The sequence below is a fragment of the Sorex araneus genome, chromosome 4 (assembly GCF_027595985.1).
Source record: "Sorex araneus isolate mSorAra2 chromosome 4, mSorAra2.pri, whole genome shotgun sequence".
NCBI classification, from domain to species: domain Eukaryota; kingdom Metazoa; phylum Chordata; class Mammalia; order Eulipotyphla; family Soricidae; genus Sorex; species Sorex araneus.
Window position 1 is genome coordinate 172,419,430 of NC_073305.1, and position 111,927 is coordinate 172,531,356.

Sequence of the window (111,927 nt, forward strand, 5' to 3'; positions counted from 1 at the left end):
AGATTTTCCTTCTCTCATTCTTACTAAATTGCACATTTAATATGCATTAACATAGCATTACTCATGCCAGTGTTCTCAATTTATACTTGTAAAAGGACTGATATTAAAAAAGTCAATTTAAGGATTTACAATTTGTTGAATTTCAGCTTAACTTTCTTCATCTATGTATGCAGATGAAGTGCATACTATGTATGCAGATGAAATCTTCCACAATTAAGTAAAAATTACACCCACATGTGGGATATAAAGAACAACAAATGATCAAAGCCAATGAAACTGGAGATTTTGTCTATTAAACTGAGCTTTCAGGGTGTGTGTGTGTGTCTGTGTGTGTGTGTGTGTGTGTGAGATTGGGTTGCAGGGGCATTGGGGACACTGGTGGAAAGAAGAGGGTGATGAAATTATGTATTCATGAAAAGTACAATTAATGGCATTATAAATCCTGCTATCGCAAAACATACGGTAAAAAATTAAAAAAAAGCTGCTATATGCATCCTCAACCATTAAAAATGTTTAAACAAAGTGTTAATTTGCAAAACTAAATAAAACTACACTGAAGTCCACTGGTCATCATCATTATCATCCCACTGATAGTCTTGTTTTGTTTTTGGAGTTACACCCGGCAATGCATAGGGGTTACTCCTGACTCTGCACTCAGGAATTACCCCTGATGGTGCTCAGGGGACCATATAGGATGCTGGGAATCGAACCTGGGCTGGCTGCGTACAAGGCAAACGCCCTACCCACTGTGCTATTGCTCCAGCCCCATCCTCGTCGATTTTCTTGAGCGGTCTCAGTAACGTCTCCATTCATCCTAGCCGAGATTTTAGCAGCCTCTCTTTCTTTACTCGTCTTTCCCAACGATGCCACATCGGAGGCTCTTTCAGGGTCAGGGGAATGAGACCCATCATTGTTACTGGTTTTGGCATATGAATATGCCAGAAGGAGTTTGCCAGGCTCTCCCATGTGGGCAGGAAACTCTCGGTAGCTTGACAAGTTCTCTGAGAGAATGAACTAGGCTATAAGATGTTGCTTCTGGGAGCTTAGTTTTATAGTCTCTGGATACTGGCCATTGATGGGATTACACAGCACCGTGGGCAGTTTCTGGGTATGACTGCCTAGCTACTGGAAAATGGGGGATCTGGGCGGATGAGGTCCAGTCCCTCTCCGTGCAGGCTTGGAGATCTCAGCCCTGGGTCCCACACACCTGGGTTCCTCTGCCAGTTCTTTCATGTGAGGCTCATCCGAATGTAAGGAGAGGGGCCTTGAGCATGGCTGCAGCTGGGTTTTGGAGGTCTTTGGCTGTGGGGGCTCTGCTTGGGGCAGGGAGGGAAACTCAACCCACCCCCTCTATAAGGGGCCCTGGTGAAGACAGCCAGGCTCGGGGGCAAGAGACACCTGCAGCTAACAGCAGTGTCTGCTCTGCATTCAGGTCTGCTACCCACACGAACCTCATGTAGCCAGAGAATAAACTGGGGTCACTGTAGTGCTGTTTCTGTGGACATAACTACCACAGGCCAGCCTTCAAATTCCCACGGAGAAAACTAAAGAATGCTATGGCAGTGGATGTCAAAGCTTTGGGTCTCAGGAATCTATTAACATGCACTGGAATTATTGACAACCTGAAAGAACTTTTGTTTATAAATATTATATTAGTTCGGGCTGTTATAGCACAGCGGTTGGGCGTCCGCCTTTCACGCGTCCGACCGGTGTTCGATTCCTCTGGTCCTCTTGGAGAGCCCGGCAAGCTACCAAGAGTATGGAGCCCACATGGCAGAGCCTGGCAAGCTACCCGTGCGTATTGGATATGCCAAAAACAGTAACAATAAGTCTCTCAATGAGAGACGTTACTGGTGCCCGCTCGAACAAATTGATGAGCAACGGGATGACAGTGATAGTGAGGGCTGTTATAGAGTGAACTGTCTCCAGAGAACGGCAAACTGCATATAGTCAGGAGGGGGCTCCCCAATCAAACTCCTTTGAGAAGGCCATTCCTCGGTTAAGAGCCTTTAGCTCTAGTTCTGAACAATGAGGATGTTCTAAGTACCCCTTTACATAACAGTCAATAAGCTGTGAATAAGCTACAGTCAAACACCTAAGCATCATTTCAAAACCAAGGATATAAAAAGAAATGAAAGAAAGAAAGAAGTATTAAAAAGTGGCTTACTTAGCGAGGAACTTTACCTTAATCTTGAAAGACCAAGCCATTTAAGTAAACTTGTTTATCTTTCGCTATATGCGTAAAAGACCACCCTTTAAATACAATTCACTGTGTATATTAGATGTTTGTGTGACTGAGCCACTGTTAACAATTTAACAGGAATGACAGTCACACGTACATGTAAAGCATATCATATGCTGGGACAGAGAATGTTGAGTGTAGAATAGAAAAGGTCAGTTGTGGACTAGAAGCAGTAACTTCATTATCAATTACAAAATTAAAAGAGCAAAATGCTTTAAGGAGATTTAAAATAAACACAACACTCTACAACAATGCTTTAACAGTTTAATAGCTAATCATTTATAAACATTCTGAATACAACAAAGCAAGATCAGGCACTAATATACTAAAATACATTCCTTTTTAAAACAGGTCTGCATTTACCAAGGAAGACGTTGGTCTACGAGAGTCAAAGGAAAATATACATGACAAGATCAACAGGCAATAATGCTCTCAATGAAAATATTTACGAGGCATCTGAAAGAAAACACCAAAGTGTTGATGTGGCACTTGATTATAAGCAAGCCGGGAGATGGAAGTGGTGTGATGTTGCCTTTTGAGTTCTGAGTACAGATTAAGAGATGACGTGAATTTAAAATAACTGGTCTTGAAAGAAAATAAATGTGGGTGATCTCAGTAGTTATACCCCAAGTAAATGATTAATAAAGTGAAGAGAAACTACATTTTTAATAAAATCTGGGCACGAATATTTGCTCCTTAAGGCACTGAAGGGGTCAGTGATCAGAACTGTGCTGGCATACAAGACACAGATCAACAGAGATCCCACAGGAAAATCCGTCCTTGGGCAAAACTGCTGCTCAACTGGATTCTGTAAGGGGGAGATTGTAAATTCAGGTTTACTGAAAGACAAAGAAAACTAAGAGGTTTGGAGAGGAAGAACTTTAAGAAAGGGGTTGGTCACTCACTGATAGGAAGAAAAACACGCTACTAAACAATTTTACAACAATCACCACCTATATAAAGAATCATCACACAGATTACAGAGGTTACATTTTATTTTCTCCTTGCAAGGAAAAAGAAAAAAAGCCCAAGCTACAGAACAAAAGAAATGTTCAACAAACAAAATCAGTCTAAGAGTCACTGGTAATAAATACTGGAATAGGACTCAGGGATAGTGTGGGATCTTCAAAGAGAAGAAAGGCATGTCCCTTGACGGCTGACCAAAGGCAAGGGAAACCCAGTGAGAGCAACTCTGGTCCCTGCCAAGTCTTACATTGTTGTTACAGATTATATGCCAATCCTGTCCCCTCCCCACCAAAGTGGGATGCAACCATTATGTCAAACTCTAAGAAAAGAACTATGCCAGTATTACTAAAAAATAATTACTAACCTGTCTGCAATTATGCAAGGAAAGGTATAATAAATCAATTTTTAGATGAAAAATAAAACAGGGTGTGATGATTATGTAATGAAATACATTTTTTGTATATAGTATGATCTGTTCTATAACTCAGAGGCAGTGCTCAGTACGTACTAGTTTTCCTTTAAGGTTTGCAAGAGGTACTTATTCAGGCCTTACATACATGTGATAGCATCCTATGTGGGTTTCAAAATGTAACAGTTACACAGATGTTCTTGTAAATTTTACAAAATATAATTAATCCCATTTTGAAAAAAATATTACTGAACATTAAAATTCCTTTATTAGAACAAACCATATTAAAATGCATTGGTTATATTGTCCTATTTTAATGACATTTCATTTTGATAATTAATATGCCAGTTAAAAATTATGATAGCATTGTTACTGTATTTTGCTCATGCGAAGAAAAACTGGAGGGCAGTTTTTACTGTTTCACCAAGCCTGAGGGCTTTATCAGAGGTGTTTTTTTGCATTTCTCAAAGGTGACTTTAGATAAAAAAGAAAGCAAGCAAGTACACTAAATCCTGGGAGAATTAGTAAATGAAAGCAGGAGATTAAAAACATAACTTCTTCCTCTGTCTACTTGGAAGCATAGCTTGACAGCCTGGACGGAGAACAATCTTGCATTGCTAAATTCAATCTCTAAGCACTGTGATAACTATTGGGTTGATTATAAAAGTATTTACAAGGTGAATTATCATGTAAGGAACTTTTGTCATTTTTAAAGTGGCACAAAGGTCTGGGACTAAAATAAATGCACAGATCATTCTGCTGAGATCATAAACAGGAGGGGAGAAGCTGCAAATGTCTACCAATATGGAATACTCCAGTCTGAATTAGTAGCTTTTCACTACTGGCTGCTTAACCCAGTGCTTCACAACCATGGGTCTACGGACTGGTGCCCACACGTTTAGAAAGGTTGAAAACCCTTGATTTGAACATTTGACAGCATTTGTTGAAAGATCAACTACCCCACCAAAGCCCCCAACAAAAAAGTACACTATAAATTATACAGCTCAGAAGTCCAACCAATCTCCCAATTTCAATTTCCACTAAAACATATAATTGATGGTATAAATAAATGAGAGCACTTTTTCTCCAATGTATATTTATGCTTTATTCTTTTTACAAAATTGGAAACATCACATTTTATTCCTGAAATTAGCTTAAAAAGAAAATTAAATTATAACCACTGCTGGCCTTCTGAACCTCGGCATTAACACTTGATTTTGTGAATGAACACAAGATTTAGATCTAGAGGACGTGGGCGCCACTGTTGACTTGTTATGTGTCTCAAGATTTCTGAACTTCGAAAACAGGAATGAAACTCAGTGCATGAGCTTTACAGGAATCACGGGCCAACTATACACACGAATGCACAGGAAAGCTCTTCATAATGTGCAAAGAGCTACAAAAATAATAATTGTCTTTAATTTTATACAAAAGAATCAAAACACATCATCTTTCAACTGAAGAATAAGCACCAAAAATGTGTGTGTTTTCTTCAATTGAACGATATCACCCTACAAACCTAGAATAAGAAAATGCACCTTAACTAAGCACCAAAGCCTCACGGACAAATGTGATCCTGGGGATATTTCTATTACAGTTTTCTGGGCAGCTAAGTAGGAGCTAATGAGTCCTGAGGGTCATTTAAATCTGAAGACTCAAAGGAAACAAAACAAGAACACAAGGATATAATAAGCTACTCCTGAACTAGCAATTTACGTTTATTAATTCTTCATAGAAGAAGAAATGGTATCACTTGCAACTATTTGCTTATGTTAAAATGACCTTCTCTGGTTCCAAAGATCAACAAACTAGTCCTTGAGGGAAGCACAAAAGGATAAAACAACAAACTCTTATAAAATATTTAGATAATAGTCATGAAATGTTTAATTATACCAAAACACGGAAAAGAAAAAAGAATAGAAGATATAAGTAAAAGAAAGGTTTAAAAAAAAAACCTGCCATATCGTTATGATAAAAGCTTAAATTATAAAAATCACAGTATTTACAGATACATCAACCATAAAACAATAAATGTTAAAATTAGAGATTATAGGTAAGTTAAAGGTAAAAATTGATACACTTGAAATGCTACTGAGTTAACTGCTGACACTGACATTACTTAACATATGAAATATGAAATGTTTAGCATTTTGATTTTTAGAAGCGAGACATAGAAAATAATCACCTATATATTCTTATTAGGAATCATGTTACCATAAAATTAGTTAAGTATGCAGTTATAGTTTAAACTTACTCAAATAATTAGGAGTTAATAAAATTCGCCATTTATTTAATACTGAAACAAGATATTGACAAAACAGATAAAGAGACTTGAAGTTATTTCCAAAAATGAGACCTATGTTGGTTGAATATACCAGGACATATAAAACTAGAAACTAGTTTCTCTCTTAGTCCAATTCTTCCACAAGTGATCTTACTTCAAGCACACATTACCTCTCATTTCCCTCAGCAGATATTTTCTTTGGAACAAAAATAAGTGTTTTATTAGGAGCGAAAAATTGAAAATCTTAGGAGAGCTTTTGGAAAGAGCACACTAAAAAAGGATTCAGTAACTATTAGGATACTTTAAAACTCAAAAATATGGAGAACACTATTTACTGACATCTATGACATTTTTAAAACTTAAGTTTTGATCTACAAGCTATGAAACTTTTAAAAATACATTTAAGCATGTGGACTGAGTCAAGAGTACTTCAGTCAAGATCCAGATCCAGATCTTCCGGCTCTTTGGTGAACAGGTCTGCCAGGTCAGCCACGGTCAACACGGAGGCCTCTGTATTCTTCACTGCTGATTTTTTATGACTGCAGAATTTTCCAAGAGAGCACAGTCAGAAATAAATTAGTGTTTTACATGCTTCTCATTTTCAGTAAAATAGACTTACGAGCACTGTGTCTTTTCTTTCTGTTTCTGGGTCACATCCGGTGACGCTCAGGGGACCATATGGCTGGGGACTGAACCCAGGCAGACCACGTGTAAGGCAAGCACCCCACACGCTGTACTATTACTGTGGTCCCTATTTCTTATAATGTAATAAACTACTTGCCCCTAAGTTTCTGTAATTGAGTTATTAAAAAAAAAATCCTCTAGTTGGGAAACGGGACTATATTTTGTCAAAATTGCTTTCAGGCACTGTCATAAAATGTTTTTTCTTAAGTACAATTAATCAAAGAAACTAAATTACCTACCAACTGCTACAAAGGCTCTTACTTCAAAAATTACCTTCTTATATGAAGTTAACTTCTTGTTAAGAGAACTAATAACATTCTTAATTGCAATTTAATTAAAAAAATTAAAGTTCAATTGATTTCTATTACACATAGAAACAACATCAAAAAATGCTTTCATGTCTGAGGCAAAAAAAACCCTTGTGGTGGTAGCCTTTTTACCACAAACCACAAAATGGAAGGAAATTTCTGGTTCAAACTGTTTGCTACATGCACAATGATATTACATACACAATCTAAGAATCTCTCTCTCTTTTTTGTTTTTGGGCCACACCTGGTAGTACACAGGGCTTACTCTGTACTTAAGAATTAGTACTGGTGGTGACTGGGGGACCACATGGGATGCCAGAGATGGAACCCGGGTCAGCCACGTGCAAGGCAGGCATGCAACCTGCTGGACTACTGCTCTGGTATTAAGAATCTCTTTGTGGGGCCGGAGCGATAGCACAGTGGGTAGGGCGTTTGCCTTGCATGTGGCCGACCCGGGTTCGATCCCCGGCATCCCATATGGTCCCCCAAGCACCGCAAGGAGTAATTCCTTAGTGCATAGCCAGGAGTAACTCCTGAGCATCTCTGGGTGTGACCCTCCCCCCAAAAAAATCTCTTTGTGTGCACTGTCTAATCATACCCATCTTACAAAGATTGGTAAAAACTGGTTTATATTTCTAAAGTGATTCAGAACAAATTATGGCATGAATTAGGAAATTTTATGGTTTTAAAGCTAAGTTTTAAACATAAAGGCTGCTCATAATATTGTTTACCCAAAGTTTATTGTTGCTTTAATAAAACATTATCTTAAAAAAAAATATCAAGGTGCTTTTGGTTGCTGCCAATAGATTGTTTTTGGAATCAAAACCAAAATTATCATTTGTATTTTGAATTTCTCGCTACATGTATGCATGTGAGTACTGAATCACAAATGACACTATACTTAAGTAGAAATATAAGTACTCTTTTTATGGGTATAATATTGAAGCTTTAGGTCATGCAAAAATGTACGTTTCATTTAAAAAATTATTATTATTTTTTTAAATACTCAGGAATTACTCCTGAGGGTGCTTGGAGGACCATATGGAACGCCCGAGTTTCAACCTGGTTGACTGCATGCAAGACCTTATCTGCTGTACTATTGTCTGACCCCTAGTAAAAAATTTTAAAGTAAAAATTGTAACATCTTAAACATCCATTGTGTGTAAGTATTGAGCATTTTATCTTATGGTGACCTAAATAAATTTCAAACTCAACATACCTATAGGAAAATAAGAAAATGACTGCCACTGACTTGTAACTGTTACCTACCTTTTCTCAGCAGTTTTCAGCATTGCCTGCATTCTTTCTTCTATAGTTGCTTTAATTAAGAATCTGTGTACAATAGTTGGTCTAGAAGGCATGGAACAATAGCAAGTTTAAAAATTCTTCAATCAAATCAGATTTCACCTGTTACATGTTACATTCATCAGTTAACTGGTACCCATTGTGAAATGAATCAAACGAAGTGATGGAATGGGGTAAGGGTGAGACAGCAGTGAATGAAACAAATTGCTTAGTCTCAATTAACTAATTTTCTAATAAGGGGAAACAAAATCAATCAATCAAAGAGACAGTTTCATGTCCGACTAATGCCATGAGGAAGCAGAGGTGAGTTAAAACCTGACTGATGGGCACACAGCCCATCAAGAGAATCAAGAGAAACAGGAAGAGTACTGGGACCAGAACACAGAGTGGCTTGCAGAACAATACAGAATTCTCAAGAGTTTGTTGTGGATATAATGCAAAGCTACCAGCAGCTTTTATTCCTGATCTGCTTTACAGCAGATCTACTTCAGAGATTCCACTGGTTACTATACAGAACACAAACTGTTAGGTAGCCAAAGAGAAGGCAGAGAAGCCAATCAAGAAGGTCAGCTATGGCTCAAGAAAAAGTGGATGGTGATTAGGGTTAGATAAGTGGGCACAGGTAGTAATGTTAAGGATCAAAAGATCCTTTTATTTTTTCTATTATGTTTGGGTAGTGTTGTATGGTCTTTTTAGACCATAGTCTTACATTTGAAATGCTTTAGAAAAATACTGGAGACACAAAAATGAATGCTTAGAAACATAAGACAACTACCCCACACCCCAAATTCCCAACTGTATTTAAAATCCTAGCTTTTTAAAACTGTGGGCTTTGAACTAGAATGGAATGTGGGGGTTGTGAAAAGTTTTGTGATAGCTAAAGGTTTCTGAATATACAACAACTAAAAATTAATTCAAATCAACCCGGTAATGAGTCTGGTGTGTTCTGGCATTGCGTGCTTGTGCTGCATTTCTTGATTGAGAAGAAGCCCCAGGAAGAGAAAAGACTGAAGAAATCATGCTCAGAATGACTTGATAGTACTTTACAAGCTTATATAATTATTTATTTGTCATATTTTGATAGTGTTTTTGTGATGAACATTGTTCCCTGATGAAAATGGAAGCATCATTTGTTCTTAGATGTATCACATTGTTTATGTACTTCTTTTTCTAGTACAGCTGAAAATAATTACTTCTTCAAGGCTCTTCCTAACAAAGTCTTTACTCTTAGTCAATAGGGCACAAGGACTGAGCCCATCTTTTGGAACCATGCTACTGCTATTCTATTTTGTACCATCTACTTCAACAAGTTCCCGAAGTACTTAGTGAACAGATTACATCTTATTCAATTTGGACAACAGACACTAGCAGAATGCTTGACAAACAGTAGATACTCAATTTTTGCTGAGTGCGTAGTACGGATATATGTATATCACAAAACACTCAAGGTATCCAACATCTAGTAGGCAATATATCTGACTTATACAGGATAACTGTCCTTTCTGATATTTGAACAAAATTAGTACACACCACATAATATTCACTACCAAATTTGTGTATTTAAACGAATCTAAATCTTAAAGCTCTGTGAGTGGACCTAAAGGGTTGATTATCTTATCTAAGGGTAATAAATTTTAGAAGGAGCTATTTATTTACAGGAGGCAGACTTTGAACCACAGCCTACTTGACATAATAAAAATCAATTAAGTCACTAAGGATACCTTCAGCTTCGAAGTGTCTTAAGCATTTTAAATTAGGAAGTAATTAAACACAGGACATGATGAACACATACAGTACATGGAAATGCTGATTTGTACAAATGAAGCAAATATAGCTGATGCTGATTTTCGCCCTTACTTTGTCTGTCCAATTCGGTGCACCCTCCCTATGGCCTGCAGCTCATGGGCGGGGTTCAATATAGGCTCCACCAAGAGAACGTGAGTTGCCTCAATAATGGTTAATCCATTAGATCCTGTGTGCAGGGGCAGCAGCAAAATATTGATTTCAGGATCATGTTTAAATGCTGAGAGATTCTCCTGGAAAAAAAAATGCATTTGAATTTAGTTGAAGCAGTTAATAAAAGCAGTATTTTGTAAGCTCACTTAAAGATGCCTAATGCTATAGTTTATTGCAAAAGGTGGTAACTAAGAAAATTTCATATAAAATCATCAATTTTAGAAGTAAACCTGTTGCACTTGATTTATAAAATGTGTATGTTACCTTCTTTTTTACAGTACAGACTTAGAGAAGACTTACAAGACATACATGACAACATATAAATCAAAACTAATTGAACTTATAGGAAAAATGAAAGAGCTAGAGTACAAGACACGAATCTCTTTAGTTTACACACGTGTGTGCTGTATGTTGTGTGTATGTATTGTCTTTTATGTTAATCTGTCATTGTTCTGAATGTGATGTAGGAACAATTTGATCATATGCAGTTTTCCTTGATGCGGTATAATTAGAATTTAATCCAGAAGTATAAAGCATCTTTTCCTAATTAATATTATAAGAATAAAAACATCTCGCTATAGAACGTGTAAATATATAGAAAATATGTATTTTTTACTTTAAGTAAATTTTATAATCAAAAACTCCAACCCTGTTTATGTGACTTATAAGTTATAAAATAAGAATAAGAACACTAGTTATAGCAGTGCCAATATACAACTGAATTGACTATCAAAACACACCAAATATTATCTTTGAGACATACCTGGAATGTCTTAACACGACTGATAAGTGCAAATTCCATGTCGTTGTCAGTGAGAGCTTTTGAAATAATATCTAATACATCTTGCCACTAAAACACATAAAACAAAAAATTATTCAGTTTTTATGTAAGATGGATTTGTAAAGGGATTAAACCAAAATAACTTTTGTAACTAAGACTTAGATAAATAAAAAAAAAAAAAAGAAGTCTTCAGTGCTATTAATGTCTATCCTGAAATGGAAGCCTATATATTTAATTAATTAATTAACTAATTTACTTGGTTTTGGGCCACACACAGTTGTGCGAAGGGCTCTCCTCTGGCTCTGTGCTCACATATCACTCCGGGCAGGGCTTGGGGGAACTATATATGGTGCCAAGACTTGAACATGGGTTGGCTGCAAGCAAGGCAAGCACCTTGCCTGCCAGTCCTGCGGTTTCTTTTCTTTTTTTTTTTAAATTAAATGCTGAATGAATATACGCTGGAAAACATTAATTCTTCTGAGATCTCAAGATAAATACAAATAACAGAAATAGAGTTCTTACTGGTATACTGTGATGGTATATATAAAAAAGAAGCCTTATTTATGACAGGGAAGACATAATTATAACAGAAAGACAATATTATAACAATACTGCAATAATGTTCAAGTACAAATTTAATGCAATATGTTTTAGTTGTCAGAGTTGAAAACTTAGTTCTGTAAATTATTAAGTGATTTGTATTTATTTACATAGGTTTAATTGTATAGGAATCAATCACTACTTGTTGGTTTATCTTCTGCTAATTACATTTGCCATTTTTTAAAGTTTTGTTGGAGCAAGCAGTATGAAATGATTTTGTTCTATACCTGCCAACAGGTCAGGCTAAGGGACGGCAGGGACCCCAGAGACAGTGGAGGTGTGACTGGTATTGCAACACTGTATGCCTGAAATGATGTTATTATGAACAATTTTGTAAATCATGGTGTCTAATTAAAAATTAAGACTTTAGGCAGAAGTGTAAAAAAACAGAAACAAAACTAATTTTTATCCACAATTGTAAAAACAATTTTATTTGTGAAATAAGATATCAAGGTTAGAAATTCCCATTAAAAGAAAAAAAATTTTTTTTGGGGGGGCACATCCAGCGCTGCTCAGAGGTTACTCCAAGCTCTGTGCTGCTGTCGGTGCTCAGGAACCATGTGGGATGCTCGGCGTGGTCGAGCCCAGGTTGGCCACAAAACAAATACTCTGGATCTCATTTTTAAAATATCAATGTAAGAAAATCCATACATAAAATTAGTTTAGAAATGCGAGATGTATCTAAAGGTGTTGTTTTGTGGAGCAGCATGAAATTTTTCTAAAAATAATTCCACTGGGTCAGGAGAGATAGGACATCAGGCACGGAATTGCCTTGCATGCAGCTGACCCCGCTTGAACTGTGGTACCACATTTTGTCTCCAGAGCACCACTAGGAGCCATCCCTGAGCACAGAGTTAGGGGTAAGCCCTGAGTGTGGCCCCAAACCAAAAATAATTTGTGCTCACTTCAGCAGCACATATACTAAAAGTGGAACGAAACACAAAAATAATTTCATTATACAGATATGGAAGAGTATCTAACATGAAATGCTACATTTTAACTACACTGTGATATACATTAAAATTAGTTTTCAGCCATAAATTGATTATAGAGACAATGAGTCGAGCTTAGGAATAGTGAGAATGAAAATGTAGACTATACCGTTGAGAAAACAAGTGCTTTAGCCCCTGGGTCTCTGCGCTGGATTCTCATCAGAGTTCTGACCACGGCCTCCACTTTTGTAGAATGACTACCCTTTTAATACAAAGCAGAAAGCATATTACTACTAAATGAAATCTGGTTAATAGTAAAGTGAATACAAAATACTTAATATCAAACTATATGTGCATGAAAAACTATACAAAGGAGGTCCCCTCGTCAAGTTCTCTTAATAAAATCCAGTCCAAAGTTTACATTCATTCTTCTTTATACAGGTTTTTGATAATATTTCATAGAAAGTTAAAGTCCTTTTATAGTCTATAATATCTTAAGAGCAAAATTATAACAAGAGAAAATGGGAAAATAATATATAGTTACTCAGAAAAACCCATGTTCCCTGCAAGACTTGACTTTCAAAAATATTTTCCACTGAAATACTAGGATTACTCTCAAACTGATTTACTAAACCATTTCTTACTACAAGTTAAAAAGACAACAAGAGCCTTTTATGCTACACTCTAATCTAGAACGCTAACCACAAAAAGCAAAAGATCAGAGCATTTCTTTTCATCAGTTGGCCAATTGATGCTAGTCCTGAAAGATCCCTTCCAAACGCCACAGTTCAGAACAACTTGGTTCCGGTCTGGTTACTTTGGACAAGTCTAGAGACCTAAAGGTCAGCTTGGCTGCATGTCTCACGGGGAAAACTATGACCCAAACACCTCTTTTCTTCTAGATGGACAGAAAGAGGGAACTGAGTAAGAGCAGTTGGTTCGACCCTACATAAGAAGGAAAGTCAACGAACACAAATTCTAAAACTAGATCAATTAAGATCTTTCTCTTCCCTTGCATTCAATTGCTGGCCCCGTGTGCTGAGAATTGCTAGTGGTGCTCCCAGAACACTGCTTGGGAACACACCGCCGCCACCTCAATGCTCCGGATGACAAATACATTTCAATGATCCTAAATTATTGAAAAAAAAAATCTATATATATATATATATATATATATATATATATTTATATTTGGGTCACACCCGGCAATGCACAGCAGGGGTTACTTACTCCTGGCTCTGCACTCAGGAATTACTCCTGGTGGTGCTCAGGGGACCATATGGGATGCTTGGATTCGAACCTGGGCAAACGCACTACCCGCTGTGCTATCGCTCCACCGCCCCCCCCCACCCCAAATCAATATATTTCAGAAGTAAAGAGACCAACTTTACGGAGAATCTAGGAAAAAAAAATAGATTAATTTCTAGAGGCTTACACTTTCCCAAGACTGAGTCAGGAGGAAGCAGAAAACCTGAGTATTACTATCAAGGAAGCTGAAATAGTAATTAAAAAAATCTCCACAAGAACAAAAGACTGAGGTCAACGGGTTAACTAGTGAGTTCTCTGAAACCTCTGAATAGGACCTACTCATGGTCTACTTAAGCTCTTCCAGAAAGTAGAAAAAATAACCAAGAAACTTCCTAAACAATTTTTATGAGACCAAAAAAGTTGTTTTTAAAAAGTTTTGTTTTTTGGGCCACACACTAGTGGTGTTCAGGATTTACTCCTCCTGGCTCTGAACTCAGGGATCACCCCTGGAGGACTCAGTGGACCATACAGGGTGCAAGGAATGGAACCTGGGTCAATTGCATGCAAGGCAAGAACCCTAACTGCTTCACTATCGCTTGGCCCTAAGAGGAAACCTATTTTGATAGCAAAAGCTGACAAAGACATCATTAAAGAAAAAATTTCACATTAATATCCCCAATGAACCTGATACAGAGATCAACAAAATCCTAGCAAAATGAATACAACATTACAATGCATCATAGATTATTAAACAAATGGGGCTTATCCAAGGGATGCAAGGATGGCTCAATATACATCAATCTCAGTTAACCACATTAATAAAAGGAAATATAAAACCCACATGATCATCTTTAGAAAGGTAGACAAAATATTCACCAAGATTCAATACTTGGTGATGAGGTATTCTCAACAAAATGGAAATCAAAGGGATTTTTTCCTATGTAGTTATTCACAGAATTAAGATACTACTAGACTTTTCTGTAATTGACATTTGAAATATTTCATAAGGAAAGTATGAGCAATTTTATTGGGAAAAAGATGGTTTTCTCCTTAACTACTCCGATATGGGATTATGCAGTATAATTTCATATATTATATCACATCTCAATATAATATATTTATCACTCAGCAGTTGTTTTCTGAAAACAAGGACCGAATCATTTTACTTTTGTATCACCTCAGACCTAACACAACCCATTGTAAATAGTATTTTGAAATATGTTTTAGGATTTACATTTAGGCCTTTCAATTCCTAGCATTCTTAGTAAAACAATAAGAAAGGTTGAAATATACTAAAATAAACTCCCTACAAATCCCCCCCCATTTTTTCATAATCAGAATGATCTATGGAAAAAGCTAACCAAGCCTTACTTATAATTATTTCTCACTTTTGGCTTTTTCCTCTAGGGAGAGTGACTAACACAGGAAACACAAGGGGTTTTGATTTAACACAAAGCAGGCTCTGCGCAAATTTTATTAACTATTATATAATAAAATCATTGGCTCCAGTGTTAAAATAAGTCAGCAACCAGAGGGCTGTACGACCTCATTCCCATTTTTCATCTAGCCATTAAATGCGAGGTTAATAAAGTTGGCAAAATCATTAAAACAGATTCTTATTATATTAAGCTCTTCCTTGTGAATGCTTACTTCCAAATGCAAAGGTAAAGTCCCTAATAACAGAGATAAGATCATATTGTGTTTAAAAGAGCAAAGCCAATGAAAGTGAAGAGATATGGCAAATTTTCCTCGGCATTCCCCCCTCTCATTAGGCCCCTTCAACATTTTAAGCGATTATTAAAGTCATTTACTTAATTATCCAATAAGAATGTACTGAAATAGAACATGATGCCTCTGAATCTCCTAGAACAGTCAGCGCTAGGAAGCGCTAGGGCTGGAAGCACTAGGTTTTCTTGGAATGGGGGGAGGCAGGTCCCCCTTTCTGCCCAAAGGCGAACAAACACACACACACACACACACACACACACACACACACACACACACACACAACCCCACAACTTTACTATACGCCCCAGTGACAACTATTATTAGTTGTATCAAGAGAGAAAGATATACTCAATTGTTACAAAGTCCACAATAATACCTGTTAGACTAGACAAAAAGATGAAAACCATAAAGGGTTAACACTAAAATCTGGCAAACAAATGACTAATTTAATGCATTATTTTATCATCTTAATGTGCACTATGCATACTATATGACTTTCAATGTTTCAGTCTCAGATAAAGAATTGAGGTAACACACCCTTGGGCCAAGCCTCACTCATGAGTGAAGTTCTATGAAACCCAGCTAACGAGGAACTTTGTGACCTTGGATTCTGGGCTCCACAGGACTAGTAGCAGAGATCCTCTGCCTGCTTCCCCAGTCTCTGGCGACCCAGGGGTCACTTCCTTAAGTCACTGCTGGTGCCAGATAATCTCGTCATCAGCCACCACCAGATCCCATGGCTGCTTCTCCCCGAAGGAGGTATAAAATGAGGCCCCCATAACCATGACACTGGACTCCACGCCAGGCTGTTTCACACGGGGCACCCAGAGGGGGTGCTGAGAGACCTCCCCATCCCAAGGGACCCAGCTCTGGCAGCCAAAAAGCTCCACAACCCAACTGCCGCCATGCTCAAGACCGTTCCCCACACACTGGGGCTGAGCCTCACATATGAGTAAACACATTCCTGGACCGCGCAGTCATCATAAGACTCTCCCTACCCATTCTCCATAATTACCACATCACATCTGATGGGGTTCAGGTAATAGGCAACAAATTAGAGGGAAATATATATACGCATATATACACATCTTCAGATAAATATATATCTGAAGATGTGTGAGCTTTGGTATAAATATATATATACACACATATATATACATACATACATATATATACACACCAAAGCTCACATATATATACATGTATACACACCAAAAATAGCTCATATATATATATATATATATACACACACACACACACACCAAAGCTCACATCACCCGAACTTTAACAAGATGTTAGTGATATCCTATAGAATGTCTTAGAGGCTCCTGCCAAAATAGAACAATCTTCACAGTTTCCTACATGAACACTTCTTTGTTAGCATGTTTAGCAGTTCTTCATAACAGACAATATGAAATATATTATTCTGGTTGTTGTTTTGGGACAGGAATTGGGGCTTGAGATGGAAACATCTTGAATTTGGTGGTGGGGAGGCATAATGGTGGTGGGATGGGTGTTTGAATATTAAATGCAATCATATTGTGAACTAACTTATGAAATAAAAAAATTAAAAGAATTGGGGTGAAACATGCTAGTTTCTAAGAGAATTATTCCATGTGCTCATTACTTGTAAAAAGCAACATTAACTCGTTTAAAACCGAAAGAAGAGGATAGATATTGTGTGTGTGTGTGTGTGTGTGTGTGTGTGTGTGTGTGTGTGGTTAGAAGAGACTTTTAAAAAGGCTACGAAAGATAGAAAAAAAGTATGTATTATTTATCCTTATGCTGGTGATTAATGGAGTCTGAATATTCTCAAGACAGATACATTGGAAGCCTCAGTTTAACTTACCGCACAGCTGAATTAATTAACAGCTGAATCATACAAAGGTGCATACATACAGTTCATGGGATGAGAAATAACACAAAACTGCTGTCCTCATCTGAAGTTCTGTCTTTTCTGATAGATTTTTCAACTTTCCAGAAATTTATTCAACTGTGCTTCTGTGATCAACGTGTGGTTTTTACTAAGATTCCTCAAAACCAATCACCGAAGGCCTAGTGTGGGAGTAGAGACACATGGCCAGCCCCGTCCTCTCCTGACTGTACCTTCCTGATTATTCTCTTTGAGGCCAACCAGGAAACAAGAAAGGCAGGTATACCAAGTGCTGCCGCTAAGATCACCTCAGTACCTCTCTGGTTTCCCCTGGAGTAAGCAGCCAGCGGATCATAGACAACAATGGAGACAACAGGAAGTTCTTAAAAAAAAAAAACAAAACCCCAAAACAAAACCAACAAATTTATAAGTCTTATAAATGATCTTTATGAAGACCTTTTGCTCTCTTGCATGTAACTTAATCAACAAAAATCATATCAGGTCTGGAACAGGGCATAGATAACATAGATATTCCTGTTATTATATGAATTGTTTTGCAATCTTTCACAAGTATAATAAAAGGTCTCAAGACTAAAAACTTAAAGAGAAAGTTTTATCCAACTGATGAACATCATTTTGAAGATGACGAATTTACACAAGTTTATAGCTCTTCTCTCCAATTTAGAGAAGTATGTTCTCTAATAGTAATTATATGAGGCCAGCTGGTGTTAGTGATACTCTATAGATTGTTTTAGCTCTCCTTAGAGTGTACAAACTACAAATAATGAGTATTTCCAATTGTTCATTTCAGAGAAATTAATTTCTTGTCTTGCTATCCTGCTACTTGCAGTACTTCCTTTGTGGATTATCCTTTTTGAAAAAGAAATATGCCTCTGCTGTCCAAAGTTTCAGCTAAGTAAGATCAGTTAACATTATTTTATTTTTGTCTGCACCTGTTCAACATGTTAAAACCCATGCTGGTGGTGAGAGACAAAATTTAGTATAGTTATTCAGTTTAATCGGTCTTCAGAAGCTGAAACACTTTTCAAGCACCTGTCCAGGACAATGGCTGGGTTCTTTTAAGTATTCACATTACTTGAATAATGATCAGTGAAAACTATACCTAGGCAATGGGATGTCTAACATATAGTAGGCCACAAAAGAATCACCCTCTCCTTTCAAACACAATGATCTCAAACATGTTAAGCTCGCAACTCAAAAAAAAAAAAATCAATAAACAACAATTTATTTGGAACCAAAGGATGTAGGGAGATTACGTGTAAATACTAGTTAACTATTCTCTTTATCTAACCATTCTCCCACCCACCAATAAATACATTTAACCATCGATCCACCTATCTGCTACTGAGTACTTCTTCTTCTTTTTTTTTTTTTTTTTTTGCTTTTTGGGTCACACCCGGCAATGCACAGGGGTCACTCCTGGCTTTGTACTCAGGAATTACCCCTGGTCATGCTCAGGGGACCATATGGGATGCTGGGATTTGAACCCGGGTCGGCCGCGTGCAAGGCAAACGCCCCACCCGCTGTGCTATCTCTCCCGCCCCTACTGAGTACTTCTTATATGCTAAGCACTTCGTAGTTGTCTGGGATGCAGAATTAAATCCCCATCTGATAAACAATGTTCTTTCCACAATTTAATGGAACTTCATTCCCCAGTGTGTAAGTGTGCAATGCAGCAGTATCATAAAATAATTCTTAGTTTGATTTAGAAGTGTCTGTTGCATTGTTGATTACAAGCTGCTGCTAACTTCAACATGAAATCACAAACGGTTCCGAATCACAAGGGAAGCTACTGCAATTTGGTCAGTAAATAGGAATTGGTAGTCTTTTTTTTTTAAAAAAAAAAAAAAAAACAAAAATGCAGTTTGTTTTCTCAATTTACTGGTTAATGTTTATAAGCATTATTTGTTGTTATTTTCTTTACAATGAAGCTATGAAGCCTCTCTATTGTCAATGATTTGTTGGCTAAAAATGCAGATACTCAGATCCAATGAGTAAACATTTCTAGGAATGGGGCATGAAAAAAATACATTTAAAGGCAGGTCAGTTGGGACTGAGGATGTGACTCTGGGGTATAAAACAAGCTTTCCATGTCTCAGGCCTTGGTTCCTGGCATTCCCTTCTATTCCCACAAAACAGGCAGGCCCTAGAGGGTTAGTGTGTGGGGAGCTTGTCCTGTACAGTCGCGACTAACCTGGGTTCGACCTCTGGCACCCTATCATATAATTCGAGCACTGCCAGGAGCAACTGCTGTGTGCAGAGTCAGGAGCATCGCTGGGTGTAACCCCCCCGACCCCGCAAAAAAAAAAAAAAAAAAAAAGAAAAGGCAGGCCGTATTAGAAACACCAAAGTTTTAGAAACTATGTGTACAAGGGGTGAGAAGACGTCGTTGCTGTGGTTATATCCATGCGGTCAGTCTGTTTTCTCATGGCTAGAAACCCAGGACACAGGAACCTGTCCAGTAGAGGTTCAGGGTTTTCAACTGGCGAAGATGCTTTGTACAAAAGCTAGCCAAACTCAGGACACAGGGGACACGCCACGTGGGCGTATGTTCTGCCAGGAGGCCTACTTCACCATCCCAAATGCCTGGCAGTTGTCAGAACTTGCAAGGGGAATTTTGTGTACTCTGTGAAATGCCCAGCAGGATCCAAGGGTCGTTTAGGAATACAGTCCACACTGCTCTTAACTATCCAATAAAGGGAACGTAGCACTGTGGCACCACTGTAGTCCTGTTGTTCATCAATTTACTTGGGCAGGCACCAGTAAAGTCTACATTGTGAGACTTGTTACTGTTTTCAGCATATCAAATACACCACGGGTAGCTTGCCAGGCTCTGCGTGCGGGCGAGATACTCTTGGTAGCTTGCTGGGCTCTCCGAGAGGGACAGAGGAATCGAACCCAGGTCGGCTGCATGCAAGCAAACGCCCTGCCCGCTGTGCTATCCCTCCAGTCCAATAAAGCGAAAATGTGACTTTAGTAATCATTTCTACTGCCATTCAAATAGGATTCCTTCCAGTGTGACAGTCTATTTCCCAAATATAGCAGTAGAAAAATGATTATAGCATTTAATACTATTTTTGTATTTCCAAATTTCTCTTATCTAAGATAAACAATATGGTGAAAAGAGATACATGCATGTACTAGTCTGTGATGTCCTACAGCCTTAACAAAAATGCTTTGAGTGAAATACACATTTCAGGTAGCATAAAAATTGATGAAATAAAATACTACTTGTCAGACTGCAGCTCAGCTCAATGGGCCAGAGTGCAGCTGTACATATAGGGATGTTGTGTTCTATCCTTGGCACTGTATGTTCCCCGAGAACTATTGGCAGCAACCCCCAAGAATCACTGAGTGTCACTCCAAACAACTTTCCAGGACGATGTAATACGGATTAGAGATTTCATAACCAACGATTAAAAACAAAACAAAATTTCCTGGTTCAGAAAGTTTGAACTGGTATTTACAAAATTTCAACAATGCCTTAGTTAACTTTAGCACTATCTTAATCAGAGCACTCATACCAACCTCTGTCTAACCTCTCCCTTGCCTGGGCTTGCTCTTCAAGCCCGTGTTCTTCCTTGAACACGTTTCTTGCCTGTTGGTCTCTATGTCTCTTTGCTTTGCTTTTTTCCAATCTGGAAAAAGTAATTCTCTCTTGAACTTGTACTTCCTCTCCTCACATTTTTCTCAGTAAGTTTCATCTAAATTTTTCTTCTTTTTTGCTTTACAAAAATAAATAAAAATTGTTGCCTGTTCTGAGGAGAGACTCTCCCTTGAAGGAATCTGCACCCGCTCCTGAAATATGTGTTATACTGCTTTAATCTAAAAATAAGGGGGAAATAAAAAGCTTTAAAAATAGTGAATATAACCTTCTTACTCCAAGATAAATATGACCACTGAGTTGAACAGTCTCAGGGAGAGGAGTGTCTTTAATGTCTGAGGAAATAAGCAGATAATATGCTCCAGAAAAGATGGCAGACAGGAGGGCAGAAATGTGACAAAGTCAGAAAGGGGACAGGACGCAGCAGATGGCAGAAGTGACAGACATAAATATGACAGAAAAGGCAGCAAGATGCAAAAGTAAATGGGGCAAGAAGGAATGTGAGAATATAAAAAGGGGGAAAACTTGCTCTTGCTTGCAATAGTAACAGGTGGAATATACAGTCCTAAGTTTTAAAGGAAATACAAGCACACAAGCATCTTTGACAAAAGAGAAATGAACTTTTGTAATCTTACTGTTTTCTCAAATGCTTCCATTTATTTGTGTTTTTCAATACCCAGGAAAAGCAGGAAAAATTCAGAGATGAATAGACATTGATGTTCCTTGTCCCAATGAGAGCAAAGGACAGTAACTGTCCTAGCTCTCCCCCGGGTCTCGGAAAGCCGCCATAAAACCAACAGGTGTTTGCATCTGATGGGCTCGATGACTCAGTTTCATAGAGGCTGTGCTGTTTACTGGTAGCTACAGTGATAACTTCCTAAACTCGCTGCAGGAAGGCTGACACAGCAATTCTTTCTTCTGCTTACTCTCTGTTCTGGGACCATGGTTTCAACTCAGGGTCAGTAGCTGTTCTTCGCCCCAAATGCCATGTGTGGCCGTTGGAAGGCCTGAAGCTAGGAGGCATTGAAGAGGTGGAAGAAAGGAAGAGACTAATCAGCAAGGAAAGGGACCTGGGAGCCTGGGAAGGGAAGTTCCTTCTTCCTGCTGAGGGGGAGAAAGGATAACCATCAAATGCCTCGGGCTGGACAGCAGCTAGCCAGTCATCGTCCTCATGCAGCAGCTCTTTGGAATTTGTTCTAGGGATTCTGAGAGTGTGGAGTCACACGATCCCAGTCAAGATCTTCCCATCACAAAACTCCAAACATCTGTTAGCCTCAATGCTGCTCTGCAGCCCCCCGCCACCCCCCTTCTCTTCCACTCCTGGAGGGATGCTTCCACCTCTAGCTGCCGCTGCATTTCGGGGAGAGCCGCTTTCTGTACATCAACAGTCAAATTTCTTTCAAGAACTTACATTATAGATCATCCCTTCTCCTCTCCTCATCAGTTCCTCTTTGCTAGTGCAGACATGCTCAAAAACCCTTTTCATCTCTAACAATGAAAAACACCCAAGAAAAAGTTTTATATTTCGTATCTACATCTTGAAACTACCTACTTTTCTACTTCAGTTCATTTATGAACTGATTGTTTTCTGTCCTTCCTCTTCACTTCCTGTTCCTTCTGTATCTGCTCTAACTCTATTCCCCTGGGAAGAGCTCCTTCGGAAGTCATTAATGACCTTCATTAGCCAAATTAGTCCACGTAGCAGTTGAGCCACCTCTCTAACAGTACTGGTAATTGCATCCACAGGGAAGTAGGTTTTCCTGTGTTCTCTACTGACAGTTACCCTCCTGAGCTGCCTTTGTCTCTAGCTGCTCCTTGTCAGTCTACTTTGCTAGTTTCTTCCCCTTTTTTACAGCCGTGAAAACACTACAGAGTTCTATAAAACTTGATTTGAAGCTAGTTTCTATTTCTTTCTTTAGGTAATTCATTTTTCTCAAGGCATAAAGATCATTTAAAGCAGTTAACTGCTTTTTTAAAAATCTCTGGCTCTACATACAAATACTTTCTAGATGGATCGACATAAGTTTCTTAAGCAATTTAAACGCACTACCCTTCTAACCAAATACCCTCATTAGTAGCCATCCCATTATCCACCAGATTTTTAACAATAGTGACAAGAGGTCAACTATGTTCACTGATAAGCTTTCTTCATCAATCTCTCCAACACCCTATCTTCCTTATCAACTTTACTCAAAGTGCCCCTTGATTACATCCACTTCTGTATTCCTATCCCTGTAACCTAAGGAAAGTCATCACTGCTGCTAGAGTTTCCAAATTTGGTCTCTACAGGAGTGATTTTCCTATTCTTCCCCATTCCTGCTAATCCAGCTTTCTCACTGCCCCAAGAAAAATGATAAGAAACCCAAATCTGATCATGGAACTTCCCTGCTGTAACAAGTAATGACTTTTTGCTTAGATAGAAAAAGCGTCAAATCCCGAGAAGGCACTTCACAGCTGGCCCAAGTACAGAAGGGTGTTTGCTTTGTATGCAGTCAACCAGGTTCAATCCCACTAGGAATGATCCCTGAACTCAGCGCCAGTGGTAAACCCAGGATCAGCATCACAGGGTGTGGCTTCCCCACAGCCCTCCCACAGAAACACACAAAGGAAAGTGTTTCAATATATGGCCTTTTGCCTTCAAGATTCTTTCCATTCCATTCCCCTCTATGCTTCCCACACCGCAGCCAGTCAGACCATCCCCCGATGTGTTTTCGTGTTCTCCAGCACCCGCCAGCTAACGCCTCACAAGGTCTCCCTCTTCAACCCAGATTGGCCAATCCGCTCATCTTTTACTGTTATTTCTTTACAGAGTGAGGTTTGCTTTCTTAATATTAGAAAGGTACTTATGCCAATTATTTGTAGTTGTGATTATTAATAATATTTAATGATCACACTTCCCACAGTTCAAACCCCTTTCCCCCACTGCCAACATCTAACACCATGAGGGCAGTAATCATGTTTGCTTTCTTTAATAATGCACACTGCATGTCTGAGGTATAGCATACTATGGGCATGTATTTAGTAAACATGGCTGGAATCAATGAATCAAAGTTCACCCAACTCTGGAACTCTTTTCATCTCTGAATAAATAGGGAGTAACACAACCGGTACTTTCATAGTTTACTCAATAAACGGTGCAAATAAATAGCAATTAGACTCCATAACTCAAGCACAGTGTTTTTCAGGAGGAGGGCCATCCTAACAATTGCATTATTCTTGTCCATTTTAGCTTACAGTTAAGTGATTCACACACAGAGAATTCCTTAAAAATAAATGAGAAGATGGAATGTAACTCGGAAAGTCCATGTTTGGCAAGACCCCGAATTTGATCCCTGCCACTGCATGGACTTCCCTCTTTCCCCAGTCATGAACTGCAGCGTGAGTATCACTGGGTGAAGAAGAAATTAAGGAAAAAATATTCTAATGTATCTTAACAGCGAGGCCTTTCAATCAATCCTGCTGGCCTATATTCTCTTACTATTTTCACATACCGATCTGCCATTGTCTAAAATGGTCAAGGAAAAAACAAAAGCTTACCTATAGAGCACAAAGAAAGCAAAGATTTTTTTTTAATTAAATAAATGCCCCCCAGAAAGAATATACAATTACAGGTCATATTTGGATTTCAAATCATAGTTACTTTCTTAAGATTCTCAATAAAATGTGGGGAAAGTAATGAAAGTAAAGCCGAATTTTGGCTATATCTTAATATGGCAATCTATTAATTTATTCGTTCATTCATTTATCCATTCATGGGTTCTAAGAACTGAACCCAGGACCTTCTTTTTTTTTGTTTTTTGATGATAAATATATTTTCATTTATTTTTTTATAATAAAGTACTCAAATGTTTATAAAATTATACTTTGTCCATCACAATAGATTTAACAGTATTAGTGAGATAAATAATATATTTGGGGAAAATTACTATCAATTTTCTTACCTAAATTTTGACATTTCAGAAGTGAACATTTAACCAAAGCATCTTAAATTGCGAACACTATATTTTTTGACAATATTGTATAATTGAGGTCTTATTTAATATCAGATTATTATGTAAATTCATGGCTTTATTCCCTCACCCTTTAGATCTCTTAAAATTTTTTTTTTATTTTAAATTTTTATTTTTTTTATTAATGAGTCACTGTGAGGGTGCAGTTACAGAGTTTCGTGCCTGTGTTATAGTCATACAATACCAGAAGGACCTTCTTTTTTTTTTTTTTTCTTCTTTCTTTCTTTTTGGGTCACACCCAGCGATGCACAGGGGTTGCACTCAGGAATTACTCCTGGCGGTGTAATCCCATAGGGGACCATATGGGATGCTGGGAATAGAACCAGGGTTGGCCGAGTGCAAGGCAAACGCTCTATCCGCTGTGCTATTGCTCCAGCCCCCAGAACCTTCTTTATGTAAGGAAAGTAATACTCTAGCTGGTTACATCCTGGTCTCCAATCCACATTACTGTCTTCTCTAAATCAGTAACCAATCTATTTGTTTCTTTTCAATTTGGCTGAATGAAAGAACATGGAAAATTTTTCTGTATGCAAATCTCTAATCTGAGTTTTGGAATGAGGTATTAATAGCAGAAAGTCCAGAATATTACTTTTTGAAACAAGGTATTATTAGCAGAAAGTCCAGAGTATTACTTTTTGGAATGAGGTATCAAAGAAAGTCTGAAGTATAACTCTTTGCCACAGTGGGCATGAGAGTATTCCAAGCACAACAGTGTTTTAGCATCACTCTCACAAGAACGGGGACGGTAAGCAGAGGCTTTCATGAAGCTCATCTACAGAGAGAAAAGAGGGTTTCTATGTATTAACCACGCCGACCTTGTTCTGACTTCAATGTGCTCAATGCCAGATACTGATTTCTATTACAGTGCTTCAACTTCTTGCTGTATGTTCTTAACAATTTTACCTTCACAGGAATGTCCTCATCCTGGCTGGATTTCTCAGAAGTGAATACGTAAGAGATTTCTTTGTGGGATGTGGTCTGGCGGCAAATGGCGCATTTAATGGAGCTCTTATGAGACCCCACGCTGTATTGTTCGATAATAATTGCAACGCATTCATTACAAAAACAGTGTCCACAGGTCAGCACTGCCCACTAAAAACAAACAAAAATAAATGAAACTAAAAAAACAACATTCTTAGTGAGATATTAATAAAGATGTCTTCCCATGTGCATTAAAAGAAATTTTTCTAAATACTTCATTACATTAACATTCTGTAAGTTAAAAAAGGCAAATTTACTTTTAAGTGAACTGTTTTTCAGTTATATCAAAGTAAGCTTTCATGATCTTTAGTTCTGTTTACCCTAAGGGTGAATGAAACATTCATCTTTATTTTTAAAGAAGTTGCTGCTCTCATTACAAGAATTTAGGAGAAGTGCAATATATGTATTCTATTTATTTAAACTTTGTAGTAACAGAATACAGGTACTTAGCGCAACACTGACAAAGATAAAAAAATTTTAAATACATTGGGAACGCCCCCCTCTCTTCCCCAAATAACGGAAAAGATAACTTGAAAACTCTCCTGTCCTTTCCTCAAGAAACGCAAAATACTCTGAATCTCTGAAGGATACAGGGAGACTTTCATCCTCTTTGCTACGGAGGATGTAGAAGTTTTAGATTTATTCTAAGTCCTAATTCTAAAAGGTCATTACCTGCTATGATTCTATGTAATAATTCTAAAATTTGCATATTATGCAAATAATTTAACTTGGTTAAAGTTTCTAAACCCTAAGCTTAGGTCATTTTCCTGACTCTATGGAAAGAAGGTGTGAGGCTGGGCTCCCGAGTTACTTTGCCTAATGGGTGAGAAGTCCTTTGCTAAAGACCTCACACCGAAGGAAGAAAAAAATGAAATATACAAGCGTGGTTTATAAACAAGTATTGGGAAGATTTTTTTCCTTTCGATTCGTTGATGCTTTTTTTCCTGCGATAGTCAATGAATTCTGAATAGTAGCTTTTGCTCTCCAGGATTTGTGCCAGAATCCTAAAAAGATGTAAAAAGCTGTTCCATGTGTGTTTTCCTGGCCATACAGCAGCAGGAATCCTGCGCCCTGTGTGTCTGGAGAGCCACTGTGGGGGAGGGGCATTCCTCCAGCTGAAGAAACGAGGATGGATTAGGGAAGCTCAGGATAAACAAGCTGAGCAGAAAGACAAGTTCATCTACATCTTCACAGAGAAGAAACCAGAGACACCTGGCACTGGAGTATGAGAACAAGAAGGTGATCCAGACAGAAAAAAGGGCACTGACAAATGTCAACACTTCTAGAGATATTACCAAGCGTGAGCACTGTCAATAGTTTGCGAATTATGGGAAGAGAAAGAGTTGTCATGAGAAACTGTTTGCAGACACCTTTCGAAACTACAGTCTTTTATCCATGCGTGTCATGATGTTTATTATAAATTCACCTGTTCTCCCAGCTGCTTCGCACAGATTGGACAGGGTTCTGGATTAATGCCTCCTGATGTTTGGTCTTGAGACTACCCAAAACAGAATTTAAAAAATATATTAGTTACATCTTAAAAACCTAATACGTAATATACAATTCATTTATAGAAGTAAATGTTAGTGACCGTAATATAAAAAAAAACCTAACAATTGAGATTATTTAACAATGTACTGGGTCAGAGAGATAGTAGAGCAGGTAGGGCGTAGGGCATTTGCTTCGCACTTGGCCAAGCCAGGCTCGATCCCTAACATCCCATTTGGTCCCCGAAGCACCACCAGGAATGAGTCCTGAGCACAGAGAAAGGAGTAAGTACCGTCGGGTATGGCCCCCCCAAACAATTTATGTAATATCTAATAATATAATCTTGAGATTTACAACTAAAATTTATTCAAAAAATGAACAATGAAAATAATTAATCAGCTTCTAAAATTAAAAGAGTCTCTTGCCCCTGCGCCTGGCTATCTTCCCTGAGGCCCCTTGGAGGGGGTGGGCTTCAGTTTCCCTCCCCGCCCTGAGCAGATCTCCTGCGGACAAAGACCTCCAGAGCCTAGCCACAGCCATGCCCATGGCCCCGCTCCACACGTTTGGATGAGCCTCACGCATGAATGAACCGGGCAGAGGAACCCAGGTGTGTGGGACCTGGGGCTGAGACCTCCAAGCCTGCTCGGATCGGGACTGGGCCTCTTCCACCCAGATTCCCTATTCTCCAGTAGCTGGGCGGTCACACCCAGGGACTGCCCCCGGCACCGTGTAATCCCACCAAAGGCCAACATCCAGAGAATATAAAACCAAGCTCCCGGAAGCGCATGGCCTCGAATAGCCTAGTTCTCCCTCTCAGAGAACCTGGCAAGTTACTCAGAGTTTCCTGCCCACGTGGGAGAGTCTCGCAAGCTCCCCATGGTGTATTCATATGCCCAAACCAGTAACAATGATGGGTCTCATTCCCCTGACCCTGAAAGAGCCTCCAATGTGGCAACTTCGTAAAGGATGAGTAAGAGGCATCTAAAATCTCAGGCAGGGCTAGGACAAATGGAGATGTTACTGAGACCGCTTGAGAAATTCAACAATCAACGGGACAATGATGATGATGATGTAATTATGATACAACTTGGTTAAAATTTTATTTTCAAGCTAGATTTAGTTATAAAAAATGTATGATGCATGTTCACTTGCCATAGATCACAAACATGGTATGGGGTAATATTTATACAACTTTTCAATACTGTTTTTTCCCCATTGCCCTCTTATCTGGGCTGGAGCGATAGCACAGCGGTAGGGCATTCGCTTTTCAAGTGGCCAACCCATGTTTGATTCCTCCGCCCCTCTCAGAGAGCCCGGCAAGCTACTGAGAGTATAGCGCCCACACGCAGAGCCTGGCAAGCTACCCGTGGTGTATTGGATATGCCAAAAACAGTAACAATAAGTCTCACACTGAGAGCTGTTACTGGTGCCCGCTCAAACAAACTGATGAGCAATGGGATGACAATGACAGTGATCCTTTTATCTAACCTTATAAAAAACAAATTGAAAACAGTAATGTTATTGGGACCTATATATGGCTGAAAATTCAATTTTTCAGTGTTAGGACTTCTCAAAATCCCCTTTACTAGAATTATTTTAAAAAGCTTTCAAGGGCGATCAGCCTGGGGGCGGGGCTTGGAAAGCACAGCGGGTGAAGCTCAATCCCCAGCACTCCTCATGCAGTCCCAGAGCCCACTAGAGGTGACCTCAGTGCAGAGCCAGGAATAAGCCCCGAGCACAGCAAACAAAAACAAATCCAAAAGGTTGCCTGATGCAGAGACCTTAAAATTAAGTAAAACAAATAGGAAAATAAGTTAACATCAAAAAGTTATCAAACAGAAGTGAAAACAAAAGTAAAACATAAAGGATAAAAATGAACAAAGTGTAAAAGTATATGGTTTCACTAACCAAAATTAAGTATTAAGAATAGTCTTTGATGATCTCTTGGTTTTTATTAGTAAAAAGTAGACTAAGTTGGACATGGTAAGCAATTTCAATGGGTTCAAAACAATCCTACTAGCAAAATTCTTGTTTTTGTCAACAAAAAATTTAAAATATAAAGGTAGTTTGTTTGTTTTTGAGCCACACTCAGTGAGTCTCAGGGCCTACTCCTGGCTCTGCACTCAGGAATACAGCGTGCAGAGTCTGTAGGCCCTGTGGCGGCGCTCAGGGGCCCTATGGGTGCTGGGGAGTGAACCTGGACGGGCAAGGCAAGCACCCTGCCTGCTCCACTATCTCTCCAGCCCCTCAATGGCCTTTCAAAAAAACCGAAATTCTCTGTTCCCCCATTATTAATTCTAGATAGCATATTATAATACTAAGTGATAGTATCTCTTTCTTTCTCATGATTTTACAGGTCACTTGGGTAATCTGGAGCTTGGCTGGTAGGGCTGAGGCTGGGTGGTTCAGTATGATCTCATGCTCATATCGAATAACTAGGCTTAGACAACCAGCTTCTGTTCCTCAAGGAAGATCATCTAGGCTTCTTCAGGTAGTGTCAGAACTACAGATAGCAACAAGATTGGGAAAACTACAATAGGCAGATTTTCCAGCCTGCTTGTCACAAGGGGAAAAGCAAGTTTTATGACCAAGCTCAGAGCCAATGTGAAAGAGGATTATACAATACCTTCTCCAAATTAGTTAGGTAAAGAAGCTGTCCAAGTTTTTTCTGAAGCTGGGATGACGCAACAGCTTTATCATTCAGAAGTTTCATACGGTTCTGTTCCACCTTAAAAAAGTAAAAACAACTTATTTACTCTCTTTCAGAAAGATAACAAAATTACACTGAATATACACAATTCTTTAATGTGTTCTATTCTAAGAGAACTGACTTACATATAAAAAAAATCAAATATGTAAAGTGAATATAAAATAAGATTTCAAAAAGAAAGACATATTTTTCTTCACTTTATAGAAAAAAATACTAGTGCAGGATTTTTTTTTTTTTTTCTGGCCACACCTGGTATGACCAGATGCTCAGGGGTTTCTCCTGGCTCTACACTCAGGAATTACTCCTGGTAGTGCTTGGACCATATGGGATGCTGGAAAACAAAGCTGGTGTGGCTGCATGCAAGGCAAATTCCTCAGCCACTGTACTATAGCTCCAGTCTTTGCAGAAATTTTTTAAACAGGAAGTTTATATACTATCAGATAGAAATCAGCTTAAATTTATTTTGGAGTAATTTTTAAGTAATACATTAATGGCATAAAGAAAAACAAAATAATATGCTACTTGGGTTAGACTGATTTTATAAAATCCAAGGAAGAATTTTTTTTGTTTGCCCCCCTCCCTCCCGAACATTAGAGGAGTAGCACTGTAGCACTAGGAAAAATCTGGTGAGACGCTGGCCAACGTGGCGTGGAGTACACCATACTATGAGGCGCAGGAAGGGGGATGAGGGGGAAAAATTAAAAAAAAAAAAAATGGAAAAGGAAAAAGAGAAAAAAAAAAGAGAGAGAGAGTTATGTCAACTATAATGAGTTTTGTGTTGAATTATGGTATGTAATCAAGGTAAAGAAAAAATGAAGTGAAATTCATTAGTTATACAGTAGGGGGTAGGGGGTGGGGGCGGGGGGTAAACTGGGGTTTCTGGTGGTGGAATTTGGGCACTGGTGAAGGGATGGGTGTTTGAATATTGTATAACTGACATATAAACCTGAGAACTTTGTAACTTTCCACATGGTGATTTAATAAAAATTAAAAAAAAAAAAAAAGAAAAATCTGGTGAGAGCTCATTTTATTTATATACTTACTAGGCCCCCAAGCATGTTTAGAGCCACTACCCAAGATTCTCAGCCAACTGGAAGGCAAGCTGATTTGAGGGCCTACCGGCCAGTGCTGAGGATTACCTGGGCCACTCTGGTGGAGTTCAGAGGCATAAAGGGTCAGACTTGCTGTACCCGGAGGTCTCCAGGGCTATACTCAAGGGATGGACGCTTGTGGGACCATGTGGTTCCCAGAACAGAGCCAGGGTCAGCCTATTACAAGGCATGTGTCTTAACCCCTGTACATTTCCCTGGGTCAAGAATTAAAATTTTGAAAGACAATAATGAGTATTTCCAATTCTAAATTAGAAACTTTGGATGAGCTTTATAGCAAGAAAAGAATGTGTACGATTAAGTACATAAAATTTATTATGAAGGAAATATTTTTAATGTACAAGAGGATATTAGAATTATTCTTTAATAATGAGATATAAGGAGGGTTTTGTAAGAAGAGAAACAGTCACTATCTGTTCATCAGCAAAAGAAAATTTTTAATATTAACGAAGATTTTTCTTTCTTAAAAAAGAGTCTTCTGGAAAAGCTGAGGTAACCGAATAAACGTTTGAAAGTTCACCAAGACTTTGGCATGGAGAAAGTGCTCAAAAATATTTGACTTTATATGCAATCTGGAAAGAAAAAACAAAACAGGCACCAAAATAGCGAATGTTAAACAGGCATGATTAAGATAATGAAATTGAGATTAAATATTTAAGATTTATTCTAACTATTCTTAGATCCCTGATTCAAACTCTTCTATGGAACTTTGGATCTTTTCCTTTTTGGGTCATACCTGGCGATGCTCAGGGGTTACTCCTGGCTCTGCATTCAGGAATTACTCTGGCGGTGCCTGGGGAACCATATGGGACACTGGGGATCAAATGTGGGTCAGCCATGTGTGCAAGGCAAACGCCTGGAACTTTGGACTTAAGTGACATCTATTCGCTGTGCTCTTTTAATTTCCTGATAAATTACCTCATGTGGTTCGATGATGTAAAGCACAGGAGGATTAGGCTTTGGCTCCTTAGGAAGACGGACTCTGAGTCGTTCGGTAGCCATTGCAAGCTCATCGATAGCAGACACACGATTCCTTAGAGCCATCCAATATTCATGAAGCAACTGGAAGAACACGGAAGACCAACAGTGATAAAACTCGTAATTAAAATTGGTTACAGTAATTTCTGACCAAGATGTACGTTAGTCAAGAGTTTTTATAATTAAAACTGGTTAAAATCACATTCAACCAAGATGTGTTTCTATCAAAAATTTTAATGGAATCTTTAACATTTTTTTCCATTACTTTGTCTAAAACAGGGCTTCTTAAACTTTTTCCACTTGTGATCCCTTCTTGTCTGAGAAATGCAACATTGGTAGTGCTGCCAGAAACTGGTAATGCTGCTTGGAATTATTATGCATTTAATTTAAATCAGTATTCAAATTTAATTCAAATGTATTATACAGCTTGAATTCATCTTTGGTCAAGTATGCATTGAGAAGCTTTCTATAGTTGCCCAAATTTTTATGACTCTCACATTTAGTTATATGATCCATTACTTAAGAATCATGGAGTTTAAGGTACAAGCAACTCTTGACTCATTCTGCAGATGAGGAAGGGGACTATATAATCCCCAGACACTGTAGAGTACGAACAGAATACAGAAATTTCTTGGCAGAAACAAAGAGCTTCATATATGTCAGGTTGGTGGAATCTCTTAAATTAAAAAATTTAATTTTTTAAGGTATTTCAAATCACGAAATATTTAATATACTTAGCATGTGTATAAGAAAATATAGAAATATACAAATGAGTACCCATCATTCAATTTAAAAAAGAGAATACCAATTCCTTGGAAAGCCTCTGAGTTTCTTCTTCACTGTCTCACTCACTCATTCTTCCTTCAATCCCCAGCAATGGGGACACTATTCTGAGTTGGACTTCTTATTCCACACTTTTCACTGGAGTTATATTAATCTGTATCCTTAATAATTTGGTTATATGTTTCTGAAATTTATAGAAGCATTTAACATTTGTTATCACATTTTGGATATGGTTTCTTCACTAACATTAAACACTGAAGCAGATCCAGAATGGTGTATGTAGTACTAGCTCATTCAATTGCATGGCTGCAAAGGTCCGCATTCTAATAAAGAAAAAAACATTTCAAAGATTGAGAAGAACTGCATAGTCAGGATTGCTTTGACATAAGCATGTGGCCATGCTGAGTCTAAAGAAAGAATTTCGGGGCAGTGGAAACTGTATATAGTACTACCTTCTACAGCTTGCTGAAACCCTGTTTTCACATTTAGGATAATGAAAACAGCAAATTTTTATACACCAACAATTTTACCTTTATAAAACTGTCAGTCCACAATTTATCAGATATATGAACTATTATTATAGACAGTAGATCTTTTTATGGAAAGTTTTTATTCTAGGGTCTATACACTTGGCCTTTCATGTGTGGGAGCCTGGGTTCACTCCCTAGCCAAAGCAATTATTTTTTTATCCTGGTAAAAAGGCAAGAATTTTAGGTTAAAAAAAAAAAAGTATCAAAATAATTACAACACAAACATTCCTTTTATCCTCTCATCATCCCACCTGTTAAAAATTAAGAAAGAACAAATCCAATAATTCAAAATAAAAATTCTAAAATCTCCCTTTAAAGTCAGTCATAATGTGATGAAATCACTGAAGTATAAAAGATCACTTTCTGTATTATTTTAGCCTCTTCTTTCCCACTGCTGTTTCTCTAGTCACCAAGGGCTGGATAACTTGGTTGCAGTATGCAGGAAACTGCACACCAATCGTGGCACCAGGGACCCCAGATGCAGAGCTGTTGGGATCACACTCATGATGCCAGGGAATGAACTTGTGACCTCACAAGCCTCATTCCTGTAAGACAGGCACTCTATTGTTGAGCCAACCCTTGGCCCCACTTCTGCAGTATTAATCTAATGCAATTCCAACATCACTGAAAAAGATTTACTATGTTCTTGAGTCTTCAAGGTGGGTGATGTTTGGTTGTTAGACACAGAGAAAAAGCAAAGTAAAGAAAAGACCACCTCTACTACCCCCCACTCCCACACACATGGGTAGGGCACACACCTCATGTGCCTCACATGCAGCTGACCCTGGTTCGATCCCCAGCACCACACATAGTGGCCCAGCCTCACGAGTGATTCCTGAGCACAGAGCCAGGAGTAAGCTCTGACTAAGCACTGCTGGCTAGGGCCAAAAAACCAAAAAAGAAAAGAAAAAAATTTTAATTCATAAAAAAACCTCACTTTTTTAGTAATAAGTAAAAACTCCTTTATTTTTAAACAAAATCATTATGGTTTAGAAAGAGAAATTATACCAGGTTAAATCTCTATAGCAGATTTTTAAACTCTGAAGAGAGATCAGGGGTACTGCTCAGTGGACACCTGCTTTACATTTGTGAGAGCCTCGGTTTGCTCCTCAGAAACACGTATGAATCTATTTTCCTGGGGGGTAGAATATATGCCTTGGACTCTGGCATCATGTCTTCCTTTGGGTCTGGCCCCTGTGGCTCTAGAACTGCTGGGCCTCATGCACTGAAATGTCAGGTCAATAGGGTCTATTACTGCTTGAAGCAGCCACCGGGTGTGGTTCCTATTTAAAAGGCAAACAAAACCAAAGAGGAAAAAGTAAAGCAACAATTAAAAGCAAAGTAAAGGAGCATTGCTCAGGGGATGCCTGGTGCTGGGGATTGAATGCAGATAAACCATATGCAAATCACTCATTCTACCAACTTAAGCCATCTCCCTGGTCCCATGTAGAGGAACTTTAGAATAATACCTTATATTCTTTTTTCCATGCTTCAAAGAGATCCATTGAAATATTTCCTTGATCAATGAATTCAATATCAAATCTATGTGATCTTGCAAATGATAATACAGCTTTCACAGCTCGCTCTGTCTCACTTATTGCCCACAGGCCCCGACTGGTTGTAGGTATCCTGTCATCCACTAGTCCTTCTTCATCTTCTATCATCTCCTCAAATATTGCAGTCTGCCCTTTGACTCTGCAGACAAAGGAAAAGAAAAATCTTCACTTAAGTGGGTAACTAGCACTGTATAATCATGTAACTAACAAAGGTGTAACAAAATTTCACCAGTTAACTTGTTTTTTTTTGTTTTTCTTTTTGAGTCACCCTTGGCGATGCACAAGGGTTATCTTCTGGCTCTGCACTCAGGAATAACTCATGGCGGTGCTCAGAGGACCATGTGGGATGCTGGGAATCGAACCCGGATTAGCCACGTGGGAAGGCAAACGCCCTACCCTCTGTAACTATCGCTCCAGCCTCTCACCAGTAACTTTCAATGCTGTGTGAACAAGATCATGTTTGCAAGTACTTGGAAAAACACTACTTTATTTTGGGGGGTCAGCCACTGGGCGACACCCAGCAGTACTGAGGAATTATCCCTGGCTCTGTGCTCAGTGCACTCCTGAAACCAAGTTCAGGAACTAAATGCAGTGCTAGGAATTGAACCAAGGCCAGTCACCTCCAAGATGTGTACCTTAATTCCAGTACTATCTTTCCAGTCCCAGTCACATATACATCAACTACTCCAAAAAGACTTAAGCATCATAAATTAGACCAGTGTTTCTTGAAAGCAACTTGAAGGCATAATTAAAAAAAAAAAAATCCAATTTCCATGTTAAAATCTTGCTCTGAGAACGAAAAAAACATCAATCATAAACCACTACCACTAAGCAAAAACAAAGTAACATAACCATGAGATGACCTAAACTTCACACCAATAAATGTTTTAGGATGTGATTAGAATTTTAATAATGAAAGTAATCATTCTGGATACCTGTTGTTAACATTATAATGCTAAGCAATATGAATTATATTATTTATAAGTGTTACTATTTTCATTTCATGAAAGAGGTGTTACTGAAGCTTAAGAAATTTGCCTACAATACTAGGTGAGAAATCAGTAACCTCAAGAGTCACTCACGAATCTAAAATGTTTCTTAATACCAGTTATCCCCAAACCTGAGCATATAGGAGTTAGCTTCTGTATAAGGGAATCTGAACAGTAAATGATAAAAATGACAAAGCATAATTAATTTACTTGAAAAAAAGGGAAAGTATATTGCGAGGAAAACATATTCTATTATATATACCAAGTTTGAAAATGTTATCCCAAAGAGAAAAAAAATCAATCAGGAACTTACGTGTGAGAAAACAGCTTGGATTCATATTCTGTGAACAACTCATCAGCCTTACAAAAGACACAGCTGGAAAAGAAGAGACTGCATCAGAGAGATGCCCACAAACATAACCATCAAGTTAATAGGCTCAATGTTTGCTATTTCAATTTTTCCTTGTAAGAAACATGTCATTTTAGAAAGAAAAATGGATTTCTAAGAGTGAAAAGTTATATGAATACTTTTCTGTTAACTTCAATAAATGTTTTTCGATTAAAAATTTTACTTTTCAGTTTTTGGGTCATATTGTGATATTCAGGGGTTAGGTGCATTCAAGGCAAATACCATTTGCTATACTACTGCACCAGCCCCTCAATTAAACATTTTTAACAATTTTTTTCCTTTTTGGGTCATATCTGGTGATGCACAGGGGTTACTCCTGGCTCTGCACTCAGGAGTTACTCCTGATAGTGCTCGTGGGACCATATGGGATGCTGGGGATGGAACTCAGGTCAGCCGCATGCAAGGCAATGCCTTACTTGCTACTCTAGCGCTCCAGCCCTCAATTAAATATTTTATCATAAGTTGTTTCTTTTCTTCAAAGAAATTTAGCTTAATGTAATGATGCCATTTCATTCTATGATTTCTCCTATTACCTACCAGTTGAGAGGAAGTCTGACTGGTCGAAGGTGGCAGATGGTTGCAGAGTCAATAACATTACGAGATGGAGGTCCCTCCAGGTTTTTCACAGCTTCCCTAACTAGCTTCTGGCATTTATTTAGCTCTTCCATTTGTGTTGTAAGCAGGAACTGAAGACCTCTGCAGTCATGGAACCTGATTCCCATTATCAGAACACAAAGAAAAGGACAGTGAGTCAATGCCCTCGATTCAGAAAATGGTGGTTGTCATTGTCTTTAGATGTTAACTTGTTCATCACTTTATCTAGCAACATTTCACGAAATTTACAACATATTTAACTGATATTATTAGTAAAAGGAATAAAAATACTTGGTTATCTACTACGAAGATACTGAAATCTAACAGTTCGAAGACTTCCAGAACAAAATAAGAGTACTCAAAAATCCATCCCGCTATCAGAAGACTTTCAACTATCACAACTGCAATATTCCTTCTTTTCAATACTGATTAACCATGCATAGTTATGCATCTCTCCTGGATATCTCTTTGCTATATGTGAAGAGGTGACTGATGAATAAAAAAAAAAAGACAAAATTGATAAAAAGAAAATAGCTATATTATATTCCTTGAAGAATTTAGCATCTATCTCTAGCCACGTATTTATACAACAAATAATATATTGCCCATAAAATAATTGAAGCTTAATGAATCAAAGTAATTCAGCTAAAACTATAAGGCTATTATGTGTTGCAGAATTAAAAGCTAAACCAAACAGTGTTCTTAAGCATTTTGATAATCTCAATGAAATGAGTTAAGAAAAAAAAAAATTGTATGGTACATGTGCATGCCGACCAGGCTTCAATTCCTCCGCCCCTCTCAGAGAGTCCGGCAAAAGCTACCGGGAGAGCCCAGCAAGCTACCGAGAGTATCTTGCCCGCACAGCAGAGCCTGGCAAGCTAGCTATGTGTATTCAATTTGCCAAAAAAACAGTAACAGTAAGTCTCAGAATGGAGACATTACTGGTGCCCGCTCTAGCTAATCGATGAGCAATGGGATGGCAGTGACAGTGACATGTGCATGAATATATGGGGGGAAATAAAGGAAAGCTTAGAATAAGAAAATAGAAAATGAAAAATACAAATAGAATTTCTATTTTAACTCACAATTATATCCTTTTCTGTCCTAATATAACTTTCTTTTCAAATTCTTCAAAAAACTTGTCCTTCCTGAAGGCTACCCCAGTACATCACAGCATTGAGCTGTGTTTCTGACAGTATCATTCATTTCAGTATTTTGTTGTATTCAATTCTTAAACAATCATATTTCTCAAATTATTTAAGGTCTTCTCATTTAGCTAACTTTGAGAAGAATTATAAAAGCTGTAATTCTTTTTAAAAGCCATTTATAATCGACACAAATTACCTGCTCCATAACTTCTAATTTGTGTAGTTACACTGTTCATAGAAAGAAAACCTAGTTTTTATTTCTAAGAATTTAAATTTCTCTTTAAACCTTAAGCTTTTTGGGGGTTATACCCAGCTGTGCTCAGAGCTTTTTCCTGGCTCTGTGCTCAGTGGTCACTCACGGTGGGCATGGCGCGAGAGGAGGTGGGAGTGGGGCAGTCACATGGGTGCTGAAATCGAGCTTGGAAGGCCGTATGCATGCAAGCACCGCAGCTGCGGGTACCAGCCTGAATTGAAAGGGACTAAGTGGCTTTGGAAAAATAACACATACAGTATTTAACAAATCTCAAGCAACACTCTCTCTTGCAGCTCCTTTAAAAATGGGAGAGGAGAAAACAGAGTAACTGTAGTTACCTTTTAACACCAAACTAAATGTTAAGTACTAACCTAAATACACAGGTTATTTACTCACAGTTCTCACAAAAGCTTTCTTAGAGATGAAAAAACTAAGCCACGCGGTGCCACACACCCTTCCCTAGACCATAGGCATACAAACAGGGACAAACTCATGCAGTATGACTTGTGGACCTACCTGCACTCTTAATAACCAAGCCACAGATCTTTTACTCACTCAAGAAAACATGACTTAATTTGGCTTTTAAAACATCTCACTAAAGCATAGAGCATTAAAATGATAGCTCTGATTAGGCAGACATATATGTATACATATGTATATTTATATGTATACACACACACACATATACACACATGGGCATGGGCTGGAGTGATAGCACACAGGTAGGGCGTTTGCACTGCACACAGCCGACCTGGGTTCAATTCCTCCGCCCCTCTCGGAGAGCCTGACAAGCTACCGAGAGTATCTCGCCCGCACGGCAGAGCCTGGCAAGCTCCCTGTGGTGTAGTCGATATGCCAAAAACAGTAACAAGTCTCACAATGGAGACGTTACTGGTGCCTGCTTGAACAAATCGATGAGCAACAGGATGACAGTGATCAGTGATATATACACACATATATATAATATAAAATAACATTATTTAGCTATAGGTTTGTTAAATCTTTTTAAATGTTGGGTTAGTTTCTACTTACTGCTAGCTTTTTAAAAAAAGATATGTTCGCACAACAAACGGCACACGTTGTTTCCTAAAGGTCCTTCTCCAGCTCGAGGATCTCAAAACATTTCATTGGATATATGTTCTAAAATAATAATATATACCTTTTTCTCGGTATGACTTATTTTCCCCATATTTTATTGCGGTTTTATGCTTTCCAGTACTATTATTGTTTTATACTTAATACTGCTATGACAATATACTACTTTTAAGGCATTTCTGTGTAGTTAAAAAAAAAATTAGGAATATTCCTATTTTCTTTTGATTCCTCAATGCTGGCAGAACAAATTAGGACCCAGCTTTAAAATGATACGAAACAAGGAGCCAGAGAGAGATTACAGGGGGTCAGGCACTTGTCAGGCACAACCTGAGTTCGATCTCTGCCATCCCATCTGGTCCCCCACGCCTGCCAGGAGTGATCCCTAAGTGCAGAGCCAGGAGCAAGCCCTGGGTAACTCAGGCTGTGGCTCCCAAGCCAACAAAAACAAAAACAAATAAAAATTAGATAAAGTGAGCCATTACTTAAGTGTGAACTGTGAAAAAATACTTCTTGGGCTTACCAGGGTCAAGTACACTCAGGAGCACAAAGTACTGCACATTCACGAGAAAAAGTCTTTTACGTTCTGTATGGTGAAAAAAATTATTTTTGGAGTATATACCACTCAATAAATGACACAAGGGAAAGGGTGCATAACCTTTTGATTTTAGCAAACTTCTGGAAAAACTTCTGGAAGAGTAAATAAAATCACTTAAAAATGTTTCTAACATACTGTTATGCAAAATTTGCCACTTGAAACTACTTTTAGTATCCTGAGGGTGATCTTATTTTCTCCCAAGGTTGATGTGATTTGAAGAGCAATATAAGATATTTCCTGTCCCTTTATCTAGAATCAGCAGTTCTACCATAAATTTCCCACATTATATCCATTTTTGGGGAGCTAAGCCACTGAGGAGACTTCTGATAAAAGTTTTTCATCAGAAAGATCACTTCACTATTTTATGGATATTAAGAGCTATGTGTATCAATAATCTAACTTTAGAAGGTTATAAAGGTTATAAAGAAAGGTGAGTGCTGATGAGAAGACACACAAAGGAGAGAAAGAGGGGTACCGTGTCAATAGAAAATCTGGCTCTTTCCAGTACTATGATGTTTCGAGTATATGGAGTAAAAACACAGGCAAGATGAATGTCTGCCTTCAAGAATAAAAGGCAGCTACCAGATTTTACTTAGACAACTTAAAACTAGTTGAGTGTGGTGTCTTAAGCATATTGAAAAGAAAATATGTGTGTGTTTGTGAGAGAAAGAGGTGGCACTAGAAAGATAAAATATCCAAAAGAAAAAAAAAAGGCTAAATATATTTTAAAAACTCTTGGTTAGATGTGTATTTACTCTCTATAAATAGTAAACATATATTGACAATATGTAAAATAACCTATTTATAGCCATAGTTTGTTGAGTCTTAACAATAACAACTGCCTTAGGTATCTAAATTAAATACCTATTTTTATTAGTATCTTACTTTTCTGACATGGAAAGCTTGCCAGGTTGCTGCTTGTAGTTGCTGGTTATTTCATTTCTTACTCGCTGAAGCAGTTCTTCTTCAAGAGAAAACTCAATTGCTCTGTGGAGCACACTTAGCCACCAAGGTGAATTAGAATGAAACTGAAAAAAAAAAAAAAGAACAGGAGATAATCACTATTTTCTTGTATTCATTATGTTTCTTCATCGGGAAGGATATTGTGAAAGATTCAAAGGAAGCATTAAATGCCTCTCAAAGGAATTCAAATAGTGCTTCTTGTATAAAGAGAACATTTGTTTTCTGACTACTCTGGATGGAATGAGAATCACTGTGAACATTGGTATAATAAAAACTGTACTAAAAAACTAGCAACATGAAAATTCTATATTCTATATGTTAAAAAGATAAATCTTTGTTCTTAACATAATGAAAATGTTATTTTAATCTTCTCTTAACTGATTAGAACCTATATGAATAACCCATGGAACAAAATTACTCATAGGCCTGAATCAGGAGAAATAAAATGTGCGACTGGTAAACACCAAGTACATCTTCTTTTTTTTTTTTTTTTTTTTTGCTTTTTGGGTCACACCCAGCGATGCTCAGGGGTTACTCCTGGCTTTGCACTCAGGAATTACTCCTGGCAGTGCTTGGGGGACCATATGGGATGCCGGGGATTGAACCCGGGTCGGCCGCGTGCAAGGCAAACGCCCTACCCGCTGTGCTATCGCTCCGGCCCCAAGTACATCTTCTTTTTGAGACTGAATGGCATCATAAGAGGATGTGAAAATGTCTCTGATTCTAATGTTTTGACATCTTTTAAAAAATTTGTTTTGTTTTTGGACCACACCCAGCTTCTGGCTTGGCGCTCAGGAATCCCTGCTGGTGGCTCTCAGGGGACCCTACAGGACGCTGTGATTGCGTGACTGAACCCGGGCCACAGTGTGCAGGGCAAGCACTCTATCTGCAGACTACCTCTCCGGCCCCTCTAATGTTTTGCCATCTTAAAATAGAACTATACAGCAAATAGGGTGCTTGCTGTGCACGTGGTTGACCCAAGTTTGGTCCCTGGCACCCCAGATAGTCCCCCAGAAATCCATCAGGAGTGATCTCGAGTGCAGAGCCAGGCGTTGTCCTTCCCCAACAACAAACAACAACAACAACAACAACACAAAACCCAAGTATTTTAGAAGATTAGTACCTAAAACAAAAATGAAGCTACAGAAGTCTTAAAAGACTGAAACAGTTACCAATAATTTTGTTATATTCCCAAGGTAAGAGAAGTCCCATGATAGCTTAACAAAAATGACTTATCTATGCATCTGTTCATTTTAGTCAATAATGCTAAAAGCATATTCACTTCTAATGTGGGCCAGGTCTTGTATGTACTAAGTGACAAAATTTTTTTTGAGTCACCGTGAAATACATAGTTATAAAGCTGATCATGGTTGGTTTCAGTCACACACTGTTCTCATACCCATGCCTCCAGCAGTGTCCATTTTCCACCACCAACGTCCCCAGTTTCCCTCCGGCCACCCTCCCCTCAGCCTGTCTCTATGGCGGGTACTTTCCTTCTGTCTCTGTGCCTCTCGCTCCCCTTGGGACATTAAGAGACAAACCTTTCTTTGGAGCTCACGTATGGTCTGCTGCACCGGCTGCAGAGCCTGCTGTGCTTCAGCAACTTCAGTGTTACACTTGCTCATGTAATGCTCTCGTAGGTGCTTGGCCTGTGTTAAAACAGGAAACAAAGAGAAACTTTCATTCCAGTTTCATTTCCAGGTCTTGAAAATAATGTGGTATGATTCAACAAGAGTATGGTCATTTTATCTACTTAGAACAACCCAATTAAAGCAGAGAACTCCACATATTACTTAGAGCAACATTTCTCACCCAGGGGCCATATGCCCCCCAGTAGACTCCTCAGATATTCCAACGCAGCCACAGCTGAAAATTGCAATATGGATGGTGGTGGGGGGCACAATAAAAATAAATGGTGTTGACTGATAAGATGGGTGGACATAGGAAGAAATCAAGGTTGGAAGGAGGCGATGGCTAGAAAAAGGTCAAAAAGCACTGCTATACAAAGTACCTCCATGCTAGACATTCGAAAAGTATTTCCAAGAGGATAAAATTTACCTGTAACTTGTAACATTTAAGAAATCCCATGGGTTTGCTCTCCAAATTTTATGTATTTTTTAAATTAAAAAAACAAAACAAGTGGGTAAAAGTACTAGTCATATTTAAAATTATGAGGCAATACCTGAGAATATTCAGTAATGGTAGATGTTATGCACTGTGTTCCCCTAAAATTCATATGGTGAAGGCTTAGTCTTTTTTTTTTTTTAAGGCTTAGTGTTAATGTGATTGATTACAACAGCTTGGATCTTTGAAAAGAGTTAATTAAGCAAACACATAGTGTAGTACTAATCTAATGATGGTGTCCTTATAAGTAAACCCAGAACGCTATTCGAGGCCACGAAGAACAGCAGCTACCTATTAATAAACTAGAGTCCTTAGGAATAACCAACCCCGCAGACATCATGATTTTAGGCTCCCAACCTTCAGAACTTTGAGAATTAAAATCCCCTTGCTTAAGACACTTAATGTGTGGAATTTTGTTATTCTGCCTCTCCCTCTGCTTTAAAAACAGTTTGGAATTTAAGAATTTTAGAAGGGGTGACTTACAAAGCTATTCTTAGGTATTTCAGGCATGCCATGTTGCAGCACAGAGCCCCCACCCCCAGCATCCCCGGGCTTCCTCCCACCCCGGAACCTGCCTCCTTTGACAGGCACACGCTTAGCTTTGGTTCTTGTCCTCTGGGCCTCCGCTCACAGTGCTATAGGCTCTGTGGTGTTGCTATTCACACACTCCCCCGGAGTTTTCAGACAAGAAGAATCACATTACTTGTGAGTAACAGAAATACTGTCCCTGAGCTCACCAGGAGTGACTCCTGAGCACAGTCAAAAGTAAGCCCTGAGCACAGTCAGGTGAGGCTCAAAAACATTAAAAAAAAAAAAAACAAGGAAGAAAGAAAAAGTGAAATGAAGATCCATCTCACTGAAATATTAAGTTTCTAGAGTGTTTCTGAATAAAGTACCAGCTATATTGGAAAAACTGACTAATGATCCAAATGCTTCCTTCTAAGTAGAGGGAAAAATAACAATCTCATATGGTTCAACTGAACATACATCTCTTTAGATTAGCCATATGATTTCCCTGGCCTTTCATTATTTCAGGTGCAGAGAGGGACTGAAGATGATCTCTGAATCCTCCTATTCATGACGTACTTTTCCTTTTCCTGTTACTATCTTCCAGTTAATTTCTATTAACATTTCTTGGTTACTTATTTAATAATTAGAGCTATCTATTAATTTTGAGGCTTGAGGCTCTTTGTGTTCCTGGAGCAAGCAGACGCCATTGGGTCACACTAGCACGTGACAGGGACGAATGGAGATGTTACTGGTGCCCACTTGAGCAAACAGATGAACAACGGGATGACAAGTGATACAAGTAAAGTGATCTATCAATTTTGCTGTCTCACAAATGCAACTCTGTCACTGGATGAATTTAAAAAAGTCTTTAGCAGTAAGGATTAGATGTCTTCACTGGGAATGAAATTGAAAAAAAATCTAATGCTTTGTAGTTTCTAACACTTTTCAATGACCAGCAATAAATTAGTCACAGAGAACTTCTTTGAGAAGACTAATACCACAAAAACTGGAGAATTATTTACTGACTTAGGTAACACAGAAAGGCAAAGTACAAAACTTTTTACTTTTATAACACAAAATGATAACTTTTTCATAGCTGCTATGGAGTCAAGAACATTCTTTATTACCTCTTCTTCAAGTTTGCCATCTCTTAACGTAGGAGGTATTCCTGGGTGCTTGGCTGCCAACAATTCCATCAAGTTATGGGTAGCATGAAGTCTCTACAAATACGAAAAGGGCAATAATTATGACAGTCAAGACACAAAACGGTGAGCCTCTAACCTACAGCTACTAAAAACACATATCAAGTTCTTTTAAAACAATTTTATTGCCAACTTTTCTGGAGAAAAGCAAACACAGTTTTATAACATTTTAATTCAAAATGACATCAATTTTCTTCAACTAAAATCAGTCTTACGAAGAACATGTTTATACTTCGCACTTATACAGTATGCATGAACAGTTTTATGATGTCAAAGCATCTACAGTATGTCATCTAATGAAATATTCTGTAATATTTGTGTAAAATATAAGCATTTGTCTATATAAGAAACCTGAAATACATCATGCCAAGTTAAGTCTAGCAAAGTAAGAAGTTGACTATTATAGACTGGATTCCTCTTCTCCTGAGAACTGAACATGGATGAGTCTAGTAACAATATTCTGATTTTAAAAAAGAACAAGAGGCTGGGGAGATAGCTCAAGTGTAAGAGAGCCTGCGTAGCATACACAAGGCCAAGTTCTTTGTCGATGGAGCTCTGCTGGGAATGGTCCTGGGTCCCTGAGCACTAGCAGATGTAGATCCTATGTAAAAATATGATAAATAAAATATATTAAAAAAAAAACCTGCATCTATTTAACTTAAAGCCTGGAAAGTGGAGGTGAGGAAGGTAGTGCACAGAGAAGGTGAAGCCTCACTGTAAACTGGAATCTGTGACTGGTTAAAAAAACGCTCCCTCTGGAACTCTTGAGAACTATAGAAGAAATCATATGAAAGTAATTTTGTTTGTTTGGGGGCCATATCTGGCTATGCTTAGGACTTACTCCTGGCTCTATGGCTCAAAGATCATGTCTGGTGGTGCTCAGGGAACTATATGTAGTGCAGGAGATTGAAAGTAGGTCAGATACACGTAAGGCAAGTGTCTGACCTACTGGCTAAAAAAAAAAAAAAAAATTGTTTCTTGGTGGGGATTTCTCCTCCCACCCACAACACCCCAAATAAAAAAGTAATGTTTAAAGGGACTGATAGCTACTCCCGGTGGTGATACTTGGCCCAGCTGTGCAGGCCTAACAGTTTGCTTGGGCATTAAGGTCTGTGCTACTTGGATCTGGGGTGCTGGTGGTTCCCATGGCTGTACCTGGCTGTGCTCATGTGCTATCAGGGCTGGACCAATGGTGCATACGTTGACATGCAAAATGACACAACTGAACCCATTCTTTGGAATATATACAATTTTTTTGGTTTACTGTTAGATTGACTATTTCTGATGCTGGCCTGAGCAGAGAAGAGTAAGGATTTAAGGATCCTCAAACTTTAGTGTATATACAAAATCAATTTGGATACTTACTAAAAGTCCAAATTTCAAACTTTATCTCCAGTGTTAACTCTTTACCCTAAGCGTTCCTAAAATTATTTTCTTTAAAAAGCAGGTAGAGGATGAGAGAGACAGTATAGAACTTACAGTACTTGCTTGACAGGTGACCCAGCTCTGCTCTCTGACAACAGAGCCAGGACTAAATACCGAGCACTACCAGACCCCCCAGCCCCCCCACACAAACAAAACAACAAAATGGAGGTTAAAAAAAAAGAAAAGCGCAAAGAGAATAAGTATTCTAAACTCCTGAATTCTTACTTGCAGTGAATCGGTTTTGAGTCTTTCTTTGTGTTCCTCAGATGAACGCAACACTTCACGATACAGTTCTGCTGCCAAGGCAAACTCATCTAAGAATTAAAATATATTGAAATTATAAAAAGGTTACATAATTCCCAGTATCATCTACTAATCTTTTATTTTATGTTTTTATTTTTATTTTTTGCTTTTTGGGTCACACCCAGTGATGCACAGGGGTTACTCCTGGCTCTTCAATCAGGAATTACTACTGGCAGTGCTCAGGGGACCATATGAGATGCTGGGATTCGAATCCGGGTCAGCCGCATACAAGGCAAATGCCCTACCCGCTGTGCTATCGCTCTAGCCCCTATCTTTTATTTTTTATATTTATATATTTTTAATGGATCCCCGTGAGATAGTTATAGACTTCCAACTTTCGTGGTTACGTTTCAGTCATACAATGATTGAGTACCCATCCCTTCACCAGTGCCCATTCTCCACCACCAACGATCCCAGTGTGCCTCCCCCACCCCTACCCCATCTACTTATCTTTTATCTAAAAATGTCTACTACAAAAATGGAACATAATTCAATGACTTCTGTCTTCTGTTTTGGCTTAGCAACCCCCTCTGGGGGTGTTCAGAGCTTCCTCCCCGCTCTGCACTAAGGTGATTAGTCCCAGTGGGCTCAGGGCCCACGGGTGGGGGGTATCAAGCCAGGTGAGAACTCTATCCACGAGACTCTCTCTCCGGCCTAATGAAGTTTCATTAAAATAGTTTCCTTTCTAACTATTTTTAGAAAGGAAATCTGATTTTGCTCTGACTGTCTCTGTTAAAATACAATTGCTCTTTTTCAAATTAATTCCACAAAATAGAATACCAATGAATAATTTGTAATACTTTAAAATTACAATTAAAAACGATTTTGGATTTTCAGTTCAGACAACTGGTTTTCCTCTTACTAAAGTTACTTAATTCTCAGAAAAACATTATATTTTGTTTTGGTTTTGTTTTTTTTATGCCACACCTGGTGATGCTTCGGGATTACTCCTGGCTCTGCATTCAGGAATCACTCCTAGTGGTGCTCAGGGGGCCATATGGGATGCTGGGGCTCAAACCTGCATTGGCTGTGTGCAAAGCAAATGCCTTACCCACTGTACTATCTCTTCAGCCCGTTTCAACAAGTGTTTAAAACAGAGGAAGTTTATTTTCTAGTGTAGAAGATTACTGAAAGCTTTTTAAGACAAAGACTGTAACAACAGCTGAATTTATTCATTACAAAACCTATTTTTTAGGCTTATGAACAGTGCTTCTAGGGTAGACATAAAATACACATATTGAACGAGTTTTAAAATCTAATTTAAATTTAATGGATTTGGAAATACCCGTTCCTTGCCACTTGATGGCACTAAAAAGTAAATGACACTGGATTTGATATTGTCAAGCTAATTTTCTTAAAAATATGAGCAGAGAACGTGCTTTGCATGCAGAGGCCCAGAGTTAGATCCCCACTACTATATGGTACCCCAGCAAGGCAAAATGTTCACCCCCCCATAAAAATTTCATAAAATGATAATTCCCCCCCCCCAAAAAAAAAAGCAGAAAGAGAAACATCTAACACTGAAATCACTTGTCATCCAGTTGATAAACGATTTGCTCGTGAGGGCCCAGTAACGTCTCCGTTCATCCTAGCCCTGAGACTTTAGCAGCCTCTTTTTTTACTCGTCCTTTCCAATGGTGCCGCATTAAAGGTTCTTTAGTGTCAGGGGAATGAGACCCATCATTGTTACTGTATTTGGCATATGAATATGCCACAGGGGGGGTTGCCAGGCTCTCCCGTGCGGGCAGTAAACTCTAGGTAGCTTGCCAAGTTCTCCAAAGGGAGAACTAGGCTATCAGATGTTTTCTGGGAGCCTGGTTTTATAGTCTCTGGATGTTGGCTGTTGATGGGATTACTCAGCGCCGAGGGCAGTCTCTGGGAGGAAGAGGCCCAGTGCCGATCAGAGCAGCCTTGGAGATCTCGGCCCTGGGTTCCTCTGCCAGTTCCTTCATTTGAAGGAATGATTTGGTTGATGGTCAAATAAAAGTTAAAGTGGAATTGGCACGGGCACGGATCACACTGTTTTGTTCAAGCTGGTCAAGCTGGGTCTGTAAGGTCCAGAGCAGTGCCCAGTACCTAGGATGTAACTGTCTGATGAAGGGCTGGGGAAATGGCTCAGTAGTTGGGCACTTGTCCTGCACATGTGAGGTCCTGAGTTCAATCTCCAGCACCACAGACAGAAAAAAGAGAGAGATTGGGTCTGAGCGGTAAAAACCATTTTGCCTTGCATGTGGTCAACCGGATCTGACACCTAGCAGCACATATGGTACCCTGAGCATCACCCGAAGTGATCCCTGAGCGCAGAGCCAGGAGTAGGCCCTGAGAACCACTGCGTGATGTCTCAAACACTATAAGCATAAAACTATTGCATATCCAACATACATTATATCCAAGCATTTGCATATAATAAAGCAAATTCATCTAGTTTTGAAATTAATTTTACTTTTTAGAAATAAGACTGCCACTCATCTTTGACAGTTTAAACTATATAGTTATATGTAAAAGTTATTTCAGCACTAGTTTCTATCCACAGACAACTATGGGGGGGAGGAATTTAGTGGAAATTCATTCTACATTCTGCTACTACAGGAGCCAAGTATATACTGATTCTGCCAGGGTATTACTATGACTGAACAGGATCACATGAATAACACCCTGGCCCTTCCTATCTCAGAGTAACTATACTTGCAAAGAAATAAAAAAGACTACCAAAAGGACCAAGTAAGAAAAATCATGCACTGTCAAAGATTCAGAATGCAAAATCTAAAATTCATTTTAATTTTTTTGACAATCTATAATACATCTACAATGTATTACATCATTTTAGAAATTTTGATGGTTAAGTCTAAGCCTACTGCAGACAGTATAATACTAATATAGTATAAAAATGTCTATTTGACAGAGACACAGTACAATAAGAAAAGCTAAGGCAAATTGCCAGTTAATAATTATAATCTTGGAAAAAAGAAAGATGTCTTCTGAAATATAGTTTTCTTAAAGGGAAATGTTAATTCTTCAATCACTGCATAATTAAGAGAAAAAAACAACAAATAAATGTCCAGTGTGAAGATCTAAGGTAAATTCTGTCAGTTAATAATTGCAATCTTGAAAAAGAGCAAGCATGTCTTCTGAAATCGAGTTTTCTTAAATGGGAAAGTTAGCTCTTTAATCACTGCATAATCATGAGAATGATATATGAGTACAATGACTAACACAAAATGACTACAGAAAAGTATGTTTTTGTCAGATATCCTAACAACCTAAAATATTTTTAAAATTATACACATTAATCACATATTTAAGATCTCACGCACATATTTCTTATCTATGACAGTCAATTCTTCTAGAGATTTTATTCATGATTACACTAACTTTGGGCTTAGAGTTACAACAAATTCCTAATTTTACTTTGATACATATGACTGCAACAAGTTTTTATAAGAAATAAAACTGAGTTTTGCCAAATTTTCCTACCTTAACAATCTTGTATTCCCTGGGTAATCTCTAGCTGGTCATACTGTATTATTATTATTCTTTTTATATACTGCTGGTTTCATTTGGTCCCGCTTTCCCCAATGGTTTTTCAGGCACTATGACTACAACACTATATTAAGGCATATGATGTCCCAACACCACATTCACCACTAGCGTTTATTTCTCCACCAATGTCTCCAAGTCTTCTCTTAGCCCACCCTCCCCCTCACTCCCCCCCCCCACACCTCCTGGGCAGAATAGGTTCTGTAGGCCGATCCCCAGAGTCTGTCACCATTGGCCAGTTGTTATTCCCTTACTGTTACTTTATATTCCACATGAGATCATTCTATATTTTCCCCTCTGATTTCAGTCAGCATGATACTCTCTAGTTCCATCCACACAACAGAGAATTACAAATTTACTCTTTCTTACAGCAGAATAGTACTCCATTATATAATTTTACCTGAGTGCTTTTTTTTTTTTTAAATCTATTATTCATTCATTTGTTCTTGGGCACAGGGTGGTTTACAAATGTTGTCTACTGTAGAAAGCACTACAGTGAACATAGGAGTCCAAGGACTCTTTCTAAACATAGCTGCAGGGCTAAGCTAAGCAGTGCAATTGCTGGGTCATACAGAATCTCATCTAAATTTTTTGAGTAGGCTTCATACTGATTTTGTGCTTCTTTACTCTATAGGTTTATTGCTTCTAGTTTCTGATAAGCATCTTCAGGGTCTATAACATCATCTACGAAAGTGACAGTCTGACTTTTTTTCCCATCTGGATCCCCTTAAAAATCTTTCTTGCCTCACTGCTATGGCGATAACTCCAATACAGTGTTAACTAGTAGTATGAGCAGACATCCTTGTCTTGTGCCTGATCTTAAGGAATGATTTTCAGTTTTTAACCACTGAATATGTCAGCAATGGGTTTGTGGTAAATGGCCTTAGTTACTGTAGCACGTCATACCGACATTCATCGAATTGCTCAAGCAGGCACCAGTAACGTCTCCACTGTGAAACCTGTTACTGTTTTTGGCATATCAAATATGCCACAGGTAGCTTGCCAGGCTCTCCAAGAGGGACAGAGGAATCAAACCCGGGTTGGCTGCATGCAAGGCAAACGCCCTACCCGTTGTGCTATCGCTCCAGTCCCGGCCTTATCTACATTGGGGGAAATTCCTTCTATCTCCATTTTGTGGCATTTTCTTCATAAATGGATACTGAATCTTGTCAAATGCTTTCACTGTAATTACTGATATTTACTTACATATTTTTATCTTTCTTTATATTGACAGGGTTTATATCACATTGATTAGCTTACACGTATTAAACAATCCTTATATTCCTGGAATAAATTAGACTCGATCACATTATAGAATCCTCTTAATGTACAGTTGGAATTGGTTCACTAAGATTTTGTTAACCTACATCTATGTTCATCATATTGGACTAAAAAAAATTTTTTTTTTTTCGCTGAAGACTCCTTTTTTGGCATTGGTCTCTAAGAAACCATTTGGGAGGATTCTTATTCTGATTTTCTGAGAAAGTCTGAGAAAAACAGTTACGTTTTGAAGGGTCTGAAGAATTTACTAGTAAACCCATCTGGGCCCAAGCTTTTATTTTTTGGGAGACTTGACACTTTCTTCTTTGTTAGTAATGATTATATTAGATGTTCTGTTTCTTCCTGATTCAGTTTTGTGACATTAGAGGATTTCAAAAATTTATCCATTTCTTCAAGGTTCTCCAATTACATGGCATAAAGTTTTTCCTAGTAATCTCAGATCTTTTGAATTTCTGTATCTGTTGTAAATTCTCACCTTTCACTTCTGAGTTGGCTTATTAAGAACTTAAGAACTCCCCCCCCCACCATCCCAGCCAATGCTTTGTTGATCTTGTTTATTTTTTCAAAACACCAGACCTTGATTTTGTTAATTTGGCCTATTTTGGGCACCCCTGGTAGACTTTTATTAGAATCATGCGATGTGTAGTTGGGTGATTTATTCGGGCCTTTACCTCTTTCCCGATGAACACTTGCACTGCCATGAAACACTCTTCTTGTTGCAGTTTTTACTATGTCCTATGTGTTCTGACTGTGCTTCTATTCTCATTTTTTTTCTTTGACCCACTGTTTTTTCAGCAATATTTAACGTTTAGTTTCTTAATACCTGAGTTATCTTCTACTAATTTCCATATTCAAAGCATTGTGATCTGAGAAGATTGTTGACATTCTATTTTATTTGTATCTGAGCATAGTTCTAGCTTGGAGAAGATCCCTTGTGCACTGGAGAATGTGTACTTGACTTTTTTGCAGTGAAGAGCTCAAAACAAGTCCATTAGACCCATCTCTTCCACTTCTTTTAAGGTCAACATTTTCTTAATGATGTTTTGTCTTCATCTATCCAGTGGTGAGAGGAGGGAGAGTCAAGACTCTTACTACAATTGTGCTGCTGTATCTTTCTTATGTCTACTAGCAGTTGCTCTACACATTTTGAGAGTCCTACATTCATTATGTGGATATGTCTGAGTATAAAATCTTAATGATGTAGAGATCCTTTGAGCATTAAATGATCATCCCTGGTCCTTTTAACATCTTGAAATCTGAAATCTATGTTGTTTTGATAGAAGTTTAATTGGCCTGGCCATTTTTGCCAACTGTTTGAAAGATTGTTTCCTAGACTTTCACTTTCAGTGTTTATCATAACTGCTTAGGTATGTCTCCTATAGACAGCTGAAAGTAGGTTCAATTTTTTGATCCGTATACACTGCACTTTTTGAATGGTGAGTTCAGGCCACTGATGCTAAATGAGATTACTGAGATTAAGGAATTTAATGCCATTATTTTGGAGAAAGTATGAGTGTTTGTGAAGTTTGCCTTGCCTTTTAAAGGAGATTATTTATTATTTCTTGAAAAGCTGGCTTACTAGACATGAACTTTTTTTTTGTTTCTTTTTGGGTCACACCCAGCAATGCACAGGTATCACTCCTGGTTCTGCACTCAGGAATTACTCCTGGTGGTGCTCAGGGGACCATATGGGATGCTGGGTATCGAACCCTGGAAGGCTGCGTGCAAAGCAAATACCCTACCCGCTGTGCTATCACTCCAGCTCCAGCCGTGAACTTCTTAAGCTATGCTTGTCTACAGAGCTTTGTGTCATTTTGTCAAATCTGAATACAATGGACTTGAATAGATGCTTATTTCACTCAGTTTGTTTGCTATATCCCACCTTTTTCTTTTGGCCTGTAAGGTTTATTTTCTTTCTTTCCTTCTTCTTGTGTATGTGTGTGAGGTACAAGGTTTCATTTGATAGATCTGACACGAATCTTATAGGGGATTCTCTTTATGTAAGTTCCTTCTTTGAAACTGCTGCTCTCAGGATTCTTATATTTGACTTTTATCATTCAAAAAACATTATGTCTTTGAGTGTCTCTCTTTGATGCGAGTTCAATCCTCCAAAGAAATTGTTATAATTTCTTCAGTCAGTAACATTCCTCCGCCCCTCTCGAAGAGCCCGGCAAGCTACCTAGAGTATCGAGCCCGCGCGGCAGAGCCTGGCAAGCTACCGTGCCTATTGGATATGCCAAAAACAGTAACAATAAGTCTCTCAATGAGAGACGTTACTGGTGCCCGCTCAAACAAATCGATGAGCAACGGGATGACAGTGACAGTGAATAACATGTGATTAATCTGTCCTCCTACTCCTTGGGTATGCCTGGGGTTTGTATATTTTCCCTCCTGAACTTATCCCATAACTTGGGTATTTTCCTTGTTTCTTTTCAAACTTTTCCCATTCTCTTTTCTTTGTTTCCTGTGTCTTGTCTTCAAGCTTACTTCTCAGTTTCTACCACTCTATTACTGAGACATTCCAATTTGTTTTTTAGTTCACCTACCTGCTTGTCAGTTCTGTGATTTGGGACTATAGTTTTCTGATATCCTTTTACTTTTGATTTTGTTATGGGAGATATCATCTGTACTGTATGTTTTTTTCAGCCCACTTAACAGCCTTTTCAAAGTTGCTCTGAAGTCATACCTGAGAAGGGCGAGTGGATGCGGGGGGACCCTTCTAGACTATTATCTTTACTCATTAACTTTGGTGCACGCCTGTACTTCTTCATTCCCACTGAAAGCCGTGGGTGAGGGTTTAGCTCTGTGCAAGGTGGGGTAACAATTTAAAGATTGTCTTCACCAACTCCATCATGAATTTGCTGTGTCCTTGTTGTATTCAGCTGCTGCTGTCCTCCACAGCAGGAATCTGTACTTGGTTCCTTGCATATAAAGCTCCCAGGGTCTCATCCTGACCTTGCTGCTTCAGGTCTTGGGTTTAGGGGGACAGTTCCCTGGTAATCCAAAACTTCTTTCCATTTCAACTCTGAAACTAGGGAGATGACATGGGGCTTTGCCTGGTGCCACTTAAGGCTAGAAGTCACTGCCTGAAGCAGTGGGAATAGACTTCTGTGCCTGTGGTCACAACAGTGCACCTTTTTAGGAGGACTTGTTTGGGAGTCTGGGGTCGCTGAGCGAGCTTCCTGTCTAGGGCTCACACGTATGGAGAGCCCAAAGACACTAGATGAGTTTGCAGTTCACAGGCAACACTGTGCACCACGTCATGTGGTCAGCTAAAACATCCATCACCACCTGTCCCAAGGCAGCTGTTGTGGCTGCGCATTCAGTTAGTTACCTTACTATGTAACAGCTATTCACGTGTAGAAACTCTGAGATCTTAGTACTGCCACGCTCCTCCTCTGCAGAGTAATCATTGGGATCCTTTGGTTATTTTTGTTTTGTTGCATTTTGACCTGGCACATTTCACAGGCATCTTTGCTCCAACTCTATAATTTGTTAAAGTGAAAGAAACAATTTTGCAGGAAACAATTTAGATAAGTAGTATGATGGTCAGTCACTTCCCTTGTGTGCAGCCAACTCAGGGCAAAAATCTCCAGTTTTACATATATCCCATGAGCACTGCCAAGAGCGATCCCTGAGTATCCCAGGAATGGCATTCAAAACAAAACAAAACTGCATATATACTGAGTGATAATGACCTGTAGCTTTGCCTTTTTATAATGACTTAGGTTTGGAAATTAAAACAATGCCACCTCAAAATAAACTAATACACATTTCTTATATTTCAACTTTTAGTTGTAGTAAGTTTGTATAGGTTTGCTATTATTACATAACCGGTCATCAAAACCTAGGAACTTTGGAGAGGTCTGCTCTTTGACTACAGCATTATTATATGGCTAAGATTACCTACTTTTTCTTCTTTTTTTTTTTGGTACCCATACCCACATCTATTTCTTCATTCTTTAGTCACATTTTCTTAGTGAGTTTTGTTTCAAAGCCATTTGTCTATTCACATAAGCTGTCAGATGTAGGATAACGTTGCCACAGGTAGCTTAGGTTTACTTGGGCTGTTGCCATCACAGTGCTCCCTTTCCTCTGTTTATTTGTACCTTCTTTGTGCTCTGCTGACTTGTAAATATTGTTTTCTTCTTCTCCTTAAATCCTTTGCATAGTTCGTTCAGAGCAATGCCTTTTTTGTATGGGCACAAGAAGACAATAGTAAATACTATGTTTTTGTAACCTGGGAGTCATTTGACCCTACAATTTACTTTCCTCCTGGGCATCTGTTCTCTAGACCTAAGTCTCAGCTGCCCTTACTTCCTAGCACCTCCAAAGGCAGGGTCCCAATGAGGGATGGGATGGACCCTGGGCAAACGGTGAGGTATATGCTACCCTGGCATCAAGCTGGGCCTGGCCAAGATGCCTAATGCTTAACTGTAAGTTAAGAGCTTGGTCAAGGACAGATGCTGTCATTATCCAAAAAGTAGTAACTAGATTCAGAACCTGCTAGGGTTAGGAATGATTAATCTGGCCTGAGTTCTGTAGTCTGAGTCTGTGGCAAGATGTCCCCAAGAAAGCTGCCCTACAAGCCTCAATGTATCTCTTAAGGTGTCCATACAAAAATAACTAGTATTAAGATGTTGATTGAGATGTTGTACCGAGGAAAGAAAAAATAAAATCTTAAGAGGTATTTTGCCCATGGGCAGGAAGGTGGTGTTTTCACTGAAGCTGGTGGGCCCTCAGGAAGGACTTTCTTATGTTGATTTTGCTACCAGACTGGGGGTAGCAGGGCCCAGAGGGCAAGTTGGAGAGAGACAAGTAAAGATGGTGCGACTAGTAAAGAAAGAGAATCCAGAGAGCTGGGACAGTGAATGAGGGGCTAGTAAGAAAGAGTGCTGGGGAGAGAGATGAGAGTTGGAAAAGGGGAGTCAGGAAGTCGTTGGAGGAGAAGTGGTCAGAGTCTGAATCCAGAGAGGAGAGGGAGCCCAGGCTGTGAGGTGGAGAGTGGAGAGATGAGTGGGGGAGACAGGAGAGAATGAATGAGGGGCAGTATGAGACTAGAATGGGGAGCTCAGAGAGACTGGAATGGGTGGAGAGAATGGAATAAATGCCAACTGATCAATCAAACAGGCTTGGCCCTTGTTACCTCTTGTACCTGCCCCATGGCCTGGGCCCCTGAACCTGGGCGCTGGGCTCTCCCCGGGCCGCCCTGGCTGATATTTCTTTAAGATATTTTTAGTATTTGCAGCACCTGATATCTGCTCTCTCATTCCTAGTAAGAGTTCCATGTCTTTTCTCCTGAAAAGCTTTGACTAGAAATTTACAGATTTTATTATCAAGTTCACCAAAGAATAGTCTTTATTTATTATTGCTTTCTCCCATTCATTTTTATTTTCCTTTCAACAGATTCATAAACTGATTTTTTTTTTTGTGAGGGTGGGGGGCACACCGGGCCATATTAAAGTGTTATTTCTGGCTCTACACTCAGGAATCACTCCTGGTGGGACTCAAGGGATCACACATGAATTGGGGATGAACCCTGGTTGACCATATGCAAGCCAAATGCTCTACCTGCTGCACTATGGCTCTGTCCCTGTTTTTTAAAAAATTATTTCCAGTCTTTTGCTTTATTATTTTATTGTTCTTTTGCCTAGGGTACGTTTAGTTTTCTAAATTATCTGGTTACTATTTTAACTTTTTAAATCTAGGTTTTTAGTCTCAGAAAATTTCCTTTAATCCCTAATTTGCTACAATTCAGGAACCTAGAGAGAGATTTTAATTCATTTCAAAATATTTCCTAGTACCTTTAAAGTTTTTTGGTATGCCCAGTGAGGGTCAGGGTTTACTCCTGGTGGGCTTTGGGGACCATATAGGGTATGAAACTTGGGTGTAAGTGCAAAGCAAATGCCCTCCTCAAGGATTATTTTGAAGTGTCAATTTCCATATAAATGGTGATTTCACAAAGGGCATATTTAATTCTGTGGTGCTCAGAGAACACACCAAGTCTCTGTACACCTCAGTTACTTTTAAGAAAATTATCTGAAAGCAGAAAAGTTTGACAAAGCACATGTAAACATTTTGAGTGGTGGTGGGCACATCTGGTGGTACTCAGGGCTGACTTTTGGCAGGCTTCAGAGACGATATGGTGTGCGGAAGATCGACCCTGGGTCAGCTGCATGCAAGGCAAGTGCCCCACCCTCTGCACTACTGCTCCAGCCTCTGCATGTAAACTTTGACTGCTTAGAAATATTCTACATGACTCTCCTACAGATAAGTTTAATAGGTTATAATGGATGTGAGAACGCTTCTTGGGGAGTGTTTGGATTTGTTATAAACTTAAGCATTTTACAGAACCAGAGGTAACAGAGCAATCACCTTCTACCTTTAATGATGTGGATGCCTGCCAAGCCGTTGAGCGCGCACACCAGTTGCCGGTGAGCTTCTTCACATTCAGTCCCACATTTCTTCTGCAGAGATGTCAGCAGCTCTTCCATCGTCATGGTGCTACAGTGAAAAGGCAGATGGTTCAGAAAGGTCCTAGTGTAACCTCATACAGCACTATATGATGTAAGATGAGTAATACCAGACTCTTCGGAATCTATTATCTTCAGCATCTCTTTCTTCACCTCCATTTTTACCATTACCACTTCAAACAATTTCCTTTTACTAGTCTATCAAATAATTTTAACTAATTCCTTACCCCCATTCTTTAATGTTTTTACATTTCAGTCCACGGAGAATAGAATTAGACTTAAGATATAAAATATAAGTGATATAACTGAAACAGCTGGGTGTTAGAATGAAAGCATAAATCTCAGCATTTTAATTTGATTAAGCTTTAGAAGTCTGAATTTCTCTTTTCTGTCGGAAAAAGCTTATTCATCCAGGGTCAGAACAAATGCTATTTTTATCACAAGACCATGCAATCATTTATATAAAAATTATTTTCAGAGTTAGCTTATAAACTCCATAAAGTTACACACAAGAATCTCTTTTCTGGGGTGATTTTATTATGACCTGGAAGGTTATCTTTTTAATATCAGGTAAAAAGAAAATAACAACAAAAAACCCCGGCCAGTGTCAGTCACAGTATGATGAATTTAAAAATAAAAAGCAATAATGGGACAACTGAGTATTGTAAACACACCTTAATAATTTAAAAAAAACCAAAAAACCCAAAACAGATATAGTTGGCACAATTACAAAAAAACTGAAATAGGTCGTAACCATCTAATACCCTGATGTCTGAAAGAGTCACAGTATTCACATTTAGAGTGTAACCAAAAACATACAAATTAAAGCCCTAAACGCAGCCGTTGTGTAAAAAGAAATTTTCAATACCATGAAAAGAACACTGCGCTGAGTCCACTGTGGGCTAGGAAACAAAGCACTGAAGTACTGCCCATTACTATTATCAAGTGCACTATATGGAAACTGATTAATACCTTTTTTGTAGTGGCAAGAACTCCCCACGAACAGCTTGTGGATGACAGCAGGCCTGCCTGAGTCGTAGCAACGGATACAGGATGGAGGTGACAGTTCTTCTGTCCAGGCTGCTGAGCTTCAGGGCCCAGTCAGAAATCTTCCTGAGTTTTACAACTGCATCTTGGCAACACACCTCATGCTGACGGTGATAAAAATGCCTTTCCACTGGAGAGAAGTGGAGCCAGTGGACTTCTTCTGTCTGAGGGGGTATCTGAATCTGGAGAAAGGAGATGGGAAAATGACTCCACCTGGAAATTAAATTTTTCATTCCCACTGTTTCTAAACCTCCTTAATTGAAAAGGAGAAATAAAAGCTCATACTGACTTGGTCAATCACATCTTTTTTTGCAGACCTCCAAAGTATCTTGGCTATAAAGCTGTACAGAAGCTGAGGATTCTTCTTACAGTAAGGGCGATACAGAAGCCGAACCCACCAGTGTCTGATACAGTAAGGTTCAATACCAAGAAAAACCACTAACCCAAAAAGATCTGAAATAAAAAAAAGACAACAAAACTACTGAGAATAATTGTTTTGTGTTCCTTTACTACTACTCTGAATAAGTTTTTTCATAAATGTTATAGTTCTCAAATCTGGATATTGTTTTCAGTTCAACTTATAGTTCTGCGTATTTATTTTATACTAGGTTTTATGCTAGAAGCAAGATGCTTTAAAGTTAATAAAACTATTACATTTCTACTTAATGAAAAAGATCTTAAATTTCCATTAGAAATGAGAGGAAAAAACAATGAACATCAGACAAGCTCAACTGGGGTGGGGGAGAGGTGACATGGAGAAAGATCAATGATTTAATATTCCTCTCCCACACTTTAATCTAATAACTACTCTAGGAAAAAAAGTTGAAGACAGCAATCTGAAGTACTGAAATAAAAAACAGAATTAACCTCACAGTGATGCCTAAAGCAACAATATATAGAATAAAAATGACTCATAGAGCATTACGGTCTTTCCCTCCCCATACTCAGATAAAGACATGGTAATTCTTACATAGCTTTGGGTGCAGGAAACTCAACTTTAAATCCTTTTTGTCTTTGGGGGAGTATGCCAAGTGGTGTTCAGGTGACCATATCACCAGGTCATACTATGGTCACTGTGTCACGGGGGCAGTGGAAAGCAATAAGGATGCAGTGCTGCTTATTCTTCCACTTCCAGGACGCACCAGTGCCACCGTGCTGGTGGATCAAAGCCCTCTAGGGCTACACTTTTAAATGTTTGGGAGGTTATGTGGTGCCAGAATCATAATTGGGTCTGCCATGTGCCCTAACCCTTATACTATTTCCCTTGCTTTTTATCCACTTAACAGCAATACCCTAAGACTCTATCCACAAATCTATGAATAATTTCAAAAATAAAAAAAGACGTATGAAGACTAGTTTGGATATAATATTAACAGGGAAGATAATGTAAAATTATGTATGCAGTATGAGTTTATAAACAACAAAACAAATGCAATAAACCCCCAATGAAGAGAAACTTCCTGTTATTTTTCTATATTATTTAGCATATTCACAATGGGAACATGCTAAATTATATAGATCAAGCATCAGCCAACTGATAATGCACTATTTACTCTGACCTATTTCTAAATCTTTCTCCACATTACACCCAGACATCTTCTGAAATACAAATGCAATCACCAGAGAACGCCTAACCACTCTGTTTTAATCCTGACAATATTTACCCTGGCCTATGGCATTCTCCACAGTCATACCATTCTATAAAATTTCATCTTTTATAATTTAACCCCATTGCTCTGTCTCCTCCTGCCATATATTTTCAGTTTTCTCAGAAAATTCTTTACTCCCTCTTTACCTAAATCACACTGTTCCAGATGTAAGTTCAGCTGTCACTTTCTCAGATAGCCTTTATTTTTTGAAATGTGTAAGAGCAAGAATTCTGTATTTATCTCATATACGACAGTTACATTTGTCCATGTACATAATATAGCTGTTCTGATAGGCAGTAAGCTCGAAAGAATTAGACACATTGTATAATTTTTTGCTCACATTTCACTTAACAAAGAATAAAGGAAACCATAAAAATACCAACAAAGTACTTACATCACTTAAAGCAAACATTTTCAAAGAGGTGACAAGAGAATATGTAAAAAAAGAAATAATGTAAGCAGTTCACTGCATATTAATATCTCTTACATACTGTGCTAGACACAATCTTATAAGGATTTAAATATGTAAGTAATTTGTCTATAGACATAGGATGAATAACTCTGGATGTGAACCCAGGTTCACATAACTCCCGAAGTCAATACCTGTGCTATTATAAAACAAACATAAATATTGGGTATGGTGAACCGAGGAGGGCAATGGTCACGACTACCTGACTTTCCAAGTAAAAAGATGTTATTTCAGGCTTCCTACAGAACAAAATAAAAACTTTCTAGCTTCATTTCCTTGCTCAATATGAGGCATAATTTGGGATTCACAAGATGTCTGGATTGTTGCTAATTAATAGATCATCAAATATCAAATATAATTTATCACTGTCGAGCACAATGGAATTCTCAATTGAGGTGGAGTAGATAGGTGTCATTTGCCACCTAGGAGATATTTGGCAGTGCCTAGAGATTTGTGGGTGTCACAATTGCAGGTGTACTACTGACACCCAGTGGTAGAGCTAACCATCGTAAAATGCGCAGGTTAGCTCCTAAAGAAAAAGAATATTTCAAAATGTTAAGGGGGTGAAAGGTGAGAAACCTTGTACTAACACAAGACAATTGAGGTTTGTTTCAAATAAGATATAGAAATCATAGAAGCTTTATGACTGCACTGCAACAATATGGAAAAAAAACAGATGAACTACACCAACTGGAGTGTTAAAGATGTTAACAGTTTGGGAAGCAATAAGAAAAACACTTGAAATGAAAATAACAGCAAAAGGCAGGCTTCACAGGATGAGGTGCAGGGGATGGGCCAGGCCGTCTCACCCCTCCAGCCTGACCCTGAGATGACAGGAACTGCTTCCAGCTACTACTTAAGCTCCAGAGACACAAAAAAGAATCTCAGAACTGAGCAGCTTGCTGCAGAGATCTCAAGACTTGAATTAACTAAAATTTTATAATTTCAGGAGAGCAGCCGCATGACATATATTATTCATAACAAGCAATACAAAATAAATTGTCTAGCACTGCCTTCTTAGCAGGTTTGAGGGGTGGCGGAAAAAATCCAAATAATAATGGTGGGACTGTTTTAAAGTATTGAATATAATTAAAGTAGAGGGAGAGTATTGTGGAAATTGTCCGCCACATAGGCAGGGGAAGGGCTGTAATGGGGGCGGGGTAGGAGGGTATACTGGGAACATTGGTGGTGGAAAACATGCACTGGTGAAAGGATGGGTGTTTGAGCGACTAAAACTCAAACACGAAAGCTTTGTAACTGCATCTCACAATGATTCAATTAAAAAAATTTTTTTTTATGACTCAGGCATGAAGAAATATTGGGGGGGGGATAAGTAGCTTTACTGTATATCTTACATCTCAATTTGGTTCTTTTATTTTTATGGCTGTGGGGACTTGGGGACAATTCCCGGTCATTTTGGCCTGACAGGGCTAGGGAGCTCCCTGCTAGGATCTGAGGATGCAGAGCCATAGGGCCTCTGGGCCACACCTGGTGACTCTCGGAGCCCCCAAGGCCCTATCTCCTGGTGCTCCAGAGGGCCAGGTGACGCTGCATCCTACTGCACGCAAAGCTCTCGCCCCTCCCTGACAGCTTAGTCCTCAATAAAGCTATCAAAAATTACTTAAGCTTTTCATGGAAAGAACGCAACATAAGGTAACTTTTAGTTTTAAGCATTTACAACTTATATAAAAATTGTATCTTCAATATCTGTTCTGTGGAAAAGTGACAGGAATAAGATTAATGAAGAAGCATCAGTTATAATGTGTATGTGGGAGAGGAAGAAGAAAATCTAAATGTCTAAGAGAAATGGCTGAAGGACTAAGGCATAAGCGTGTGTTTGATTAATATTGTCTCAACATAATTAGTACGATTGTTATTGTTCTATTTATGGATTCAGCCAACAAAAATCATAATCCTTACTTGTACAGGCAATTAAAAATTCGTTTCTCCCCCACTTCCACTTCTTTCTTTTCCCTATTTGTGCCTGTCACGTCCCCCCAACCCCCCCCACTCAGCAGGCTATCTTTGTTTCTTACTCAGTTAACTGGAATTCTAAGTTCAATTCATATCTATAGTAACTCTGTTTAGGCAAGTACAATAATAGCACATTCTAGGATTATGCAGAGGTATATCATTTGTCTAATATCTATACCATATGAAACACTCAAGATCTATTAAAAATATTTGTGCTTCAAACTATATGGAATTAAATATAAATATAGGCAAAACTATAAGAATTTCAACTAAGGTTAAATGCAACAAAACTTTTTCTTCAAAACCACTTTTCTTCAGGAGATAGCTCATGCCTGGAATGCATGAGACCCTCCTTTTGAGCCCAGGCATTACATTTTCTCCTCTCCAAACCTGCTCCCGTACCAAGTCCAGCACTGACAGAAGATTCTATGATTCTATGGCCTCAATAGAAAATTCAACTTTTTAAGTATAGGCAGTATGAGAAAACCGTCCATTACCTTCCAGCCCTCTCTGCACTGGAGTGCCACTAATACACCAGCGATTTATCCCACTCAAGCGCTGAGCCATTTCTGCAGCCTGGTAAGAGAAAATTATGAAATAAAAAGGAGAAGAATAAAACACGGGAAAAATTTGTTAGGAGTATGTTCATGCATGAAAACAAAACCCAAGAAGCTATGATCCACCTCTGTTTTAACATGTACTCTTAAGTTATTGCACTCAATGCAGTCACTGGGCCATCACCATGACAGTGATTCTCAAGACCGTCCTGTGCTTTTCTGAGGCAAAATAGTTCCAGCACGCACAGAGTGCAAATATTTCCTGAATGACTGCTATCTCATGCTCCAGAGACATATGGTCTTGAAACAAAGGCTGGATTAAAATTAAATTCCCTACAGTAGCATATTCTGTTATCAACAGGTTAAATAAATGAGAGCCACAAAGTCAACTTCAGCCCAGAACTGTAAGAACTATGCTTTCCACTTAGCTGAAATCCTTAAAGTTCTGAATAGTTTGCTTTTGTCTGTCACACATATATCAACACCTCGGTTACATATACAAGAGCATCAATTGTAGAATAATATGAGTATAAAAAAGTTTGCAGTAGAAGAGCAAAGCAAATCTAGGGTGTATAATAACAAACTTTTAATCATATCAATTCTGTAACAAAAGCTATTACATTTCAATGACAATAACCCTCAACCCCTCTCCCACCCACTTCTTTTCCCCTCAGTCCTCAAAAGTTTATAAAGAATTTCTCACTTTTACAGTAGGACATTCAACCATCTGAGCTTCATCAAGGCAGATTCTCCACCATTCTACAGCTACGAGGGGGCTGGGAATGGCCATATAGCGTTTTTGATTCCGCAAGCGACGCCCATCTTCACTGTTACTGTGTGGGATATCTACATAGTTGAGCTCTGACCGAAGAACATCATAGGTAATGATAACTATATCCTGCTCTGCCAAAAAATGGGGCTGTAAAAAGCCGTGTTTCTTTACTCCTTGATATACCTAGGAAAAAATCAGCAAAAGCAAAGTTATTGCAGAAGGGCTCATTAAAGATAACTGCAAAATTATTTGTATGCTTACTGAGCATGCTCTCTATATGTTCAGGACAAAACAGGCAATGAGACACACTCCTTAGCTGTGTAGGAAAGTTATACTTTAATGTGGAAGAGTAATAACACAAGCAATGAGAAACTATAATGAAAGTAAGAGAGCATCACAGTGGAAAGATCAATCCTAAGGACGAGGAGGTAAATAGATAAAATTTTAGATGCATCTTGAGAACATTTAGAAGTTGTCACTAAAAAGAAGGACTTTAGGTCCACGGAATCAATAACATGCATAAAGGCACAAAGAACTGACAAAGAACAACTAAGAACAACTATAATGACTACCTTTTATATTTTAGACATCATGTAGGCTTTTTAAATCCTACGTTCAACTATTCTGTTCGAAGTTGTATTTCTCAACCCAAGTGCCCGAGAACAGACGATTGGTTAAAGAAACTTTGGTCATCTATACAATGGAATACTATGCAGCTGTTAGGAGAGGTGAAGTTATGAAATTTGCTTACAAGTATGGATAGACAAGGAGAGTATCATGCTATGTGAAACGAGTCAGAAAGAGAAGGACAGATATAGAGGGACTACACTCATTTGTGAAGTATAAAGTAACACAAGACCGATACTCAAGGACAGTACATAGAAGGGTCAGGAAGATTGCTCCAGAATTGGAAGCCTGCCTCACGAGTGGGCAGGGAGAGGACAGCTGGAATAGAGAAGGGATCACAAAGAAAGTGATGGTTGGAGGAATCGGTCAGGACAGGAGATGTGTGGCGAAAGTAGATAAAGGACCAAACATGATGACCTCTCAGTACCTGCATTGCAAACCATAATGCCCAAAAGTAGGGAGCATGGGGAATATTGTCTGCCTTTGAGGCAGGGGGAAGGTGGGAAAGATGGGGGTATACTGGGGATATTGGTGGTGGGTAATGTGCACTGGTGGAGGGATGGGTGTTTGATCATTGTGTGATTGTAACTCAGACACGAAAGCTTGTAACTATATCTCACACACACACACACACACACACACACACACACACACACACACACACACAAGTTGTTAGTATTTCTATCACATACATAAGAAGCATGAAGTCAACTCCAGAATCTGAACCTCAATGGCAAAGATGTTTTTACATATTACTCTATACATCACACCTAATTGTAGTATTAAAATATATAACATCTTCAATAATATTTATATAGTAATAAAGGGAGTGAAGAGTATTCATATCTGTAAGTAACAACACAAAATGACCAGTTATGTGCCAGCATTTCATCAAATCATTCACAGTAAGTCCTTGTGGGGGCACTTTTTTCAGAACTTAGCATAATTTCTGTCAGCAATCACGTTTAACAATATTTTTTTGGTTTTGGGCCACATATGACAGTGCTCAGAGACCATACAGGGTGTTGAGGAGCAAATCCAGGTTGGCGACATGCATGGCATATGTCCTTCCCTTTGTACTATAAAACTCTGACCTAACAAATGAGTAAATTTTAAATGTTAAATGATATAGTAACTGACACTTCAGATACCATTTCTGGACTTAAGAGATAAGAAAAGTAACTACTATTACACATACTTGAGATGGCATTTCTGAAAGTTTATGTTTTTACAGACTTTCATTTATATGATCAAGAGTTTTTTCAAAATTCTTATTTCCCATTCAAAATGCTTTAGCTTCACAATTCCTGACACTAGAAAAGATTAAGTCTATATATAGTTCTACTTCCCATTCTCAATTTCATAAAATTCTATTATCTTAATGTTTTAAAGATTTTAATAACTGCCATAAAAAAATTAAAAATTTTCCTAACCCTTTAGAGAGATCAAAATGCATTACCAAGACACGAATAGATGATGACCTCACATGCCTGTTGATTTCATCCACCCACTGGTGGCAGATAGAGCTGGGCGAGATGATGAGAGTTGCTCCTGTCGAGACAGGCTCCATCGCGACAAGGCAGTGGGGACAGTAAAAAGGTTTGATCTTCAGGTTCTTTTCTTCATAATTCACACATTTGGCATGCTGCCAGAGGTGGCAGTTCAGGCACTGAACACGAGCTTTTTGGTCCATTTTGCCAAGTTCTCCACATATGCACTCAAAGCGATAATCAGAGGAACAGAAGGGGCTGAGATCAGAATCTGGAATGTCGTCGTCATCATCATCAGCAGCAGGCTTTAGAGACTCCACTTGCTTCTTTTTGGCATTTTGTTGACTAAGAGTAAAAATGCTTGTATCTTCATCTCCTGTAATGTAAGTAATTGCACTACCTGTAGGGTAATCTTCTGAGTCGTAACTGATGTTAGGCTGACTTTTCCCATTTTTGGAGGATGTTACAGGCTTTTTTCTAAATTTACCTCGATTTCTCCTAGACTTACTATGAGAATAGTAAGGTTGATCATCATCATCAGAGGTATTTGATGGCAAGTATTCAGAATCTGTATCTCTGCTGTCTGTTTTTCTAGATTCTTTTTGAGTTTTCCTTGGGCTAGTTATTGCCTAAGAAATATAAAAGAAAAATTCCAACAGTTATACTTTATGAAATTAAATTTCCATTTTTACCTCATTTTACATAAAAATGTAGTAGAGTCTTTGCAACATCTTTCCCTAAGAACAATCACTCCTAATCAATTTCCCAATCTGCATTCTATAATAATGCTCCCTATACTCTGCAGGTAAAAAGTGGAGGGCAATAATTCTACATATGATTTGAAGGGAACAAATACAGAAAAAATATGAGCCCAATATTTGAGTATCAATTGAGTATCAATTTCTTACAGTATCAATTTATAGTCTGCCTAAATCAATGAAAGCTTAAACTTTATACAGTACATAACATACAAACTATGGGACTTATATTCAGGAAGCAGAGAATGTCACAATTATAACTTTTCCTTAAAAAAGAAAATCTTCAGAATGTAAGAATGTCAGTTTAATGTGCAACTGGTCAATCATTCTGAAAGGTATTAATTTAATAGGTACTTAAATGCTGTTACCTGCTTTTTCATTTTACACGCTTCCTCTTTCTTGTAATTCTTTCCCAATGTAAAAGTTCCAGAAAAACCACTGCCTTTGATTTGTTTCACCAGACCTTCAAAAATTAAACATTTCAGCATCCTCTTCAGAAGATTCCTATTTCGTTGAACATCATACCTATAAATAGAACTGACATACTTATAGATGGAGAGGATGGAAACTCCTTTCTTCCCTCTCAGTTCTTTCACGGCTGTCAGGATCATTACGCGTGTAGCTAAACGGAAAAGAGTATGTCAACTCAGTCAAAATAATTAAAGAAAAATACAGCTCAGATTATGTTCACTGAGGACTATGCTAAGAAAAATAATTCACTGAAGATATGCTGTCTGCAAACTTGTCTTTTAAAAAACTAATGAAAATTTTTACCTCATTAAGAAATAAATGTATGAAATGAAAATCAAAGAATTACTTAGTAATTTGTTAATCTTACAAAGCAACTGCACTTATCATTACTAAAAAACCTTTTCACAACCACTTAAAGAATTTGAATTATGTCTGTGAATAAACAGGGCCTAATTAAAATTGTTAGCTGAAGAAATTTAAACACAACAGACTACACAAGAACTGGATCAAGTCAAGTGAAAGAATAAATCTTTACTCATAGGATTGGAATTGAACTCATTTATGAAAAGTACAAACAGCTATAAAAATTATGACAAAGTATTACTTAAAAATTAAGGTGGACTCTACAAAGGAAAATAAAGATCAACATAAAAACTTTTTCTTAAAAGATTTAATACTTACGGGGGAACTGAACTTTCTCTTTTGGTTCGTATTCCATATTCTGGGTTTCTTTGTTTTTTACTTTTCCTCCAGAATGGGATGGAATGAAGTAATTCACCACTTTCCCCTAATATAAACAACATTCAGTAATCACACAGTGTTTTGTTTTCAGTATTCTGAAGTGCATAATTATTGCTGGGCCCCAAGTGCTACTCAGAGGCCATTCCTGAAGATACTTGGCCAACCAGGGTGAACATTTAACGCCAAATCCTGGTGACTAGGTAATGCTCTGGCCTTGAGGTACCAGAGGCCACCAGGCCACCCCCTTGATATTCAGTAGTCTCCAGCACTGTCAGGACTACAACTGGCAGTGCTGGGGGCCGGAGTGGCAGGTGCTGCCTGGGATCAAACACAGGTCCTTGCATATGCAAATCCCCCGCCCAGGGAGACAGGACTTATCTTCCTGGCTCCTGAGTTGCTTCTTATAATTACTTTTCCATCTCTCTCAGAGATGCAAAGAGTTGTAAAACTTATGGAAGAGATACACAGAAGGCCAAAAAGTACAGGAAAAGTACTCAATATCATTAATCCTCAAGAAATAACAAATCAACCACAACTATCATCTGATAGCTGTTAGAATAGCTATGTATCAAAAGAAAGAAATAACAAATTAGCAAGGATGTGTAAAGAGAAAACTCTGTCCTCTGGGTGGGAATGTCAAAGAAGCAGTATGAGTTCTTAAAAAATTCAGAACTAAAACTACATGATCCAGCAATCCAAATTCTGGGAACTTGGATCTAGAAGAAATAAAACACTAGTCCTAAAAGATATGCACGCTCACGCTCAGCATGGAAATGAGCTAAGTCTCCACTGTGTTGTAGACACGTGCTGAAGTTATTATCCAGTTATAAAAAAAAATGAAATATCGCTTTTTTTTTTTTAACATGGAACAGACCTTGAAAGCACTATGCTGTGTTAAATATATCACAGAATGACAAACCCCACACCTCTCAAAGTGGTAACTCTATAAAACAAAACACACCAAAAAACAAAACACAAAACCCTATATATACACAGAACAGACTGGCTATTGCCAGAAAGGATGCAGATAAAAGTGGGTGAAGGGAATCAAAAAGCACAAATTTCCAGTTCTAAAATAAATCATGGAATTCAATGAACAGCATGAAGATCTGAAAGGTGCTAAAAATACAATTCTGAAAAAACAAGAAAAAAATTTTAACTAGGTATGGTGAGGTATGATATTAATAAGACTTATTGCAGCAATCATTGCACAATCTACAAACACTGAGCCACAACTGAATACTAAAATTAATGTGTATTCAACTATACCTTAAGAAAAAGCTAAACACTTTGTGAATGTATAAACAATATACATATGTGTAAACATATGAACAATTTTATTTCAGGGCTTAGTTACAGATATAAAGTATTCGGGAAGGAGGGGAGGTTAACAATGGTAGTGCTCAGGGATAACTCCTTGCAGTGCTTGGAGGATCATATGCTGGTCTAGGAACTATAAGCAAGACAAGTGCCTTAACCCTGTTACTATCTTTCCAGTCCGTAAGAGTTACTTTTAAAGACTTGCTTTAACATAGAATTACCCATAGAAGTTAGACTAATGCTACAAAGAGCTTAGTCTAAGAATATACTTAATAGTGAAAATCCCAAACAGAAGTTTATTGATCAGTTAAAACAATTCTCTTTCATTTCATTTTTACAAAGGAAATAGGTATTTTCTATTCATCTGAAAGGCTAATTTTGCAAACTGATCCTATTAAAAGATCCCTCATGAAGCAAGCTTGTGAGTGTATCATTAAGCATAACAGTGTTACAGATAATTAGTTATGTCCTAATAGCGCCTAGGGCTTAGGGGTCATTTCAAACATTTAGTTCAGTAATGCTAGGGGCCATCATGGTCAGAGGTGTGTGTGGGACGACAGGTGCCGGGATCAAACTCAGGGCCTCATGTGCACCATCCTTTCGAGCTCTCTTCCAGATTGTTAGGTAAACTTAAAATTTTAAGTCCAATTATCGTTACATACTTTGGAGTAAGGATTCAGTTTGTTCCATCTAGCATTTTAATGATTAAAGTCACCAATTCTTTAACATTTGAATTATTAAATTATAACTCCTGAGATCTGTGCAATTTACAACAAAAATCTATTTTGAAAATATCTGATTCTGAGAGGCAATACAGAGATTTTCAGTAGTGACAAAATGTTTAAGCGACAATACTTGCTTCTTCAGGGATTTTTATCTGTCAATTTTAAGGAAGCCAGGTTAGTAACAGCGTGTCCGCTTTCTAGTCAAACATCACTTAAAAATAACCATGCCAGTTCCAAAAGTCCCATTTTCTGCTCTCTGAAGTTAAGTAACAACTAATTTAAGTCACTAGCTGCAGAGTGGACTGCAAGTATTGACTGAAGTGGCATGCAAATGTTCAACATACGATGCTTTTTGAGAACGTATGACCCTTCTATCCCAAATCCTACCTCAGGAAGAGTGAGAGCGTCTTGCTTGACATTCTCTCGAATGTGTGTCAGAATCAGAGCCAAAACCTCCACTGTCTTTCCAAGACCCATTTCATCTGCTAAGATTCCACCAAACAACTGTGGGCCGGCACTTGGGTACTCACGGATAATGCTAGAGGAAAAATCAAGAAAAATACATCATAGAACGTAAGCAAGAATTCCGTGGCTTCTAAAGAGAACTTGAGAAATGCATATGAGTCTTCTAAAAACCACATTTTACAAACAATTAAAATCCATAGATTATAAGTAGTAAAAACTGTGCTAATTAAAACACTGGCTGAGCTGACAAGTCTAGAGAGACAGAAGTGGTACTGGAAAATTATCTTTAATCTTCTATAAATTAAGCACATTTGCCTTAAAGAAAACACATTTACCTTATGCTGTGGTCTTAATTTGGACTAAAAAATAAGGGTAATAACTACTGATTCACTATCAAGTTTAAGACTCATGAAATTCTTTTACAATAGAGATTGGTCAATTTTGACGAAGAAAAAAAAAAGCACACAAAAATGTGTTTAAGCATCTTTTTTTCTGGGAGGCGTGGAGGTGTCTGGGTCACACCTGCTGGTGCTCTAGATGGACCTGAGATCAGCTGCATAGAAGGCAGGCAAGCATCCTCCCTCTTGTACTTTCTCTCTGGCCCAGCATTCCCCCAATCCCCTCCTGCCTTTTGGGTGACATCCAGTGTTGCTCCTGGCTCTGCTCTTCAGGAATTACTCCTGGCGGACCATTTGGGATGCCAGGGATCGAACCTGGGTCACAGCATGCAAGGCAAATGCCCTACCCCCTATACTACTGCTAGGGCCTTAAGAACCTCTTTTGTGTGTACTGTCCAATCATAACCATCTCACAAGGATTGGTAAAAACCGGCTTATATTTTTGAAATAATTTAAAACAAATTATGGCAAACGCCCTACCTGCTGTACTATTGCTCTGGCCCAGCATCTTAAATCTACCATATTGCACTTACTAAAAAATTTTAAGTGTTATTAATTTTATGTCTATACCAGCTATAAAAATATCTACTGTGACTAACCTTATTATTTTCAAGGTAGTACCAACAAGGGCAAAGACACATGTTGGCAATCTTATACAGGTTTTCATAAAAGAGAGTTTTGCCTTACCAGCCTGTGTACGGATTATAGTAGAGCTTCAAATTCTCAGGTGTAACTATTTCTCGCCACAAGTAGTGCAGGGAATTTTCTAAAGAAAAATAAAACAAAAAGTTTTAGTTTTGCTTTCTTTCTGTTGGATTATCAAAGTAAAATCAAAAAAAGAATTAGCAGGATACTCTGAGAGGTGTGAAGAAAATGTTGCTCATTCTTGTCTTCAGGCAACTATATGCCTTAGCTTCCTTTGCCTGGACTCAAATATTTACCACCCAAGTGTTAAGACAGAAAAACCCAGTATAACAAATAACAGAAGATGAGAAGAAATATTAACACACAGGACTGAGTCAAATTCACACCAATTTTTATCTTAAAAATCCCTCAAAGAACTGTTTTTTAAATAATTCAACAGATATATGACAGTGGGCTAAACCCATTTACTCTCAGCAGACCTAAGCTTTCAGATAGGCCCAAACAAAGTCTTATTCAACTAAGAAAAAACTTCTAAAGCCTTAACAGTGAAGGACTCAGTTTGTTTCAACTAACATTTTCTAATTAACGTTTTATAATACTATTTAAACCAACTACCAAATATGAAGTTTGTTTACAGCAATTAATTTTCTTAGTTTCCTTTGGGATTAATTGATGAAATAGGTATTTAGACATGGTTCATAAAAGGAAAACACTAAAAGGTAACATATTTTGGTGCCAGAGAGCTAGTATAGGTGCTTGCCTTGCACCCAGTCAATTATGGTTCTATCCTTAGTATCACAACATATGGTCCAGTGACATAGCCCCTTCTCCCAGGAGTAATCCGTAAGCACAGAGACAGGAGAAAGCTCTAAGAACTGCAGGGTGTTGTTATAAAACAGAATAAAGTTTCAATGTATGAAAACCAGAGGGACATCAGAGCTACTAAATGATACAAGGGGATTTAATCAATGACATCAACTGTGTAAATGAAAAAGAGCAAATCATGCAAATGAAAAAGAACAAATCACTAATATACAGCACAGATCAAAACATTTTGAAAGAAGACAACTTCCCTCACCTTAATCCTGAAAGGTGTACATATGTCTTTGCAATTTATTTATTTATTTATTTATTTATTTATTTATTTATTTATTTATTTAGCTTTTTGGGTCACACCTGGCGATGCACAGGGGTCACTCCTGGCTCTGCACTCAGGAACTACCCCTGGCAGTGCTCAGGGGACCATATGGGATGCTGGGAATCGAACCCGGGTCGGCCGAGTGCAAGGCAAACGCCCTCCCCGCTGTGCTATCGCTCCAGCCCCTGCAATTAATTTTTTTAAAAACAGGCAACACTAAATTATAGTGACAGTAGTTCAAAAGGAGAAAACTGAATATGAAGTTTCTGGGATTTTAAAAATATTTTATGTATATTCTTGGATGTAAATATTAAACAGAAACAGGTAAAACTTATTTCACAGGTATTGTAGCCCAATATAACCACAGTATTATTTCAAATGCAATCATCAATATAAATTACTATTGAGATATTTTTATTCTGGGAGGTACTATTTCAAATCTCTTGTATATTAATATTACAGCACACGTCATATTGGACAGCCACATTTGAAGTTACAAGAAACAAATGTCACTAGTAGTAAAGTTACTTTTAGAGAAAGTCTAGCTTTAAATGTTAATTAGGCTGCTAGTTACACAGATGCACAGATCTGTAAAGATTTATTATACCCTTTGACTCAGCTCTGTGCACTTTACTGCATTAGTTACACAGAAAAATCACTTCATGTATAAAATTCCTTGGTTTCAAACTTTTTCAATTAAGACAGCTTTTTTTGACAAGAAAAATGAGTTCAAATGGTGAATGGGAAAACTAAAAACTGTATTTTTTCTTGATTTCACTATAAAGAACTTTCTAGATAATCATTTTAACAGAAATATTCATTCTATCTTTTCAACATGACTTGATCAACCCTGTCTCCCTCCCATAACGATCCCTGCTCTTTCTGCTGAAGCTGCCTTTCCTGTAAGCATCTTATACTTGCCACTAGTAGGAGTGCTCCTGAAGTGCTCTTGTTGTAGCATCCATTTGACAGCATCTCTTTGATAGGGTCTCAACACAGGAATCAATGCAGGATGCTGCACATCCACTTCGATAGACCGTGTTTCTTGCTGATGTGCTTGCTTCACAAAGCGATAAAGTTCATCAATGTCATGTCCCTCCGCTTCACTATCTGAATCATCTTCATCTTCTAATACATCTGTATATGCAATAATAAATGCATTCAAAATGACCCACATTCCCTTTTGAAGTCACATGCAATTCTTATTTTATGAACATTACCATGCATTCTCCCATCTCTGGAAACTTGCCTAGTATGCTTTGTATCTGGAAGATCCATTATTCACCAATAAAAAACTTTCTATTTTTTAAGATAGCCCAATAGCTATTCTACCCGTGGCACATTTCATTTTTGCTACTTAAACTTGGGCGACCATAATGTTGTTGAAATACTCTCATACTCTGGATATAATAATTCACTGCAATCTGTCCAGTGGTATAATAACTATGTGTACTCACTCCTTATCCACTGAATAGTGCTCCATTAGCCCCAACCACTAGATGTAGTTAATAAACACATCTAAGTTATATTTGTATTATTTGCAGTTTTAAAAGTTAACTTGCTTTACTTTTATATCATGAAAAAATATTTATATGTACATAGAAATTTTTGTTTGTTTTTATTCTGAAACACACAGTACTCTGGGCATCCTGCAGTGATGCAGTGTCTGGGACTGAATCTAGGCCTCCTGCATACAAAGTTTCATAAGAACTCAACATGTGAGTGTTCTCTCTCTCCTCTGATGTAATTCTTCTAGGTCAATTACAAGGGTTCTTATTTTATTTCTTTTGCTTAAAAAAACAAATATGCAGCAGTAGTCTATTGAGACAAATGCTGAAGCCACTGATACGCTGTTTGGGGCACAACTGCCCTGTAAATGATTCATCCTACTGTAACAGGAAGAATGTTAAAATCTTGATGAAGTTGACAAACCCCATTTAACTGATGATTTCTTTCCAAGTGGTCTCCAAAAGTCTTAACAGTATTATAGAACCTACTCATAAGATAAAGAACATAACATCTGGCACCACAAAATACACAATTTACTTTTTTTTTTGGTGGGGGGGGAAGGGTTGGGAGGATGCTGAGCCACTTCTGGCAGTGTTCAGGGCTAACTCCTGCCTCTGTGCTCACACATCACTCCTCAGGAACTTAGGGCACTGGGATAGAACCAGAGTTGGCTACATTCAAGGCAAATGTCTTAATCCTTATACTATCTGTCTGGTCCACATTTTAAATAAAAATGTTAAGAGTCTTGAACTTCACAACCAATGACTAGTTATATGGTTGATTATTTTGGGCTGTTATTATTATACAATCTACTACAGAAAATTAAATTCATATATCCCCTTTGAAAAGTTCAAGATACTCTTTTTAAAAGGCAGAAAAACGAATTCCTTAAAAAAAAAAATCTAATGCATTTAAAAAGTATTCTATCCCATTTGGAACCATACAATTCCTTTCAATAATTTAACATGCAAAATTAAACACAAAGTTTTACAAAGAGTGCACTGCAGAATGAACTCAATAATCAAGACCACAGGCTCAGAGAAAAAAGTATAGCATACAGAGTGGTTGCCTTAAATGCTGACCTCAGCCTAGCTTTGCCCCCTAGCATAGCACAGTCCCAAGCACTGCTGGAAGGGGTCTCTGAGCACAAGTCCAGAAGCAAGCCTTAAGCTTTTGGGTGTGGTCCAAAAACCCAAAACAAAACTAAAATCAGCAACCAGATTAGAAACCTATTTTCCATATATTTCACTATGAAAATGTTTCATAATTTGCACCTGAAATAAAGTTGACTGACCCACCACAAGCAGAACCTGGAGAAAAGGAATAATTTTTTGTACCAAAAAATTATTTTTTGTGTACCAAATTATCCATACTGTCCTCCGGGAACCAAAGGCAGACCACTTGGAAACTCCAGACCTAACCAAGTATAGAACTCTGCCAAGAAACAGAGCAAAGTTAACTGGTCTTTGTAGGAAGCATGTTCTACAGAATATTTTTCAGACTGCAAAGCAGCGGTGAAATAAGGGCCTTCCAACGATCTGCTCATGACAAATATAAAAGCATACAAATTAAGGCAACAATATTAATGAGCTCAGATTCCTTCTAAATCTACCTAATGAATCAACAAATAGTTCTTGAGTACCTACTGTAAGTTAGGCAGAGTTGAAAAACAAATTAGTGAAGTCACTTCAGAAGTAAAATTTTCTCACATAGCAATATAATAGGGCAGGATAAATAGTTCAAAAGGGCAATATGCCTGCCTTAGTCCCAGATTTGATCCCTGGTAGCCCATCTGGTCCTAAAATGCACTGAAAGTGATCCCTGAGTTCAGTGCCAGGAGTAATCCTTGAATATAGTAGAATGTAGCAAAAACCAAGAAAGATTTAATGTTTATAATGGTTACAAGCTGTTATTCTGATGGCTATAGAAGTTGGGAGAAAACTGCAAGTCCTAAGAAGTAAAATTTTACTGCTTGTCCTAAAAATTACCTGGAATAATAAAACTGTATAAATTTTTCATCACTCGCTTCATGAGCTGATTGAACTTTTTCATTTTTGAATTTGCCTCACTCAGAAAGTCTAATTTAGTGAGTCCATTTTCCAAGAGATAAATTCCAACCTGTAAGGAAAAAAATCAACATCACAAAATTACTAACTGTACTATACCACCCTTTTGGGATATAATAAAATCATTTTTATCATTAGTGTTTTAAAAGGTATTCACAGTATTCCACAAACACTAAATATTTACCAAATCTCTAATATTTTCTACACTTATTTTAAAAACGAGCTCTTTGTCGTTCCTACTATTTGTGATACCAATTCAAGTAGCTAGAAAAATATACTTTCCTATCCTAACTAGAACTGAACACGATGAGAAAACCAAGTCAAGATTTCCAAATTTAATGAGCATCAGAATTATTACTGAAACTGGTTAAAAGGCAGATTCCCACAGAAGGTTCTGATGTAATTCTTTTTTTTTTTTTTTTGGGCTTTTTTGGGGTCATGCACTCAGGAGTTACCCCTGGTGGTGCTCAGGGTACCATATGGGATGCTGGCAGGCAAACACCCTTGTGCTATCACTCCAGTCCCATCTGATGCAATTCTTATTGTTGGCAGGGAATCTCATTAAACACCAAAATGTATAGGTAAACAGTATGAAGGTTTTCAGCCAAAATATTTAAGAGCTCAAAAGCAGGCCAAAAAATTGACTATCATTTGATCCAAATGTTCTCAATTGAAAAATGGGGATATCTAGTAGAGATTCAAGGTAATTCCAGTACTTTTTATAATCAGATACTCAGTAAGTGCAGTTGTATTCAATCTGTGTATTATGGAAAATATGACTCCTTAAATCACTGAGATTCTTACATTTTTCTTTTTACTTAAGAAAAACAATCAGAGGCCGGAAAGACAGTACAGTGGGTAACATTCTTGCACTGCAGCTGACCCGGGTTCGATCCTGCCAACCCCATATATAACTTCCTGCCATTGTGAAAAAACCTGAAAAGATACCAAAGAAACGGAGTACCTTGATAATGCGATTTTCTTCTGCTTTGTGATAAAGTTTAATTCTTTTCTTCTTTTGTAGCCAGTCCAAATCTTGCAACATTTCACCACTGACAGATGAATCCACTTGAATCCCTTCCTCACTAATACTGATGGTCTCTTCACATTCTGTTTGGTTCTTCGATACATCTTTACACTCTGAATGAACATACATCAGGAAGTGACTGCTTGACTCGGAATTCTTCAGAGTAAAATCTCTTTGGGAAAAATCTTCGATTAAATTCTGTTCGGGAAGAAGCTGAAGAATGAATTCTCCCAGAAAGGCTTTCCAAGAGTTATCGGACAGGTAGGGAGAAATCACAACAGCCAAAGGGATGAAGATGGGACGAGCTTCTGCTTTATTCAGTGATCTTGAGCGACTCGCCAACTTTGAACACCTCCTCTTATCTCTATGAGCCACTTCTTCCTTTGAACTATCATCCGAGAAGGAGGAATCACAAGAGTCTGAAGATGGGATCTCCACATGAATTACAGGAGAGACACTCCTTCTGGCTTCACGTATATCCCACTGAAACTCGTGTTGCTTTGTTTCATCTACCCTCATTGGAGGGGCACGTTTCCGTCGGCTGCTCATTTTTAAGTTCTCTTGGTTGGTAAATATGAATTCTAGGACACAAATACAATAGTAGATATTCCAAGAGGGGATTTTAGTATTAAAACAATTACAGATAAGAAATACAGCATAAACCAATACTCTACATATAAAACATGAATCTTCAGAGAAATGACCGAATAGTTTTTTTTTTTAATTAAGGAATTCATTAGTCACAAATTCAAAACAAAACAATGCTAGCTGATTTCCCCCGAGGCCACACTCAGCATGCCATTGGGCTACCAATCAGTATAACTCATCTCTAATGAATAAATTTAATATAAACTGCATAAAATTCTCACAGTAATTTTAGGACCAGAATGACAGTACAGCGGGTATGGGATGTGTCCTGCATGTGGCGAACACGGGTCTAATCTCCGGAACGCCATATGGTCCGAGTACTGCCAGGTGTGCCCCCTTTCAAAAAAAAAAAAAAAAAAAAACAACCACCCCAAAACATATTTAATGGGAACCATCTTAATATGACAAGTCTCTGAAATATCTATGAGCAGCTTATTTGAAGACTTTTAGTAATTCATCATTACAACATTTTAACTTTTACTATCAACTTTTACAATTTCAGTAGGTGGTTCATAGCTTAAAAATACCTGAAAATATATTTCCTTCTAAAAGAGAAAGAAAATATACAATGTATTTTTTGTGTGATTAAAAGAAGAGACATGAATCAAAAAAGAGTAAGAGAGACAAGAGGGGAGGAACAAGATGGTGGTGGCTACCAGGAGATATAAGGCATGAATTTTTAAACAATTCCATTTTTGAATCAAACCAAGCCAGGTAAGTTTTGAATCAAATCAGGCTAGGCCAGACGAAGCACAGAAGCATATTCAAGACTGCAGTTTGCTAGTCCTGGATATAAAAAAAGCTTAAGCTGCAACCTCTATTCAGTATAAATAAGCTGTATTTTCATTTCTGGATGATAAACTGAGCACACAACAGTTCACAAACTTCTACTCTCATTAATGCTCCACCCCTAATCTGTTCCAAATCTAGAAACTGATGAGAAATGTGTGCTTAAAACAATTCAAGAACACAGTGTGTTGGGGGGGGGGGGGTGTTGGGGGCGAGGAAGACCCAGTTGGAGCAACAGAACAGCCAGTAGGGCACTTGCCTTGCAAATGGCCTACCCAGGATTGATCCTGGGCACCCCCTCGGTCCCACATGCAACACCAAGCTTGATTCCTGACTGGAGAGCCAAGAGTAAACCCTGAGCACCACTGGGTGTGGCCCAAAAAGCAAAAAACAAAACAAAACCCAGGGATCGGAAATCTAAGTCAAGAAGAAATTTTAAAGAAATTTCTAAAAAATAACACATAGGACTATATGTCAGACTTGCATGTGTGAGGCTCTCATCTGATCCCTAGCACTGCTAGATAAAAACAGAAAAAGTATCTGACTGTTGCTTGATACAAGGAGATAATTCAAAGAATTGAGTACATATGCAAGTACCTGCTATGCACATGTAAGTACCAGGTTAGATCTCTGGCATTGTATGGCCCCCTAACAACAACAAAATGAAACAAATTCTAAAAGAAATGGTATGAACACGTAAATTTTAATATAGTCTCAATTATGGTAATCTACTCTTCCTAGTTTACAGCTCCCTTTTATCTTTTGTTTTGTTCGTTTTGAGGTATTAGTGGACTACGTTCAATGCTTACTCTCAGCTCTGCACTCAGTGATCTCTCCTGGCAGGTTTGGGGGACCTGATGAAGTGTCAGAGATCAAATCCAGTTCAGCTTCACACAAATCTACTGCCTTCCCCACTGTGCTCCTTCTCTGGCTCTTTACCAGGGCTTTTTAAACTTCAACTTTTCTTAGCTAAGATAAAAACAAACACCCTCCCCTCCGAGAATCTTTTTATTTTAAATTCACATATAAAAATGAACTTAAAATGAGCAATAATATGAAATATAAAAGCTAAGTCCAAAATATTTTTGGAAAAAAGCAAAGGAAAAAAGTCTAAGTGGCTTTGGATCTGGCAAAAAACATTACGAGCATTGAAAGCAGAGACTTTTAAGAAAATTATCATTTCATCAAAATTACTTTGGCTCTTAAAAAAATACTAATAGTAAATCGGTGCAGCAATGGGTGGATAACCAGACTATCTCAGAGTAATGTTACTTTTTACTTGACATAATTGGAAAAAAAAAAAATCAAACCAAACAAGAAAAAAAATACTACTAGGCCTCGAGCCTATTAGAATAGTGAGGCCTGGAACAGAAGTACAGTGAGGCCCAGAGCGATAGTGAAATGGAAAGGGTGCTAGCTTGCATGAGGCCAACCAGGGTTCGATGGCATCACATATGATCCCCAGAGCATGAGTGCAGAGCCAGGAGTAACTCCTGAGCATTGCTAGACATGGCCCACATTAAGCAAAACAACACTATAGGAAGGCAACATACAGAGGGCAAGACAGAGAAAGGAAATATTACTGAACAAATATCTAATGGAGGATTTATATGTAGAGTGTTTGCCTTGCATATGACTGATCCGGTTCGATTCCTCCATCCCTCTCGGAGAGCCAGGCAAGCTACCCGTGGCATATTCGATATGCCAAAAACAGTAACAAGTCTCACAATGGAGAGATTGGTGCCTGCTCAAGCAAATCGGTGAGCAACGGGATGACAGTGATATGTATATAATAAACTCAAAAATCAATCTGAAGATGAAATCTTGTAAAAATATTTTTTTGAATGAGCACTTAGTTAAAAATATTCAAATAGCAAAAAAGTACAGAATATATTTTCATCATCATGAGTTATTAAGTCGATGAAAATTCAATACAAATACCATAATAAGAAACTATATTATCAGGATAATAAAAATTTGAAATAGAGTTGGAGTAATTAGAACAGAATTCTCAAACATTCCAACATAGTAGTTACTTTGGAAAAGTCTGTCCATTTCTCATTAAAAGAAACTTTGAAAAGAAATGTACACTGTTTAAGGGACAAGTGTTGGAGTAATGTAGGACTGAAACCAAGTCATGAACAACCCACTTAAAAAGAAGACACTTTCCTCACTGCCAAGTAATCTTTTTCTTAGGGATTTACCGAAAGTAAATAAAAACAAGTTCACGATAATCACTTAAAAACTTGAGTGTTAATATTTTATTGATGAAACTCCGAATGTGCATCATCTGGTGAATAAACAAATGGTTTAAACAAATGGTTTACTGCTGTGATATACAGTACATAGAACAACAATAATTGATATTTTCTCCCCTCAGCAAAGACCCAAACAAAGGGACTGTCAGGATCAACTCTGCTCCTGCTGTGAATAAAGTCACCACTTCCCATGCCTTGGGACATTCCATGAACTATCTTCCGAGCACTGTGTCACTGGGGATCCCAGAACAAAGCTCTCAGAATCAACTCGGCCTGTGCTGGGCAACAAACACTGGGATGTGAATTCAAGGCCTCTGACTTGTCAGGTTAAGTCTGAAGCCACAGAGTCATCTTCCAGGTTTCCAAGATAATTACATTTCCAGGTATCATGAAGACACGCTGGATGTCAGAGACTGCATGCTAGAAAATTTCATCTATACGAAATTCTAGGCTAGACAAAAAAAATCTAGTAGTGGAACGTTATCAGTGATCACTAAGGGCCAGGACAAGGAAACAGGTCATTAACAGCATAGTGCCAGAAGGCAAATACACTACTCAGGAGATCATATGATTGTGTATGTAGCACTGTAGTAACACTGTTGTTCCATTGTTCTTTGATTTGCTCCAGCGGGCACCAGTAACGTCTCCATTGTGAGACTTGTTACTGTTTTTGGCATATCGAATATGCCACAGGGAGCTTGCCAGGCTCTGCTGTGCGAGCGAGATACTCTTGGTAGCTTGCCGGGCTCTCCAAAAGGGACAGAGGAATCGAACCCGGGTCGGCCGCATGCAAGGCAAATGCCCTACCCTCTATGCTATCGTTCCAATCTGATTGTATGTGTATGTGTCAACATTCCTCTAATTGTACACTTAAACTTGTTCAATTATATGTATACCTTACAGTAGATTTTTTTGAAAGCATAACAAAAGTAGAAACAGAAGGGCTCTAAAAATTCTGAGAGATGGAGGGAGAGCTCAGTGGGCTGGAGCCATTGCTCTCAAACCCGAGGCCCAGGTTCAATCCTCGTACCACATAGTCTGAGGACTGCCAAGAGCTATCTCCAACCAAGCACTGAGCTGGGAGTGCCTCCAAAACACTACCTGATGTTGTGTAAAAATAAAAACACACAAGCTGTTAGGCTTAAAAATTCTTAGATTAATTTTATTCTAATAAATTTGAAAAAAAATCTAGATTAAAAGGTAAATGCCTGGGTCTGGAGAAAGTACAGCATGCCTTGCACACAGTGAAGTGGGTTTGATCCTGGCCACCCCCTGTGTTCCCTTAAGCCCGTCAGGAATGATTCCTGAGTGCAGAGCCAAGAGTAACCCCTGGAAACTGCTGGGTGTATTGCTACCCACCCCCCAAGTAACTGCCTAACAAAATATAAATAAAATTGTTCCAAGAAATAGAAATCTGGAATAGCACAAAAGTATTAATGACCTATTATTATTAGGAAGATAACTCCTCTTCCTACTGAATCTCTGTACTGTTAGCAACATGATGGCCTAGTGATTTAAAAGCAGGATGGTTTCCTCAGCTGCCCCAATGAGAAATTGCTTCTGTCTGTTGCAATCCAATAGATACCTGTGAATATTCAAATAAAAAAAATTTATAGATTCAACTATTTCATTTCAGTCTCACTGACTACTTTTCAGTGCTCAGAAGCAATGCTTGAACAGTGACTATAGTATGAATGCAAATACAAAACATAACTACAAAAAACCTGTCTAACAGTGCTATATCAAGTTAATCATGAAAATTCCAGCATTAGTCAATGCCTGATTTATGAATGTGCTGCTGATAGATGACAATCTACCTCTCATTACTATTAACTTTTCAAGCACTTTAGCTCTTTTTATTTCAAAAAATAATATAGGAATTCCCCCAACAACTTAAGTGTTAGTCTTTGTCTAGTCTTCCTCAAAGCACAGGTGGAACACTGGAATTGGGTTACTCTGCTGGACTTGAAGAAATGATACTACAGTTAACTATCCACACAAACATACTATACAATAAATCACCCGAAAGCCAAATGTCTAAGACATCTATTCTTACAGTTCTACAGACTAATTGAAGGCTGGCTGATTTTCTGGAGGAAGTCTGGTTCCATGAAAAGCAGCTCTTATCTCTTTCTTCAAAGGGCCTTAAAGTAACCTATGAATCTCTTTCACCTAATTTTTATCTAAGTACTATGACTTACAATAGTGTTACACAATGTCCCAACTCCACACCCACCACTAGTTGTAGGGAATTGTACAATTTCAACTTTTTTTTTCTTTTCTTTTTGGGTCACAGCCGGCAATGCACAGTGGTTACTTCTGGCTCTGCACTCAGGAATTACCCCTGGCGGTGCTCAGGGGACCATCTGAGATGTTGGGAGTCGAACCTGGGTCGGCCATGTGGAAGGCAAACGCCCTACCTGCAGTGCTATCAATGTCAACTTTTCTTATGGCTGCGTAGTATTCCATGGTGTCACTGGATCACGAGGACACATTACCCATTCATCTGTCATTGGATACTTGGGTTATATCCATATTATGGTTCCTAAACTGAACACTACTGTTCTAAACACTGAAGTTAACTGTTGTGCACATCTTTCTGATTTACTGTTTTTGCACTTTGGGGGAAGATGTTAAAAGTGGACTCACTGCGACATGTAGGTCTTTCTATACTAACTTTCGTGACTCTCCATACTATTTTCACAGAAGTTGAACCACATTCCTACCAATAGTGAATGAGGATTCCTAACCAGGGGATCTTATGGAAATGTTTACATGTACCTTACACTTTACATTCCTGGCATAAGGAATAAACCAATTAAGTTTTTCAGAGTGGCTGGCAACTGTAACCCCGAAGGTTTTATGTTGATGGCACAAGTAACATTGATGAATCCCAAATCAAGAGGTAGAGAAATACACACTTCGAAAAGTTTAATAGCTCATGACAAAGAGCATGGATGTGAGACAGAGAAGAGTCGGACACATAATCTATTATGAGACATAATGACATTAATACCATGGCACTTACAAAATCATTAGCTCTATTTTGAATTGTTTTTTTTTTACCCCTGTGATGCTAGGACTGTACACAGAAGGTACTCTACCAATGAGTTATATCACTTGTCAACAGAATCTTTAACTCCAAAAGCCCCCAAAGCAACTGGCTATAATTTTACATCAGCAAAGCTACTGATTTTTATTTATGAGAATGAGGACTTTGAAAGTCTAGATTTGTAATTCTAGCATTAGCATTTATTAAGTATACCAGACAGCTCTCTTGTCTCTAAAAATGGGGATTATAGTAGAACTGTCATTAGAAATAATTGAAATACAACAGCACAGTAACAGAAATTTAGCATATATAAAAAGTGACAGTTGCTACTATCATCATGCTACAAACACTATAAAACTACATTATATGAGCCATCAGTATCGCAGAGAAAGGATCATAGATCATGGTTTCAAACTTGACTGCACAAGAATGCCATTTAGGTTGACTCTCTAAGGGAGCATTCTCTACCCTAATCAGTAATCCAACTGCAACTTTATTCCTCTTTCTTCCTGCCTCCCACCATCAAACTTAGGTGGACTCTAAGGTTAAAAAGGCAAAAACAGCCTTACAGTTTGAGAAAAGTGAGACTCCCACTTTGGGAGAAGCCACCGCATTACATTCCTTTGGCTTTAACTGGGACATAAAGTAACGAGCATATCTGTAATGATAAGGACCCCAGGCCCTTTGCTGGACACTATTAGTTGAGGTGGCAGCAGTGGAACCCTCTTGAACTTACAGTCAACTTTTCATTAGTAAACCTTTAAAGACACCCCCCCATGTATGTGCACTGAATGTTTTTCAACTGCATGTGCCCATTCTTCCCGCACAAACATGTACAAGTACTCCTGAAAAACGAGTAAATATTCGACTATTTTATCACCCTTACTCTAACCAGCATAAAACCAGAAGCCCGCTGTCTCTCTTTAAAACCTGCTGTACCTTCCTTTTTGGCCAGAATAATTTCCTAATTTCTTTTCTTAGCAGTGAAGACCTCCTTTTCTTCTATTGTTGCCCCCCCCCCACTTCTTGAAGGACCCTTTGGTGGAAAAGCTCTTTGGAACAATATTAAAGCTACTTATAACAAAAAGCGCTCACTGGCAGCTAACAGGCACTGGCAAAATCCTATATATCACTAATCATTCCAAATCCTTCCTCTCGTGTTCTCTGTTATCTTGTGTATTTTATCTCTGACAGCTACACTTCCCACTAACCGGTTTTTGAAAGGTAAAAAGCTCTCGCTTAAAACGCACCTTCACACTTTCCTGTTAATGTCCTGCCTAGTGCAACCTGAAAATCTTCCCTGAAGTACCTGAAGGCTGGACACGAAAGTTACTCAGCGCTGTACTCCTCCAGCCTGAGGACCGGGGTGGAAATATACAACATAAGGTGAAACACAACTCGGAATACCCTCCCTTTTAAAGAATCTGATAGTACTTTACTCAAATTTCTTACTGGCCCGTTTTATTTGGCCATATTCTAAAAGCCTGTAAGTAATGTGGAACTTTATTACATCTCTGACCCAGCAGACAATGAAGACTGACTTAACTGTGAAAATACAGACTGCTAGAAAAAAGAATTAGTTACAAGATAATGCAACAAAAACTCAAACCCACATCACTTCCTTCCGAATCAAAAAGAAAAATAAATACAGACAGACACCCAATTCTGCCGTGGGGCTGGGGAGACGGCACAGCAGATAAGGCACTGGCCTCCCACCCGCTAACCCAGGTCAGCACTTCAGTCTCGCCGAGCCGCCAGAGGCGAGCCCTGAGCGCGCCCAGGGGCGGCTCCGAACACCGAACACCCAAACCAACCCAGTACAGGTCCTGAACGCAACAAATTCACAGCAGATGCGAGTTCTCATGGGTACAAAGAACATGGACTTGCCACATGACTGCCCAAGGTGGGTCTTATGCAAGGGCAGCCCGGCGGAGGGCCGCAATCTGCAATCTTTTCCCTTCCTGTAGGGATCAACTTGCAGCAAGGTGAGATTATTCTAATCCACCGAACCCCTGAAAGACCCGGAGAACGCCCTCAGAAGGAACTTTTCTCCCCAGCAGACTGTTTCCTCAACTTTTTCTAGCTCAGCCAGGATGAACACAAAAGGAATTGTGTGTGAGACAGACAGAGAGAGACAGAGACAGAGACAGAGAGAGGCGCGGGAGAAGGGGAAGAAATAGAGAAACTCTACACCGTTTTATTTTCAATCGGTTGCCTGGAGTGGGCGGCGACGGGGTGCTCAGTGCTCGGTTACCCCGTGCAGACCGAGTGTGTCCATTTCGCCCCCAGGCTTCCAGCCTTAGTGGCCGCAGCACAGAAAAGACCAGGTTCATGTCCGACTGCTGGGCCCGAATCCTGCGATCGCCCACTGGAATAACACCACCACCACCTACAACACCACCACCGACACGACCACCAGTCGCCAGTCAAGGCCGGGGAGACGCGCCCGGGGTTCGGGGCCTGCACGCAGCCGCCCAGGGCTGCACCCCCCAGCGCGCTCAGACCACCCCCGGGAGAGCAGCCGGGCGCCGAGCCAGGAGCCGGCCCCGGACACTGCCGGGGGCGCCCCTCCCCCGCCCCTTCCGCCCCCGGAAACACAGATAAACAAAAACAATCGCCATGACACACGGGGTCTCTTTTCTTTAAAAAAAAAAAAAAAACTGGGTTCACGAAGGCCCTCAAGTATCCACCCACGTATCCACCCACGTATCCATCCATGTATCCATCCACCCGTCCACCCATCGGCGTCTCTGAGGCCTGAGTCCAGGCCGCCGCGGGGAAGTGGGCGCCCGCGGGCCGGGTTCGAGCCGCCGCCGCCTTCGGTCCCCCCGCGCGCGTCGAGCGCCAACGTGGCCCTCCGCGCCGGGGCGCCGCCTTCGAGCCCCCGGGGAACGGAGAACTTCGGGGCGCGCGAGCTTCGGGCCTGCGGCGGGGGCCCGCCTCCCCCGGGCTGAGCTGCGCCCCGCACGCGGCTCCGTCTCCCCCACCCATACTCACACTCAGGGTTCCGGGGTCGCCGGCGGGGAGGAGAAGCGCCACGACAGCCCCCTCCGACGCGACAACAACAACAAAGCGCCGCGTTCTTCCCTACGACCCGCCGGGTGGGGGGGGGCTCTACCCCTCCAGGCCCGCACGGCCGCCCGGGGAAACGCGTCTTCCCCGGGGCCCGCGGGAGGCCCCTGACGCCGAGCAGCACGACGCCTTCTTCTCTCCCAGGGAGCCTCCGTCTCCGCCCCCCGAAGCGTCGCCAGCCCCCGACCTCTGACCTCTGACCCCCTTCCCCGGTCCCCGCCCCGCCCCCCCCAGCGCCCACCTTACGCCGCTTCTCTAACCCTCTTGAGCTTCTCGGAACCGAAGCTGCGGCGTCCGCGAGAGCTTCCGCAAGGCCCGCGGCAGGCTTGGGCCAGTGGCCGAGCATCCGCCCGCAGCGGGCACGCGCGTTTTATGCGGCCATAGGTGGTGATGATTCCCCGGGGGCCCAGAAGCCTCAGCTGCCAGCTGGCCGGGCGCGCGCCCGAGCGTGGGGTCAAGGTGAACGCGCACGTCGCGGGTGCCCCGCCCCCTCCGCCCCCATTGGCTCCGTGAGTCTCTTCGGCGCAGGCCCCCGCCGGGGTGGCCACTACGGAAGGATGCAGTTCGAGTCTCGCGATAGCTTGTCAGTCCTCCCTTGAAGAACACGGGATTGGCTGAGACGTCGAAGGCGGGGGCGGGAACCTAATACAGATCTAGATGGGGGCGGGGCTACCAGCTGATTGGATGAGACTCCCCCTTAAGGTCTGTTTTCCGCTAGATCTTAGTGACAAGGGGCAGTCGTGGTTTATAAAGATCTTTAGAGTCCAGGAAGCGGGGTTTTTTGTGTTTTTTTTTTTTTTTAAGAACTTTGTCAATTAGAGAAGCAAATGTCCCTCTTTTGTCGAGAGAAAGCAGTCCCTCAAACAGTTTTTAAAAAGTTCACAGAGAGATGCGAAGAAATGAGAGGACATTGACATGTATTGTGATAAAGCTGGCCTAACAGGTGCTTCTCTTTGCTCTTTTTTTTCCCTATAAGTACGTGCATGTTTAGTTCAATTCGGAAGGACCCTGAGAGGCTGCGGAGCCAAGAGCCTGGCAAAGAAGCACCCCTTGGAAACATCAGGCACTGATGTTAGTGATAACTAACTCGGCATCTCTTAGTGTTCACGGCCAAGTCCTTACCCAGGAGAAAGTCCTTTGCAGTTCCGGGAAAGGCATCTTTATCATTCTTGGCCGGGAGCCTCATCACAGGTCTGGAAGGAAGTGTGAAAGGAGCTTAAACACGCTCGATAAGCCCTAAGCCCTGCAAAATTCGGTGGAAATCTGTTGCCTTCGAAGCATCTTGAGGCAAGGTGAAAAAATAGTGCTGGGCTAAAGCTGTAGTCTGTAGGGCGCTTGCCTTGCATGCGGCCGATCCCGGCCAAGTTCGATTCCTGGGATCCCATAAGGTCCCCGAGTCCTGTCAGGACTGAGTGCTGAGTACTTCTAGGGAGCCATTTTACAAGCCTGGCTCTTATCTTCTAGTCAAGGGGAGGCTTGCTTGGGATTCCTGTAACAAGGTCGCCACTGCTGACCTTACTGATCTTATCATTTCGCTATTTGTTTCTCACTACCCAACGCCCATGCCTGATCTGCATTTTACTACTGTTCTGGGGGTCCAAGCATGCATACTATACCACCTCCTCCCAGCAGAGAGGTGTAAGTATTGTAACTGCAGTAGAATAAACTCTCTCTCTCCTCCTCCTCCTCCTTCTGGCTCTGCGTCTGTTCATTCAGCTGCGTCTCCTCCTTAGCCCCACGAAGGGTCCTCCCTGCTGGACAGGTTAGGACCCCCACAAATACTGATCCCTGGGTGCTGAAATTAAGTACTGAGTACAGCCGAATGTGACCTCAAAACAAAAAGACAAAAAGTAGTGCTAAAGCCTGAGCGGTGGAGTGTCAGATCCCCTTTTCCTTCCAGAAGGATCATTTTATTAAGGACAAATAACGAAACCTTTGGGAATGCTAGTTACATCTCATTGTTTAAATACCTAATGTGGTGGGAAAGTTGCCTCTGGCAACTTATGGGACTTTTTACCTTTGCTGCAGAAATTAGGCTGGTATTTTGTCACAAACTCAACCATACACTGGATAGAAAAATAAAAATAAAATATACTGTATGAGTTTTCACTTGGCACTCGGGAAAACTCTAGATACTGAAACAAGGAGTTTTTTAAAAAAAAATTTTATTAGTGAATCAGCGTGAGGTATAGTTACAAACTTATGAACTTTCATGTTTGCATTTCAGTCATACAGTGATCATTTACATCCCTCCACCAGTGCCCATTCTCCTCCACCAATGTTCCCAGTATCCCTCCCACGACCCCCACCCCAACCCCCACCACCCCACTCTGCCTCTGCGGCAGAGCATTCCCTTTTGTTTTCTCTCCTGTTGGGTGTTGTAGTTTGCAGTAGAGGTATTGAGTGGCCATCATGTTTGGTCTATAGTCTACTTTCGGCATGTAGCTTTCAACTCGAATGGGTTGTGCCGACATCCTTTACTTGGTGTTCCCTTCTCTATCTCAGTTGCCTTTTTCACCAGTGTAGGATGACATTACTTTGTCCTCTCCCCCTTGCCACGAGGAGCTTGTCCCGGTTTTTCCTGGAGTTTAGTCTTACCCCAGTCTCACCCAGTAAGTGTTCCCGAATCTCTCCCATCCCTTTGTTTAGCTGTAATTACTTCTCTATGCTCTCTTCCCCAAAAAGAGTTAATCAGCTTCTCCCCCTAATTGGACTCTGCTAATTTGTAAGGTCAGACCTTCCCAGGATACTGAACTTATATTACAAGTTAACATTGCCTTTCTCCTCCCCTTATGCCTTTTGAATGATTTATTTTAAAGCAATGTCCTTTTTGTATAGACACAAGAAGACAATATTATGCTTTTGTAACTCGGGACTTAATTGGCTTCGAATATTATTCATTCCCAGGCATCTGCTTTCTCCACTTAAGCCTCAGTTGCCCTCAGTTCCTAGCACCCCAAAAGCAGAGTCCTGACGAGGGAGGGGACGGATCCAGGACAAGTGGTGAGTTATGTGCTACCCTGGCATCGAGATGGGCCTGGCCACAGTGCCTAATGCTTAACTATAAGTTAAGAGCTTGATCATAGACAAATGCTGTCATGATCCAAAAGTAATGAGGAGACTAGGACCCTGCTAGGAATAGGAAAGACTGATCTAGCCTGAGCACTGTAGTCTGAGATCGAGATGGCCCCAGGAGAGCTATTCTATAAGCTTTAATGCATTTCTTATTGTGTCCATACAAAATGATTAATATTATGAATTCTTATATGTTTGCTGGATGTGGAGAGGAGAAACACCCTCATAGGACTCCACCCTTGGGTGGATCCTCCTTCTGAAAGAGAGTCAATCCTAGGAGAATCATCCCCTGAGGGAAAGGAACCTTACCCTATTGATTGTGACCACACCTATGTGTACGCCCCAACCCCCTTATGCTGGGGGGATTTAACTAGGCTGTAAGAGTGGGTTGGGGGGCCAGATCCAGGGATCCAGAGAGAGACCCAGAGCGGGGAGAGAAGCAGAGAAAGAGAATGAAATAAACTGATTGAGCAACCAGTTTGGCCTTTTCCTTCCGTTGCCTGCCCTTGAATGACAGCACACAGAGCGGTTCCAGAGCACCGAACGTGGGCGGTGAGACAGAGCCGCTCGGAGAGCCCGCGAGTGCACACGCCCCTCGGCGTGCTTTAGTTTTTTACACCCCAGCATGTGAGGCCAGTTTCCAAGCTGTGGGGCAGACCTCCTGGTTCTTATCTCTACTATTCTAGGGTGTTAGTCTCCCATTCTGCATCTTTATATTCCACAGATGAGTGCAATCTTTCTATGTCTGTCTCTCTCTTTCTGACTCATTTCACACAGCATGATGCTTTCCATGTTGATCCATTAATATGCAAATTTCATGACTTCATGTTTTCTAATAGCTGCATAGTATTCCATTGTGTAGATGTACCAAAGTTTCTTTAACCAGTCATCTGTTTTTTGGGCACTCTGTTTTTTTTCCAGATTTTGGCTATTGTAAACAGTGCTGCAATGTATATACAAATACAGATGTCATTTCTACTATATCTTTTTGCCTCTCCAGAATATATTCCCAGGAGTGATATTGCTGGGTCAAATGGGAGCTCAACTTCTAATTTTTTGAGAATCGTCCATATTGTTATCCAAAAGGGCTGAACCAGTCGGCATTCCCACCAGCAGTGAAGGAGAGTCCCATTCTCCCCACATCCACGCCAACACCAGGAAATGAGTTTTGAGTTACCCTCAGACTCAAGAATTTTTAAGGGGGGAGGAATATGAAAGATAGTTGACTTTTTACAGTTGCTTGTCTAGTGATCATTTTCATTATTTGGATTTGAGTGGCACAGTCCTGGGAACAAAAAAGTCCAGAGATTGCTGCAAATGTTAGGGGAATGGCTGTTGTCTTTTGTCCTTCTTTGAGAAAAGCTGTAAATTCCTGCAATTATGCTAGGTAAGATTGATTTCATTTTCTTTACTGTGCCTGTATTGACCAATTTCATTGTCACTTACCATGCTGATTCTGTATTAATTTGGTGATGTGTTTTAATTGGTGCCATGCAGAAAAATAATTTTAATTAAATATTAAAACATTTGTAATAAAAATTACATTTAAAAAATTAAATATAAAGAAATAAGTTGAGGGGCCAGAGAGTAGCTCAAATACTTGCAGATTTTTTAGACCCTGGCTTAGATCCCCAAGCTCTGCAAAAAATAAAAAAAAAGTACAGCTTTATTTTCTCTTTGTTCATCTTAAATGGGATGCTTAATGTCTTTAGGCATGGTTATTATAATCCTGTAAAAAGTATTTACAGGACAGTTGGAAGTGTGAGGAAATGTAATTCCAGCTATAAAAATGGAATTCCGTACACTATCATTCAATGGTTGCGATTGTGCAAAAATGTTCTATGGAATTTTCCAGTGGTATTTTCAACCCTTTATTTGCTCAGTGTTCCTTGAAGAAAGTTTCTGTAATGTTTTTCAATATCAGAATCACCGGAGCTAATTTTGGAATTTGTGATTCATTTTTGCACCTTAGCTCTCTGGAAGCTCCCAGCTGTGAAATACCTGTATACTCTGGATGATACGAGTTCATTCACCTAGTAAACACTAATGAGCTGGCATCATTGTATTTAGTGGGGGTCAATTGCTTGACATGAAACAATGAGTGAATCTTCATTGTTCCTAGAGTTCAGTTGCTTTCTCTTGAAACTTATTTAAGTGGTCAGTCCACTAACTTCCCTGAATGAGGTATTACTAGGTCAAAAATATAGATCTAGTTAATTTTTTTCTTTTTGGGTCACACCTGGTGGTGCACAGGGGTTACTCCTGGCTCTGCACTCAGGAATTACCCCTGGTGGTGCTCAGGGGACCATACGGGGTGCTGGGAATTGAACCTGGGTCGGCCACGTGCAAGGCAAATGCCCTACCTGCTGTGCTATTGCTCCAGCCCCTAGATCTAGTGTTTTGGGGAGGGAAGAGTAGCTTTTTTCTAGCTATATGTCCAATTCAGGTCATCATTTTCGTGATAAAATGTAAGTTTTTCCCAAGGATGAGGGTTCATAGATGGGGTATAGAGAAATTGATATAAAAGTTACTTCTTTGGGGAAACAGGGTAACTGATGATTTACATGTAGTACTTTATATTTTACAAAGCCCCTTTCTGTCTATGATTTTCACTTGATTCTTAGAACAATAATACAAGATATTTAAAATTTCATTTTACAGAAGAGACATATGGGACTGAAAAATTTGGTAATTTGCCAGTTTAGGCCTTAGAGAACAAAGAACCTAGAATTTCTCCTGACTTCTCTGTTTAGATTGTTGCCTCTTATACTATCAAATAAAAATAGCCTGTGATCACATTGCCAAGGGGAAAACCATGGCAAGAGGTGTGTGATTGCCTAATGACACAGGGTTGTGTGTGTCAACAATAAGGACCATTTTCTGTCTAGTGCTATTTTCTTCTCAATAGAAAGGTCATAAATAAAATTTATTTTTTTTTGTGGATTCTAGGGTGAGGACCACCGGGGCCACACCTGGTGGTATAGAGGGGATATGTGGTGAAGAGGATTGAACTTGAGGCTTTGTGAATTCAAGGCCTATACCCCCTAGCACCTGAGCTGTCTCTTACATTCCACTTGAGAATAATTTTTTTTCTAATGGAAGTGAAATTAATGACCACCTAGTAGGAACAAGGTCTGCCAAAGGTATCTCCGTGCTTCTGTTTCCCCAGCCAACCTGCTTTTGCTCTTCCTGGTGAATTGAATATATTAATATCAAAGTCACTGTTCTGTGACACAAAGCCTTGAAACCAGTTTTATGATTTATCATTGATTTGCAGATTTGTGGAATTTTAAGAATTTAGCTTTACTCATCTGTATTGTGTGTAGGTGTCACCATCTCCACACACACACAAATTCTCGTGTGGGATATAATGAAAAATAATTAGAGAATAAATGGCCAAAGTCACTGGAATTGAAGATTTTGTCTATAATACAGAGCTTACATAGGAGGGGGAGTAGCGGGAGGGGCCCTTTGGAAGGAAGTGCGCTCTCTGATCATGGATGCAGTATTGGAATCATAGATGCACAAAAAGGATAATTAACAGAGCCAGAGAGAGAGAGTCCACCAGGCAGGGCACATGCCTTGTACACATTTAACCTATGTGTGATCGCTGGCACAAGAAATGATCCCTTAGCTCAGAACCAAAAATAAGTCCTGAGCACAGCTATGTGTGACCCCAACATCAAACAAACAAATAAAACAAAACAAAGTATAATTAACAATATTATAAATACCAGCACCTCAATAATACATTAAAAAGAAAGTAAACATTTAAGAAAAGGCACAGTTCTGGAATGAATCTAAATGTTCAAAGTCACTGACCAAGTGTATAGTACTAATGGTGTATGGGAGGAAGACATGTTGTCTTGGAAAATTGGTGCTGACAGTGGTGGTCAACTGTGCTGAAGTCACTTCCACGTTCTGAAAGGGTTGCGGAGTCAAACAAACAAATAGTATCAGAGGGCTTGGGCATGATTTTCAGAAGCATGAGTAGGATATATTGGTGGGGAGGGGGAAGGGTGGGCAGGATATGTGTGACCTGAATGCAAATCTTCATCTTTAAAGTTTCACAACTTTTCCTTAAGCTTCCTCTGAATAGGTTTAATAGCAGCTTTGAAGTTCATTTTTAACTTGGAGATTGCAGGTTAGATTTATTTCACAAAGACTATTTTCTCTCCCTTGCTGCCGCCAGAAAGCTGCAAATGCAAGCCATGTCCCCTCTGGTTCTCATAGTGTATAAAGTGAAATTTATAATCTGAACGTAAGAGGCTGCATTGAACATGAATTTATGACACAAGCAGAAGGAAATTCACCGTGTCTAAGTGTTCATTCTGATTGTAAATAAATCAATATAAATCAGGTAAAGTTTGCCTTATAGATTTTGTAAATTCGAGGAAAAAGCAAGGAGAGAATTGAAGCTTGAGTTTGATACGAAAGCAAAGATATGTGATTGTAAGTGAGCAGGCAATAAAACTCAATCTTGTTCTTTATAGATATTTTGCATCTTTCTTACATTTCTTACTTCTGACTTTCCAGTAGTGCTTTTTTTTAATTTTTAAAATTTTATTGAATCACCGTGAGATAGTTACAAGCTTTTATGTTTGGGTTACAGTCTCACAATGAGCAAACACCCATCCCTCCACCAGTGCACATTCCCCACCACCAGTATCCCGGGTATACCCACCCTTTCCCACCCTCCCCCTACCTCCATGGCAGACAATATTCCCCATACTCTCTCTCTGCTTTTCAGCATTATAGCTTGCAACACAGACACTGAGAGGTCATCATGTTTGGTCCATTATCTACTTTCGGCATGCATCTCCCATCCCAACTGATTCCTCCAGCCATAATTTTCTTAGTGATCTCTTCTCTATTCCATCTGCTTCTCCCCTCCACTCAGGAAGCAGTCTTCCAGCTATGGGGCAGTCCCCCTGGCCCTTGTATCTATGGTCCTTGGGTGTCAGCCTCATGTGATGCTACCCTACACTCCACAAATGAGTACAGTCCCTCTATGTCTGTCCCTCTCTTTCTGACTCATTTCACTTAGCATGATACTCTCCATGTTTATCCATTTATAACCAAATTTCATGACTTCATCTCTCCTAACAGCTGCATAGTATTCCATTGTGTAGATGTACGAAAGTTTCTTTAACCAGTCATCTGTTTTTAGGGCACTCGGGTTGTTTCCACATTTTGGCTATTGTGAACAGTGCTGCAATGAATATATAGGTACAGATATCATTTCTACTGTGCTTTTTTGCATCCTCGGGTGACTTTCCAGTAGTTTTAAGAAATATTTCTGTAAACTGTGTATGTAGTGATAGACTAGCAGCCAATCATGGATGTGATGGAAAAAGCAAGCAGCACATATCTTATCTCTGGTGATATTGCATAGACTACCAAAGGCTGATATTGTACAATGGGATTATCTCAAATTCTATAAAGAACCAGTTGACATTCCACAGTGACTCTACTAAACCAGTGACATCAGCAGGATATTGCTTTACTGAATTCATTCTCCCCATACTCCCACTATCCTTTTTGGCTTTGTCTACTTCCACCACCAGTCTTTGATAACTCTGAGTCTAGTCAGATGGTTTAGGTGACAAGTCCAGTATTTTCTTGAATTGCAAACAAAGTGAATAAACCTGTTTTTCTTGTACCAACCCTTGTCGCTAAACTATTAGTCTTTTAATGTTGCAGAGTTGCACTTTGGATTTTGGGACAAGGTTATACTGTTAATGAATAAATGTTATGTAGTCTGGCTCATTGGTCCTCTTCCCAGACCACCACACTCTTCATTCCCACTTGTATTTTTTTCCAACTAATTTATCAGTATGACCACTAAGTATTAAGATTAGGAAAATTTTAATTAGTGTATTTTACATATAGCTTTAATATATTTATTAACAGTTTTGAGAAAAATAGACACAAATGTGTTTTTTTAAGTTTTTATTTTATTGAATCACTGTGAAAAAAATACAAAACTTTCAGGTTTAAGTCTCAGTCATATAATGATTGAACCCCCATCCCTTCACCAGTGCACATGTTCCACCACCAAGAACCCCAATATACCCCCCTCCCACCCAGCCCCCACCTAAGTAGCTAATGATCTTCACTTTATTCTCTCTATACTTTGAATACATTCAATATTTCAATAGAGAACTCAATATTATTGTTTGGAATTTTCCCCCAACAATCAGGCCTGCTGAAAAGGCATCATTTAATAATTTCTTTTCATTGCTTAGAATGAAGACTCTATGAGCTTGGTTTTGGATTTCTGATATTTTAGCTCAGTTCACAGTCTAGATGCATTTCTGTAAGAAGCTGCTCTGGGTGCCAAAATGGGTTAGAAGACCTCTCGGATCATAGTCTTTAGGAGCAGAGGGTCCGTTTCACGCACGGCAGTTCTGGATCTTATCTGGGCAGAGGGCGTGCCGGTTCCCATGATTGCCTATGAGCCACATCACTGCAAAACTAATACCTCTGGGTTGGGAGTCTTAGGAGGTGGCTCTCGCCACGTGGATGTTGCCACCACCATTTTCCGCGCAGAAAAACAGGGTAGAGAGGGAAAATCCTTCCCTGGGCGGCATGGAGTTGTAGCACTGCTCACAATCTAGATGCATTTCTGTAAGAAGCCGCTCTGGGTGCCAAAATGGGTTAGAAGACCTCTCGGATCATAGTCTTTAGGAGCAGAGGGTCCGTTTCACGCACGGCAGTTCTGGATCTTATCTGGGCAGAGGGCGTGCCGGTTCCCATGATTGCCTATGAGCCACATCACTGCAAAACTAATACCTCTGGGTTGGGAGTCTTAGGAGGTGGCTCTCGCCACGTGGATGTTGCCACCACCATTTTCCGCGCAGAAAAACAGGGTAGAGAGGGAAAATCCTTCCCTGGGCGGCATGGAGTTGTAGCACTGCTCACAATCTAGATGCATTTCTGTAAGAAGCCGCTCTGGGTGCCAAAATGGGTTAGAAGAACTCTCAGACCAGAGTCTTTAGGAGCAGAGGGTCCGTTTCGCATGCGGCAGCTCCGGATCTTATCTGGGCCCTAGACACATATTCCAATAATTCATATTATTTTATTTTTTAAAAACTACTTAATCATGTGACACTTTTAGTGTTAGTATAAAATTATGTTTGTTATAGAAAAGAATCTTCCTAAACTTTTCTTTTACTGGAGTAGTACCATGATTGGTACAAGTTTTGAATTGGTATACATTTTTTGGTAATAGTAAAATAAAGATATGATTTTACTTCCTTTTAATTCTGTTAAATGTCGGAGTACTCTTTGACCCTTAAATAAATGTTGATACTTACATACCTCAAATGTTATAATTTAAATAGTATGTGCTATGTAATAATCAATGATATAATAGTATGTAATTATCAATAATATTTGTTCTATCATTTCCGTTTTGACTGTTGGATCCTGAAATTCACATGTTTCCTCTTTATCTCCCCTTACATCTTTCTGAGTAAGTTTTGTTCAATAAAAAACTTTCTTTGGGGGTCGGGTGATATTACAGCAAGTAGGGTGCACATGGCCAACCCAGGTTTGATTCCCCAGCTTCCTATATGGTCCCCCCAAGCGAGTCAGGAGGGATCCCTGAGTGTAGAGGTAGACGTAAGCCCCGAGCATTGCCTGTTGTGGCTCAAAATCAAAACAAGACAAGACAAACAAAAAACTCCTTGCTTCACTGAAAGAAGTAATTTTTTGTAGGTGGATTTTATTTTATGCTATTTAAGTTTTATTTAGTTTAAATAATATGGTTATAATGGTGTTTAAGCTTATAGTATTTATAAACTATATGTGCTACCACCTTCAAAGTGCCTTGATCGTCCACCACTGTCCTTTTGTTATGCCTTGGTCTGAGTTCATTCTCCCTACCCTTTACCTCCACTGTTTGTTGATAAATTTTGAAATCTAAGGCAAAAGAGATTTCCTTATTGGATACGGTGTATTCTTTTGGTTTTTTTTTGTCTCTGTGTATTCTACTGATGAGTGATATCTCCCTCTGACTTATTTTGTTTAAAAGGATACTCTATATTTCTTTTTATTTTTTTATGGAATCACTGTGAGATACAGTTACAAAGCTTTCATGTTTGAGATTCAGCCATACAATGATCAAACACCCATCCCTCCACCAGTTCACATCTTCTACCACCAATGTCCCCATTATCTACTCCCCACCCCTTCATCCCAGTCCTCACCCTGCCTCTGTGGCAGACAATTTCCCCAATATTCTCTCTCTCCTTTTGGGCATTGCATTTTGCTTGACTTTTCCCACCACCATTCAAGCCTGCCTGCCAGGGGCAGATGCTAGATAATTTATTTTCCATTGCTTGCTCACTTCTGGAATTCTAAGTTTGTAAATGGTTGGGTTCCAGAGACATCTCTGTAGGGCACTAATTAATTTTAGGATTCAATTGGGAGTCTCTGGACCAGGGCTATTGGTGCACTAAGATGGCACCCGGAGGCAGATTGTGGGCATGACAGCCAGGGTGCTTAGTGGGTGGAGAACTGGAGAGGGGCAGCCCAACTCCTCTGCTGCCGTTCGGCCTGGAGACTTTGTCCTAGAACCCGCGTGTCTGGGCCTTGCTTGTGGAAGCTCTTGGTCTCCAGGGTTCCATCTGGAGTGGGTGGGAAGAGCTCCATCTGGGGTGCCCCAGTGAACTTGGCTCAATATGGGGCCTGGAGAGATCTCCAGTGCTGTGGTGTCTTCTGGGACTCGCTGCTGTGTTGGATACCCTATATTTCAAGCCATGTTCCAGCAAACAGAATGATTTCATCTTTTCATATAGCTGCACAATATTCCATGTGTATATACACCAAAACTTAAGTTCATTTACTGTTGTTGTATATTTGGATTGTTTGCATACCTTGGCTATTGTACTAAGCACTGCAATAAACATAAATGTTCATGTATGTTTTTGAATTATTTGTGTGTGTGTTTTGTTGGCGGAAGGCATGAATTTTAGATTCAGTACTGAAAGCACAATCCATGGAAAAAGTTTTTGATTAACTATACTTTCTTAAATTTAAAAACCCCTTTGTAAAAGACATGGTCAAGACATTTGCAATGCAACTCATAATTTTGAGAAAATATTTTCAAATGACATATGAGATGACATATGGTATAGGACTGTTTTCCAAAATAAATATATAACTGGTCTTAAAACTCAAGAAGTATAAGTCAATAGTTAAGAAACGGGCCAAACATGGGTTGGAAGCCGACCTCACATGCTGGGGGAAAAGACAGCTCACATAGAGAAGGGACCACCAAGTAAAGGGTGTTAGGATGGTCCGCTTGGAATGGGAGATGCGGGCTGAAAGTAGAGTACAGACTGAACATGATGGCCACTTAATACCTCTATTACAATCCACAACACCCAAAAGGAGAGAGAGAACAATAGGAAATTCCCTGCCACAGAGGCGGGGTTGGGGTGTGAGTGGGGTGGGGGGGATACTGGGATCATTGGTGGTGGAGAATGAGCACTGGTGGAGGGATGGATACTCTATCATTGTATGACTGAAATTCCAGCATGAAAGTTTGTAAATCTGTAACTGTACCTCATGGTTATTCATTAATAAAAAAATTACTAAAAAAAAGAAATTGGTCAAACTGGTAATTTTTTTTTTCTTTTTAGGTCACACCTGGAAATGCATAGGGGTTACGCATGGCTCTGCACTCAGGAACTACCCTGGCGGTGCTCAGGGAACCATATGGGATGCTGGGAATCAGACCTTGGGTCGGCTGCATGCAAGGCAAATGCCCTACCTGCTGTGCTATCGCTCCAGCCCCCAAATTTTATAAGAAAAAAGCATCCAGCTCCATGAAAAATGGAGAAAAGAGATCAACAGATACTTCCTCAAATTAAAATAGCCAAAGGCACATAAAAATGTTTTATATTACTAATCATTAAAGTGATGCAAATCAAAACAATGAGATATCATCTTACACCACAGAGACTGGAAGACATCAAAAAGAGCAGGAACAACCAGTGCTGGTGCAGATGTGGGGAGATAGGGACTCTGATTCATTGTTGATGGGAATGCTGACTGGTTCAGCCTTTTTGGAAAATGATATGGGCATTCTCAAAAAACTTAAAATTGAGCTTTCCTATGATACAGTAATACCACTTCTGGGAAGATACCTTGGGGGCCCAAAAGCACACAGCAGAAAAGTTATCTGCACTTCTGTGTTCATTGCTGCACTACTCACAATAGCCAGAACCTGGATACAACTCAAGTGCCCAAGAACAGATGACTGGATAAGCAAGCTATGGAATATTATGCAGCCATCAGGAAAACTGAAGTCATAAAATTTGTTTTCAAATGGATGGACATAAAGAGTATCATGCTGAGTGAAATGAGTTAGAAGCAGAGGGACAGGCATAGAATGATAGAAGTAATTTGTGGGATATAAAAAATTACATAGCAAGAGATTAATACAGTAGAAACAAGGGCCAGGAAGATTGGAAGCTTCCACAGTTGGAAGCTTGCCCCAAGTGGGGGGATACAGGGAACAATAGGATAGAGAAGTGACTACTATGACAGTGATAGTTGGAAATTATCACTCTTGACAAGAAATGCGTGCTGAAAGTAGGTAAAGGAATATACATGATAATTTTCAGTACCTTTATTGCAAACTATAAAGCCAAGAGAGAGACAGAGAAACAGTGAGAGGAGAGAGAGAGAGAGAGAGAGAGAGAGAGAGAGAGAGAGAGAGAGAGAGAGAGAGAGAGAGAGAGAGAGAAGATGCCTACCATAGAGGCAGGTTGGAGTGAGTGGCGGGAGGGATTGGGAATACTGGTGTTGGGAAACATGCACTGGTGACGGGATGGGTGTTAAAACATGGTATGAATAAAACCCAACCATGAATAACCTTGTAACTGTGTATCTTATGGTGAGTCAATAGAAGAAGAAAGAAGAAGGAGGAAGAGGAGGAAGAGGAAGAAGAGGAAGAAGGAGGAGGAGTAGGAAGAAGGAGGAGGAGGAAGATGAGGAGGAGGAGGAGAAGGAAAAGAAGGAGGAGGAGAAGAAGGAGAAAGAAAAAGAAGAGGAGGAGGAGGAAGAGGGGGAGGGGGAGGAGGAGGAGGAAGAGAAAAGAGAAAGAATAGAAATGGCACATCATAAGGGATCAGGGGATGTGTAAGAGGGGGTTGCGCCACACCCTTCGATGTTCAAGACTTACTTGATTGTGCTCAGGAGACTGAATCTGGGTCAACCACGTGCAAGGCAAGTGCCTTACTCACTGTATTGTTTCACCAGTCCCTTATAGGTATAATCTTTTAAGATTAAAAGTTAATATGTGAAAAGGGATTCCATATCATCTCCAAGCTTCCATTAGAATGTCCCAAATATAAATGCTGATGAGGATATAGAGCATTAGTAACTCTCATTCATTTTGTTGGTTTGTTTTGGGGCTGCACTTGACAATACTTAGGAATTACTCCTGGCTCTGCACTACGGAATCACTCTGGCAGTGCTCAGGGGGCCATATAGTATGCTGGGGATTAAACCCGGCCATGTGCAAGGCAAATGTCCTATCTGCTGTTCTATTTCTTTGCCCCTCAGGAACCCTCATTTTTTGTTGGAATGAAAAATGGCACAGCAACTTTGGAAGACAATGTAGTAGTTTCTTATAAAACTAAATAATCTAGTACTATCTTATCCAGTGATTACCTTCCTTGTATTTATTGAACTAAGCATAAAGCTATATTGACAAAATTTTGCACAGGATACTTATGGTTGCTTTATTCATAATGCCAAAACTTGGAGCTCCCTATAGTTCCTTCAGTAAGAAACATAAACTGTGGCACAAGAAATTGGGTATTATTTAACACCCAAAAGAAATTAACTATCATGTGTAAGACATAGAGGAACCTTAAATTTATATTACTAAGTGACAGTAAAAAAGAAAAGATTGCTTCCAAGTGATTCCAGCTTGTTGGTAGTCTGTAAAAGGTGAAATAGTCTAAAAAATCTGGTTACTAGGGGTTATGGGGAGGATAATACGAATATGCAGAACATAAATTCTTATAGCAGGTGAAGATACTCTGTATTATATTTAATGATAGATATATGTCATTATAAATTTGTTCAAACTCATATAGTACAGACCAAAAAGGAACTATAAAGTAAATTATAAATTTTGAGTAATTGTGATATGGGGCTGGAACGATAGCACAGGGGATAGGGTGTTTGCCTTGCATGTGGCTGACCCAGGTTTGGTTCCTCCGCCCCTCTCGGAGAGCCCAGCAATCTACCAAGAGTATCTCACCCACACGGCAGAGCCTGGTAAGCTGTTTGTGGTATATTCGATATGCCAAAAACAGTAACAAGAAGTCTCACAATGGAGATGTTACTGGTGCCCACTTGAGCAAATCGATGAACAATGGGATGACAGTAACAGTGTGATATGAGTGTAATTTCACCAATTGTAAGAAAATGCAACACTTTGGTGGGATATGTTTATAATGGGAGGAAGTGATGAAAAATATGAGGATAAGCAGTTAATGGGAAATCTGTGTATCTTCCTTTTGGACTTAAAAAGTTCTCAAAAATAGTGTTAAGATTTTTAAAAAATGAAGAAAATAAAAACCACAGAAATAGAGTAAATAAAACTCAAATATATGTTTTATATTTTGTCTTAGGTATTTAAAAAAACACTTACTTGGAAAGTTATCCAAGTTTTATGTAAAAGTTATATTGTGAAGATGCTTTGCAAAGATTTTCAACATTGCTTAAAACTCCCTAAATGTCTTAAAATGAGTTCCAAGAGATTGTACTGAAGATTTCTCATTTCTTTCCTTAGTAAATATCTCAGAAGAAATCTTTTAGTGTTTTTAACTTTTCAAGGGTATTTGAATTACCTTAAAATTATAGTCATTTGTCTCAGAAATGTCATTGTTAATCAAAACCTCTGGAAATTGACTTGGTAAATTGTATGGAAATTGCTGTTTCCTTGGTATAATAAAATCTCCAGTTACTACTTTACATAGATGTAATTACAGAATGAGTCTGTGGAATCTTTATTGGACTCTAGTGCTCTTCAGTACTGCTATTGGGTACAAATATAAGATGATCATGAATTTGAATTTTGTCTCTTCCTTTGAGGGCAAGAGTTTTTCCTTTGTAAGGAAGAAAAAGTTGAGGTATGGAACTTATAAGTTGTGTGAGCCTATATTGGTTTCTTCACTCTCCATAAAATTTATTTATCCTTTGTTGGAAAAGCTTGCTTATGTATATGTTATGGGAAAAAAAACCCTGTGATATTTCAAAGACCAAACACTTCACCAAGATTCTTTCTTTCAAAGTCATGAAAAGAGAAATTCTGTTTAAGTCTTTGTTCTTCTATTTCATGATGTGTGGGATCTTGGAAAAGTTCCATAAAAATCATTTTTATTGGAACCTGAGAGATAGTACAGTGGGTAGGTTGTTTGCCTTGCACACGGCTGACTTAAGTTCAATCTCTAGAACCCCATATAGACCTTTGAGCCCTGCCAGAAGTGATCCCAGAATGCAGAGCCAGAAGTAAGCCCTGAGTACTGCCAGGTATGGCCCACAAACAAACAAACAAACAAACAAACAAAAAATCACTTATATTGTATGTAAAATGGACATGATTATGCAGCACTATAAATATGATGGGATAGTATTTACTAGTAAACAGAAGTAGAACAATAAATTCAGAATACTATAATATCCAGAATACTATAAGATACAAATGCAGATGCGTAAGTCACTTTAAATGGTAATGTAAAAGTTAATATCACAAAAGTATATGGGGCTGGTTGTATCGCTCACTTAATTTCACAAACAAGTGCAAGTCCCAGAGTTAGCTTCGCAGCTCCGCATCCTCTCCAACTCATCTATATAATCTTCAAGATACAATGTATATTAAATTTTGATGTATGCAGGGAAATACTTGTTGGTGAAGATGTAAGTTAGTATAACCATTATGAGCCACAGTACGAAGGTAATTTAGTAAATCAGAAATAGAATGATTATATTATCCAGCAACTTCATTTTTGATTGTTTATTAAAAGGCTACCATAGGACATTCATGAATATTGCTTAGTGGTAGGAAACTTGCCTTGCATATACAGGATCCTAGGTTTGAATCCTGGCACTGCAGAAAAGAGGGGGAAAAAGGATACTAATAGGAAAAGACACAGGAAATGAATAATGGACTACCATTTAAACTTAAACTAAAAAAATCCTTCCATTTATAACACTATGGATGAACTTAGAGAACATTAATAAAGTGAAATAAGCCAGATACAGAAAGGCAAATGCTCCATAGTATCACTTATGTAAAATATATAAAAACAAAAAGCTAGAAAAGTATTTTCCAGGAATGGGATAAGGGGAAAGGGATGATGTTTAAGTTAAAGGTTACAAAATTTATATGAAATGAATGAGTTATAAAGTAATAACATTGTGACTATAATTAATAATATTGTATTATGTATTTGAAATTTGCTGAGAGGTTGACCTTAAGTGTTTTCATAAAAAATAATTCTTAATTTGTTTATTGTAGTAATATTTACAATGTATGTGCATATTAAAACACCATAGTATGCATCTTAAATCTATAATTTTAATTTATCAGTACTTCAGTGAAGCTAAAGTAAAAATTACAATTGGGTAGTTTCTAATTTTTGTTTGTTTTCTGGGCCACCCCAGCGATGCTCAAGGATTACTTCTGGCAAGAGTTGGGGAACCATATGAGGTCCTGGGGATTGAACCCGGATCTGCCACATGCAAGACAAACACCTTACCCTCTGTACTATCTCTCCAGCCCTATGTTTGATAACTTTTAAGAGTTTGAACATCCCTTATTAGAGAATGATCCCTTATTATCAAATAGCTATTATGTATTTTACTGCATTTTGTTTCTTGAAAAATTAATTATCTGTATAGAAGAAATTTTTTAGCCACATAGTATGAAAATAAACAAAATACTTACCCCAAGAATTTTGAACAAATGGGGTTTTTGATATTTTATTTGAGAAAGTTGTGGGAGGCTTTGTTTTCCTTTTTCTACCAGAAACCAATGGAGTCTTGTTGCTTTAATTCCTGTTTTCTCCCATGTAAAAGGTTTGTTTGATTTTCCAATTTAATGTAATTTATTAAAACTAACCTGGAAAGGTTAACTTTGTTTTATTTAGGAGGTTAATTCATAACTGATTTATTTGCATAAGTGAAATACTTAATCAAGTATTTAAAATAAATCCTAATCATCTAGTGGTTATTACACTGATTTCAAAAGGTGTATCTTCCTTTTAAATAGAATATTTATAAATGTATTTCCAGGCATTTTAAATACAAATTTGCACTTTGAAAACTATTAAGTTTTGCTGAGATTCCTCTGCCTTAAAAGTTTGAGTTAATAAGTTTTTGTTATTTTTTTATAGTGAAAGTTTAAAGAAGTCGTAATAAAATATTCCCATTGTGAATACTTGCAAAATAGTTATTAAAAAACTTCAAAATGTTGAAGTGTATTATGAAAAAAATCTTTGCAGATGCAAATTTTTATTACTTTTGGATTCTCTGTACCATATGCTTTATTTTCTAATTAGAGATAAATATAACTATGTGAAAGCAACAAAAATGTTTAATTGCTGTCATGTCTATCTTATGATTGCTTTTGTTATTTCAGAGTAATTTTTTTAAAAGCCATCAGTAAATGCCTGTATTAAAGATTGTGGCTATTGTCAAATTATCATTATAAACAGGACTCCTAATTTAGTCAAACATCTCTTTACAGCTTAACATCTTTCATTTCTTGGAGAACCATGAGTGCCTTGTATCTCTGGAAACATAGCTCAGAAAAAATAGTTATGACCATATTTTTGAAAAATTCACTGTGACCTGGTAGAGATCTTGTCTTCAGGTGTTAGGAGTTTTTGCGAGTTTAAATAAAATTTTATTTTATTTTTCTGTGGGTGGCACACCCAGATGTGCTCAGAGTTGATTCTTGGCTCTGTGCTCAGGAAATACTTCTAGCAGTGCTCAGGTGACCATATGCAACATGGGTTGAACCAGGTTGGCTGCATGCAAAGCAAGTATCTTACCTCTTGTGCTTATCCCTCTGGCTTCCCTGAATGATATTTTAAATAGTTCATAAAAGAGATATTGGACAGTTGAAGGTCTCAAGAACCCAGCCACAGCCATGCTCAAGGCCACTCTTCACATGTTCGGATGAGCCTCACGCATGAAGGAACCAGCAGAGGAACCCAGGTGTGCGGAACCTGGGGCTGAGATCTCCAAGCCTGCTCGGATTTGGACGGAGCCTTCTCCATCCAGACCCCCCATTTTCCAGTAGCTTGGCAGTCACACTCACAAACTGCCCCTGGAGCCATGTAATCCCATCAATGGCCAAGATCTAGAGACTATATAAATCAAAACTCCTGGAAGCAGGTGGCCGCAAAGCGGCTGCATTACCTCTTATAGTCTAGCCCACCGATGTGCCTAAAGCAGCACACATTGTGTTTGGTTTTAAAATATTTGCTTGTATTCTCTGATATACATTCTTTGTCCCTCATGGAGAGCCCGGCAAGCTACTGAGAGTATCCCACCCACATGGAAGAGCCTGGCAAGCTCCTTGTGGCATATTCAATATGCCAAATACAGTAACAATAACAGGTCTCATTCCCCTGACCCTGAAAGAGCCTCCAATCATTGGGAAAGATGAGTAAGGAGGGGCTGCAAAAATCTCAGGGCTGGGATGAATGGAGACGCTACTGGTGCCTGCTTGAGCAAATCGATGAACAATAGGATGACAGTGATATAGTGATTGCTAATCTGGAGGAATATTTATGAAGCTAAGCAGACACAATTGGCATATCAGAAGTGTAAAAATAATTTAAGAGATAGAATAAATTAATTTTTCTCCTCTATTTCTTTTCTTTTCTTTTTAAAAATAATGTAGGAGCACTGCTATTTGTTCAGCCATTGATTAAGCTGATCGAATTGGGCATGAACTCCACGTAACTTTTTTAATTTTATTTTATCACCGTGAGATAGAGCTTTCATGTTTGAGATTCAACCATACAACGATGGAACACCTATCCCTCCACGAGTGCACACTTTTCACCATTGATGTTCTAAGTATCCCCTCTGCCACCCGCCCAACATCCCAGTCTTCACCTTGACACTCTATGGTAGACAATTTCCCAAATACTCTCTAATTTTGGGAATTTGTTTTGCTCAAATTTTCCCATTCAAACCTACCTGCCAGGGGCAGATGCTAGGTAATTTATTTTCCATTGCTCATTTTGAATATCATGAGATCTCATTTGGCCACAATTGCAAATTTCTAGATTGCAAATGGTTGGGTTCCAGAGACATCTCTGTATAGCACTAATCCATTTGGGGATTCAACTGGGAGTCTCTGGGCCAAGGCTGCTGGTGCACTGAGATGGTGCCTCGAGGCAAATTGTGGGCATGACAGTCAGTCTGCTGGGCAGGCAGGGACCTGGGGAGGGACAGCCCAGGTCCTCTGCAACATGTGGCCTGGAGATTTAGTCCTGAGACCCACATACCTGGGCCTTGCTTTTGGGAGCTCTTGGTCATCGGAAATTTATCTATTTCTAAAATATTTCCTCACAGACTCTGTCGTGCTTCAATTACATTGTTGGATATTTATTTATTTATTTATTTATTCATTTATTTTAAACGGGGCCCATACCCAGCTGTGCTCAGTGCTTCCTCCTGGCTCTGCATGCAGGGATCAATCCTGGTGGGATCAGGGGATTCTATGGGGTGACAGGTATTGCTCATATAGGGCCGTATGCAAGGCAAGTGCCCTACCTGTTGTAATGTCTTTCCAGCTCCTGGATGTTTATTTGTTTAATATATGTAGGAATCCACCTGAAAATTTCATGTGACTAACTTGTTGTGTCAGCATTTTATAGAATTATGTTCCAAATGCTTTGCAAATCACTGGAAATATGAAGGTCACTGAAGAAGATTCCCTTTCAATTTTCTCACAAACTGGTAAAGAAAAATAGACATCTGTTAAAAGTAGTATAATAGCACTGTAGCACTGTCATCTCATTGTTCATCGATTTGCTTCAGCGGGCACCAGTAATGTCTCCATTGTGAGATTTGTTGCTACTGTTTTTGGCATATCAAATACATCACGGGTAGCTTGCCAGGCTTTGCTGTGTGGGCGAGATACTCTCTTGGTAACTTGCTGGGCTCTCTGAGAGGGACAGAGGAATCGAACCCGGATAGGCCATGTGCAAGGCAAATGCCCTACCTGCTGTGCTATCGCTCCAGTCAAAAAGTAGTATAATGAGTATAATAAACTTTGTATGTGATGTATGAGAGCATAAATGAGTTAATGACAAATATTTTTTTGTTGTGGTGCTTAGAAACTTTTGTAGAAAGGTAATTGAATGTTGAATGAGTAATGGGTGTACTTCTACTAGAAAGGAAGATGAGGAAGGCATTCTAGGTATTGAGTTTCTGAAATGTGGATTTCCTGGAGATATTAAAAAGAATTATTGGAAGAAACGAAAGCCATTGTACAAGGGTAGAATGAAGAGTGTTAAGACTAGGATGTGAGAGTGCCAGTGTGTGGTGTGGTGTTTTGGTAGAGTGCAATGAGTGGATTAAAACAATGATTATTTATAATTAGATAGTACAGGGAATAAGATATTTACCTTGTATACAGCCAACCTAGGGTTGACTAGCAGGCAGCACATGTTTGGTCTGAGCATGAGAGGAAAGTATAGCTGAGAGGGTGCTTGAGCTGACCTGTATTTAATCTCTGTCACATGGTCTCTCAAGCACCACTAAGATTGATCCCTGAGTACAGAGCCAGGAGTAAGACCAGAGCATTGCTGGGTATGACATTAAAGCAAAAACAAAACACACACACACACACACACACACAGAAACAAATGTTGGTGGGGATGTAGTGAAAAAGGAATTCTCATTTACTGTTGGTGGAAATGTCATTTGATCCAGTTTCTATGGAAATAGTATGGAGATTTCTCAAAATAAAAAGTAAGAGTAGAGCTTCTATATTACCCAGTGATTCCACTTCTTGTCATCTACCCCAAAACTCAAAAACAATTGATTGAAAAAGACAACTGCATACTTTTGTTAATGGCAGTATTAGGTACAAGAGCTAGGATATGGAAACAATCAAAGTGTCTAACAACAGATAAATGGACAAATTGTGGTATGAGGAGGCACCAAGATGGCCTAAAAGGAGCACTTCTGTGATGAGTCCTCCTGTGCCAATGACACTGAGAATTCATTACAACTCAGTGGAGCACAGCACTCCATGAGGGCTATTGCTGAGGACATTTTCTAGAGAAAACAGCCATTACTTCAGAGACTCAATTTTGCCGAACACAGAACTGAAGACATTTAAAGATAAGAAGTGTTTCCCTGAGATGGGAAAGAGAGGGGGGGGGGGACTCAGAGACTGTAAGGAAAAAAGGATCAGCTAGTTTGGCAAGGTGGTATAAGTCAGAAAATGTGAACGCAGCCCTTTTAAAAAACAGTATGGTCACTTCTCAAAAAATTTGAAATTGAGCTCCCATTTGACCCAGCAATACCACTTCTGGGAATATATCCTGGAGAGGCAAAAAAGTACAGTCAAAATGACATCTGCACTCGAATGTTTATTGCAGCACTGTTTACAATAGCCGGAATCTAGGAAAAACCTGAGTGCCCGAGAACAGATGACTGGTTAAGGAAACTTTGGTATATCTACACAATGGAATAGTATGCTGCTGTTAGAAAATATGAAGTTATGAAATTTGCATATAAGTGGATCAACATGGAAAGTATTATGCTAAGTGAAATGAGTCAGAAAGAGAGAGACAGACATAGAAAGACTGCACTCATCTGTGGAATATAAAATTAAATAACAGAATAGGAGACTAACACCCAAGAATAGTAGAGATAAGTTCCAGGAGGTTGTCTCTGAGGCTTGGAAGCTGGCCCCACATGCTGGAGGAAGGGGCAGCTCGCATAGAGAAGGGAACACAAGGTAAAGTGTGGTTTGAGGACCCGCATGGGATGGGAGATGCACTCTGAAAATAGAATATAGACCAAACATGATGGCCACGTAGTGCCTCTGTTGCAAACCACAACACCCAAAAGGAGAGAGAGAGAACAAGGGAGAATGCCTTGCCACAGAGGTTGGGTGGGGTGGGGGGAGATGGGGTGGGAGGGTGGGAGGGATACTGGGAACATTGGTGGAGGGGACTGGGCACTGGTGGAGGGATATAAACAAAATGCAAACATGAAAGTTCACAAGTTTGTAACTGTAACTCATGGTGATTCACTAATAAATAAAATAAAATAAAATAAAATAAAAAAGAAAATGTGAACATGGGGAGGTGCTGAACATAAAGGACTGACCCTCTCTAAGTCAAAAGTAGACTCGATCTTGAATTCAGAACTGTGGGCTGCTGTTCCCAGAGTGAGCAGGGGGCACCAGTCCTGAGCTGAGCTTACCGCTAATAGGGTTGGAGTCTCAGCTCTGTCCCAGCAGGCTCCTCCCTTGATCTAATATATAACCTTGCCCGATTTGTCACGTTCTCATTTAGTGCTGAGCTTTTACGCTTTCCCCAGAAATCAGTTTTGTTTTGGAACACACGAGTTCCCCACACGTGAAACCCAATGAAGGGTAGAGCATCCCCGCCTGGCCAGGACTGGGAGCCGCCAGCCCCAAGGTGAGCGCAGCCGAGCAGGGTTGCAGCCTCAGCTCTGCCCAGCAGGGCTTGCAACAGCCTCCCGGTCTCAGCTCTACTCAAAGTGCAGGTTCCAGGCTTCAGGCACTCGAACAAATTTAGAGACTCAGGCAGTTCGCAACCAAAGGAAGCTCCCCAACCCGGTGCACCAGACTAATCTCCAGTTTAACTACGAAGATGTAGAACACAAGGCTCCAAAAGTTTCAGTTTTGTGTCTGTTGTGGTTACATCAGAAAGAGACGGAGAAATGGCATTACCCAGTCTAGACAGGGTGAAGTTGCCCCTCAGCCAGAGTTAAAAGCTCCTGTTTCAAGAGAAATTAACTGGGAGCTGCCACCCCAGAGGCCAGACAGGTAGTAGATGCCTCAGTGATGATCCTTACCCACCAGCCCTCAGCTCAGAGCAGCCATCCCCAAACACAAAATATCTCCATAGCAAGAGCAACTGTCTTCCTTCCTTCCTTCCTTCC

The 111,927-nt window shown here is 39.2% G+C and overlaps 1 protein-coding gene and 1 non-coding gene across 3 annotated transcripts; one reads left to right on the forward strand and one right to left on the reverse strand.

Moving 5' to 3' along the window:
* The first annotated feature begins 1,375 nt into the window (after positions 1 to 1,375).
* LOC129404665 (small nucleolar RNA SNORA23) lies at positions 1,376 to 1,542 on the forward strand. The gene has a single exon (XR_008630035.1). It is a non-coding gene; the product is annotated as a small nucleolar RNA SNORA23 (small nucleolar RNA).
* A 950-nt stretch (positions 1,543 to 2,492) lies between these two features.
* On the reverse strand, positions 2,493 to 88,088 carry SHPRH (SNF2 histone linker PHD RING helicase). Of its 2 annotated transcripts, none has more exons than XM_055134501.1 (30): positions 87,896 to 88,088; positions 77,773 to 78,416; positions 76,731 to 76,860; positions 74,155 to 74,370; positions 72,138 to 72,216; positions 70,975 to 71,125; positions 68,483 to 68,588; positions 67,699 to 67,952; positions 66,542 to 67,201; positions 64,387 to 64,638; positions 63,624 to 63,702; positions 59,324 to 59,487; positions 58,960 to 59,216; positions 57,897 to 58,018; positions 46,619 to 46,707; positions 44,894 to 44,986; positions 42,674 to 42,781; positions 41,055 to 41,197; positions 37,022 to 37,195; positions 36,389 to 36,451; positions 35,000 to 35,225; positions 32,158 to 32,301; positions 30,047 to 30,148; positions 27,359 to 27,430; positions 25,855 to 26,043; positions 12,637 to 12,729; positions 10,918 to 11,004; positions 10,056 to 10,234; positions 8,163 to 8,243; positions 2,493 to 6,440 (listed from the first exon to the last, which is right to left on the reverse strand). In XM_055134501.1, exons 2-30 carry the CDS (start codon positions 78,382 to 78,384, stop codon positions 6,332 to 6,334), a joined length of 5,034 nt encoding a protein of 1,677 aa, XP_054990476.1. In that variant the 5' UTR covers positions 78,385 to 78,416; positions 87,896 to 88,088; the 3' UTR covers positions 2,493 to 6,331. The 2 variants fall into 2 exon arrangements, with proteins under 2 accessions (XP_054990476.1, XP_054990477.1); XM_055134502.1 differs by lacking the exon at positions 87,896 to 88,088 and adding an exon at positions 87,580 to 87,801.
* Between the last annotated feature and the right edge of the window lie 23,839 nt (positions 88,089 to 111,927).

Bases quoted from the DNA above. Each gene is read 5' to 3' on its own strand.
- SHPRH (XM_055134501.1), bottom strand. From the start codon at position 78,384: ATGAGCAGCCGACGGAAACGTGCCCCTCCAATGAGGGTAGATGAAACA. The intron at 71,126-72,137 runs GTAAGGCAAAAC...TTTTTCCTCTAG, and splicing joins TATAATCCGTACACAGGCTG to CATTATCCGTGAGTACCCAA. The intron at 59,217-59,323 runs GTCAGTATGAGC...TCCTTTCTCCAG, and splicing joins AAAAAGATGTGATTGACCAA to ATTCAGATACCCCCTCAGAC.